Source organism: Bidens hawaiensis, unplaced genomic scaffold (assembly GCF_021521415.1).
Source record: "Bidens hawaiensis isolate Kalapana, Puna unplaced genomic scaffold, B.hawaiensis_p1.1 tig00000416_1, whole genome shotgun sequence".
NCBI classification, from domain to species: domain Eukaryota; kingdom Viridiplantae; phylum Streptophyta; class Magnoliopsida; order Asterales; family Asteraceae; genus Bidens; species Bidens hawaiensis.
This window is the reverse complement of record NW_027491029.1, coordinates 2,373,129-2,517,307: the sequence shown is the minus strand read 5'-3', so window position 1 is coordinate 2,517,307 and position 144,179 is coordinate 2,373,129.

The window sequence follows — 144,179 nt, the reverse complement described above, 5'->3', positions numbered from 1 at the left end:
TATCTTATGTATGTCTTTATGATGAATGTGATAGTTATGTTATATTATGAATGTATGCTTGACAGTACGTGAAAGATCTTCGGATATGGCACGTATTGTTAAGGGAAGTATTGTGTAGTATGTATGGAATGATTATAAAAAGGAAAGTATGTATGAATAATGCATGTATGATATGTATGTATGTATGTATGAATGTTATAAAGATAATGATAAGAAATGTAATTTATGGTTGTATGGTAACGAAAGGGAAGCGAGTCCTAATAATACTCGAGGTAAGAGGGAACCGAACCCTATTAATATTCAAGGCAAGAGGAAACCAAACCCTAATAATATTCGAGGCAAGAGGTAACCGGGCCCTAATAATAATCGAGGCAAGAGGGAACCAGGCCCTAATAATACTCGAGGAAAGTAGGGCGTAATGCTCTTTAAAACATAATGTATGAATATGAGAGAAAGTAGGTATGAAGGTAAGTAAGTGTATTATAAACAAAAGTATGAGAGTATGAAGTATGAACGAAAGTATGTGATTATGAATGTGTTGTAAGTTGTATGATTAACTAGAACTCACTCAGTGTAGCTGACTTTTAGTATGCACGCAGGTGAGTAGAATGAGGCAGTTAGCTTGAGTGGGGGCACATGACAGAAGAATAAGAGACTGACATCTGAAGACTCAAGATGTTTTTATGTTGATTAATGTTTTATATATTGGAAGACAAGGATGTTTGATTAAGGCAAGTTTATGAATCGTTATGAATGTTTAATGAAAGATTTATATTCCGCGTAAAGTTTTAAATAATTCTGATATTTAGAATTGTGTTTATGAATAAATTCAACGTCCAATGTAGGGCACCGATAATGGGGCCTTACAACATCATATTGCCTCTATATGAAACCAAATATATATAAAATTTGATATTTGTTAAAAAAAACTATATGTATCATATTGTCCAATATGATGCAAATCAAGGGCCCATGTAATGTTGATGTGCATCATATTGTCTTCTCATACAACCCCAAAATTCATATAAAGTTGATTTAATATGTCATATTGACCAATATGATGCATATCAGGTATTCATATCATGTGTTCTTATGCATCATTTTTCCAACTCATACAACTCCAAAATTTAAATAAAGTTGATATTTAGAGGGGGGAAAATCTAGATGCATCATATTGAGTAATATATCAGGTTCCATATAAGGATCATATGCATTATATTGCCTCTTCCCTATACACACCCTAAACACACACTCAAAACACTTAGTAGTGAACAGTTGACTGTCCAGAGGAGTTGGACGACCCGTTCAGTTTCGTTTGGTGCGGCATTGGCATGAGATGTCGCTTCCCGCCTTCTGGAGGCATAACGACTTGTAAACTGAGTCGGAGACATTGATATCGCTTTACACGGAAATGGTCAGTATCTGCAATAAGTAGACCCCCGTTAGTTTTTGGATGGTTATTCTCGAGACTCCTGTTGGTAAATTCACTAAGAAGGTCAACGCCATTACAAAACCCCTTTACCGATACTTACACCTTTACCGATACTTACACAGGCACATTACTACATCCATTGCACCACGAGACTTTAGTAGGTAGTTATGCACGACTAGTGATATGTTTTTCTTAACCTGTCTCCTCCATCGGAGGTCGTGCAGCCTCTCGAGGTGTTTGCCATATTACTTCACGAGCACCTTTCATCGGCAGCGACGAGGGCCGTTGCACGACGGAGCGTACGTCACCATTAATGTACATGCATTTTCAGTGGGCCCCTTGTTTTCGCACTAGAGACAACCAGATTTTAGTTCCCGTGCCATTACTGGCGGTGATCTCGGTTTATCATAAAATACTTCTGGGTTCAGGCGGTGCTCATGTTAACTTTTTGATTTATCATAATATACCACTGTCGCCTCACCCACACCCGCATTCGTAGTTGCCTCAGGACCCTTAACACGTTGATGTGTTGCGTGGTGGCATGAAAAGTTGTCGCTCATGTGTTTGTTTCGAAAGAAAAGGAAGAAAACTAAATATCGGTCTTGAAGATGATCAAGTCTATGTTGGAAGAGTTTATGGAGATGTGTGTCATTATAACAAATAGGGACCTAACACTCATGAATGCATATGATAAAGTTATCCCAAATGCATAGAAGTAGCTTTGCAGGTTCCACATTGAACAAAACATTTTAAGGAATAACAAAAAATGCTTTCTTGAAAAGGAGTGGGTAAGTTAATATTTATTAATGGATACATAAAAGGCTGATATGTAGTATCCTCTTCTTTTTATTAAAATTGACATTTAAAAAAACTATATATGGTTCATATTAGCCAATATAATTCATATTAAGTCTCAATATAAGGATCATATGCATCATATTGGCTCTTCCATATCGTTAAAATAAATATATATTCAAAAAGACAATTAAAATAAAACACTGTATGGATCATATTGGGCGACATGAAGCATATCGATTGTCCATATAAGAATCATATGCATCATATTGGCTCTTCCATATCGTTAAAATAAAATAGATATTTGAAAAGACAATTAAAATAAAACAATGTATGGATCATATTGGCCGAAATGATGCATATCGGCGATATGATGCATATTGGTTGTCCATATAAGAATCATATGCATCATATTGTCTCTTCCCTTCAAACAAAATTGATATTTAAAAAATATAAAAACAAAAACTATATAGATCATATGCATATAAGGGTCACCGTCTTCATATTGCACGTTTCCTATCGTTCAAATAAAATTAATATTTAAAAAAAATAATCATAAAACTATATAGGTCATAATGGGCAATATATGGCATATTATTATTACGTGTCCATATAAGAGGTATATGTATTATATTGAATTTTTCCTATAGGACTCAAACACACACCCAATACACACACGAACCCGACCCCGGCTGCCCGATGACAGTATCCAGCGGTCGGTCGGGATCTACATGCCGCTCACTCGCTCGGGATCTGCATGCCGCTCAGAATCCACTCGCCGCTCAGGATCTGCATGTCGCACAGGATTCACCGACCTATCATATCTGTCGGCAACTCAGGATCTACAACCATAGCTTATTTTAATTTCAAATATAAGTTGTAATTTTATTATATATCACTACAAAATAAATGCCATATAGTGACATACAAAAAGCGCCACTACAGACCAAAATGTGCCACTAAAGACCCTAGTAAGAATGTGCAGCACACAAAAAAAGTGACACTAGAAGTGGTGACGCTAAAGCCTTTTAATGGCACTTTTTTTACGTACCACACAAAGTTTTTGAACTCTAGTGACACTTTTTTTTTCCACTGTTTTGAAGAAGGCTTGGCACAAATTTTTGTGTGACAAAAACAATTTTTAGTTAAACATTCATAATACTTTAGTGGCACATAACTTTTACGATAAAAATCACATAAAACTAAATGTCACAGCATAAGTTTATCATATTAAATTTGATTAATTAAAATCATTATTTTTTTACAATATTCTAAATGTAATCAAACAAATGTTCTACAAATGTCAAACTAAGTCTAAACTAGTGGAAACAGTCTAACGGGGTGCGGCACGAGAACACGGTTGCTTTCCTTACTTGCACACGAACATTAACAACCTGCAAGAAAATAACCAATACATTGATCAAGCTAATGAATCAATGCATATCTTACTAAAGGTAAACACATTAGATTTTGGTAAAAAAAATAACATTTTGCCCTGCACATTAATCATTTTTAGCCTTTTACATCACAATCAAATTCATAACATTTATGAACAGCTCTGCATTTCAAAATTTACTTGGAACATCATTTGATCTACAAAAAATGCTAAATATGTGTTGCGCTTTTCACAAACCTAAATGAATTAGGTAACGACATTGTGATTTAATTGAACAACTAAGTTATATAGAACCCTGAACTACTGTTGATCAATGGTAGAAAAGGGTTGAAAACAAAATCTTACCAGACATATTGAAGATTTAAAAGAATCTTGTTGTTCGTGATTGGGTCGTCAAAATCTGAATAAAAAATCAATGAAGTTGACAATTGTAAACTTAAAACAATGAGATATAAAAAAACAGGTTACTTATTAACATAAACAATATATTTAAGCATAAATAAAACAATTGCAATAAATACGTATTTAGCAATATACAAGAGACGAATCAAGGGCATACAAACAATTAAAAACACCCCTAAAGTAATGCTAAGAGCGGCACAGAGAGCCAACTCCTTAGGCTCTAGTCCCCTAAAATATACTTTCAATAACAGTGAAAATCATCAAAAACTTGTTCACTGAAATTTCAAATTAAATTAAAAATTATTATCAAATAATAAACACAACATAATTATAAAGAAAGCCAACTAATATCAATGTTACAGTCTTTTTTTTTCACCTAAATGCTCTTTTGATCATAGAAATAAAACACAAGATATAAGGTTTGTAATGAAAATGGGTAAGATGGCCAGAGTTGGTCCAACATTCACATAATAGTTCTATGAAAAGTCTACAGAAATAAGAAAAAAGGTATAAGCAAACACACACATACAATTTTGTCACTTCTAGAAATTATATGTAAGCAAACACACACATACAACCATGGAAGCTTTCAGCAAACTAGTGTCATGTTTGTAGAACTCCAATCAATGGTTCAACTGTTCAAGTGAGTTGTAACAAAGAATTCAAACAAATAATTATATTTACTTAAAATCAAACAAATAAAGAAACATTATAAGCTCTTAAAAACATACAAGCTCTCAAAAACTAAAGGAAATTCAACCTTCATTACACATCATACAAGCTTTTAAAAACTACCTCTTGTGTCACTAGACCCTGTGAATTAATCATACTGATTTTGTTAGTGACAAAAAAAAAATTCTTTTTTAATAATTAGTATACTTAGTAAATCAATATTGAACCTTTGAAACAGTATTAACTAGAGATGACAAAATAATGATCGGAAACAGGTTAAAATGGTGTAAGATAAATTGTCCAGAATAGACCCATAAGTAAGACAACCAAACTTTATTACCCCTAAAGATAGCTATTTTTTATTAATAGTGAAATGTAAATCAAGAGATGGATTTAGATAGCTATTTTTTTTATTAATAGTGAAATGTAAATCAAGAAATGGATTTAGCAAAATGCTGAGTTGACTCAACATTTTCATAAAATTAAACAAGCTCATGCGTTTACTCAAAAAAACTAAACAAGTAAGTAATAAATAACATTTATATAAAATCGTTTAAATGATAGAAAGTAAATAGAAACTCACCAAAACATACATTCTCCAAACCAAAATATTGTAAACAGTTAACAGCATCCAGTAGATGAGATTTTGAACACCGCTTTTAAGCCATAAAATGTGGTACAAATCATGGAAAATATGTAATTTGATGAGAACCATTAACCGCCTGTCATCTATACAAACAAATCGAATACTTACTCTGTGTTGTAGACATATACCATACACACTGAACAAAGTATGACATGTTCCACCTCTTTCTCTGACAAATATTATGAAGATTTTTGGTGACATATTAACTAATTGCAATCCCAGAATCATTCTAATTAGGACTAGAACACTCTCAATGCATAGAGCAGTTAATTAATTGGTCATGAATGTAGAATACATAATTGTGAATAATAAAACCCTAGTGACTGATTTAACAAAAACCATGCAATGAATTTGAAATTCGAAAACAGAGAGTGAAAAGTTTGAACTTACTTACAGTGAGGTGCTGACTTACTAATCAACGAATACATACCGATGTTGGATATTAAGTCGTTATAAACAGAGATTAGACAAGAAGAGACGCAAACATCAATCGCCAAACTAGGACCTTCGATGGACGTATTAGGGCATCTGATTTTTTTTTGGACGAGAGAATTAGGGGAAAAATTAGATTTTCCGTGGGAAGTTGGTTCTTTACTCGGGTGGTTGAAAATGTGAAATTCAATTAAGGGGGGAAATTGGTTCAATTAGGGAAAGTTAAATTGACGGAGGGAAACATAATTTTTGGTTCTAAACAATTAAAATGGACAAATGAAAAGATAAATAATGAATTGGTATCGTATAAAAGTTTTAAGTGCTACTAAAAATGCATGTAAAGAAACTATAGCATATATAAAGTGCCATTAAAAACTTACATTAGTGGCATAAAAGCTAAATGCTTATTAAAGTACGTGTTAACCAAATATGACATACAAAAGTGCCATTAAAAATCTAAATTAGTGGCACAAAAACTAAGTGATACTAAAACCATGTGCCACTAAATGGCTTTTTTCTTGTACTGTATGTACAAACTGATTACTTCATTCGTCCCATTATAAGTGTCCACGTTTGAAAAACACAAAATTTAATGTGGATTGAGTGATTACTTTTTTTTCTTACCAAATGAAAATAATACCCTTGCAAAGTGGGTCCATCAATATTGTTTATTAATAGTAGTTGTGTGTGTTTATGGGTAAACTTGAAAATTGACTCATAAATTTTGAAAGTGGACACTTGTAATGGGACAAATAAAAAAGGAAATATGGACACTTATAATATGACGGAGGGAGTATACATTTATGCAAATTTCAGTTGTTCATGTCTTTAATGTATGTTAACATGTTAATAGAATATAAATTAAACATAATCACTCAAATAAAAAATGTATTTTTTATAAATAGAATAACTTAAAAAAATAATAGTTTTTAACTATATATGCGTCGAGAACTTAGTTTCGATTACTTTTATTTTTTAGCATTAAAATTAAACATAACCACTCAAATAAAAAATGTATTTTTTATAAATAAAATAACTTAAAAAAATTGATAGTCTTTTTACTATAATATGGCTGATATGGACAACAATATGGCTGATACGGACCAATTAGAAACTCTCACCATATAAGCAACTTTAAAATTGACCAAAAATTATCACACTATGGTTAATATGGTCCATATAGACCAGCATGGTATATATTGGCGAGGCCACAGGACCAAAACTGACAATAGTCAGTTTTGTCTGTTTGGTAGACCAATATGTCTCATATTGATCAATATGCACCATATCAGGTGTCAAAATAGAAAAGTGGGATGTCCAAATAGATGGAACCTAACTAAAAAAAACATTTATGATTTCATGGTGCCAAATGACGCAAAACGCCCACATAGAAACTTCATCCACTACACATGGTCTTAGCATCTTATGGTTGTTGTGAAAATGATGGGCTCTGCATTTAAATATACATCATTTAGTTAGTTAGTTAGTTACACGGTTTATGGAATCATACATAGTAAATTTTTCATCCCCAAAAACCCAAAACTTTATTTTTAGTAGGATCGTGTTTGTTATTCAAAATAGGGCTACGACTTATCTTATTACCCATTTATCTGCCACTCCATTATAATTGCTTTGGATGATAATGTTTAGTGGAGTTAGAATACAAAAGGGAACTAAAATGAGAAGTGTGAGAAAGTTTTATGAATAATTAAAAAATATCATAACATAAAATATAAATTAAAAACGAAAAAAATAAAATACTTTCCCCGTCTTTTCTTTGAAAAAAACTCCACGAAAAAGACAACAATGTCAAGAAAAAAGACACAATGACGAAATTAAACAAAAAACACAATTATTGATAAATACAAAAACACACAATAGATCGCTAAGTATATTTAACACAATGACGAACAAAATATAACACAATATTGAGTAATATAACACAATCACTACGTGAATATCGATCTTTGGCCACACATGTGGTCTGGGCGATTTGCCACACTTCGGCTTAAATGTGTGGCTAAAAGGTCTTTGACCATGTTTGAAAACCTTCCAGAATGTTTTGGCCACACATATTATTCTTCATGTGACCATTCTATACCTACTCAGGTACTTTTCGCCACACTTTGAAAAAAATTGTAACAAAAACTAACCACATTATAAAAACGTGTGGCGAAATGTGACCTACAGTCATAGTTTGTTTGATCTTTGATACATGTGACAAAAACACATGCTGTCACACCCTCAAAATCCACTAACGGAGTTTTACCGTCAGAGGGTGTGAACTGGCAGGATCGGATTCATTAGTTATAACCAAACCAAAGAAAAACGTTTAAATGAAAGTAAATGCGGAAGCGTAAAACCTTAATTCAAAAGTTGCGTCACGCAGGACGACTTAAAACCAAATGTAACTGTTAAAATTAAGTTTGCAGAATAAAAGTGTTTTCATTAATGCATGCTCCTAAACCGCGCGCCCGCCTCGGCTACCTGAGAATAACATACTAAAAGGGGTCAACACGAGGTTGGTGAGTTCACAAGTTATATAAGATAAATCGTTTAGCGTTTGAGTTTAGCGTTTTCGTTAAGTGTTTTGCGTAACCACGTTACGGCGTTTAAAAGTTTTGCGTAACCACGTTACGGCGTTTAAATGTTTTGCGTAACCACGTTACGGCGTTTAAGTGTGTAACCACGTTACAGCGTTTAAGTGTGTAACCACGTTACAGCGTTTAAGTGTGTAACCACGTTACAGCGTTTAAGTGTTACCAGATAATGTTATGTCAAATTATATGTCGATAGGTAGCTAATCTATACAACAAGTATTACTAAGTGGTTCGAGACCGAAGCTGACTGTTTATCAAGTGCCCGTCACCAGGTCAACCCAGACCATGGTAAGTGTTAGCCAAAATTACACCCACTCAACCTCCAGTTGAGCTTAGCGTCGGGTGGGGTTTGTCAAACCCAGTAGTACTACTCAACAGTGACTCGCTATTCCAAATATTAACCGGTTCGATGCGTGGGACTTCAAGGGTTACGTGCCGCTTAGCCTCTACAAGTGATATATATAATTTATAACAAAATCTTAAATATGTGTTTATCTCAAAAATGCGTTTATCGGAGTATGTTATCTCCCCCAAGTGAAAAACGTTTGAAAACAGTTCAAAGAGCGGGGTAAGTGAACTCACTGTTTGCGAAGAATATTCCAAATTAGATCACCGAGTGATGCGCGTCGTAGAAAACTCTCTAGCGTTCTAAAATAACAAAGAGATTTTCTAAGTATCGGAACGTTTAACGAGTCTCTAGACTCGGCACATAATACCTATGCACGTATCATGTTTCGTGTTTCGTTTGTGAACCGTGTGTGATTTAAACAAGTACAATTGTGATACGATACACGAGTGAGCAATTACTTTCGTGTCATGTATTAATAACATACTTACAAGCAATTATTCCCGTAAGGGCATTTTGGTCAACAAACAAAGACTAACTAACTATTATTCCCCATAAGGGCAATTTGGTCAATTCATGGCGATCAACTAGCAATTATTCCCCGCAAGGGTATTTTGGTCAAAATACCACAATTATATAAAAACTATCATATTTCATGCATTCCTATACAACTCAGCAGCTAGTTTCATTGTGACAGAATTTCTACTTGAAAGATTGTACTATTTCACCGATCATATCATCTCAATTAATTCACCAAAAATCACCACTGAAACATACATGTCTTAGGTTTCCAGAACATATTTTATATTATTTTTATTCCATATAGATTTCTCATAATGATCAAAACACTACAGTAAACTCATATCAGTCAGATTCATGCACAACAGAATGTTATTTGCAATTCCCGGTAAACGAAAAATCCAATAAATGCAAGACCACTTGGGTTTGGTTCCTAACTCAGTGAGTCAACTTCCAGAAGTGGAACCAACCCAATTGGCCTCGTAGTTCATGAGATATAGAATTTACAATATAACCTAACAGCAGGTCTAACAGCTCAGCTTTGCATCACGTTTTTGTAAAATCATAAAAGTATACTTCCACTTATCCAAAAATTACGAATTTATACTTTATAGAAACTAGACTCAACCTAGTTTACTGCAGTACCCACAATCTCAATCAATTTTCACGTTTACACTTCGTTACAGTCAGTTAAACATCGTATATATATTCTGTCCAGAATCTGTTCACATCAAAACTTAACATCATAACAATCTATGAACTATCATGCATCCATATAACCCTCTAGACACCATAACTACTATCCATGCATATAAATCACACCATACATACAAGATTAGGGTTTGTGATCTAATCCAAATCAAAGACAACAATGAATCATGCAACAACATCAATCTAGTTATCAATCTATTATGCAACTAACAAGAATCATATTGATCACATACATACATATAATCGGCCTACTTAGGGTTTACATACAACCCATTAAACATCAAAATTACACAACAAGGAGGTAAGGGATGATCAAGTATACCTTCCTAGCACCTAGTTCTTGGATTAATCTCTTGATTGATGTGTGTGTGTGTGATCTTTGTGGACGGCAGCCGTGGATCAAGAGAGGGAGAGAGAGCCGATTTAGGGTTGTAGGTTAATAATAAGTTAGGGTTTGTTTATTAGTGATGTATTTATAATAATACAAGTTACACTCTAGTCCCTCTTCTTTCCAAGGGTTGTTTTTCTAGAACATTCCATCATACTTGCCCAATAAGTTAACATGACCATAGTTTTATCACATAGCACATAATCCTAACACATAATAATCACATAATTATTGTTTTTACGTTTATCGTTTATTTATCAATCGTTTGCGTCAACTCGTTTGCGTTTCGGTGCAAATACCGAAAGACTACACATGTAGTAAATGTTAAGCGTCATTTAAACCCTAGTTTAAATGTAATGAAGTATGCGTTATAGATTCAACGATCTTTAAAGTTTGAATTAACGGAGTTGAGTTAACGGGGTTAACCTGAAATTGACGATTGTCACACATGCATTAGCCACAAACTGTGACATTTAACTAGCCACATGTTTTAATAGTGTGGCCAAATGTGACAAACGGCTACTGTATTGATAAGAGATGTGTCTAAAAGGTAAAAGATATAGCCACTTATATTACGCTGTGTGACCTAATATCACATTTTCTAGCCACATTTTTAATAAAGTGGCGAAATATGTCAAACAACCATTGTATTTATTAGTAATGTGGCTAAAACGCTTAAAATATATGGCCACTTATACGAGGTTGTGTGATCAAAGAGTAGTTTACTTTTATTTTTCCTAAGTTTTTTATTGTCACTGATACACTTATTGTCTGTGGCTATAAGTGATAAATTGTCACACTTAAATATTTTTAAGTGTGTCCAAATGTAATTAATGGCCACTTATACGAGGTTGTGTGACCAAAGAGTATCTTAGTTTTGCTTTTATAATTTTTTTATTGTCTCGGATACACTTATTATGTGTGGCTATAAGTGAGAAATTGTCACACTTAAATATTTTTAAGTGTGTCCAAATGTAATTAATGGCCACTTATACGAGGTTGTGTGACCAAAGAGTATCTTAGTTTTATTTTTTATAAGTTTTTTATTGTCACATATACACTTATTATGTGTGGCTATAAGTGAGAAATGGTCACACTTAAATATTTTTAAGTGTGTCCAAATGTAATTAATGGCACTTATACATGGTTGTGTGACCAAAGAGTATGTTAGTTTTATTTTTTCTAAGTTTTTTATTGTCACAGATACACTAATTATGTGTGGCTATAAGTGATAAATGGTCACACTAAAATATGTTTAAGTGTGTCAAAAACGTAATTAATGGCCACACGTTGATTTGACGAGTGGCGACGTCATCATTGCCTTTACTATTTCTTGTGCCGCCAAATTCAAATTGTCAGGGAGATGTACCGCCAGGTTCCGATGGTGTTTAAATACCAGTCACAATCACAATCACAATCCACAAATCATAATCACAATCCATTATCACAATCCACAATCACAATCACAATCCACCTTTCTTCCGATTATAATTTCCGATAATGGCTTCAACATGGGTCGAATGTGCACCGGGTGCTCATGCCACATCTACTACGACCCCACATTTTTCACCATACGATTCCACTTTTCTTCCGGTGCTGTCCGGAGGAATCAAAGGGTGAGGTATGTGGACTATGTCCACCCTCACACTTTCACGTACCAACAACTACCGAATGGTTAGGTGGCTTGGGTACACGACTGCTGATTATTTCAGCATTGATGTGGTAGTGCCGGGAATCGAGGTGGCGTACATCGAGTTGAACGACTTGGAGTACTTCAAGGCGGTGTCCGTTTATGGGGCATTCTGTAGTTAGGTGAGCCTTCACCTCCAAAGGCTTAGGGACTCCACCTATATCTCGGATGGCATGTACGAGAGGATCATGCGCTCTCATACTCCAGAAGAGAATCCGGATGTAGATTCGGATACGGAATCTACAGGGAGGTCTACGATTGATGTCAATGTAGATTCTGATATAGAGTCGGATGCTAGGAGCTAGTTAGTTTTATGTAATTTGGTTTTCTATATTAATGTAAAATGTTATTATTGTAAATGTTATTATATTTTGGTATTAATATGTTATGTGAATTGATTAATCATATTTAATTTTTTTTAATACATAATCACTCATATTATGTGAATGTTATTATTTTAAATGTTATTATTAACTGTAAAGCGTGGAGCGTTTCCAAAGCGTGATATGTATAACTGGTAGCTGAAATTTAATGACTGCTTTTTTTAATACATAATCACTTATATTATGTGAATGTTATTATTGTAAATGTTATTATTAACTGTAAATCATGGAGCGTTTCCAAAGCGTGATATATATAACTGGTGACTGAAATTTAATGACTGCAATAAACCAACTATAAAACAACAGACTTTAATGCCTGCAATAAAACTGGTGGCTGGAATTTATTAGGCTTAAATATATATATATGTGTGTGTGTGTGTGTGTGTGTGTGTGTGTGTGTGTTAAGTGAATTCCAAACTTGGCCAAGAAGAAAAAATTTAAGGTTTCCACAGATCTTAAACTTCCCAAAGATCTTAAATTTTGATAAAATCCCTTCCAAAACTCAATGCCATCACCAAATCTAAGGTTACTAGTGATGGCATTGAGTTTGGAAGGGGTTTTTCAAAACTGAATTTTGTTTGTTCAAAGGCTTCTTCAAAGTCTAAGACCCACAGATGCTATGGTCAAAGATCTGAGTATGGAGGGTATAATTTTGGTATGCAGGTTAGTGAAAAGAAGGGCATAATTGTCTTTTTTTAATAAAATGAGTTGATAATATTTTGTAGGAAACCAGCTATTAAAAAGTATGTTGAAACATAACCAAATAGAGGTTGTGCAAGAAACAAAACCATCAGACGAGAAATCATGACTGTCACCGATGGCCGTTTTGGGCGGTTTCGCGGTTTCCAACCGAACCATGAACACCCTAGACAACATGATGCATTTTTAGGCTTTCTTTGTATTAATGTAACTTTGATATAGCAGGAGTCAGTTATGAGTGTAATGACTTTATTGATCTTACTATGATACACTACAAGTCAAATGTGACTTTTATCGATGTAACATGATGTATGTTTGAACATGACACCAATTGACCAAAATAGCCAGAAGATGAAATGAATTCAACAAACCGGCCTGCATAAGTAGTAATAGTATTAAAAACAACCAATATTTTATTAATTTTAATTTATAAGTACAAAGTAAAGAATGGTGATATCGTGTATCACAACTAAATTTAAACATTATTTACATCTAACTAGCCGAACGAACACAACTGCTGGGTCGACAACCCCGACATCGGTGTCAATATCCATTACGAATAGTTGTAGGATTTTTCCCGGGCCTCCAGTAATCATCCGGGGACTCATTACGAAGCACTTGATTTGGTTGTACAAGTGGCAATGTATTACCCTCATGAGGGAAAGTTACCGTACTAAATTCCTCATTGACCTCGTCATACGAATGCCTATAATTCTTGGGTGGAGTCATGAGGACAACATGCTTTTTTCTATCTAGCTGATCTTGAACATAAAACACCTGGCGTGATTGCGAGGCCAATATGAACGGATCATCCTTGTGGCCAAATTTATTTAGGTCGACTGACGCGTAACCAAGAATATCATGTTTGACATGTTTACGGTCAACCCATTGGCACATGACGACCGGAATTCTTTTAGTATGATAATCTAGGACTCATATCTCTTGCAAAACCCCAAAATAAAAGTTTTGTCCATAGGTCACCGCGTCTTTTTTGATGTACATGTCATCCGCCTCTACACCAACCCCGCTGTTCTGGTAAACTCTACCATCATGAGTTTTTTTGTACGAAATTCAAAACCGTTGATGTCGTATGAGTCGTATTTGTAAACGTTGCGGTGTGCTCCGTGTGCCATCCACTTTACGGTTTCCGATACAGAACCTGGGGAGCCCGCTAGCTCTCTTTCAACCTGAATTTCATTACAAGGATTAGATTCTTCACCTACATTGCAGAAACTATAAAAGAATTTTAAAATTTATAGAAGACTTAATAAATTGATCTACCTTGTCGCGTAACCAGTCACCAAACTTTAAAGTATGCTCCTTCTCCAGCAATGCTTGTCGTTTACCAGGAATTTGGTTTTTCAAAGAGGTCTTGTGTTGTCTGCAAGTAGGAGTATAATATATTTTGAATTAATATATATATATATATATGGGTGCAGTTACTGTACGCTAATGCCTTAACGTATGGTATATTCTGATTTAATATATGGGTGCGTTTGCTGAGCGTTTAAGTTTGCTATATACAGTAATTGCACCCTATATATATATATAATTTAGAGTACATATGTTAGTATTACTTACTCGATATACAACGCTATTTCAGGCGTATTCTACAACACATAGAAATGTGCTCTCTTGAAGAGATCAGGAGAAACTTCAACTGATTTAGCGCCTGTGACAGGAATTGTCTCCCCATTGTCATCATGCTTATCATGTGGAATACCAACAGTACTCTTGATGTTTTTTTGGTATTCGCTCAGAAACTCGATTGTTTCTTCCGCAATGTTCTCCTCAGCAATGCACCCTTCTGGATAAGTTTTTTTTCGCACATGCCCTTTGATAACCTTCATACACCTTTCAAATGGATACATCCAACGAAAGCATGGTAGCCCACATAATTTTATCTCTCTTATAAGGTGCACGGTTAAGTGAACCATGACATCAAAAAATGATGGCGGAAAGTACTTCTTCAGCAGGCACAGTGTAACTATTTGCTCTTCCTGCATCTTATCAAACTCTTCTATAATGATTTCTTTGCTACAAATTGACTTGAAAAAAAACAAAAAAACAAAGCCTGATTATAGAATTTCTCATTGGTTCTGGCATGATGGACCTTATTGCAAGGGGCAGAAACTGTTGCATAAGCATGTGATAATCATGTGATTTAAGGCCTTGTAGCTTCCTTCCTTTAAGATTCACCAAACTAGAGAAGTTAGAACAATACCCTAGTGGAGCCTTCAGTTTATACAGTGTTTCAAGAAACATGTCTTATTCTTGCGTTGATAATGTGAAGCATGATGCAGGCAGTTCTGTATTGTTGCCTTTTGCTTTCGGTTGCAACTCCTTTTTAATCCCTAAAACTCCAAATCCTTTCTAGCTGCCAATCCTTCTTTTGTCCTACCGAGAATGTTCAGCAACGTCCCGACAATATTTCTTCCACATTCATTTCAACGTGCATCAAATCAATACAATGTTGGACAGGTAAATACTTCCAATAGCTGAGCCGTTGGTACCATATGTTGAACTTCTTCCAATATGGCTGCGGCGTTGTGTTATCCCTTTTCCTCTTACTCCCACTTGGGGATTCAGATCCCTTTCCCCATTCATCGTTAATGTTTTTGACCTCGTCGTATATCTCTTCCCATGTCATAGGCTCTTTAGCGGTTCTCATCTTCTCTTTTCCGTTGAACGTCTTTGTTTGTTTTCTGAAAGGGTGGTCATGTGATAAATACCTTCTGTGGGCAGCATAACTCTGCTTCTTTGTGTGATAAAGTCGAACACACTGAGTGTCGCCCCGATACACCACACAACCTTTGAATCCACTGTAAGGGCAACCATATAGTGTACCAAGAGTAGGGTAATCATTAATCGTCCATAACACAAATGCACGTAGTGTAAACATTTCTTGTTTATATGCATCATATTTTGGCTCCCCGACCTCAAATAAAGATGCTAGATCGTCAATTAAAGGCTGTAAAAACACATCAATATTGTTTCCTGGCACTCCGGATATTAATAAGGAAAGCATGATGAATTTTCTTTTCATACACATCCAAGGTGGAAGGTTGTAAATGACTGCTAAAACAGGCCAGACACTGTGGTTTCTGTTGCCTCTATGTACGTCGACCCCATAAGTGCAAATCCCTAGACGAAGATTTCTTGGATCGCTTCCGATGGTATCGGAGTACCTATCATCTATGGCTTTCCATGCTGGTGAATCTGATGGGTGTCGTAAAACACCGGGTTTATTGGTACTCGTGGCGTTCCATGTTAAATTCACTGTTGTGGTCTTTGATTGAAAGAGGCGCTTGAATCGTGGAATAATGGGAAAGTGCCACAATACCTTAGCGGGCGTAATTATGTAAGTTTTGTTAGTCTTCTCATCCACCTTCCACCTTGACTTGTTACAAACTGGACATGCTTCCAAATCCTTGTAATCCTTATAGTAAATAATGCAGTCATTGATACACACATGTATCTTTTCGTATCCTGAGCCCATTGCCTTCATCATCCTTTTGCCCTCATACATATTATTTACCCTTTCATTATCTGCAGGTAGCATCTTTTTCAACAATTTCATAAGTTCATCAACGAACTTATGAGATACCCCGTGCTTGCTCTTCAAGTTGAGTAGTTGTACTAATGCAGACAACTTGGTGAAGTCAATACATCCTTTATATAGGGACTTCTTAGCGTCAACAAGTAGTTGTAGAAACTGTTGATACTTCTTGTCGCCTTTGAAATTGTCTTTTGTAGCATTTACAATTTCTACAGTTTCACAGGCATCTGTTGGAATGTTGGTGTTAACAAACCCAGTATTATTATCATAATTAGTTGGAATGCAGGTGTAGGCAAACCCAGTATTATTAAGATTAGTTGGAATGTTGGTGTCGGTTTCTCCATGTTTTATCCAAGTAGTATAACTCTTATCAATTCCAAACCTGTACAAGTCATGTTCTACAACGTCTACACTAAGAGATACGTGGTTCACACACCGAACACATGGACATGAAATAGAAATTGGTGGTGATTTCTCCTTGCAATTACGAACTGCAAAATGTAGAAATGCCTTAACACCATCTTTATATGCTTTACTGAACCTGTCGCCTACTGACATCCAAGACTTATCCATCTTCCAAGAATTTTTTTATTAACTGTGTCATCAACGATATATTTATATATATATATACACTAATTAACGCCAATAAATGTAACCGACTAATTAAAAGCAAAAATATTTGGTACTCACCTGAGATTAATGAAGCTGTTTGGTAGGATTGATATTGATGAGAGTTCAATAAATACACTAGCAGATCATTTATTAGGGTTTGGTGAGATTTTATTTGGTTCAATAAATACTAATTGATTTGGGAGTCTTCCAGAAGATAACTCGATTAATTGGCGGGTAAAAATGAAAATTTTAAACTTCTAAATTTCGTTATATAAATAATAGAAGAGGTTCTATTACGTTCTCAGGGTGTAGCTCAAACGGTTGAGGCGCTTGTGATTAAACATAGATTGCAAATACCGCGGGTTCGAAACTCAGGTGGGAACATATTTTTATTAACTTTTTATAATAACCTCTTTTTAATGAAATAAATACACTGTGATTTTGAAAACACTCAAACTAAACTACTCATTAAAAGGCCTTTAAATCCGTTCAAAAGCATTAAAATACATCATAATAGCTGGTCTAAAATCATAACAAAGTTTCTTAGCTTTTAATTACAAAACTAATTAAAAGCCCTAAAAACAACAATAAGCAAATAAAATACAATATCTTCACTTTTTTTTCTGATTCAATCAGTGAAGCTACACTCCTTGCAAGTTGATCCTCTAATGACTTATTTGCCCTTATCAAGATAGGAATTATGTCTGTACATCTTGTGCACACATCAGATCTTGTGGACGAAACACAATCAGACCATGTAAAGAAATCACATTTTTTGCCCTAAGTTAAAAAATATAGAGTTTAGGGTCAACAATTGTAGATGAATTCCAACTTTATTTTCAATTTCACTAACCTGAGATGCACAATTGTAGAACCTCCGACCTGGATTTTTGGTGGTCCTTGATGTTCTTAGAATGGCTTCTTGACCACAAAAACAATAAACCTGAGATCGATTGTTACTGGATGTTGTGGTCCGCGATGAGGTTTCTTCCATGGTGAAAAAGCAGTTTTTATTGAAAACAAAACTAGATATATAAGTATATATATATAGGAGGGTTTAGAAAGGAGTTGTTGTACACATGCGTGTTACTAGAGTTTTATGATATTTATATATGTCTTTGTACAGTAGCGTGTTGCAAGCGTAATAGACTTTTTTGAACAAATATATAACATATTTTAAGCTAATTGATTACACGCATTTTTAACAAAGAAATATGAGAACCATTAATCCATATTTACCATTCATCAAAAGATGCTTCACAAAAAGTACCATTAATTACAATACATAAAACATGTTAAGAAAGAATTTTAAGATAATCCATATTTACCATTCATCAAAAGATGCCATACAAAAAGTACCATTAATTACAATACATCACAAAAAAACCAAGACCAGCAAAGCTAACATCACCATCACTCCGCCTTGTCCACAGTCTCCGCCCCCATCTCCTTAAAACTCATGTTGGTTGACACCGTAGTTATGGTGTCAACCAGGGTCTCACACACTGAGTAGTAGCATTCAGACTGTTGTTTCTGATAATCCGCAACCATTGCTCGAAACTCATTGTCGTCTTCAAACAACATGATTTTACAAGAGTCGAAGGTCTTTGTTTTTTCGAATGCGAGTGTAGCCCTAATCGCTTCGATTGTCTTCAACAAAGTGTCGTCTTTATCTTTCTCAAGATCCATCGTTGTTTTCATCATGTTTTTCACGGTTTTGTCAGAAGAATACATTTTTATTATCTTTCTGAAACTGTTGGTGTGATTGAATAACCAGTAACATAATGTACTTAAGTTTGATTTGTAGTAAGATATAGTAAGATCTAGTATGATATAGCTTAACTTTAATGTAGGCTATCATTACCATAATATTTTTCCCGGAATTTTTGACAGGTGAGTATAATTGTGATCAATTAATTCTGACAGGTGATATAAATACAAGTAATCTCTAGATTAAACAAAAACACATTAGACAAGTTTGTGCATTTCCCAAGCGTGGGACACCCTTTTGTTTTTTATTACAGAGTTACTATTCGTCCTGTTGCGTTTCCCAAGCGTGGGACACCCTTTTGTTTTGTCTGTGAGCCTTTTGGTTATATATACCTACACCAAATTTGTGAAACTCATATACCTACATAATTTTAAATTATTTTTTTAGTTAATAATGGATTGCTCTTCATCATCCAGATCCTACAAGGCTGCCCTCAGAAGGCATATTGAGGCTCAAATCGAGATAGATAAAGCTTGTCGAGAAACTCTTACTGAAGAATTTGTAAAGACTAGCAACAGCTTGGATGCCAGGGATGTCATTGCAAAAGTTCTTACTCGAATGCCCGCTAGTACTATCCGAGATCTTGCTGTTTTGTTTATGGTTGATGTAGGACAGAGAGAGCTTGACCAGTTAAAACTTTTGGGCAAGGCAATTCTTGAACTGAATTGCTTAATGAAATTGAAGTTGAAGTTTCTTATGTCACTCAGAGATTAGTATGTGATGGTGTTTCATGAGTGTTTATGATGTAGTGATGGTGTGTTTTTATATGTGTTTTGGTAATAATAAAATTTTTATGTTTGTGTTAAAACATTGATTCAACATGTAACTATTATCTTAAAGTGGTAATGTACATAGCATAACATAACAAGTATCTTAAAGTACATAGCAGTCAGTTTTGAAATCATTCAAATTTGTTGTTGCCTTTTCTTAAGTTCAGCAATCAACTCTTCTCCGGTTAAACGAGTGTCGTCATTTTCATGGAATAGCAGTGCTTTCTTGATAAGAGTATTTATGTGTTGGTTTATATCCGAGAGGGGGATTTTGCACAAATACTTTAACCTCAACCATTTTAGCTGTCTTTGTTGTTCAGGGCCTTCCTTTCTGAGATTACACCCCCATGGTCTCTTCCCATCATATTTCTCCATGTGTCTCATAGCAAAAATACCACAATATATTCCATTACTGTTTGTTCTCCATGTCATCTTCAATCTATTGATTGTTGCTACTTGGATTTGCTGAGTAATGGGGTGTTTGATTGTTTTAAGATACATGCAAAAGACGTTTCTCTACACAAAATAGAAAGCAATTTAAGTATTTTGACAATTTTTATAACAGGTAAGTATGTTTTTTGGGTTAAAGGTATATATGTTTACCAGTATATCAGAAGTCTTTCCGTATCTTTCTTCAAAATTCTCTCTAATTGCTTTTTATTTGTCTTCTAAGCTTTTAAACTTTGCATCAGCTGGTATTTCTTGATTTGCACTGTTGTCAAGTAATTCTATCACTCCTGTTTGAAGATTGAAGGTAACCACAAAGAAATGATCGTGTTGTAGAATTGGCACGAGTACTATAGCAACCTCCTTGAGTGATAGAATTCCACTCCTTGCCATTTCTTTTTCGATGTTTTCTGAAAACACATCCAGTCTTTCTTTGTCTGTGTAACCCCTTGACTCAGCATAATGGTCACTTGTCTGTATAATAATTAAAATGCAGATGATTAAAGCGTTTATTGTGCGTTTTCTAATAGTACAAACAAAATAGATTAATTTGTACCGGCACAGTGCTTGAAGCAAAGAATCTGAACGGTGATGCTGTCGATTTTTTCTTTTCTTCATAGTTCATTACTTCACTGAATGCATCCATTGCATTGGTGGCTATATAAATGCCAGGACAGAAGCTTTCAAAGACCACCTTGAACGATTCTGTGTGAGTGGACTTGTAGACCTCCTCCCAAATGTCTTCAAGACAAAAAAAATATATACTCTGAAATTATTTGTTCATCTACTGTAACACCAGCGGATACGTCAACCTCTCTTAGAAGATATGTAGAGTTCAGTGTAATGAGGCTATCACTTGTTGACAATCCGGTGTCAACTGTTAAACATAAAACAACTCACATTAAATTTGACTGAAAATAATTGTAACTATAATTAAATACCTTTAACCCTTTTTGGTTTTTATTTATAACTAAATACCTTCTTTTACCCACGCAACCACTGTATTAACAACTTCATCAATATCTGCGCACGAGACATTGTTTTCTTGACCTGCATCACCTGCATCATTTTTTACGACAGCCAAAGATGTAATATGTTCAACTGTGATTATAATTAAGCTGGAATAAATTAAGCTGGTACATATATGATATACCTTTTTGAGCAGCCACTGGACCACCAACACCAACATCTGAATCAACTGCATCACACAGATGTAATAAGTTTAAAATAACAGTATAAGTGTTTTAAGAGCGTTTTAATTATACTAATAATTAATTTAGCCCAAATACCTTTTAGAGCAGCCACTGGACCACCAACACCAACATCTGAATTTTGTGTTTTAGGGACCACATTATTAGTGAATCTGTTTTCCCATTCACAACATCTAGCAAAGATATTCTCATTTGATGGTTGTCTATCCTTTCCTTGACGGACCAACTCGTTGATCTCGGAGCAAGTTTTATCAAATTTCTTCAACTTGTTATCCATTGCCTTACTCCAAGACTGTAAAAAGAAAATATAGTTATTGTTAATTCAAAAACATTTTCAATTTATCCCAGCCGGTTGTAATGGAGTTAAATAATAGTCAACAAGCATGATATGCATTTGCAAACATAAAGGTGAATAATCTCTTACATAATCATCCAATCTTGTTCAGCTGTTTGATCGGCATTATCTGTTTCAGATGCACTTTGACCATCTGTTTTTTAATTACATATAATGTTGCATTACATAAAATGCATGTAGAGATAAGAGATATGAGAGTTTGTTAGAAGAAAATAACAAGTTTAATACCATGTTCTTGTTTCTCCTCAGCTGCAATGTTTTCTTCAACTCCAGGATTACCAGCAGCACTAACCGTCACAGCAGCAGCAGCCACAGCAGCAGTCTCATCAAGTCTCTTCCCGGCAGCACTAACTGTCACAGCAGCAGTATCAGCAACAGCAGCATCATCAGTCTCATCAAGTCCCTTCCCGGCAGCACTAACAGTCACAGCAGCAGGAGCAGCAGCAGCCGCATCAATCCCTTTCCCGTCAACACTAAACGTCACAACAGCAACCTCAGTAGCATCTTCTTCTAAGGGAGGACCATTATTCGCCAAGTATTTTTCCATCTTATTAAGAGTAGTTGTTATTATGTAGTTGACTGCAGGCGTTGTGACGGGAGTCCCAAATGGACCATATTTTTTTTGGTATTCATGCGTGTAAAGCATCACAAGGAAGGTGATCCGACCGTTGTATTGAACGTTGATACCTCTCCATTCTTCCTTTGTCATTTTCAAGTTTTCAATAACATAGCTGCACCAGTCCATATTTGGAATATCCGAGGTTTTATCAATTGTGGAGATGAATCGTTGATTGACTGTTGTTGATTTTTTCACAAATCCTTTACAGGTGTTGAACAACACAAGGAAATTAATCTTAAACAGTTCACCAACTCCTTGATCCGCGGCCAGTTTGTCTTTCACATGCTTTATACTTATTCTTGAATTTGTCGGGAATTGATTTTTGAACAAATCTGTAGTAACATCTTCCCCCAATCTTGGTCTACTCTTGTCTAAAACAGGAATCTTACCCATTGGTATCCCAACACTTCATGTACTTTTTGTGATGTTATCATAACACCGCTCCCAATGTTCAATTCATTTAAACAGTTACTATAGTTCATGAGCAACCAATATCCCAAAGTTGTTGGAGTTTGGGTTACTTGAAGTCTTAACATTGACCCGAAACCCATTTCTTCTACACAAGTTTTTTGGGCAGTGGTCATTGCCTTCACTGCATCAACAATATTACAAGGTGCACACCTATTCTTCAATTTTTTTTCTACAAATTCAACAAAAGGTTTCCCCTCTCGGCTGGCTTCTTTTTCTTTAATGGCTCTCTTTTTCGACCGCTGAAAGTCCGGGCCAGAGGTGCTCTGTTCCATCTGTTTCCGCTTTGACAACAACCTGTCGATTTTTGTGTCAAGGTCTGAATCAGAGTCTGCTTCCACAATATGTTTTGGTTTCCCCACCGGAGCAAAGTTTTTAGTCTTCCTTTTATCAGTCTTGTTTTTTTCGACAACTGAATCACATACATACAATAAAACACGGGGGTAGGGGATAACAACACGAATCACAAGGAAACAGAAAACTCTTATCAAACATCACAACGATAAATTCTCATACCAAAGCCATAACACGCTAATCATACACTTATAACATGTTTTAATATTATACATAGATTTTAAAAAAACAAAGATATGTATTGCAACAACAAAACGCTTATCAAATGCTTTAATACATACGAAGATTCAAACAAATGCTTACATTTTAAGATTAAGTAAACCTAAAACGCTAAAAAAATCATAAATTAACACATGTTCCATCTTTATTCTGAGACCTATCGTGCTTTTGCTTCGTCCTTGGTTCCGTTTCAGAAGTAGATGAGTTAGGGTTCTTCATTTTGGTTCCGTTCCAGAATAATTAAACCACTCGGGCTTGTGCTTGTGCTTCACAGTAGAAACGAATCGTCGACGATTTTTAGGAATATTGACTTACGAGGTTGAATTTTGGGAATAATTATCGCCGTTCCAGAATAGATGAGTTAATCGTACGGTTAGTATTGTATAGTAGAAAAAAGGTGCTTGCTTTTAAATTTTAATCGTACGGTTTGTATTGTATATTAGCAATATATATATATATATATATAATATTAGATGGTGGTGGACGGTGGCGGAGGTGTGGTGGTTCGTGGTGGCCGATGTGTAGTGGTGGGTGGTGGTGGTGGGCAGTGGGTGGTGGTGGTGGGTGGGTGTTGGTGGCGGAGGTCAGTGGTGGTGGTGGTGGGTGGGTGGTGGTGGTGGATGGGTATAAATAAATGTATATATATTTTTATATAATATTAGTGGGTGGTTATGGTGTGGTGGGTGGTGGTGGAGTGTGGTTAGTGGTTGGTGCTGGAGGTCGTTGTGGCGAATGTGGGCGGTGGATGGTGGTAGTAGGTGGTGTGTAGTATGATTGCGGATATGTAATACATGAGACGATGACGGTGCTATCCCGTATGATGACCATGATGATTGGCCCAATTATGACAAGACAATGCTAATATAACAACCTGGGTTGGTGGTGGTTATCATGTTGATGTTGCTAACCTATATGGTACGGTTTGCTTACGCCAACCCAAACGATGGCGACTGTAGCTCGTACGACGAGCATGACGTCTATGATGATGATCACAAATATATATGATGATGACCAATTATCTGTACCTATATGACAATACGCCACACAGGCGCGCGCACACACACACACACACTCATATATATATATATATATATATATATATATATATATATATATATATGTTGATGATGATGGTGACACCGATGTTTAATGACATGTAAATCGTATCATCGACGACGACCATGATAACGTATACGATGGTCATACTGATGGTAGCATATACGACGGATGATGTCGTTTGATGGCGACAACAATTCATAAGATGGTGCCGACAGTGATCGCTAATATTGGGCGTTTTGTTTACGATAACCCATACGATGCTGACTACATCCCGTACATGGCAATCGGATGACGATGATGATGATGATAATGCTGATGATGATGATGTGTGACGATGTTGATGACACTGATAGCGAGATATCTTTTACCAGTATGATCAACGCCGACTACGATAGCCTATACAATGACCACGTTGATTACCCGCACGTCTGATGATGATGCCGTTTCATGGAGACGGTGATCGATGATTATGATGATGATAACCACTATAATACATGATAGCCATGATAACTTTATGATGTTGATCATCATCATAACACATATGGTGATGATGATAACCATATGATAATGATAACACTAGAATGTTATGAGCTTCTCTATTACGAAGTTGTAAATCTTATCTAGAAAATCTTACTAATGGTTAAGATAATACTTCACTAATGGAAAAAAATTTAATTTTATTTAAAAAATACGATTTATTAAATGAACTCAACTTTTAATGAAATTTAATACCGGAATGTTAGTAAAAAAACTAAAAGTAAATGTTTTTATACTATTTTTAAAAATTTATAAAACAAAAACCAAAATATATATATAATTAAATGTGTAGAAATAAATAAAACCAAAATTTAACCCCCTTTTAACTTCAAAACCCTAAATCGACTTCTACTTCGCTTTACTATAATTCGTATTTACTGTAATTCATAGACATCGATCGCTTATCCTGGTAAGAACATAAAAATGCCACGTCTCAATAATGGAGTTAATTTCCTGGTAGATATCGACATCAATTCCATGAGTAGGATGGTATGTTAATGTTATCTGGTTAATTTTTTTTATGAAACATTTTACAGTTTTGCAACATATACATTCTAAAAAAATTTTTTGTGTTACTTATAGCTCATTCCTAAAGCTGTTCAACCAATGTTTGCTGACATGAAATCGAATACCGGCTGTTGTTTGATTTATGATCAAAGTGGTAGAAAGTTTTCTGTTGTTATAATCAAAGTACTTGATGACTTTTATTTTGGAACCAGTTTGACTGAATTAATCAGAGAATGTTGTATAGAAGCTGGAACATATGTTGTTTTTTAGCTTAAATCAAGATCTATGTTGAATATGTTTACTTTCAGAAGAAACGTAAATGATCAATCCGATACTATGATATGTATTCCAGTCAGAAACTGACACGTCCATTAATTACTAAGTTTTAATTTCTGTTTTTAGTGATTGTTTCCAAATTCAAATGTCTTTTAATTAACATGTTTAACAAGATTTCCATGAGTGGTACGTGATTCAAGAATTTGGTAAAAATTGGAGGAATTTGCTTTTCGAGCTTATTGCTCCAGATAGAGTATTGTTTAATGTTTCATGTCATTGGGATGGAATGGGTTATAGGCTAGAAGATGGATGGATTGAGGTTTTTAAACAAACCAACTTGAAAGGTGGTTCGTTTGTTGTGTTTGAAATCATATCAGATAACACATTTCATATTAATGTCTTTCATGAAGATGACATAAAATTTATCCTTCCTGGTCCAAATCAGCTGTTTGTCAACTACCAATTAAGCAATCAAGGTAGTTCCTCCCAAAACCCAATTCATCTTGATGAGCAAAATGATGACTCTAAAATCGTCTTCCACATGAACGTCACCAAGAAATTGGTAAATTGAATTTTTAAATTTCTTTTTTATTTACAAGTATATTTGAAATTTGATTTTCACAGCGTCTTCCAGGTCACATTGCTACCAAGATTGATGCCTATGATGGAATGCTAATCACTTGGTCAATCCTGAAGGTCGTAAAAAATATGAAACTCCATGGTGAAGTGTCGAAGCTGAAATTCAAATATTCTTTACAAAAATGGAAAATTTTCAAGGAGGAAAATGATTTACAGATTGGTGATAAGTGCAGATTTGAATATGACTTCAATGGAGGTAGTTTGTTAGTTTCAAAAGTTGATTAGTGATTTGGTGATGTTTGGAACATTTGGGAAATATTTGGTGATGTGTTTGGTGAATTTTGGAACATCTGTGATTTGGTCACTCTGGGTAATATTTGTATGGTTTTATTGATACACTTTTTAGTTTATTGTGTTGAATGTTGGTTGGTTAGCTTTTAAATGCTTTACTTTTATAGTTTCTTGTATCATCTATTTTGTTCACTCTTATTTTGTTTCATGGAATGTATTGTAATGGTGCCTTTTGTATGAAAACTTTTAATGAATGGTAATTATGGAGTATCTTAAAACAAATCGAAAAAAACTAAAAACACTTTGTTAAATCTAAAAATAAAACAAAAAACACTTTGTTAATAAACACTATTACGCTTGTAACATGCTAATGTACAAAAAATATATATATATCCTAATGCGCAAGTTACACGCTTATCCAACCATCTTCTGTCAAATTGTCTATTTAAAAATATATAAATATCCTAATACACAAGCAACACGCTTATCCAACCATCTTCTGTCAAAGTGTCTATTTTCAGCCACAGGTTCTCTGCCGTAAAAACTATGCCAATAATCTATTGGTTCTTAATTAAAAGGGAGGCAAAACTCAAAAAGCTCCAAAATATTGGCTCCAAATATTCAAAAACTCCAAATTACATTTAACACTCCAAAAATCAAATTACACTCCAAATTATTAAAAATTTTTCACTCCACAAATCAGCATGACGATGAAGCTTATAGATGAAACAATCGAACAAGAACATGTTTTATACTCCGATGAGGAAGCCAACGACGTCGACGAAGCTCAATCAGACGACACTGAAGGCTACTCCAGCGAGGAAGTCAACAACGAAGACGGTGAGACTGGTAGGGACGATGATATAGGGACGATGGCTATCGAACCCATCAACAGTTTTGCTACTACGAAAAAACCTACAAGGGGGTTGACGAGGTTACCTAAGCTACGTACCGAATATGCAAACTCTGGTGGTGTCAGACTGGTAGTGGAGTTTGATAATCTGGGTAGGTTCACTGGCCAAAACAGATCAAAGTTTGCTTGTTTTTTAGGGGATGTTGTAATGGAAATAGTTGGCTTGAGACATTTAAGTTGGAGGGAGGTCACAAAGGAGCTTAGAGATAAACTATGGGAACAAATAACAGTTATTCTTAATTTTTATTTATGCATTTTATATTTTGAGAAGTAATTTACCTTTATTGTATTATATTATGTAGAAATATTTTGAGATTGAGGCGTCTCACAGGCCTTCTGTGATGAATCAGCTCGGACACCTTCTTCGGGATTTCAGAAGAAAAATGTATGCCAAATACATTATGCCGAATATAGGTAAACCTCTGAAGCTGAAGGCGATACCCAAGGAACACAGGAAGATGATCAGACAAGAAGACCGGGATCGCTTCGTTGAGTACACACAATCAGAGCAGTTTCAGGTATAAATCCTCTACTCTGCAAACGTAGATTGATCGACTATATATGGTTTATGTTTTTTGTTTAAATATAATGAAATGATTATAAAGTGTGGTTGAAGAAAAAATTGGCTTCATCAAAGGGAGATCGAGCAAAGAATGTTTTTCATCATCACATGGGACGAGGGGGTTATACCTACCTTCGATAGAAACTGGTAATCACCGTCAACTGCTTTCTCTCTAGTTCAATGATTTGTCTAACGCATGATCGTCAGCTGCTTTCTCTTGAATATTTTACAAGGTCAAAAAGAAGGAAATTGAACCGGATGAGATCCCCGGCCGTGCATTAATGTGGATGAAAGGAAGGGAGGACAAAGATGGTGCATACAAGAATGCTGTTGTTGAAGGCGTGGCAACCAAATTAGTATGTTTTAGTATTAAACTTTTTAAATCATGTTAAAGTTAATTCATTGCCTTATATTGGTGTCAAAAAAAACGTGAGTCTGTATAACTTGTCTCAACACTTGATGTGGATACATAAGCGTGTTACAAGTGTATTAGAATATTTGTCTTCTTGCAGGTTCAGCATGCGGAGCAGATCACCTCCGGAGCCCTGGCACTTGAACCGTGCACAGATGTCGTCACCTTAGTGCTTGGAAAAGAGAAAGGTGGGTTTTTAAAAGGGATTGGGTACGGATTGACAACAGGTAAATATTGGGGTGTGAGTCGGGTAAAAGGCTCGTTTAAGCAACGGATTGCCCAACTTGAGTATGAGGCGGTGCAGAGAGATGTAGTGGTGAATAAGTTGACGTCTCTACTTGAATCCACGAATGCTATGCTAGCAAGCCGTGAGAATGAACGGTTAGCATTTGAGGCCAGGTTCAGACATCTCGAAGGACTGTTGCCGGAAATGTCGGCAAGTCAAGTAAGTGACGTATGCTACATATTAATTAATGCATTCGACATACATAATTGGCACTGTTTTTGTCACAATTCGTAGGTAAATCATGTTCCCAACCAGGTTGGTTCTAACCAAAGTACTAGTGTTGTGGCGCAAAATAAAATGCCAGCACCAGTAAGTATCTGATAGTTTCTTTGTTTATTACAACTTTCCATGTGATTTTTCATTTTCTATAACCTAATAAATTGATTTGTATGCCAGTTCTGTGGGAAACATCTTAACCTCAGGTGAGGCTGTGCAACAAAAATCCGCTTCTCATGTAAACATTTGACAGTTTGATTGATTTGTTTTAATAATTAACTTTCCATGTGAGTGTGTTGATTTTGCATAAGTTAATTGTAGGCCAAGTCTGAGGATAAAATAGTTGTAGAAACAGTACCCACTCCCCATATCGTGACATCAGTAAGTATTTGACAATTTCAATACTTTTTATAAATCGTTTCCAATGTGAGTGTGCTCATTTTCTATTATCAAATTGCAGGCCAAGTCTGTGGAAAAATGTGTTGACCAAACGGTAGTCGATCCCCATAGCGCGACATCAGTAAGTATTTGGCAATTTCAGTTTTAATATTTATAACCTAATAAGTCTAACAATCCAATTTCTTTTATATTACCAATGAAGCCTATAGAGAACAATGTTGACCAAGCATCAACACAACTACACCACACTCCGGATAGTAACGGCTCGCAAAAACCATCAGTAAGTATTTGGCAATTTCAGTTTTTCCTTTAATTGTTGATTGATTCAGTGAATGGTTTTTAGGTAAAACGGAGAAGCCGTAAAAGAAAAGTTGATGTATCTACGGATGAAGCTTCCCCACCTGCTGTCATAAAGGTATGTACTGCGCGAAACATTGTTAATTTCCCACCAACATGGGTATGTACTTATATATTGACTTCAACTAAGCCATCTTAATTTCAAATGTTTGATTATAGGTGTATGAGTGTCGTTTTCGTGTGCATGACAAGCGTAACAAGGTGGCAAATGGTAAAGTTCATTGGTCACCGGTTCCACAACAGTTACATGGAAAAGCAATCCCGGAGGGTTGCTATAAAGTTAGTATTGATGAAGTCATAAAGGAACAAGCAATTATTCCTTGTGAGGCAGGTGAAATTGTGACTGTTGGCAACACACGTGGTACTTTTGTTGCTTGGCCAGAACACCTAATCTTATGTGACCGGGAGGTTTGTTCCCTTTTAACTTAACCGAACAAATATCTATGTTCATTTTCATTTAGTTTAAAAAATGAACACTTGTGTTCATTTATGTTCGTTTGTTTATAATCTAAACTAACGTAATTGAACAAAGATAAACGAACTTCCAGCCGAAAGGTTCACGAACAGTTAAACGAACGTTCGGTTCGTCTGCAGGCCTACTATTTTGTTCTATTCAATTACAAAATACACCAAAAATTATACAAATTTGTTTTTCATATTCTGTTGTTCTAGCTACCACCACTCCCATCCTCAAAAGAACCAGACAGAGCTGGCAAGAAGACAAAGGCAAAGTACAAAACGATAGACCGGGTGACCAAACAGAAGACAAGGAGAAGTGCCAAGAAAACCGACGCCTTAGCTAGTATATAGGTAGTCATTATTTTTGTATTCGGTAAGATATTTTGCATATACATTTGCTTAAGTGAATATTATTGTTATTATAATTTGTTTCTAATTTTGTTTTGTCATGCTTGCTTATAGCTGTTTTATATTACTGCACAAAAATAAAAATAATTATATATTGCCTAATTACACACAATTTGGCCACATAGAACAAATTAAATAGGTGTGGCCAAAAGTAAGACAATAGCCACACCTGAAATTACAAAAATTAGAGTATATAAATGACCATTAGCCACAACATAAACATTTTTGTGTGACGAAAAGTTTGACAATAGCCACACTTTAAATTAGGAAAAGCATTATGTGTGACAAACGGTAAGACAATGGCCACACCACAAACTACAAAAGAGTGTTTGAGTGGCAATTTCACATTTTTAGCCACATTGACAACAACCTACAGTGTTTCTATGATATTATTGGCCACACAGTACCTCACTATTTGTGACGAAAAGTTTGACAATAGGCACACTTTAAATTACGAAAAGCATTATGTGTGACAAACGGTAAGACAATGGCCACACCACAAACTACAAAAGAGTTTTTTACTAGCAAGTTCACATTTTTAGCCACATTCACAATAACCTCCAGTGTCTATAGGATATGATTAGCCACACAATACCTCACTATTGTGACAAAAAGTTTTACAATAGCCACACTTTAAATTACGAAAAGCATTATGTGTGACAAACGATAAGACAATGGCCACACTATAATTTACAAAGGAGTGTTTGAGTAGCAAGTAAACATATTTAGCCACTTTTAATGTAACATCCAGTGTCTATAACATATAATTAGCCACTCTATTATTAAATTTAAGTGGTCATTTTTTTGCTATATCCACACGGTATAGGTCACAATGCAAGCTTAACACAACCCTATTGGCCACAATAATATAAAATTCATGTGGCTGAAACATGAATTCATGTGGCTATATACGTGCAATGGTCACTCATAGTAAATTATCATGTGGCCATTTTCTACAGTTTAGCCACACTTATTGGAGAGGCTTCTTGATGACCAGCAACTAATGCCTGTACCCTTTAGCTACACTTATTACCACATAAGGCCACTAAAAACTGTGTGTGGCCAAATCATACCCACGGTGTCGCAACCTTTGGCCACATATGACCTGAACCAAATGTGTGTGGCTAAAGGCCTACGGCCACACTTTTTTCGTGTGACCGAAGGTCAATTTTCACATAGTGAATATTAATGAACAAAAAAAACACAATATCAAGAAAAAAGAAACAATTAATGATGACGATAAATAAAAACAAACATAATAATAAATAAAAGACAATTATCTTTTTCCTTAAGATTATGTATTTTTTAATAACGAGAAAGATTGGACACATTTTGTTTTTTTTACCTTTTTCATTTTCTAAATGACTTTTTTTTTCCCATAAATTTTTTTATCGTTCTCATTTTTTTCTCATTTGTAAGATAAACTCAAGTTTTATCTCTGATAGGTGTAGTTAGAAAATTTATTTACTAAATAGGTATAGTTTGAAACTTATTTACAAAATTAGGTACTTGTTTATTTCTCTTTCTCCTCTCTCCAATTTAATAGTCGTTACTATCATTAAGTTCTTATTTTATGTAATATCTTTTTTTTCCGAACGGTGACTTTCTTTAAAGGCTAAATGAGCCACAGCTCTCGAGCAAGGGCCCCAACCGCCCCCTCGGGCCAAGACTATGTTGTCTTAATCGGATCCACGCTTGGCATCCGAGTTTGGCTAGGCATTCCATGAGAAAATTCGAGCCCCCTGCCACTTGACAGGAGTTTCCTCACTCTAATAGAAACCCGTGTCACTATCCTGATTCGAACCTGAGCGGCCCAATGACATCAAGTTCTGACCTTCACTTGGCTGGCCATCTGAGCAAGCCCAGATGGTTTATGTAATATCTTTTGACTATTATTTTTGTCACACCCTCAAAATCCACTAACGGAGTTTTACCGTCAGAGGGTGTGAACTGGCAGGATCGGAATCATTAGTTATAACCAAACCAAAGAAAAACGTTTAAATGAAAGTAAGTGCGGAAGCGTAAAACCTTAATTCAAAAGTTGCGTCACGCAGGACGACTTAAAACCAAATGTAAATGTTAAAATTAAGTTTGCAGAGTAAAGATGTTTTCAATTAATGCATGCTCCTAAACCGCGCGCCCGCCTCGGCTACCTGAGAATAACATACTAAAAGTGTCAACACAAGGTTGGTGAGTTCACAAGTAAAATAAGATAAATCGTTTAGCGTTTTGCGTAACCTCGTTACGACGTTTGAGTGTGTAACCACGTTACAGCGTTTAAGTGTTTTGCATTACCCCGTTACGACGTTTGAGTGTGTAACCACGTTACAGCGTTTAAGTGTTGCGTAACCCCGTTACGACGTTTGAGTGTGTAACCACGTTACAGCGTTTAAGTGTTGCGTAACCACGTTACAGCGTTTAAGTGTGTAACCACGTTACAGCGTTTAAGTGTGTAACCACGTTACAGCGTTTAAGTGTGTAACCACGTTACAGCGTTTAAGTGTTACCAGATAATGTTATGTCAAATTATATATCGATAGGTAGCTAATCTATACAACAAGTATTACTAAGTGGTTCGAGACCGAAGCTGACTGTTTATCAAGTGCCCGTCACCAGGTCAACCCAGACCATGGTAAGTGTTAGCCAAAATTACACCCACTCAACCTCCAGTTGAGCTTAGCGTCGGGTGGGGTTTGTCAAACCCAGTAGTACTACTCAACAGTGACTCGCTATTCCAAATATTAACCGGTTCGATGCGTGGGACTTCAAGGGTTACGTGCCGCTTTGCCTCTACAAGTGATATATATAATTTATAACAAAATCTTAAATATGTGTTTATCTCAAAAATGCGTTTATCGGAGTATGTTATCTCCCCCAAGTGAAAAACGTTTGAAAACAGTTCAAAGAGCGGGGTAAGTGAACTCACTGTTTGCGAAGAATATCCGATCTAGATCACCAAGTGATGCGCGTCGTAGAAAACTCTCTAGCGTTCTAAAATAACAAAGAGATTTTCTAAGTATCGGAACGTTTAACGAGTCTCTAGACTCGGCACATAATACCTATGCACGTAACATGTTTCGTGTTTCGTTTGTGAATCGTGTGTGACTTAAACAAGTACAATTGTGATACGATACATGAGTGAGCAATTACTTTCGTGTCATGTATTAATAACATACTTATTAGCAATTATTCCCGTAAGGGCATTTTGGTCAACAAACAAAGACTAACTAACCATTATTCCCCATAAGGGCAATTTGGTCAATTCATGGCAATCAACTAGCAACTATTCCCCGCAAGGGTATTTTGGTCAAAATACAACAATTATATAAAAACTATCATTTTTCATGCATTCCTATACAACTCAGCAGCTAGTTTCGTTATGAGAGAATTTCTACTTGAAAAATTGTGCTATTTCACCGATCATATCATCTCAATTAATTCACCAAAAATTACCACAGAAGCATACATATCTTAGGTTTCCAGAACATCTTTTATCTTATTTTTATTCCATATAGATTTCTCATAATGATCAAAACACTACAGAAAACTCATATCAGTCAGATTCATGCACATCAGAATGTTATTTGCAATTCCCGTTAAAAGAAAAATCCAATAAATGCAAGACCACTTGGGTTTGGTTCCTAACTCAGTGAGTCAACTTCCAGAAGTGGAACCAACCCAATTGGTCTCGTAGTTCATGAGATACAACATTTACAACATAACCTAACAGCAGGTCTAACAGCTCAGCTTTGCATCACGTTTTTGTAAAATCATAAAAGTATACTTCCACTTATCCAAAAATTACGAATTTATACTTCATAGAAACTAGACTCAACCTAGTTTATTGCAGTACCCACAATCTCAATCAATTTTCACGTTTACACTTCGTTACAGTCAGTTAAACATCGTATATACATTCTGTCCAGAATCTGTTCACATCAAAACTCAACAATTTAACAATCTATGAACTATCATGCATTCACATAACACTCTAGACTCCATAAACAATATCCATGCACATAAATTACACCCAATAAAACTAACAATTAAACATAGAGGATGCATAGAATAGTTGTTTATACCTTCCTAGCACCTTAATCTTCAATCAAACTTGAAAGATCTTGAGTGTGTGTGTGTGTATATTGATCTATCACAAGGAGAGGGGAGAGGGGATGGCTGGCCGATTTGGGGTTAGGGAAAAGGGATGGGAGTTAGGGTTTAGGTTTATCATGTATTTATAGACTAATATGTTGCACCTTGGCCCCTCAACTCCTAAGTATTACTTTTTCTAGAACATTCTATCATAACTTGCACCTTAAGTTATCATTAAGTATTTCCTTTTTCTAGAACATTCTATAATAACTTGCACATTAAGTTAACATTAAGTATTTCCTTTTTCTAGAACATTCTATCATAACTTGCACATTAAGTTAACATTAGGTATTTCCTTTTTCTAGAACATTCTATCATAACTTGCACATTAAATTAACATGACAATAATATTATCACATAACACATAATCCTAACACATAATTATCACATCATTAGTGTTTTAGTGTGTTTCATTTATTCATCAATCGTTTGCGTTTCGGTGCAAATCCCGAAAGACTACTACACATGTAGTAAGTGTTAAGCGTCATTTAAACCCTAGTTTAAATGTAATGAAGTTTGCGTTATAGATTCAATAAATCTAAAGTTTGAATTGACGGAGTTGCGTTAACGGAGTTAACCTGAAATTGACGATTGTCACATCATTCCCATGTTAAAGAATTTTCGTCCCGAAAATTTGAGTCAAGTCGTGATGAGTGTCTGAAAAAGTAAGAAAAAATTTCAGTTTGTCATATCATCCCCTAGTTGAAAGAAATTTCGTCCCGAAATTTAATTCATACTTCCGGTGATTTCTGACGGTTTGCCGGGTTTCGCGGTTTTCTGTGTTTGGTCAGCCCTTCAAAAAGGTGAGGATACTTTTTCATCATTTGATTCTCGCGTTCTAATGTGAACTCCGGTCCACGTCTCGAGTTCCAATGAACTTTAACAATTGGAATTTTGCTGTGCTTGAGCGTTTTGGTTTCCCAATCCAAAACCTCAACTGGTTCTTCAATGAAGCGTAACTGTTCATCAACTTGCAGTTCCTTCAAAGGGACTACTTGAGTTTCATCGGATAGGCATTTCTTTAAATTCGATACGTGAAAAACGTTGTGTACACCGCTGAGTTCTGCTGGTAAGTCTAGTCGGTACGCCACTGGACCAATGCGTTCCGTTATCCGATAAGGACCAACATATCGTGGGTTGAGTTGTTTCGCTTTCCAAAGCGAACCACACCCTTCCAAGGTGAGACTTTGAGTAACACTCGATCGTTTACTTGAAATTCGAGAAGTTTTCGGCGCTTGTCAGCGTAACTCTTTTGGCGATCTCGTGCTGCTGCCTTGCGATTTCGGATTTGAACAATCTTTTCCGAAGTTTCGAGTACCAGTTCTGGACCAGTGATTTGGCTGTCACCCACCTCTGCCCAGCAGAGTGGTGATCGACACTTCCGTCCGTACAGTGCTTCAAACGGCGCTGCTTTAATACTTGTGTGGTAGCTGTTATTATACGAAAACTCTACCAAAGGTAAGTGGGGTTCCCAACTTTTTCCGAAATCCAACACGCATGCACGCAACATGTCCTCTAAGGTCTGAATAGTTCGTTCACTTTGCCCATCCGTCTGAGGATGGTAGGCTGTGCTCATAACAAGGCGTGTGCCTAGGGCGCTTTGTAGTGACTTCCAAAAGTGCGAAGTGAAACGAGAATCTCGATCAGAAATGATTGAGACAGGCACTCCGTGTCTAGACACTACTTCTTTCATGTAAACGCGAGTCAGTCTTTCCATTTTGTCCGATTCCTTAATCGCTAGGAAGTGCGCGGACTTAGTCAACCGGTCAACGATCACCCAGATGGTATCGCATCCCGTTGGTGTCTTAGGTAATCCCGTGATAAAAATCCATTGAAATTTGTTCCCATTTCCACATGGGAAGTTCTGGTTGTTGCAGCAAACCAGATGGTTTCTGATATTCTATCTTGACTCGGGCGCAAGTCAAGCATTTGCTCACGTAGGTGGCGATGTCGGCTTTCATGTTCGGCCACCAGTAAAGTGCCTTTATGTCGTGGTACATTTTATCTGAGCCGGGGTGGATAGAATATCGGGACTTGTGTGCTTCGTCCATCACTAGAGTTCTCAACTCTCCGTATCGTGGAACCCAAATCCAGTTCTCAAAATATCGGACCCCGTCCGATTTGGTTTCAAGTTGTTTGTCCATGCCCCGCATGAGTTCTGATGGGAGATTATCATCTTTCAAAGCTTCAAGTTGTGCATCGCGAATATGGTCGAGTAAGCTGGCATGAATTGTGAGTTGCAATGCTCGCACTCGTCTGGGTTTATCGGTTTCCTTTCTACTGAGGGCGTCGGCCACTACATTGGCCTTGCCAGGGTGGTACTTGATGGCACAATCGTAATCCTTAAGCAACTCGACCCAACGACGCTGTCGCATGTTCAGCTCCTTTTGATCGAAGATATGCTGGAGACTCCTGTGGTCGGTGTATATGGTAAACTTGGTACCGTACAAGTAATGCCTCCATATCTTAAGAGCAAACACCACAGCTCCGAGTTCCAAATCGTGGGTCGTGTAGTTCTTCTCGTGAATCCGTAGTTGTCGAGAGGCATAGGCTATAACCTTCTCGAGTTGCATCAGCACACAACCGAGACCTTGTATAGATGCGTCACAGTGTACCTCAAAATTTTCCGTTCCCTCGGGGAGGGCTAGAATGGGGGCGCTACATAGTTTGGTTTGCAACAGTTGAAAACCGGATTCTTGCGCGTCACCCCAATTGTACTTAGTGCCTTTTGTGAGTCAAAGCAGTGAGGGGTTGAGCAATCTTTGAAAATCCCTCGATGAAACGCCGGTAGTAGCCGGCCAGTCCTAGGAATTGCCGCACCTCAGTCGGAGTCTTAGGTGCTTCCCAGTTTTTGATGGCCTCTACCTTACCGGGATCGACATAGGTACCATTCTCGTTGATCACATGTTCTAAAAAGTGAACCTCGCGAAGCCAAAATTCACATTTCGAGAGTTTAGCATACAGTTGTTCCTTCTTTAATAGTTCCAAAATTACCCTTAAGTGATCATCGTGGTCAGTCTCGTTCTTGGAGTAGACGAGAATATCATCGATGAAAACAATCACAAACTTGTCGAGGTACGCCTTGCATACTCGATTCATGAGATCCATAAATACGGCTGGTGCGTTGGTTAGGCCAAAAGGCATAACCGAAAACTCGTAGTGACCATACCGTGTTCTGAAAGCCGTCTTAGAGATATCTTCTTCGTGCACTCTTAGCTGATGGTAACCAGATCGTAGATCGATCTTCGAGTAGTAACTCGATCCTTGAAGCTGGTCAAACAAATCATCGATTCGGGGTAAAGGATAACGGTTCTTGACCGTCACCTTGTTCAACTCCCGGTAGTCGATGCACATTCGGAAAGTCCCGTCTTTCTTTCGGACAAACAAGACAGGGGCTCCCCATGGCGATGAGCTAGGTCGGATAAAACCTTTATCCAACAAATCTTGCAACTGGGTGGACAACTCCTGAAGTTCCGCCGGTGCGAGCCGATACGGGGCTCGTGCTATGGGTGCTGCACCGGGTGTCAACTCGATTTGGAATTCGACTTGTCGAATAGGAGGGAGTCCAGGCAAATCCTCCGGGAAAACTTCCGGGAAGTCTCGCACAACCGGTATGTCTTCAATTCGTTTCTCCTCCGCGGGTTTCTCAACAATCTGCGCCAAAATTGCCGGATGACCCTTTCGTAGATACTTCTGTGCCTTCATAAGGGTAATGACGCTGGTGGTCATGCCGCTTTTCTCGCCTCGGACCGAAATGATCTTGCCGGAAGGGGTGGTAATATGGACTATCTTATCATGGCATATAATCTCCGCTCGGTTCTCGGATAACCAGTCCATGCCGACAACGACATCGAAACTACTAAGCGTAAAAGGAATAAGGTCGATGTCAAAGACATGACCTGACAGTTTCAACTTACATCCCGCAAGTATATGAGTTGTTATTACAGTTTTACCGTTAGCTAATTCAACAGGAAACTTAGCGTCTAACGGGGTTGGAGTAAGGTTTAAAAGTTGGCTAAAGGCTTTCGACACAAAACTCCTATCAGCTCCAGTGTCAAACAAAACAGAAGCAAAATAATCGTTTACAGGGAACTTACCAGACACCACATGCGGATCTCTGCGGGCTTGACCCGATCCAATCACAAACGCTCTTCCTTTGCCATTTCCTCCACCATTACTGCCACTTCCATTACCCCCATTATTGTCATTCTGTTTCAGCTTGGGGCAATCCTTCCGGAAATGACCTTCCTGTCCACATTCAAAACATCCCTTCGTCGTCATCGGTGGCTTAGGAGCACCCTTCGCCGCAAGGTCTCCTCTACATTCCTTCGCCTGGTGACCTATCTTTCCGCATCTTTGACACTTGACACGGTCACACTGACCAACATGATGAAAGTTGCACCTGTTGCACTTTGGATATTTCCCAGCATATCCACTCGAAACCTGCCCGCTACCGTTGTTGTTGTTGTTGTGATTCTGAGTGTTGAAACTCCGAGTAAATTCGGGCTTACGGTAGTGGTGTTGCTGTGGGAGGTTTGAGGATGAAGATCTGGTGTTGTCAAACTTTCTCTTCCCGCTGTTCGGGTTGCTGTTGTTGTTGCTGTTGCTGACGTGGTCATTACTCGGGTTGTCACGGGCTTTAGTGGTCGAACCCCTAGGTGGTAACGCACCTTGGGTCACAGCCTGATCCGTCAGTTTGTGAGCTAAACGGATCGCTTGTTGGATCGTGGCTGGTCTGGAAGACGTCACCATACCCTGAATCTGTGGTGCTAACCCATCAATGTACATCTCTATTCTCTTGCTCGGCGGATCCACCATCCGCGGACACATCACTGCCAACTCGTGCGAACGAGTAGTGTAGGCTTCAATCTCCGAACCCACCATTTTCAACGATCAAAACTCCGACTCTAACTTCGAAATTTCTTCCCTCGGACAGTACTCCTCTCGCATCATGTTTTTGAACTCCTCCCAGTTCATCGCGTTAGCCAGTTCCAATCCAAGGATCTGCACATTCGTACATCGTCTGTGGACACCTCTGAGTGTGCCTCTGGCTCAGCCGGTTCTTCCTCCGGTTCTTCTTCGGGTTCCTCCTCGGGATCTTCCTCGGAATCTTCTTCAGGCTCCTCTGCTTCAAGTTCTGCCTCGGGCTCGGCCTCAGGCTCTGCCTCAGGTTCTGATGCGTTCTGAGCAAGTTGCATTTGTAGGATATCGCAACGTTCTAACGCTATCTCCGTTCGGGTCCTTGCTTCTTGGAGTTGCTCTTGCAAGTCTATCATCTCGGCTTGCATCTTCATCATAACCTTGGTTTGTTGCTCACTAGTCTCTTGCATTTCTTTCATTGCCGCTGCCATGCGGGCAATCTCCTGAGTCTCGGTTCCATCTTTAAACAGTCTGGCAACATTTTCTCTAGTGTAGCGCATGTAACCCACATCACGCTCCAAACAAGAAACGACAGCTGCGAGAACTCGCTCTACAGGTTCGGTTATAGGTGGTAGAGTGTTAGGGTAAGCAGGATGGTTCGGGTGAGGCAACGGGGGAACTTGTTCGCGATAGACCATACGTCTGATCATGTTGGGGTACCACTCCCAGCTAACGTCGTTTTCATACAGGCCTCCGGATAGGCGGTACCTCTTCGGTGCAGGAGCTTCGAGTTCCGGGACTACACGGGGTGGCGAGGCAGTAGGTAACTGCGGTTCCTTCCCGTGGGCATGCGTCATCGAATCGGATGATGATGAGGGTGGCGTCGACATTTCTACAGGTAAGCCGTGTATATGCGCGCGTATGAGTGAAGGAGGTAAAGAAATAAGATTTCAAGACTACACAAACCTATGCAGTGCGTATCATTATAACTAATGGGTCGTCGCGGTTATAGTCTAGTATGCATGCAGCTTCTAGTTCGCTATAACCAATGGCTCTGATACCAATCTGTCACACCCTCAAAATCCACTAACGGAGTTTTACCGTCAGAGGGTGTGAACTGGCAGGATCGGAATCATTAGTTATAACCAAACCAAAGAAAAACGTTTAAATGAAAGTAAGTGCGGAAGCGTAAAACCTTAATTCAAAAGTTGCGTCACGCAGGACGACTTAAAACCAAATGTAAATGTTAAAATTAAGTTTGCAGAGTAAAGATGTTTTCAATTAATGCATGCTCCTAAACCGCGCGCCCGCCTCGGCTACCTGAGAATAACATACTAAAATTGTCAACACAAGGTTGGTGAGTTCACAAGTAAAATAAGATAAATCGTTTAGCGTTTTGCGTAACCTCGTTACGACGTTTGAGTGTGTAACCACGTTACAGCGTTTAAGTGTTTTGCATTACCCCGTTACGACGTTTGAGTGTGTAACCACGTTACAGCGTTTAAGTGTTGCGTAACCCCGTTACGACGTTTGAGTGTGTAACCACGTTACAGCGTTTAAGTGTTGCGTAACCACGTTACAGCGTTTAAGTGTGTAACCACGTTACAGCGTTTAAGTGTGTAACCACGTTACAGCGTTTAAGTGTGTAACCACGTTACAGCGTTTAAGTGTTACCAGATAATGTTATGTCAAATTATATATCGATAGGTAGCTAATCTATACAACAAGTATTACTAAGTGGTTCGAGACCGAAGCTGACTGTTTATCAAGTGCCCGTCACCAGGTCAACCCAGACCATGGTAAGTGTTAGCCAAAATTACACCCACTCAACCTCCAGTTGAGCTTAGCGTCGGGTGGGGTTTGTCAAACCCAGTAGTACTACTCAACAGTGACTCGCTATTCCAAATATTAACCGGTTCGATGCGTGGGACTTCAAGGGTTACGTGCCGCTTAGCCTCTACAAGTGATATATATAATTTATAACAAAATCTTAAATATGTGTTTATCTCAAAAATGCGTTTATCGGAGTATGTTATCTCCCCCAAGTGAAAAACGTTTGAAAACAGTTCAAAGAGCGGGGTAAGTGAACTCACTGTTTGCGAAGAATATCCGATCTAGATCACCAAGTGATGCGCGTCGTAGAAAACTCTCTAGCGTTCTAAAATAACAAAGAGATTTTCTAAGTATCGGAACGTTTAACGAGTCTCTAAACTCGGCACATAATACCTATGCACGTAACATGTTTCGTGTTTCGTTTGTGAATCGTGTGTGACTTAAACAAGTACAATTGTGATACGATACATGAGTGAGCAATTACTTTCGTGTCATGTATTAATAACATACTTATTAGCAATTATTCCCGTAAGGGCATTTTGGTCAACAAACAAAGACTAACTAACCATTATTCCCCATAAGGGCAATTTGGTCAATTCATGGCAATCAACTAGCAACTATTCCCCGCAAGGGTATTTTGGTCAAAATACAACAATTATATAAAAACTATCATTTTTCATGCATTCCTATACAACTCAGCAGCTAGTTTCGTTATGACAGAATTTCTACTTGAAAAATTGTGCTATTTCACAGATCATATCATCTCAATTAATTCACCAAAAATTACCACAGAAGCATACATATCTTAGGTTTCCAGAACATCTTTTATCTTATTTTTATTCCATATAGATTTCTCATAATGATCAAAACACTACAGAAAACTCATATCAGTCAGATTCATGCACATCAGAATGTTATTTGCAATTCCCGTTAAAAGAAAAATCCAATAAATGCAAGACCACTTGGGTTTGGTTCCTAACTCAGTGAGTCAACTTCCAGAAGTGGAACCAACCCAATTGGTCTCGTAGTTCATGAGATACAACATTTACAACATAACCTAACAGCAGGTCTAACAGCTCAGCTTTGCATCACGTTTTTGTAAAATCATAAAAGTATACGTCCACTTATCCAAAAATTACGAATTTATACTTCATAGAAACTAGACTCAACCTAGTTTATTGCAGTACCCACAATCTCAATCAATTTTCACGTTTACACTTCGTTACAGTCAGTTAAACATCGTATATACATTCTGTCCAGAATCTGTTCACATCAAAACTCAACAATTTAACAATCTATGAACTATCATGCATTCACATAACACTCTAGACTCCATAAACAATATCCATGCACATAAATTACACCCAATAAAACTAACAATTAAACATAGAGGATGCATAGAATAGTTGTTTATACCTTCCTAGCACCTTAATCTTCAATCAAACTTGAAAGATCTTGAGTGTGTGTGTGTGTATATTGATCTATCACAAGGAGAGGGGAGAGGGGATGGCTGGCCGATTTGGGGTTAGGGAAAAGGGATGGGAGTTAGGGTTTAGGTTTATCATGTATTTATAGACTAATATGTTGCACCTTGGCCCCTCAACTCCTAAGTATTACTTTTTCTAGAACATTCTATCATAACTTGCACCTTAAGTTATCATTAAGTATTTCCTTTTTCTAGAACATTCTATAATAACTTGCACATTAAGTTAACATTAAGTATTTCCTTTTTCTAGAACATTCTATCATAACTTGCACATTAAGTTAACATTAGGTATTTCCTTTTTCTAGAACATTCTATCATAACTTGCACATTAAATTAACATGACAATAATATTATCACATAACACATAATCCTAACACATAATTATCACATCATTAGTGTTTTAGTGTGTTTCATTTATTCATCAATCGTTTGCGTTTCGGTGCAAATCCCGAAAGACTACTACACATGTAGTAAGTGTTAAGCGTCATTTAAACCCTAGTTTAAATGTAATGAAGTTTGCGTTATAGATTCAATAAATCTAAAGTTTGAATTGACGGAGTTGCGTTAACGGAGTTAACCTGAAATTGACGATTGTCACAATTTTATTAACTTTTGAAATATAAAATATTCTTATGAATGTTCACATGAATAAGGCACGTTAGAAAAGCCAATATCATTTAAAAAAATCAATACGAACTTTCTAACATATGTTGAATGTACACTTACAACAATTACAACAATGATATTATATTTTAGAAACTAAAGGGTAAATTATGTTTTATAGGTCATTATTTTTTCACTGTAATATTAATAAAACATAACTTAGAAATTATATAAAAATATGATGGAAAAATTATTTGATTATCAAATAAATTATCACTCAATTTTTGGTGAGGTGGTAAGATGATTAAGATGTAAAATAAGATATCAAGGGTTCAAATCCCATATAGTGTAAATAGTTTACTCGTTCAAAAAAAAAGAAGAATTTGAGTAGGTCGCTCCAATGGGTTGAACCCGAAGACAAAAAGAAAAAGCAAATAATGTCTAGTATGTTAGCAAGAAACCAAAAAATGTATTCGTAAATTGATACGAATTGTTTCACATAAAAAAACTATATTATATTATTAAATTTAAGATAGAATTGTTTCTATGATATTAATAGAAGTATCTTTAGTGTAAAAAAAACTATATTATATTTATTATTAAATTTAAGATAGAAGAGTTTATTAGAAAACTAATGAGTTGTGAGTAAGGATTAGTATGTATGAGCTTATCTTAATAATTAAAATTGTAATTTAGCTTATAATTTATTAATTCATAACAACTAAGTAAAATGAATATTATCATTTTCTAATAACAAGTAAAAGTGGATTTGATAATCGTTTAGATATTCAAAGTATAATTCTGTATTAAAAAAATTAATATAAAACAATGACTCCGATATATAAGAAACACACTTTAAGCGCTTGTTTGGTTGGCTGGAATCCAAAGGATTTTAATGGAATTGAAATTTACATTCCATCCCTTAACATGTTTGGTTGGTTAATGATAGGAATTGGAATTTCATTTAAGTCACAACAAATCCTATACATAAAGGAATTTAGAATCCTTCAATGAAGGGAAGGAAAGTTTAAGAAGCTATGGAATCCTACCAAAGTTACCAAATCACCCACCCTTGTAAAAAACCTTCTCCATCCAAACCCCATCCTCACCCTCGCCGGAATCTGATCTCAATTGGTCCACCATTAACGCCGCCACTAACGTTTCTCTCCACATCCGCCACCACAACCTCGTACGTCTTGACGCGACCGCTGTTGCAAGATGCTGATCGATTCCGTCAAGTTCTTCGCGTTGTTATAATAACATGCGGTTGTTCCGGCGGTAATGCTAACCGGGTATACATAGTGAAGAGGAAACAGTAATAGAGTTGTGCAGATCCGACGAGGCGGTTCTTCGCGCTGTTATGGTAACTGACGGTTGTTCCGACGGTTTTGTTACCGACGTATACGAGGAACCGGTGACGGAGTTGTGCAGATCCGTCGAAGGCGACTATGGCTTGGTAGAAATCAAGGATTGTGGTGATTAAAATTTTTTTTATTAATATTTAAGTTTGGTATTTTTATTCATATTTTTAGTCCTATTGGATAAATTTGTCATTTTATATAACCTTCAATTCCAATTCCATAAATAATATACCAACCAAACACATTATAGAATTTTAAAGGATTCCTTCCAATTCCAATTCCAATTCCAATTCAATTTCTAATTCCAATTCAATTTCCACGAACCAAACCCTCCCTTAGGGATGCCACAAACATTCTTTTATAAAACTGTTGTTGGATTTAATAAAAAGAGGTACCTTTTGACCGTGTGAGATACTTTATTAGAGCATTCTCAATCCGTTCCCCATCTCTATCCCTATAATTACACTAAAAAACACTACATTTCTCTCTCATGCTTAATTAAATAGTATTTTTTATACATTTATCATTACAGTTTTCTCTCTCCTCTACTCACAACCAATCCAACAAATATTAAAAAATAAATAGGGAAAACAATGTTTCCCCAAATTTACAAAAAATCACTACATTTCTCTCTTCACCCTATAATTTACACTCACAACCACTCATCACCCCACTCTATAATTTACAAACTTACCTCACATATTTATAGAGAATAGGATAAGAATGCTCTTAGTTGAATGATGTTTGTTGTTCAAAAAAAAAGATACTTTATTAGTTGTATAACACACATATGCATGAGTACTACTTTTTATACGTAGGTAATGAAGCGCATTTATGGCGGTCAGACAATACCCACCAGTCACTTTGTGGAAGGCAGTCCCCTCCCTACACACAGGTCCCTTCATGATGTTGATGTCTTGTTTACACCACATATATTCCCTCATAGTTAATGCTCTTCTACCTGTCTAAATTCAAGATTATCTATTTGAATAATTTTTTTTTTATTTTTTTTTTAAATACTACCACTAGACGACGTGAAATGCCATTAGAATTTATTGGCCGGATATAGTTCACATGAAGGACGTTTGTCTTCAAGGAAATCATATAGAAAAAGAATTCGTCTTCAAAGAATCAAAATTTATATTAGATAGTTCAACTATTCTAGCTTGGTCTTCCTTTTGTTATGACTTTCTATACCCTACCATCTTAAATCATGAGCGTTGAGAACCCTTTCTTGGCATGTTAGTCTCTGTAATCGATCTTAAGCATCGAATGTTCATTAAATGATTTTGTTAAGGAATGAAGAATCATATATTAAGCAACCTCATTACGTACGAATTGGAAAGCTAAGTCTACGTGATTGCTCACTTGGATAGTCTCATGGTGTTCTTTTCTTGGATCTCCTACATTTTCTTAAGTCATTCGATCATATCAAAAATAGGTACTGCCGATCTGTTAATGTCTTTTGAAGTTCAGTGACCATGGTAACAAGCATAAGATTATTATACGAGATAGTAAAATCATATACTTATTGGTTTTAGCTTTATAAATCCATATAACTAATTGGCAAGTTGCGCTTAGATACTTTTACTATCTTCGCGTTTAATAATTAATTTTTGTGTTGCGTTCGATTTTAACATCCTATATTGATACGTCAATATAAAGTGTGCTCAAAAAATTAATTTTAGCATCTAATAAAATGTATTGTTTTAACCATTAATTTATGAGTTTGGATAAATTTTAAAACACATAAAATTTTATTATTCCTTTTTATTCTCATTTACAACATGTTTTCTAGTATTATTATTTTAGAGTACAACTTTCCTCTCAAATTCTTTATTTTAAAACATTGTTTTTGTTTTGTGTGGTAAGTTTTAAAATCAGCTTTGCTCTATAGATGTTCAATCTTTGTTAACCAGGAAGCCCTTTGGTCCAAGGTAATAAGGGTAATTGTAGGTCCCTTGACCGGATCTAACAACGCACTAACTATTACTAGTTATCTTGGTTCAACCTCTACACTAGTTGACGGAAACAACTAGTTAGAACCGAGATATCGGATCTTGTTTGGTGGTTAGTTATTGCCGAGAGAGAAAGAGAGAAAGAGATCTTGTAGGTTAAAGATAATATTTATAAAAGGTTGGTATGTGTATGAGATGCACACACATTATATAGTGTGTGTTCTCATGCACATATGATATATTACCAAATAGCCCAATGAGCTTAAGTACATATGGCCTAGGGCCCAAACATACAATAGAAATACTTAACAAAATACATGTTACAAATACCAAAGACTAATACTATAAATGGGCCTTACAATCTCCCTCTAGTCTTTAGTATTTGACTTATAAATGGGCCGTACGAAATTTCGGACTCGTACTCAAACACCTCGTGATCTTCAAATGGTTGTTTTTCAACAAGCAGATCTTTCATAACTTACCATATAATACTCATTTAACAATACACGAGGTTGTAGCATAACTACACTCATAACTAGGGGTGTTCATAACCGGACACCCGAAGTTTCAGATATCCGAACTTTGGATATCCGGACCTTTCGGATAGTGGATTTCACTATCCGAATCCTAAATTTTGGAAATCCGAAGTTCGGATATCAGAAACTCCGGATATCCGAAATCTGTAAATTAAAAAAAAACTTATTTTAAAAATAAACCTTCAATAATTCAAGATCCAATTTTTTCAATCCAACAAACTAAATACAAATTGTTAAAGTTACAAAAAAAAATACAAGCAAATAACACATGGTGAGACGATTGACGAAGTTTGTTGGTGAAGATTGACAAACTGACGAGGCTGTAATGGTGACGATTGACGAATTGGCGATGATGTGGTGACAACGATGGGATGAGGGCCGGAGGTGGTGAGTGGTGACAGAGTGATGGTGAGACGAAGAGAAGGTGGAGCTACTGCATGTTGGAGTGTTGGTAGACTGGTTGAAATGGAAGAACAAAAAGTGAATAGGGTTTGATAATAATTCTTAATATTTAATATATAAAATAATATTATAAAATATTAAATTTAATATATCGGGTAGTTCGGATATCCGAACTATCCGAAATATCTCAGAATTACTATCCGAATCATAATCTGAATATGGATCTTCGGGTATCCGAAATTTCAGATATCCGATTTTTCGGATATTTTGGATTTGGATTTTCGTATATTTCGGGTTTGGATTCGGATATTTTGAACACCCCTACTCATAATATAACGTCATAATAACATCATATATGAGATGCTTTCACTCTTTGAGATATCGTACACATATAAGTAGATGAACACGTACAAGGCTAGCATGATATACCATTTGTTATTTTTCAAACCCGAAAACCCTACCCGTTTTAAATTTTTGATTTTCATGAAAGTCTATTTTTCTATTATGATGTCTATCATTGATTTGTATTTGTTAAGTTACAACCTTAATTTCAAGGCTATATTATTATTATTATTATTATTATTATTATTATTATTATTTTTATTATTGAATTATAAATAATTCATTTCAAGTTATTAACATTATTTTCATATGTGTGAATACTTGAATCTATGCTCATTTCATTGTTTACATGTGTAATCGTTAATTTGACACGTTGAACCGGGTTTGTCTTGATTAATATTTTAACATGTAACATAAATAATTATGGTCATCTTAAATTAATTTTTATACTAAGTATTTTATGTGACATCTTTTATTTAAAAAAACATATTTCTCACATATTCCAAACACAACTTTCTTTTCAAGACTTACCTACTAAACCCCCTTCTAATCACAACTACAAATACACCCTCATTGTCATCATTTTCCTTTGCTTATTCTTCTTATTCTCTCTCTAATAGTAATTCTTTCAGTGGAGTTTTGAATTTATATTTTCTTATGTTTGTTCATCTTAAAATCACAAGGTAGGCATAAAGTTTTGTTCGTATTTTCTTGTCTTTGTTCTTTATTTCTTCTTTTTTTCTTATTGCTATATTGTGTAACATTTGACCCCTCGCACCACCAATATTGTCCGCTCTGCCCACGAAGAGCTCACGGATTTGATTTTGGTTGCCTAGATGGAGACTTCCTAGGAGGTCACCCATCCTAGTACTACTTCCACCTAAGCACGCTTAACCGTAGAGTTTTCATGTGCTCCACAGACAACTAAGCCCAAAACGCGTTGGTGATTGAAGAGGCATGACATTTACTTATGAACCAAGTATCTCTCTCTTATCCACGGCCGATGTGGGATTTGCCTAAGAGTGGGACGATGTTGTGTTTGCCAAGGGTGTTACAAACAACCCCCCTTTGGACTCATCGTCCTCGATGAGGCGTGTCCCATCATCCCGAACGGCACAAGAGTGGCTTTGATACCACCTGTAACACCCGGCCCCTCGCACCACCAATATTGTCCGCTCTGCCCACGAAGAGCTCACGGATTTGTTTTTGGTTTCCCAGATGGAGACTTTTCAGGAGGTCACCCATCCTAGTACTACTTCCACCTAAGTACGCTTTACCGTGGAGTTTTCATGTGCTCCACAACCAACTAAGCCCAAAACGCGTTGGTGATTGAAGAGGCAGGATATTTACTTATGAACCAAGGATCTCTCGCTTGTTCACGGCCGATGTAGATTTGCCTAAGAGTGGGACGCTGTTATGTTTGCCAAGGGTGTTACATAATGTTTGTAAGACTATCACCTAATTATGTTTATGATCTCACCTAGTCTATACACTATGGTGTATAGGGGTGGAGTAGACAAAGAACATAAGGTTGCAACACAATCCTTTATGGTCACACCTTAACAAGTTCTTACATTCTTGTAGTTTTCGTTTGTCTTATTTATTTTGATTCAAGAACCATTAGGATTTTGTTGATACACGACCAAACATTCACTTAGCTCTTATTTGGTGTCGTTGCTCATAGTCCAAGAAGAGTAGTCCTTTCATTGGCTAGGGGGATTACGCTTAATGGGATAGACCGATCATCCTTCCTCTTCTAGTTCTGGAGTCAAGCAAGGAAAGAAGTAGACTCTTTCCTTTTTCACTGGCTAGCATCATAGGGATATTCAACTTTTAATGAGATAGTATAGTTCTAGACTAAAGCTAGCAAAAAACAAGGCTGAGGTCGATAGGGGGCATTGCTAGTAATTGCTAAGGTGCTTTATGAAGTATTAGCCACGCTCATCTCCAGTCGCTTTTGTGATTTCATATACTATTCCAGCATGCCGTATCTCTTATTTAATTTGCTTTATGTCCAATCTCTCCCCCATCGGTAGTTGGAAGCATAATTGAGACTAGCTATGACTAAAGGAAAAAAGGAGCTAGGTGTGATATGAGGGCACGGTTAAACAGTTAAGTGAAGTCTCTCTGTGTGTGTGTGTGTGTGTGTGTGTGTGTGTGGTCTTGTGTGAACTCCTTGCCGCACATTATTGATCTTCACACTAAGGGAGCAAGTCAAAGCAGTTGAGGTGATAACAATAATAAGCACGGAAGCAGAAGCAAAATTCTTCAAAGAACTTTTGTGTGACTCCTACAAGTGGTTCTTAAATTTTTTTATCAAAATTATTTTCAAAACATCAAAAACATTGTTGTTTACAATGTTCCATATTTGACAACAACATTATTGTTTACAATGTTCCAGATTTGACAACAAAATTGTTCGACAAAGGTCGAGGAAATAACTTGGTCATAACAAACTTAAACGATGAAAGGAAAAAATCTATCATTAAATTTATTGAGTTATGATTCTAACTACTATTTATTTGTATTTTTATTCTTTCGTATGACTTCACAATCATTATTTTAATATGAGTGCGCATATTTATACCCTCTGTGAAGATCGGCTATTTAGCCTATCTCGGGTCCGAACCTGGGCAAACTTTCTAAAAAAAGTTGTTCCTTACGCATTAATTTAGTTGACTGGAGATTTTTATAATTTTTGAGAAGATATTTATATTTTTAAACATTTATGAAATCGGTGACAGAAATCTGTCTAAAAACTGATTTCGTTTTTCTTGTTTCCTTTTCAACTTCTAGTTGTGTTATATGTTTTTTGTACATTTATTTATCCAACAAATTTTAAAGAAGCCTTGATTACTTGGATTTAGGGATTACTCATTAGGACTCACCCAATCTTAACCAAAGACCCGATCTTTTCATTCAGTAAGTAATCAAGGTGAGTAATCACACCCCCTTTTTCTATTTTTGTTTTGGAGACTTTATGCGTACACAACTTTATTATTTATTCATTATACAAGTATGTACTCAAACGCAATTCCAATATTTGCATATTGTGATATTGCTTTATTAGTTGCTAAATGTTGTATGACTATGTGTTTACATTATCGCAAGGAATTGTCACTTTTATCATTATATATATATATCTCAAAACTTGTGATTACTTGCCCAACATTATCGTTAACAAAATATATCTATTTTTACGCATATTGCAGGTAGCTACATGGGATGATTGAAGATGCAAGATAGAAGTTATACATTAGGTTTAATAAAAACAAAGAACAATTTGTTAGTTTGCGTTTGATGTAATGTTATGAATTATTTTGCACTAATACAGAAACATATATTAACACTGGTTATAAAAATGTTTTACAACAGTATAAAGGTCAACCATTGATAAGATGAAATCCACCGTTTTAAAAAGAACATTTTTTTAAACTCGTAAATAAGAAGAAACTAGCGTTGTTTATTGAATTTATTGAAAAGTAGCGTTGTATATTGATAACTATCGTTATTTAAAATGTTGAAGTTTCCTTCACAACTGAATACCGTTGTAAATAAGAAGAAAAATAGCGTAGTTTATTGTACTTATTGAAAAGTAGTGTTGTTTATTGTATAAAGTTTCGAGGTTCCTTTCCACCGTTGTAGATAAGAAGAAAACTAACATTTCCATTGAACTTATTGTAAAGTAGCGTAGTTTATTGAAAACTAGCGTTGTTTAAAGTTTTGAGTTTCCCTCCCACCATTGAAAACCGTTATAAATAAGAGAATAATAGTGCCGTTTATTGAACTTATTGTAAGTAACATTCTTTCTTGAAAACTAGAGTTGTTTAGGATTTTGAGGTTCACTCCCACCAATGTATAGTGCTTTCATTTCCCTCATTTGAATTTTTCATAAATTTTATCTTTCATCTTTAACCTCTAAATTTGGCTTTCTTAAATACTCTATCTCTCTCTCATTCCACTCTTCAAATTGCATTTTCATTTATCGAAATTTGTTTAAAATGAGGAATACTTCATTGATTGTGTTTATAATTTCAGTTAGGGTTTATGAAGGTTATGTTAAAGTCGTAGATCTCAGTTTACTTTATGTAATTTCCATAAGGATTTGTTTATTATGTGCCTATGTTTACCGATTAGAATATTGCATATGTCTAGGGTCATCGTTATGGTAAGCTTGTTGATTGTTTGATGTCTCTGGTTTAGTTAAGTAGTTACATATCCATTTAGTGATTTCCTTCATTCGCTAAACATAAATTTGCTTATTAAAGGAAGAAGCTTTTTCCTGCAATAATTCACTTTAGATATGTGTCTCGTTCTTTCGCTTTTTGAGTTTTTTATTTGTTTGGATAATTAATATGTAAAAAAGAGAGTGATATATTATTTTTGGAGTTATTTGATAATGTAAGAATCATAAAATTAAAGGAAAACTTAATGCACACAAAGTTTTTGACAAATAGCTTCAATGAGGATTCTATATTGTTCATGTAAAGGAGATGCTAATTATCAACATTGTATGTTTTGAACAACGTTAAAAATGTTTTTTTCTAATCCAATACAATATAACTTATTGTGTCACACAAAGTAACTTTCATATATTATGTTATTTCATAATGTACCTTAAAACTCATTTAATGTTTGTTTTACATATAACTTATAATGCACACTAATTGTTTGATAGAATGCTTGAACGAAAACTTACTTTAATAAAGTTGTAATCTCATGTAAACAGCTAAGTGATCAATTTTAATATATATTATGGAGTTGATTTCCTTATTTTGATTGATATTCTATTTTTCTTAAGTTTTGTAGAATTGATATGTGTTGTTTTTATCTTTAGCTGGATTGAAAATGGACATAGTGTTATTAGAGGAACGGAAGGAGATATGGCCTCTTGTTCAAACTGTTGAACATTATGCAAATGCGATTTTGAAAATTATAAAGATTTTAAAGATATGTTATCCGTGAAACATTTTGAACAAATGCGGAGCAATAGAAATAACATTGTATATATATTTGTCTAGATTTTATTTATACGTTCGATCAATTTTGTATAAATATAAGATGATTTATGTATATAAATTGGATTTTGGGTTTTTGGTTACTACAATGTATTGGCTATTGAAAACATATTTTAATTTAGAAAAGGGAAAATGTGTAGAATAGTTGTTTTTAATATAATCAAATAAACGTTGTTTTTAATATCATTTATAACGGTTTTTCAATATTTTTTTACTACTAAGAAGCGTTGTTTTTTGGTATTGAAGCGTTGTTTTTGTATATCATTTTACACTTGTTTTTGAGTCGTTGTATTTACATACCATTTAACCCGGTTTCTAAACAGTTTTAAATACATTATGCAATGCGACATTTAAAATGGTTTTGAAACCGCTGTGTAAACCGCATTTAACCATTTTAAATGAACTTTTTATGTACTAGTGTTGTTTTATGAACCTCTCGTGTACGATGATTTGCATGAATAAATTAGAAATTGACACTTATTATTATTTTTTGTGTTTTGAGCTACGATGAAAATAATGTCGTGACCCGACATGTTCCGCCGTAGGTTAAGGTGTGACACATGCCCTCCCAAACTTGTTCTCGGTACATATATGCACAATGAACACATACAATGGTTGCATGTCTTCCCTGTGTTCACCTGTCCAATCCAAATATACCGTAAAGTCATGTTCTAATATCTTCATTTCATTTCATCTAGGTGTCATGAGTAGACCGAAAAGCACAACATCATTCGTTCAAATTTTTAGGAGACTTAGCATTACTCCTTCACGCGGTCGATTTTGAGGTTTTTTATTTTTTACATAAATGATATCAAATCGTATGAGCTTTTGGTTTTGAACTTTTCAAAATTGGTAGATGGTATACAAAAGTTACTTTAGATGTTTCTACAATCAATTTATGTGCAAGTGCTCGACAAGTTTGGTGTATGGCCGATTTGGTGATCTTTTTTAATATATTCACAAGCCAACAGTGTTAGTTAATTATTTACATTTCAAGTTTAAGTGCTTCAAATTCAAAATTCATTTAGTTTGGAATGTTCAATCATGTTTAATCCAATTTGACTCGTAAAAAAAAACTATGTAACATTAAAAAGGAAAATAATATTAGAAATAAGTTGCTTAACAACAAAAAAAAAAAAACCCGCAAATCTTCAAATAATAATATATTATCTTAATTTCTGGAAGCAATTTGCAAAAGTAGTCAGTCATATGGATTAAGAAAATTTTGTCGTGCAAGTTATATGGATTAAATTTAATGTAAACAATTCAAGTACCACCAATAAATAAAAAACCTTCTGAGTGAGTCAGTAGACGGTCAGCTATCGGAAGAGTTGGGGAATACAGAACATTAAATGAAATGAAACCACCATACTATTCTCATATACTTACAATGAGAAGAAAACATACTCATCATAAACCCATCATGGCCTTGTGATTACAGTAAAAAGACAACATCTACCCTAAACCTAATTCTCCCCCTGATTACAGTAAAATGACAACATCTACCCTAAACCTAATTCTCCCCCTCTATGTGGACACTGACTTTTGTCAATGGAGGAAAAGGTAAACTTTATATAAAGCTTTCTTCATACGTACTTCTCCCTCTCTCTCTCTCTCTATATATATAAATATATATATATATCTATAATCTATAATATATATAAACGAAAACATAAAAATCATACGTGTCGCGATGTTGTCGCTCCCCCTTTTTTTGAGTTATCAGATTTGTTTGTTTTCTAAATGTAAGCTTCTCATGTAATTGACCCGAATCACGGGTATGTGTATTACCAAACCCAGATATTCCTTAAACGAGTTATAACATCTCATTAAATGAAAAATTAATTTCATCAAATTATTGATGTTAAAATCCTATAAAATAGGATATACTAAAAATTATTATATAGTTTTTTTTTAAATATTATTTATAATTAAGAAACAATTTTATAGTAAAAAAATAAACAGTCTTAACAAACCCAGATAACTTTTAAACCAGGTTATAACATCTTAATATTTGTGAAACCTTTTTATCATCAAAGTTTAAGTATATTATAAATTTCATTAAAGTAAATAAAATTAAACCCAAAAAAGTATATAAATATTAAAAACAAGTAATGTAAAACAGCCACCGTAATACGGGGATAAAAACTAGTATATATATATATATATATATATATATATATATATATATATATATATATGGGACGGATCTTGCGAGAAGTGATATTAAAGCGAGAAGTGCGAGAAGTGAATGTGTAACTCCATTAATCCCTAATTTTTCACTCCCTTACTTATGATGTTACCTACATGTATGTAGGTTGGTTGTATTTATGTCTTAATACACATTCAAACCTACCTGTACACATACAAATGTGCCGAGCCACATTGAAACCTACGTACCTACACACATACAAACATACATACACATATACAAACATACGTACCTACACACATACATACGTACCTACACAACACACCTACACATAAGAAATGAAAGTAAGGGAGTAAAAAATTAGGGATTAATGGAGTTACACATTCATTTCTCGCAATTCTCGCTTTAATATCACTTCTCGTAAGATCCATCCCCAGTATTGGATATATATATATATATATATATATATAATTTAATTTTTATTTAACAACATATAAGAAGGATAAAAGAAAAAAAATATAAATATTTTTTAATTAATTTATATATATATATATATATATATATATATATAGGTATTGGATCATTTCAGAAATTTTTTTACAACGAGAAGTGCGAGAAGTGAATGTATAACTCCATTAATCCCTAATTTCTGAAATGATCCAATACATATATATATATATATATATATATATCTCCTTTCATCCTTTTTATATGTTGTTATTCTTCAACAGATCGAACCGGAGATCACAAATATCTAAGTATTTCTTCATTGAGTAACCCATATTCCCTTCAAAGAGTTGTTATTGGGTTTGAACTTGGGTCTTCATTGAGAAATCCAAGCTATTTACCACTAAATCACATTGGAAATGACACCTAATGCTCCAATTGCATCTACACCAATTACACAAATTCTCCAACCAAAAAAATACAAAAATGACATTAATTACCAATTACACATATTATACAAGGTATATAAATTACACAATACAAAATACACGTATTATATAAAATATATAAATTACTCACATTACCCGAATTGAACCTCAAATGTAATATCACATCACAATATTTAATGAACCGAATACGAAATAGCCATCTATGAACACCATATAAATTGTGTAATGAAATTTAATTGAGTAATTAAAAATATTCAAAATTTATGGATATATTATTAATTTTCCAGTTTGAATAAAATTTGAATTAAAAAGATCGTAAACACAGAAACATAAAATTAGATATGAATACATAAAAATAGAAGATTTGCTTAAACCCATATATCCATCTCCACACACAAAAACCATTTGAATTACTATTAAATTGTAAAAAATGTATTTATATGTATTTAACTTAATAAATTCTAAAATTTATAGAAAAGATAAAAATCAATCAAAAAGTGGAGTTTACTTAAAAGTTAAAACTAGTGTGCTTTTAGGGATGACAGTGAAAGTTGAACCTGACAGGAAAACCCAAACCCGACATAATTGGGACGGGTAATACCCGACCCATTAGAGTTTGGGATTAGTTTTGTGAAATTTTTCATGGTATTGGGACAGGTTTGGGATTTGTAATATACCCAATTACCCGCTCGATTACCCGATAACATTGACACATGTACCTGATTACATACCCGATATACCCGACATAACTTTATATATATTATAAATCAATTATTTTATAGGGTAAAGTTAAAATACAAAGAGAGACAAAAATAAGAAGTGTGATAAGGATTTGTGGCCACAAAAAAAACCTTTCAACAAAAAAATAATAAAAAATCATAACTCAAAATATAAATAAAAAAAGAAAAAATTTAAAAAACCAAAATGTTTACCCCGTCATTCCCGTTCCAACAAAAAAACACAATGTCGAGAAAAAAGACACAATCCCGAATTTGAACAAACACAATGATAAATAAAAAAAGACAAAATATGTCGAAAAATTTAACACAATGTTGAGTAATAAAACACAATATCAAGAAAAAAAAAATGTAGGTCCATTGGACGGATCTAACAACACTATTACTAGTTATCATGGATTAACCTCTACACTAGCTAGTGGAAATCACTAGTGAGGACCGAGATCTCGGATCTTGTTTGGTGTTTGTTTATTGCCGTGAGAAAGGAGGAGAATAGAGTTTGTGAGTTGTTACGATAAGGTTTCTGCAAAAGGTTAGGTTGTGTATGAGTTACACACTCTAAATATAGTGTGCAGTCACATACACTATTCTTTCATTATTTACGGCCCATTGGGCTCAAATACAAATGGTCTTGGGCCCAAACTTACAAAAGGATAAGTCTAACAAGCTAACATTACATAAACGACATTAAATACAAATACGAAAGACTAATCATAAAATGGACCCAACAATCTCCCTCTAGTCTTTGGTATTTGTCTTGTTAGCTTCCATTTCAGTCGGACTCGGACTCATACTCAATCACCTCGTGTTCATTAAACGGTTGTTTTTCAACAAATAAATGGACAAACTTGTTGAACTTTCCCACGATGTCATCAGTATTGTCCTTGCGCACGTCCTCAACAGTGCACAAAGGAGATCCATGCAGCTTAAGCAGATCTTCCTTTCCAAAGCCCTATAGTTCATGCTCATCAAATAATCTAAGGTGATGCATACTCTTACAATGAATGATCACCTCGCCCTTGTCGTCATCAAACTCCCACGAGATGAAGTTGTAAAGAAGGTTGTCATCAAATGGCATTCCATGCATGATAGGCTCTCCATGGTCTTCAGGCATCTTGTATCTCCATCTTTTAACCAGCTTGTTGGTGACCGGATTGATCTCTTTTGTCTTGAATGCTCTACCCTGATCGAGAGAAAATTTTGGATAACCTTTCCTCCATTCTTGCTTGAGAAAGCTCTTGAACCATCCTTGTAGTGTGTCCTACTCATCTCCTCCACCAACGGTCCTTCTGAAGTAGTTCATATCAAGAACATACAGAGTGTGCATATCTACATATGACAGATATGTGATATCTCCATTGGCACGTCGGACAACCCATCTTCTGCTATCTTGGTGCCATTTTGCGTAGAGGATAGGATCAGCATCGTGGTACGGCTTCGACCTCCATCTCAGGCTCTCCATGCAGCTCACATTTTAGTACTTGATGCACTTGGTTGACTTTCATTGAGCAGGTTGGCGGTAAGAGCCGAAACGGGTTCTTCATTTGCAGATTCTACACTCTCCCTTACCAGAGTATCCGGGTTAAGTGAATAGTTGTCGTCGTCATCATTATCATCATTATTATCTTCCACAGCTTCTTGAGCTGTCGAGCTGGTACCTACAGCAGAACAAACATTAAAAATAGAGATAATTTCAGCCTCAACTGTAGCATTAGTCTCTCGTGTTTTCACATCTTCACTTGGCGGTTCTTCATCTCCCGCCTTATTTCTAGTGGCACCACCATCACCACTATCATCACCATCTCCACCATCACTACCACGTGATTCATCAAAGCTATCGTACTCGTGGTCATCATCTTCATCGTTCTGGTAATCATCATATTCCTTTTTTTCATCATCGTCACCATCATTGTCTTCATCATCAGACTCGTCTTCATCATCACCGTTTCCATTACCTCCACCACCACCTTGAGCTACATGTGGTTGTGGGAAAAACTGAACCAATGCAGTAGTAAAAGCAGCAATGACTTGCTCACCTATAGTAGTTGCAACAAGTGGTGAACTAGTGGAACTGACATGCCCAGTTTTCGTGACAGTAGTAACCACTAGCTCGGTGCTCACAACTGTTCCAACGACAGAAGTAGGCTCATCGACATCTTTCACACCTGAACCATGTTCACCAGCATCCTTTCTGATCTCACCCGTGTATAGGAAACCATGTAGGTTTCCTTGAGCTCTGACCCTTTCGGCATCAGCGACCTGATTAGCAAAGGCTGTTTTTCGTCTATTGCTTTGCTCGGTCCTTGGCTCATTTACACGAAGAAACCCACGAAAGGTCTCCATGAGGTGCGTTCTCAGATCTCCACATCCTCATCTGTTAAACACATCACCTCCATGACTGCAAGGTACCGGTTGACCAAAGACTCGTTCACGCGACCTTAAATCTCGTGGTGTTCCTCCAACTCTCCTTCAAGCTGCTCTACCAAGTTACGCGGCTTCACACTTTCACCCATCACTCTATCACATCCCTTGAGGAACTGGATCCACCCTCTAACATGCTGATTATTGAGCTAAGACGCTCTAAGTTTATCCAAACTCAATCAGGTGTGGAATTCAACCCCTCTAAAGTTGTTAGCAAAGTTTTAGGCAGAGGGAAAACCAGATTCCAATCCAGAGAGACGTGACTGTAGCTGTTCAGTCTCATCGTGAAGTCCAACGGTTCGCAAGAAGTTTTGATTGGTTAACACTTGTTGATTGTCAATTCTTCTTTGCAGATTTTCTATCCATTCATGCTGACTCATGATCAAGGATTGGTCCAAGTCCTCTATTCTTTTAGAGTAGCCACTCGATCAGCCAGAGCGTCGCGTTGCTTTGTTACCTCTTGTTTGATTGCTTGTTGATCTTTGATAAACTTGATCAGCATTAGCTCACGCTTGGCTCAATTTTCGCTTGCTTCTTCCAATGCCTTAATCCTATCGAGGATAGGATCTTGAAACACTATAGACTTCTTAGATTTTATACTAGAAAGAGGAGTGTTAGCTATGATTGGGCTCTTTTGGGTTGAGGGAGGTGTGGTTGATATGGTTGAGTGTGGTGTGGTTGGTATAGGCAAGGTTTGGGATAGGGTTGGGAATGATCTGTTTAAGGCCAAAGGTAGGCTGGTAGGTTTGGTTGTGGTTTCTAAGGTTGATGTGGTGGTTTAGGATTGTATGGAAGATGTGAATGTAGAGGTTCAAACTGATGTTCCTCTAATCGGTGACGTGAACTGGTAAGTTGGTGAGGTAACGGGTGCGGTAGTCCTAGGTGAGGTCAAGGTTTGGGCTTGGGTGGTCGAGGGAATATCTTCAAATATTGATGGTAAGGGTTCGTTTAGTTGGTTTGGTGAGGTTTTTAGAGGTGTAATGTGTTCGTCTCTAAGTGATGGGGGTTTTTGACTTGGGCTTGGGCTTGGGTTTAAGGATAATTCCAGGTTTGGTTTTTTATTGGGATTTGGGTGGAGATTTGAGTTTGGATTTCGATTGGGTTGTTGGTGAGGTTGAGGTTTGGGCCTTGGTGAATTTTATTTGTTTGGCTTGGAGGGATTCCAGGGTTTTGGCTAGGGTGGTGGGTGATCCTATGTGTGGGTCAGGTATGGTGGTGGTTTGTGTGGACAGGGGTGTGGGCGCTAAGGATTCACTAATCATAGCTGTAATAGAAGGAAAACGTACTTTAATAGAAGGTACATTGGAAGACGAAGACTTTTTGGAATCTTTGGCCTTCTTCAAGCGTTTTAACGGACTCTCTGGCTCTTCCTCCTCTTCTTCTTCGGCAGCAGCAGCAGGCTTCTTTGATGAATCTCCAGCTTTTCCCTTTCCTTTGTCGTGCTTCTTCTTGGACCTATGTTCTACCATAACATCTGTTTCCGGCTTATTCTCAGTCTCATTAGCCAGGTCATCAACTGGCTCTTCCTGTTCCTCATCATCATGACCTTCATCACCATCATCATTATTATCACCACTGTCCCCTTCTTCCTCAGCCTCCGTCTCATCGCTGTCAGTTTCCTAGTATTTATACAGACTTCTCCCAGTACCCTATCTTTACCTCGAGCTCAGTACCCTAGTATTTATACAGACTTCTCCCAGTAGGCTCAAGAATAGCCTTCAATTCTGATTACCGAACCCTTTTCATGATAAGGATCAGAAGAATCAATAGTATTCCCTTCATCATCAACTTCGTCCATGTATACAGGCTTTGGGGTGTAAGGAAGTAGATAATCCAAGATCAATTGTACAAGTCTTAGGTACATCATACGTCTATTCTTAGCAAGCATGTTTTGTTGCATGTACTTGACGAACAACTTTGAGTAGTTATACTTCCTATTGTGTGTAAGACACAGCATCACCCCAAGCCAATCAATATTAAGCTTGTCAAAACCACCCTTTGGAATTGACAGGAAGTTGGCAACAATGTGAAACAGAAGCTTCCAATATACGGGATGATGCTTTTTCTCACACGTGCTCCATTTTACATCATATCCAATCTCCTCCAAATACCCAGGTATGTCTTCCTTGGAGAATGCGGTAAATGGATCAGCAACATTATCTTTAATCTGCAAGGCTTTGCGTATTGCTTCCTCTTTCACTACCACATCCAGTCTATCTATCTTAGAGGTGATCTTAGAACCATCCTTCTTAGTCTTTGCCTAGGTCCAATACTGTTCAACCTATGAGCTCTGAACTTCAGGATCAGCAGTGATGGCATAGGATAGTGGACAATCCCTTAAATCCTTGATCATTGATATAAAAACTTTTGTATTTTCTCTTCTTCGTGATTTCCAATGGACAAGAGTAGTTATGACCTTGTGATACACAAAAGGAACATTAGTGTTGATAATTGAGTATAAGGTTACAAACTATATATAAAAGATAAACTAAAAAAATTAAAGCTTTACACAATTTACAAACAAGTTTGAAGTTGAATCATAGAAATTGTCTAAGTGTTGAGTATTCAAATCGAATGGTGTGAGAATTAGCAAAAATGTTTCAAGTATCAAGTGATCGAATCGAATGGATTTAGAAAAAAATTAAGGTATAAGTAATCGAATCTAATCAGGTTGGTAATGAGGAAAATGAACCTTTAAGAAATTTAACAAGTACAAAATGATCGAATGTTGAATCTGATCTAATCTACTTATAAGTAATCTATTCGAATGGGCATTTGATTAAGTTGATTTATAGATTAGATTAGATTGGACTCAATTTAAATGAGTTTATTTTTACAAGTGTAGAATGATCTAATTGAATGTGAATACAAATATAATCGAATGATCTAATCGAATCGAATGGACATTCGATTAGATTTGATATTATATTCGATTCGATCAAATCTCTTATTCGATTAGAGTGTCCTTTTTTATTTATGGATTTTGATTCTTTAATCGAATGGTGATTCAATTTCTAATAACTTAGCATATTTCTGTGTTTTTCAGTTCTAATCGGATGGTCATTCGATAACTTGATACTTGGCAGATTTTGGGAAGAATGATGGTCTAATCAAATAGTCATTCGAATACATAATACTTGGCATTGTGATTATTCTTTTATTCAAATGGTTCATTCTATTCCTTGATCCTTGGATATTTTCCCAACATAACATCTCTAATCGAATGATCATTCTATTACTCAGCCCTTGAAATGTTTTATGAAAAGTTCTTTTCTAATTGAATGGGCATTCGATTACTATTCCCTTGATTCAGATATTCATCCACCCACTTTTCTAATCGAATCCCTTATTCAATTACTAAGTCCTTTGATCAATTTCCACAAGTTATTTCTAATCGAATATTCATTTGATTACATCTCCTTTTCCATTCGAATGCAATATTCAAATACTCAAAATACCCAAATATCAAACTTTTAACACTTTTCTGGGTTCATGCCCACCAAATATGAAGATTTGGGCAATCATAACCCATATACAAACTCCCTATTCTGGGTTTATAAAACCAAGAGCAGTCCGACAAACCTAAAAATATAAAAATATACGAAACATGATAAAAACTCAATTAAATTAACACACACACACTCCTAAAGATATCGATAAGAAGTTTATAGCATCAATTTTAACAAAGAACAACATAAAGTAACCCAATCGGGCATGAACAGTTCCGTCAGGAACCGTTCTTGAGCCCAAAAAAATGAATAAGAATGATATTGTGAAAAATATTAAACCATTGGTGGCGGATTCATTCTTGTTTGAAGATTTTAAGTGTGATGAGGAAAGCAGATTTGAAGCTTGTTTGAAGATTTGGGTTAGATCTTAGAGTGCGGTGGGAGTAGGGTGATTGAGAGAAAAAGTAAGAGAGAGAAAGTGTGGATAAGATTGTATGAATAAGGTGAAAGATATTTTGAATTGACTTATTTAAACGATTTACACTCTCAACCCCCAAACTCTGAAAAAATTTACAAATTTAAACTCGCAAGATGTTCACCCACCGAATCAAAACACTTTAAATATATATAAGATATAATTTTGTCGGGTCAACATTTAACAAACATTGCAAAGAGGACCTTGTAAAACATTAACCCCCTTTTTAAAGACACTTAATATAGAAATTTTAAGAATAAGTAAACAAAAATTAAAATTAATAAAAATAAAAATAAAATTAAAATTAAATTAAAAGTAAAATAAAAATAAATGTTAATACCCGAAAATTCATTTAAGGATATAAACAATACAAAAGTAAAAATAAAACTAAGATTAAAATAAAATGATTTTGAAGTAAAGATGAAATATTGTTATATTCATTACATCAATTTTTTAAACTTAATTAACTTACATTAATTTACATGACATAAGATATGCATGTTTTTGGTGAGAAAGATCTTGACATGGAATCACATTATCAATAATGTCCTAGGTCACATTTCGATTTGGATATATTGTGCCAAGAATCCAAAGTCGATTGTAGATATAATTTGTCCACTTTAAACTTAACAAGTATTTTGATGTCAATTTGATACGTTAAGGTGTTTGTTAGGCACAATACTTGTGTGGTCCCTTTTTAATCCGACATGTTACAAAATCCATCATACCTCAGACATAGTTTGTATTCATCAGTGTCACTCCGAATTGACTTCGACCCCCTAATGATTGATCAAAATATTTTGAGCTTGTTTAACTATTTGCAAATTTTCTTTCAAACATTTCTTAAAGGTTGAACCATGGACTTACTAGCCATACGGATTTACTTACATGCATTCATATAATGTGTTTACTTGTTTGCCCCACGTTATACCCCTTTTTGTTTGACATTGTATCAACAATTTTTGTTGTTGATTTTAAATACTTTTTGAGCATTTTGCAGTTTTTCTTCTTTAATAAATTTTGTTTTTTTAATACTTGAAACTAAAGCAAGAAATGATTTTTATTGTGATCAATCACTAATGGCCTCGTGTATAACTGACTAATAAAATTTTGCCTTCATCGAGATGACTTATATTGGAGTCGGTAACCGCTTCATAATAGTGTACCCACTAGCATAGGCGGTTATTTAAGTTTATATCTCATAACACATACTCATTTTTCAAGTCTGTCTACACATCAAGCAATGATCTTGTTGGCTTTTGATATACTCATTTTATGTACTAGGATCATTAAAGACAATTTCTTATCATTTTCCAAAGGTCGGATCAATTTCTCAAACTATTTATAAAATTTAAAAATATCAGACTCCATCTAAAAGGAGCTCCCACTAGACGCAAGAATATATTTTTGAAACCTTTTCAGATTTTCTTAACGAAATAGCAAAATATTTTTGGTAAGCCAAATGACTTATTTTTGTTTTTCTTAAATAAATTGAAAACAAAATCTTTTTGGTGATTTATATTAACTCAATTTTCTCCCTCTAAAATTGTGACATATTGAAAAATATTTACAATTTTCTATACAAAATGATAAAGGTAAAATAAAAAAATTAAAAATAAAGATAAAGATAAAAAATAAAATAAAATAGAAATAGAAATAAAAATAAAATAGAAAAAAATTAAGTAAAATAAAATAAAATAAAATAAAATAGAATTAAAATAAAATAAAATTTAAATGAAAAACACTTAATTTTGAATATACGAGATCATGCCCAATAACTCAACAAGATACAAAAACCGGGCACGATCAAATGCTTTTGTAAACAGGTCCGCAAAGTTATAATTAGTGTTGACCCGTTCAATAGTGACAAGTTTCTGGTCATAACAATCACGAATGAAATGCATTCGGATGTCATTGTGTTTTGTCTTGAGTGTTGGACCAGGTTTTTAACGATACAAACTGCTGCCTCATTTTCACACTTAATAGGGGTGTTAAAAAAACTGTAATCCAACAGCTGATGTTGGATCCATATCACTTGAGAACAACAAGCTGAGGCGGCAATGTATTCTACTTCTACAGTGGAGGTGGACACAGTTACTTGTTTCTTGCATTACCAAGAGATCAGCCTATCACCCAGGAACTGACATCCACCCGATGTTGACTTTCGATCAAGATTGCATCCCCCATAATCACTGTCGGTGTAAGCATGCAACACCATAGGGGAGTCCTTGGGATACCAAAGACCTAAGAAAGGCTTTCCCTTTAGGTACCAAAAAATACACTTTACAACAATTAGGTGGGATTCTTTTGGATTACATTGATATCTAACACAGACAGACATGGAACAGATGTCCGGCCTGCTGGTTGTGAGATACATCAGGAAGCCGGTCATAGATCTGTAAAGATGTTGATCAATTGGAGTTCCTGATGGATCTGGAGCAAGCACATGTCTGGTAGTAATCGGAGTGAGAAAAGGTGAGGAGTCTTTGAATCCAAATTTCTGGACGATGTCTCGAACATATTTTTCTTGATGAATTAAAATTCCGTCCTCCTTTTGTTCAACTTGAAGACCCAAAAAGAAATTCTTATCTCCTAACGAGCTCATTTCAAACCGGTTTTGCATGACCTTGGCAAACTCTCTACACAGTTTATCAGATGTAGATCCGAAGATAACATCATCAACATACACTTGGACCAAGATTTGATCACCCTTCACCTTCTTGATAAAGAGCGTTTGATCGATAACTCCTCTTTTGTAGCCATTCTTTGACAAATGTTCAGCTAAGGTAGCATTCCAAGAACGAGGTGCTTGTGAAGGCCATAGAGAGCTTTATCAAGACGGTAAACGTAGTTCAGGCAATCGGGATCCTCAAAACCTGGTGGTTGCTTCACATAGATCTCCTCCTTCACCTTTCCATACAAGAATGCATTCTTCACATCCATTTGATACACTTTGAAATTCATGTACGAAGCATAGGCCAAAAAGAGACGGATGGCCTCGAGCCTAGCCACAAGTGCATAAGTTTCATCATAATCAAGACCTTCACGTTGAGAGAAATCTTACACGTCCAATCTTGCTTTGTTTCTTATTATTACCCCTTATCATCTTTCTTGTTTATGAAGACCCATATTGTCCCAGTCGGTCACTTGTTCGTTGGTATCCTGACTAGCCTCCAAATATGAAGCTTCTTGAACTGCAACAGCTCATTTTGCATAGCTTCAACCCATGAGTTTTCCTTTAAGTCTATTTTGTAGTCCTTCGGCTCAACCAGTGAAATAAAAAATGCAAAAAGACATCTGTTAATGGTACCAGATTTACTCCTTGTTTGGATGCCAGCAGATGGAGAACCAATAATGTTGTTAGTCGGTGATTTTGATGGATGGGCAACTGAGGAATGCCATCAACAATGGTGACAGGTTCTGCTTGAAGAAGGACAGTCAGAGTCTCAATGGGATGAAAGATGCGAGGGGCATTTTGAAGAACATTAGTGAATGATTGAATAGAGTCAGGTTGATCAACTCTATTCTCTTGAGCAATTTGTTCTTCCCAGAGATGTTCACCATAACGAACAACAATCGCATTAATGGGAGTTGATGCAGTATTGTCGTATTCACCAGCAACATGTTCCTTGGTGGCAAGAGCAGCTTGAACAGTTCCTTCTTGAGAGGGAGGTGTGGCAACAGATTTTACCACGCTTGGAGCTGCTTGAACGTTTGCCACTGGTTCAGCTTGGTGATGTTCTACATTATCAGCCGACTGAAAAGAGTCATCTGAATCGGTATCAGATACATCTTCAACTTCAACCATCTCAGTTGAATCGGCAGTTTGAGGAGCAGGATTGTCAACAACTTGATTATTTTCTAGTAGGGGATCAACATGTGGTGCAACAGGTGGTACAATTCTGTTGGAGGGTTCAGCAGGTAAAATCACTTCGGACATACTATTGATAAGAGAGTGCATCAATAGAGGCTCTGGTAAAGAAGATGGGACTCGAGTGTTTGCAGGTGATAGAGTGTACATGCCACGAAACTGTTTGAACAGGAAGTTTTAATCAAACAACCAATCTGGTCTCGTGCGTACATCAGTGGTGTTAATCTCTTGCCAGTCAACATTGAATGATTCCCCTATCAGCCTGGTTTTCTTACTATAGACATGATAAACAGTCTTGTTAGCAGCATAACCAACAAAATAACACTCATTTGCCTTTTCAGCAAATTTTGGATCAGGCTGAGCACCAGTATGAAGCAGGGTGCAGAGACATCCAAATGTCTTAAAATAGTTGACTTGTGGCTTTGTCTTGTAGTAGACCTTATACGGAGTTTTCTTCAAGCGCTTGTTGATGATCACACAATTTTGAATGAAACATGCAACGTTGATTGCTTCACCCCTGAAAAACAAAGGAATCTTGAAGTCTGACAGCATTGATCTAGCAGCTTCAATCAAAGTTCAGTTTCGACGTTCAGCTACACCATTTTGTTGTGGAGTGTAAGGTGCACTGCAGTGGTGTTCAATTCCATTTGAGCTGCAAAAATCATTTACAGTTCAATTGCAAAACTCGGTTCCGTTATCGCTCATTATACTTTCACCTTCATGTCCGTCTGCCTCTCCACTAATGTAATGAACTTGATTAGGAATTGAGCAAGTTTCATCCTTGGGTCCTAAAAGGAATGTCCAGCTGAAACGAGAAAAGTCACCGGTAATCACAAGACAACGGGCTTTTTGGCCGATTGCCAATCGATGGATAGGACCAAACAAATCCATATGTAACAATTGAAGAATTGAATCTATGGAGTTAATCATCTTGGGCCTATGAGGGAGATTGTGTTGCTTGCATTTAGAACACGAAATACAATTTTCAATGCAAGAGAATGATTTAACAGGAAATCCCCTCACATGCGAACCTTTGACCAATTTGTTCAAGTTTTTGAAGTTTACGTGGCCAAGACGTTTATGCCATAGAGATGAGTCGTTCTCCGAGGCCTTAGATATTAAACACGAAGCGGTCCTACTTGAATAACAACTATTCATATCCAATGTATAAGCATCATTATTCCTCAGAGTATGCATCAATATCCATTCTTCTGAGACTTTGAAACCTGGTTTGAGAATCAAGCAGTCATTCTCAATGAATAATGTGGAGTACTGTTGATCACAGATTTGTGAGACACTTAGCATATTGTGGTTTAGTTTCTCCACCAAAATGACGTCATCAATCGTCAGGATCCCATTTGACACTCTTCCACGCTTTGTGATATTACCACCCACATCTCCGGCGAAAGAAACGTGTCCACCATTAAACGTTTTAACGTCGAACAGTAAGGACCCGTCTCCCGTCATGTGTCGGGTAAAACCACTATCTAGGTATCAAATACTGTTGACAGACCTTCTTGACTACACATTAGCAAACTAATTAGACATGGGTTCCTGAGACTTAGTTGTCTCGGGAAGGTTTACCACACAGTTATCATATTTTATTGTTGTGTCATCAATTGTGAAGTGTTGGGATGTGTCAGAATCGGAAGAACAGGTTTCGTGGTTTTGGAAGATTTAATTAACTGTCTTCTTTTTGGTTTTAAAACAAAATCCTCAGATTATTTCAATCTTTGGATTCCTTTTCTGATTTCTTTTTGATGAATAGACATTATAGTCTTAGAATTCCTTTTTGCTCTCTCCTTTTTGGTTATCCTGAAAGGAGGTTTACTATTATTTTTATTATTGGATCTCACATCCATTTCACTGGCAGAACTATTAGATCGATCATTTCTTGTTCTTTGGCTTGGAGTAGCTCTGGAATGAAGTCTCATCTGTTCATGTGTCTTAGCCTTCTATTCCAGTTCTTCCAATGTCTTGAGAGGTGAGATGGGTTACCGCACATATAACAAAGTCTCTTTCTGTTATCCCTATAGAACTCATTAGAGCTATGCTTGGAATGGAACAAACAAGCCCCAATCATCAAAAACATTTGAATAGAATGAACTGATATAATCTTGTTGATGACTCCCATAGTAGTTGTTATCAAATTGATTGTATAGTTGAGGATGAAAATCTTGATTAGTTGATTGATAAAAATTGTTTCTATGTTGTGGAACATATTAAAATGAGGTACTTGGTTTTTCATTTTTACAACAATTTTCTTTAATTCTATCTCCCTCTACTTTACAATCACTTGGCGAACAACTAGGTTTGTATGTCTCAACATACACATTTTCTCGCACATTTATATTATGAATAATCTCATCAAAAATAGTTTCACAATCACTATCACAAGTAGAAACATCATTTTCATTCAAATCATTAAAAGAAGTGCCCACATCAACACTTTTACAAGATACATGATTGTCCAAAACATTTTTCAAATTGTTATTATTACAGACCCGGTTATTAATAGATGATTTTAGATTCACACAAGAATCAAAAAGTGAAATTAAAATCCGTTTGTCTCCAAAACCCTTGATTGTTTCCACACAATCACTTTTTTCTACACGACCTGCCGAAGAAGATGAACTACCGTTAGGACTAATTGAAGGAAGAATTGGGTCAACCGTCTTTGAAACAGCAAGAACAAATGTATTTGGTTTTGGCATGTGACTAGTACCATAGAACATTTCATCCTTATGTGGGGTGTTGAAGCTAAAGTGAAGAAGACTGGTATAGTTATCATTAAAAGAAGGTGAAATAGCAGTATGATCATAACCTATTCCTGTTTTTACTTTTACCCCAATATTTGCCCCAATTATTTCATTAAGCTTATCGGAAGCTAACTCAAATTTCTCAACGGTTGTTTTCCTTTGGGCTAAATCTAGCTCTAATTTGCCAATTTTAGCATTTAATTCCACAACACGTTTTTCATGGTGTTCAGCTAGTTTTTTTAGCTTGGAAAAGTTTTTCATTAAGCTTAGCCATATCATTATTATGAGTTTTAATCCTACTGGCATAAATCTTTTCAGCTTTTCTTATATCATCGTTTTGGCATCTAAGGCTAAGATTTTCATCAATAATGGCAGCATTATAAGTTTTATAGTGCATAACTCTATCAATACAAGTTCTAGAGAAAAGTTTGTGTACCTCGGGAATGACAGAGGTAGGTGCAGGTGCTCCAGCAGTAGTGCTTGATGAGGTGCTTGCTTGATCAGTGAAGGCCATTCCAATAAAGGTCAGAGGATTCTTCAACTCTTCAAATTGGTCATCCTCCCAATCTGGTTGAGTTGAGTCAGCAGTTCTTGTAATCGTGGCCTTTGAGCTCAACTCGAAGTCTCCCTTGGTTCCACTTCCTTGACCTATTCTTGGGATTCTTGACTTCGAGGAGTAACTCGGAACGTACCTCTTGTCGTGTCTCTTGGCACCCTCATTGTCATACATCTCGGTGATTTTGATGTCGTTAACAACCATTGGTGGATTGGTGCATTCTCTTGCAAAGTGGCATGTTTCATCGCAGTTGTAGCAACACAGCTTGTCTTTCTCAAACCCAATACCCTTCCCATCAGCATCTTTGAAAATGTTCTTCCCATACTTTTTCATGAAGTTTGAAGCTCGATGAACAGCCATGGCCATCTGGTACTTGATATCCATTTTCTTGATATCCTTCTTGTTTATATAAGGAAGGTCTCCTTGTTCAAAGGAAGGAGGAAGCATCTTTCCTTGTAAAAACTCCTCGTGGCTAGCCTTAAAGGCATGAAGCAATACCGAATTGGAGTTATTGCGTTTGAGTGCTTAAAATGGTTGGAAGGGAATTTTAGGTTTCACACAAGATCGTGTTTTAAATTATAAAGTTGATTTATACTAAAACTAAAAACACACAAAATAGGCAAGTGTACCTATCACATATGTAGAATAGTATTGGTAAGAACCAAGTATCCATCAGTGGACACAAATGTTCTTAATAATGAATCTTCGTTTTAGTTCAATCTGAGAGTTTTAATCATATTGGGGTTGACTTTTAAGATTTTTATAAAACAGAAATACTTATATATATATATATAATATGTAAGTGACAAAAAGAGAAATTCTAAATGAGTAAATCAATTTTATGAAGGTTACCATCTAAATTCAAGAATCCACTCCATTCTACCTTGATGATTGTTAAGTAAACATGTGATAAATTTTCCCTCATTTCTAAGTAAACATATTCTATGACATAAAAGAAAGTAGCATGTTTATTTTCAAGTCCATCCTGACTTAATCTCATACTACCACGAGAATGCCAATTTAAGTAGGCAAGTAGTTTAGTAAAGTAGAAAGATTAGGATTGACTTCTATTTCTTAAATACCAATTCTAACAACTTCGGGTGATTGTAGTTAATGCACACAACCTCCCCTTGGTTGATATAATTAGGTTATAATTACATATTCCATTAACATATGATTTATTTAACATGACATGTTAACCTAAGAAATCATGTTCACAATGTTATTTCAGAATTATCAAAACTAAAGAAATAGATAATAACTTATATCTCATAATTTCTAAGTAAAATATAAGAATCCATGTTTTATCTTGAATAAGTTATCAGGGTATTATTTTTACCATTTCTAGTCTCCAAGAACATGAGTGAATCATGAATGATTATTAGTCATCAACTTTGATGTATTGAGTTAAAGTGATAAAACATTTCTTCATCAAAGGATAATTGCAAAATAACCATGTACTTTACCAAACTAAACCACATGTTCAACATAATCATCAACTAAAACAGAGCTTCTTCATAGAAATTAGGTGGTAAATGGAGTTTAGCTCATAATGAGCATGGTTATGAACATTAAAAGAGATGAAGATAACAAAAACATGATCAAAGTAGAACAATCTAACCAAATGTGTATGATTCTTCCTTTTTCAATGGTGATGGATGATGGTGATGATGAATGATGATGATGATAGCCTCCAAACCTTCAAACTTTCCACAAGACCTTCAATATGAGTGTAAAGTGGGTGTTTTATAAGAGAAACCCGTATAGAAGTTTTCTTCAATCACAACAAATGAGTGCAACATGCTCCTCTATTTATAGGCAGTCTAGAGGACCAGGCACAGCCCCATGTAGGAGGAGGCACGTGCCCGTGTACAGGTGTCCAGTCGTATTTAATGTTCTGTCAGATCGTACATGATGACTCACCACAGGGGGGTGCTTCATGGGGCATGACCTTGTGTTTCTGGTGATCTGTTATATTTCTTTTATACTTTCTAGAAAGGTGACCACGGCCCCGTGTCCATCTGTCCAGTATTTTATCTTTTTCTTGCAAACTTTTGTATTTTCTTGCACAAGAAAGCATGGGGGCGTGTTCAGCGAAGCATAGGGGCGTGTTTTAGTGTTTTCTTGGGTTTTCTTTGATTTTTCTTTGGCTTTTCGTTCATTTCTTCGTTTGAGGCTTAGGTTTACTTGAAAATACATGTTAACATGACAAGTAGATATTTGGGCTATATTATTTTATGGAAGTTGCAATTTTTAGAGATTATTTGATGCTAAAAAGATGTATAATTTTATATACATCAAATATCCCCACACTTGAACCTTTCTTGTCCTCAAGCAAGCTAATTATAAATATTATCTAAAAATAGCAAGTGAAGACCATAACTTAAACATCCCCAATAGAGTTCCAAGAAAATAGGAAAAAATAACCAACCTTAAATCATGAAAATGTATGTAGTGATATATAAAAATGCGATTTGTTTTTATGAGCTTCTGTTTATGCAAAACGTCACGTTCTCACATTGTTCACTCACACTTGGTTTTATATCTGATCATACCTGTTATGTATGTATGTGAACAATCTTAGCCAAAATGTGACCTGTGATAAATATGTTTGTAACAAGTTCAAATCTCCACCTTTGTGAAGGGTTGCATAGATTAGAAGGTAATATTGGTTGGTTTTTTTTTAGTAGGGTTTTTGTATTTTGTGGTGGTTCAAGGGTTTTGGTTAATGAGGATGGTAATACAACTTCTGTTGATTGTCAGGAGCCTTGAGTTGTCTTCAATGGTTAGCTCTCTTCTCCCAATTGATGATTTTTTTCTTTAAACAAACCTAGTGACTCTTTTAAGGTCAGATCATCAAGACCAGTTTTGTCGAGGATGTGGATCAGTTTTTCCTCAATCCTACTCTGAACATAACTCTGAACTCTAATGGATCGTTTGGCTTTGAGCCTAATAGCCGCCACCCTCGTTAGTTCGATATATTCATGTTAAGACTGAGTTTGACTTTTTCTACATCTTCCTTCGTGGGACCAGTTTCCGCATCATATGCATCGTTCGTATCTTTTTGCTCCTCTTTTTATTGCACTTTGGAAACTTTACAAAATGGTGGCCTTTGTTCGTCTTGTGCCACTTTTTCGTCACCTCATTGCTAAAGAGAAATATTCTCTCCCTAAGTTCTGGAGGCAACCTAGGTTTTGCGAAATGTATGCAGCAAAGGAAATTGAAATTGAAAGAATGCATTTCCAATTCTTTAGGGTCTGCAGGTAAAAGACCAGTGTTGTATTTTACCGGTGAGAGGAATAATTAGTAAGGTTTTTGGGGTTTTGTGATTTGGAGAATGGTTTGAGGGAGTGGTGATAATATTACCTTCTTCCTTATTCAACGCTTCGTGCGGTCTTGATATGAACATTTGCGAGAAGTTACAAATCACACAAAACTTCCGAAAAAATATTTATATGACATGAGTTTTGTCTCACAGTAATGGAGGGATTGAGTATAAACGTCATATTTTGCATAAATATATTCTCAATATTTCAAAACTTTTTTTTTACTTTTTCACTTTTTTTGGTTATAGTAGATTTTTAGTTGGTTATTCGCAAAAAAAAATTCTTGGATTTTCTTTTGGTTTTGTTATAAAAATAATCTTTATTTGCTACAAATATTTTGTTATTGGAGTACTTTATAATTAGTTGAGCAAGCAATTGGTCAAGTAATTACCCTCCCCACATTTGATACTCACAATGTCCTCAATGTGAAAAGATTCATAAAAAAATTTATAAAAAACTTCATAATAAAATTAATATGAAGTATGGTGGGTAAAATGGAAAGGAACTTACTTACGGGCTAACAAAATTTCGACAGAGCGTCCCCTGTTGTTCGTCCGTTTTCCTGTAGTGTACCTAAATAATAGAGACTGCACACAACCAACAAACAACCAAAACACAATACTAATGAAAATTGGGTATGAAATCATCCGTACCTTGCCCACACAGGCAAAATACTTCCATAGTCAAATGTCTCGGCATCCCCAACCATAATAAGTAGTAAACAAACAAACAACCAAGTAGAAATTGTCTCAAACAAACATAATAATAATAAAGTCAATAATTACTACCTCCCATGCCCAGCCCATACTAGACCTACCATCGCCGATACTCATTTGTTTTCGGGTGCTCCGGGTCAAAGGATTCCCACTGCCTATCCATGTGCTCACCCAACTGAAGAATCTCCCGCCTCGTCTCTGCGTACTCTGCGGCACACTGTGCGTTAGAAGCATCAATCTCTCCTAATAACATGTCAAAAGATGCGGCGGTGTGAGTATAGAACTGGTCAATGATCCTGTATAGCCCCTAGAAAGAGTACTGGTTATGGTATCACGAGCTGGGGCCAGCTCCTAATAATGATGGGCCGCCTTGCTGAGAGTAAGTGCGGCGGAGGGTCTGTCATAATGGTGATCCCGTCCTCCTCTCAGGTATGTCTTGGATGGTCATTTTTGCGGGATCCTCAGGATCCTAGACTTGGTTGAGGGCATCTTGAAACCTCCACTGTGGTGGGTCTCTTCCAATCTGCAGGACCATCTGCATACTAATACAAAGGTTAAGATCGAGTAGGATCGGGCTTAGGCTGCGTGTTCCTTCCCAGTCCGCACCATAAGCTTTGTAGAGCTTATATATCCATGCACCACCAACGGTCGGGGTATTTAGGCTTTTTGAATTTGCAGTTGTTCTAAACAGTTGACAAAATAGGCATGTTATGTTGCATGGTACCTCGTTCTTGATGCAATAAAGAGCCGATTAATCCCTCAATCCTACGCCCTTTGCTTTGGCCACGCTGAGTGACAGTGTGACTCAACAAGCGGTGGATGTACCACATCAACGGGTCGCGTAAAGCGGTGCTCTTGGTGCTGCTTGGATAGTAACATTCTTTTCCATAACTCAACCGTTCCCATGCTTCTATTTGGGTGTTTCCTGGTTCATTTGATTCATCACCATCCTTATCTGCAAAAGTTGTCATAGCCTCGTACCAAAGGGAGGAATCGGTCTCATCGGACGTATAAATTCCCAAATCAATCCCGAGCTATGTGACCGAAGTGTTGTATCATACCCCTCCGACCCTAAACTCAATAGCTTCTTCATCCCATATATACAAGTCCTTCATTTTTATTGAGAATGATGCCAAAAGTTCTTTAGTCAGTTCAGTTACTTATTTTCCCTTTTGTCTGATAACACGCGCCCATGGCCATTTAATGAGCTTCCTGTTGGTTTACTTGTTCCAACATGTCGGTACATGCATAGACGTTCGGCTCTAGGTAACGGTTGTTCAAGTATCGTAATCTTTGTCTGGCGAGCCTATCTCGTGCCGTGTTCTCGGAGAAAACCAAGAAAGCATGGTCGTCATCCCCATATTCAGCCATCTGCATTATAGAACAAGATTAGGCAAGTAATCACAAATTTTATTTGAACATGTGGAATAGAGGACAAAGCACGACCCCGTGCCCCATGAGGAACGGCCCCATGTTTCTCTGATTTTGACAGTTTTGACCATTGTGACCAATTTTGACTTCTGGTTGATCTGCAGTTGACCACAGGGCGTGTTTTATAGAAACACGGCCCATGTTTATAATCTGGTTTTTAAAAATGTTAAGATTCAAACTTGCAATTCAACCTGGTTCTTAAGAAATATCATCCGAGTTTTGATTTTCATGGTATGGGTCTTTCAAGACCCGAACCCGAATGATTCTCCTCAACAAAGTCTTTCAAACCTAAGTTCTAGTCGGGTCAAACCTATTTAACAATTCAAAACCCTAGATATTATCAATTAATAACCCTACTTTCCGAGTTTTGACCCGACTCAACAATAATTGGTATGAATTTCGGATTTGTAGTCCGAATAAGATCAAGAATGACGAATTAGGACCATAGAATCATTGAATCAACATACCTTTTGCTTGGAATCGAAGGTTTGAAGCAAAGTTTGGAATTATTGGTGTTGGTTCGCAGGTTTTCGGATAGAGGCGGAATAGTTTTTTAGGGTTATGTTATGAGGAAGTTGGTTTTTTAATTAAAAATCCGTAACTTCATTGTACGTTGGGGAATGACCCCATGCTTTGTGAGGCACAGCCTCGTGTTGCATGTAACAGTCTGGTTCTTTTTTGTTTAAATTGTTTAGTTAATGAGTTGGTTTGATTTTAATTGATTTTCTTTGAAGATTAAGGGTAAAAACACAAATTCCTAAGGAATTTCATTAACTACTAAACATTTCAACGAAAATTAAACAACATGAACCAAGAAACATGAAACTAAGTTAAACGAGAACAACTCCTAAGAAAACAAGACAAGGATAACGACCACCATTCCCTAATAGATCTTTAATGTGTGGTGGGGCTCTTTTGGCTTCCAAAAACTCGGAAAAATTTTTGTCGAGCTTTCCGATTTCTCGGTTAAGGAAGTTGAACTTGTAATCCACATCTTTGTTGTGACTTTCAACAATGTGGAAATTCTCGAACCTTAGCAGTTCAACCTTGTTTGTCAACTCGATCAAGCGAGCTGTTGTTTGAATGTTACTCTCTACTTGGTCTCTTACTATACCTTGAATCCTTATGATTACTTCTTCAAGGTGAGAAGAAGATTCACCATTTTTGAACTTCCTCACTGGTTTCCACTCCATTCTTTTGTTGTCTATTTCAGAAATTATTTAAGTTTGATATAAATGGAATATTGAGGATGGCATGTAATATATAGAGACTGGAACGTCGGGCACGGCCCCGTGCTTGGTGAAGCACGGCCCCGTGTTTTTGAGAGAATAAATGTTCTGATTCAGAGAATTGTACGGAGTCAGTGCGTATCATGCTGAAGATTCTAGGGTCACCACGGCCTCGTGTAGGGTGAGGCACGGCCCGTGCTTTTGTCATTAGTATTTTATCTTTGATTTTTCAGCAAAATGCGAGAACATGAATTTTCGGAATGATGTTTAAGATGTTAATTAAGCATTTTTAATGTCCTAAAATTACTTTTCATTAATAAGAAGGTCCTAAACATTGAGTCGGGATAAGCCTAAATATCCTAAAACATGAAATTAAGTCGGGTCAAGCTCGAAAGTTCTAAACTTTGTGCCTATTGCACTTGATTACACAAGAAAAGATAAATAAAAATGTCTCTAAATTCCACTAAATGGATCTCCTCCATTGAACGGCCCGGTGGAGGAAAGTAGGTGAAACGAAGGACTTGAAAATAAAGATGTTCATTGATGTCCCATAGTTTGTTTTCATGTTTTCCACTGACTCTGTGAGTTGAATGAGATGCATGTCTGCAAGGAGATTCATTTCGGTAAGTTCCTTCACGAGTTCTTGAAGTTTAATGAGTAGCCCGGTTTTGGAAATTTGTCGGATTTTGTTTCTCGGTTGGCGAGGAACGGGAATTTCATCGCTCATTTCTGCTGGCATTTTGATTTCTCAGGGATGAGAGTTTATGTTTGGTTTGGTGCAAGAAATGCATTGGCAAGAGGTGCAATTTCTTGCCAAACAGTTACCAGGCACAACCCCATGCTTCTAGGAACACGGCCCCGTGCGTTGGGTCTGACAATTTTATTACAAACCAGACTGACTGAGACTTTTGTAGTGAAGATTCCGGCCCGCACTTTGTGGCACCGGGCTGTGCAAACTGAGGCACTCCTCGGTGTTTTGAGATACTTCTTTTTTTTTTAATTATAAACTAATTTATTTACAATCCCTAGTTTAATCAGGGTCTTGGCCCGACCCGACTTACAATATGTTCTTCTTTTCTGATGGAGGATTAGCACCTCTAATACGGTCTCGAATGGTCCATCGATTTATTTTAATCGATGTCCATTAACTTTGAACTTGTGACGGTCAGAATTTGAGATCTCTACTGTCCCATAGTCAAAAACTGATTCGACTATGTAGGACATGTCCAACGAGATTTTAACTTTCCTCGGAAAAGACGTAAACGTGTGTTGTATAACATTACATGATCGCCAACTTAAATTTTTATGTTTCCTTTTAAATGGGAGTCGTGTAAACATTTAGTCTTTTCTTTGCAAGACCAGAAATTCTCGTATGCCAGTTCTCTTAGTTCTTCGAGCTCGTGAATTTGATCTTCCCGATTTTTACCGGGGGATATTATATCAAAATTTACTGCTCTAAGAGCCCAGTAAGCTTTGTGATTTAGTTCTACGGGCAGATGACATGCTTTCTCATAAACAAGTTTGAAGGGTGTTGTTCCTATGGGGTTTTTTAGGATGTCCTAGCGGCCCATAAAGTGCCATCTAACTTTTCTGTCCAATTTTTGAGATTCATTCCTATAGTTATTTCGAGGATACTTTTTATTCCACGATTCGAGACTTCCACTTGCCCACTGGTCTGAGGGTGATATGGTGTTGCCAAACGGTGGTGAACTCCTTATCGTGCTAAGACTTTGTCCATGCAGAAGTGGGTACCATTGTCCATGATTAAGGCTTTTGAAGTACCGAATCGTGAAAATAATCTTTTTAGAAATCATACTACAACTCGAGCATCGTTAGTGAAAAGATCTTGAGCTTCTACCCATTTAGATATGTAGTTGACTGCTACTAGGATGTATTTATTTCCGAATGAGTTAGGAAATGGTCTCATGGAATCTATTCCGCATACATCAAAGACCTCACAAATTTGAATGTCATTTTGAGCCATCTCATTTTTGGCTGAGATATTTCCGGCTCTTTGACAAGCATTGCGTTCTTGGATCAAAGCATGTGTGTATTTATATATGGTGGGCCAGAAAAATCCTACGTCAAACACTTTTCTGATCATGGTGGTGGAACTGTTGTGTCCACCATGAGGTCCCTCATGGCAGTGTTCGAGAATATCTAAGGCTTCCTTTCCTGCTACACACCTATGGACAACCTGATCGGCTCCTATCCTGAACAAGTACGGATCTTGCCGGAGGTAGAAATTAAGGCCGGAGAAGAATTTCTTCCGTTGTGGATGAGTTGTCCCTTTCCTTGGGTCAATAAAATGAAGTGGAAAATTATCTTTTCTTGTGGATTCATTATGCTTCTGGTAGTCAATGCAAACTCTCCAGCCTGTGATGGTCCTCATTGGTATTAGCCCGTCCTTCTCGTTCATTACTATTGTCATTCCTCCTTTTTGGGTACTACTTGAACTGGACTAACCCAAGGTGAATATGAGACTGGGTACATTCATCCGGCATCAAGGAGTTTGATTACTTTCTTCTTCACCACATCTTACATGCTAGGACTGAGACGTCTTTAATGTTGGACCATGGGTTTGTATTCTTCCTCCATGAGGATTTTATGAGTACAAAAAGAAGGACTGATTCCCTTGATAGCAATGATCTTCCATGTGATGGCTTTCTTATGGTTTTTAAGGACTTTAAGAAGTTCGCCTTTATGTTCTTTAGAAAGGTGAGATGAAATAATTACTGGGAGTTGAGAGTCTTTCTCTAGAAAGGCGTATTCGAGATGGTTCGGGAGTTCTTTTAACTCTAAGGCTGGTGGTTCTTCGATTGATGGTTTTGGTTTTTCATTACATTCGGTGATCTCACATATTACTTCTAATGCTTCTTGATCATCGATATTTTCGTTTTCTAAAATGGGTTTGGTGACAGTTTCGATTAAGAATTGTGTTTCCAATGTGTTATTGATGGAGGATTTCCGCACATAGCAACTCACGATAGAATCGATGATTTCGACACAGTATAATGTGTCATCGTGATGCTGCTTAGATTTTCCTATGTCAAAAGTGATTGCCTCGTCATTAGCCCTAAGAGTGATTTTACCGGTGCAAACATAAATAATAGACTTTTAGTGGCTAAAAAGGGTCTTCCTATAATCAGAGGAACACTTTTGTCTTCCTCCATGTCTATAATTACAAAATCTACTTGGAAAACAAACTTGTCAATTTTGACAAGCATGTTTTCAACAATTCCCCGAGGATATTTAACGGATCGGTCAACTAACTAAATGCTCATGTGGGTGGGCTTTGGTTCTCCTATCCCTAGATTTTCAAAAATCACATAACACATTAAGTTAATACTAGCTCCTAGGTCGGCCAAGGCATTACTATCAGACAAATTTCCTATAAAACAATGGATAGTAAAGCTCCCTGGATCGGTCATTTTTTGCGGCAACTTGTTTTGAAGGACAGCTGAGCATTCTTCACTCAAGGTGATATGCGAGAGCTCCTCCAGCTTCCTTTTGTTGGTCATCACTTCTTTGAGAAACATTGCATAATTCGGCATCTGAGCAATGGCTTCGACGAAAGGGATGTTGATGTGGAGTTGTTTGAAGATTTCTAAAAACTTCCCGTATTGAGATTACAATTTCTCCTGTTTCATCCATCCAGGGTATGCAATAGGTAAATCATACGTTCGGACTGGTTCCTTAGGTTGTACGGTGCCTGTTGGGATCAGTCTCTCTTGTGTCTTATTAGGTACTTCCTTCTTCATAACTGGTTCTGAAGTTGGTGAGGCAACAGTGGTTGTGCCAGTTCTTAATGTAACAGCGTTGGCTGATGCCTTTGGGTTTGTTATTGTGTTGATTGGAAGAGCGCCAGATGGTCTTTCAGACAATTGTCAGGCAATCTGTCCGATTTGAGTTTCTAGATTCTGCAATGATGCTTGTTGGCTTTTTAAGTAAGCTTCATGTTTTAACAGTACTCCGATGATATCAACGGCTCTTAAGTCGGCCTTCTTTTCTGCTTCATTTGTCATAGTTATGATCAGGATCAACATTTCTTCAATTTTGGAGTAGCTTGAATTTTGATGACTACTGAAACTTTGTTCTTGAAATTGAGGTTTAGGTTGGAAAGATTGATTCATCGGTCTCTTTTTGAATCCGGGAAGAGTTTGAGTGTTACCTCTATCCTTCTACCTAAAACTCTAGTGGTTTCTCCATCCTGGATTGTAGTTGTTGCAGAAAGCGTTGTTTTGACGGGCGATGATGTCAAGTTCTTCCATAGCCATAATGGCTTGTTGGAGTCACTTGTCTTATGAGTTCCTCCATAGGTATCACAGGTGATCTTGGTTTTTGATAGTTTGGCTTGAAGTTGTTCGAATTTTTTAGAGAGTGCTTCAAGCAGTGCGGTGACAAGAGTGTTGCAATCTACGTGATGCATTCCTTTATGTGTTGGTTTAGATCTTGGTGGGTTATAAGAGAAACTCTTCTTTGTTGCCTTCTCCATGATTTCAAATGCCTTTAGGTGATTTGGATCCCGGGTCTCCACCGGCGACTTGGTCGACGCCCTGTTTGTTTTGACAGGATTGTGCGTCAAAGAAAGTTTGAACTTGTAACCATACGCTCAGTCCATGTTGTAGGCACCTTCTTAGAAGACTTTTGTATCTCTCCTATGTTGCGTGTAACGACTCATCATCATCGGTCCGAAATCCGGTAATGTTGGCTCGATATTTGGCAATTTTATCAGGCGGAAAGTATTTGAGGAGAAAATGTTCAACCATCTGGTCCCAGTTGGTGATGGAACCAGAAGGAAGAGATTCTATCCATTCTAAGGCATGAACCCTTAGAGAGAAAGGAAATAGTTTGAGTTTGATATGATCTTCTGAGTAGTTTTGGATTTTAAAGGTTCCGCGGATTTGTAAGAATCGAGATATATGAGAAAGAGGGTCTTCGTCGAGGAGACCTTGAAAATGAACAGAATTTTCCACCATATGAATGGTGCTTGATTTGATTTTGAAATGTTCGGTGATATCAGGTGGAGTCACTCCATTGTCATAGCCTTCGAGAGTTGGCTTGGCATATTGGCTCATTTTTTGTTCATTGTTCTGTGCTGCCATCATTTCTTTGATTGTTTCAGCGGTTTCTGTAGTCCGTTTACGTATTCGTCGACGAAAAATTCGTTCCGGTTCAGAAATTGGGGAAACAAGATCATGTCCGATGTAGAGAACATACATGGGATTAAATCAAATTTAAAACTACTAAGACTAAACTAAAAGTTAGTGAAAGTTAAACTAAAGGTTAGGCTAGCCTTAAAAAAATTCTAATATAATAGTTAGTATAAAGAGAATAAAATAGAAGTTAAATTATTTTTTACAATTATAAACAATGATTAAATTAAAACTTGGATCGTTCTTAGAAACATACCGTGTCTCTGGCAACGGCGCCAAAAACTTGATGTGCTGGGTTTGAGTGCCTAAAATGGTTGGAAGGGAATTTTAGCTTTCGCCAAGATCATGATTTAAATTTATAAAGGTGATTTCTGCTAAGAATAAACACACACAAAATAGGCAAGTGTACCTATCACATATGTAGATTAATATTGGTAAGAACCAAGTATCGATCCATGGACATAAATGCATCTAATAATGAATCTTCGTTTTAGTTCAATTGAAGAGTTTTAATCATATTGGGGTTGATTTTTAAAGTTTTTATAAAATAGAAATACTTATGTATATAATATGTAGGTGACAAGAAGAGAATTCTAAATGAGTAAATCAATTATATGAAGGTTACCATCTAAATTCAAGAATCCACTCCATTCTTCCTTGATGATTATTAAGTAAACTTGTGATAAACATGCCCTAATAATATATGATAGAATAGTCCCTCATTTCTAAGTGAACATACTATGACATAAAAGAAAGTAGCATGTGTATTTTCAAGTCCATCCTTACTTAATCTCATACTACCACGAGAATGTCAATTTAAGTAGGTATGTAGTTTAGTATAGTAGAAAGAATAGGATTGACTTCGATTTTTCAAATTCCAACTCTAACAACTTCGGGTGATTGTAGTTAACTCACACAACCTCCCTTTGGTTGATTTAATTAGGTTATAATTACACATTCCATTAACATATGATTTCTTTAACTAGCATGATAACCTAAGCAATCATGTTAACAATGTTATTTCACAATTATCAAAACTAGAGAAATAGATCATAACTTATATCTCATCATTTTTAAGTACAATATAAGGATCCATGTTTTATCTTGAGTAAGTTATCAAGGTATTATTTTTACCATTTTAGTCTCCAAGAACATGAGTGAATCGTGAATGATTATTAGTCATCAACCTTGATGTATTGAGTTAAAGTGATAAAACATTTCTTCATCAAAGGATAACTGCAAAATAACCAGGTACTTTACCAAACTAAATCACATGTTCAACATAATCATCAAGTAAAACAAAGTTTCTTCATAGAAATTAGATGGTAAATGGAGTTTAGCTCATAATTAGCATGGTTATGAACATTAAAAAGAGATGAAGATAGCAAACACATGATCAAAGTAGAACAACCTAACTAAATGTGGATGAATTTTCCTTTTTCAATGGTGATGGATGATGGTGATGATGGATGATGATGATGATAGCCTCCAAACCTTCAAACTCTCCACAAGACCTTCAATATGAGTGTAAAGTGGGTGTTTTTATAAGAGAAACATGTATAGAAGTTTTCTTCAAGCACAACAAATGAGTGCAACATGCTCCTCTATTTATAGGTAGTCTGGAGGACCAGGCACGGCGCTGTGTAGGAGGAGGCACGCCCCCGTGTACAGGTGTCCAGTTCTATTTAATGTTATGTCAGATCGCACATGATGACTCACCACGGGGGCGTGCTTCATGGGGCACAACCCCATGTTTCTGGTGATCTGTTATATTTCATGTCTTTTCTGAAAGGTGAACATGGCCCCATGCTTGCTGGGGCACGGCCTCGTGTCCATCTGTCCAGTATTTTGTCTTTTTCTTGCAGATTTTTGTCCTTTCTTGCACAGGAAAGCATGGGGGCGTGTTCAGTGAAGCATGGGGGCATGTTTCAGTATTTTCTTTGATTTTCATTTGGCTTTTCGTTCGTTTCTTTGTTTGAGGCTTGGGTTTATCTGAAAATATTTTTCAACGTGATAAGTAGCTATTCGAGCTATAGTATTTGATGGAAGTTGTAGTTTTTAGAGATTATTTGATGCTAAAAAGATGTATAATTTTATATACATCAGAGTCATCAAGTGAAATGGTTTGAGGAGCAGAGTGAGCTTGATTGCTTGCAGTTTTCTTGATCCCATGAGCTCTTTGGGCTTGTGCAACGGCCTTATTAACTGCATATTGAAATGAACTTGAACTTGATGGTGCTTGAGGTGTAGCGAATGTCTTGAAGGTAGAGTTAGCAGTTTGAACAGTGGGATGTGCTTGAATTAGAAATGACATGCTTATTCCCGATCCAGTAGATACCCTAACTTGATTAAGAGAACTGATATGATTACCCATCCTTAATTTTTCATCCATTTCAAAGGACTTGATCATGGAAGTTAAATCAGCAAGGGTGGTGATTTGAAGATTAGTGGTTCTCTTGATTGTGATGACACTACTGTTCCAGGCATAAGGAAGGGATTGAGCAGATTGCCATTGATTTCAATCTGATCATATTCAATATCAGCACTTTTGATCTTAGTAATCAATATTTCAATTCTTTGAAAAAGATTAGCAATTGATTCTCCTTTTACATAATTGAACATGTTGAATTCTCCCTTCAACATTCCCTTCCTGTTGTTTCTCATCTCAACGTTTCCTTCAAATTTGTTTATCAAAGCATCCCAAAGACCTTTAGCCGTGGTGTGATCCCTCAAGGTTAGTGCAATTTCACGTGAGAGGCAAACATTATGAACACCAAAGGTCTATTGATCATCAATAAAACACTTCCTATCATTATCATCATAGGCAAAAGCAAGATTAGGAACTTCACGATTAGCAGTAGTAGTTGTGGGATTATATAGACCTTGCTCAAGGGGTCTAAGAAGGTTATAATCAAGAATTCTAATGTAGTTCTTTAATCGCCACTTGAATTTCTCAAAATCATTATCCTAATTCATCAACTTTGGAGGCTTGTTGGTAGTTCTAGCTTCGTTCTTAAAGATCATGTAACCTATTACAACATCATTTTTAACTTCTTCCATTGGATTGGCCATTTCTTAAACAACTTCATGATCAACACAAACACAATCTGATTCAGCTGAAAAACACAAGTACAAAGCATTCAAATGGGGTGTAAGCGAATACAATGTAATCGAATGAAATGTAATCTAATGCAAAGTAATCAAATGGATAAGCAGCTTCTGAGAAAATGTTTAAGTATAAAATAATCGAATGACCAAACAATCTAATCGAATGGATGAGTCTAATCGAATTATATTATATTCTAATCGAATAGTCTAATCTAATCGAACGAGGATTCGATTCGATCTGGTTGTGATTCGATAAGAGTGTAATCTGAATTCGATTCGATTACAAATGAGATTCTATTAAAACACCTTTGGGATTCGATTCGATTAGGTTGTTTGATTCAATTCGATTACTCTTGAATTCGATTAGATTGCAATTTAGAATCGATTCGAAAACTCGTCTATTCGATTCGATTAGGAACTGTACTTGTGGAAAGTACAAAAGGTACTTTCTGTCACCTTTTTCCAAGATTGCCTTTTGAGGATGTCACCTCAATCACCTTGAAACTTTATGGATCTTCACAACACCCATATTTAAACACTCTTCAACACCAATTTTTGAATCTTTAAAGCACATTAACACTTAAATCTTGCACTTTTAACACATAAACTTGAACCCAAAGCTTGAACACTTGAAGATTATAAACTTGTGAAGACTTTTTCTTCACTTTTGTGAACCCGTTACCCACAAAAACATTTGAAAATCCGTCTTTAACACAAATAAGACCAAAATCCAAGGTTGTGACCCAAGATCTACAACTAGTAGAGCCCGAAAGCTTTGATACCAATTTTAGGACCCTTGGATGGATCTAACAACACTTTTACTAGTTATCTTGGTTCAACCTCTACACTAGCTAGCGGAAATAACTAGTGAGGACCGAGATCTCGGATCTTATTTGGTGTTTGTTTATTGTAGTGAGAAAGAAGGAGAAGAGAGAGTTTGAGAGTTGTTAAGATAAGGTTTTTCAAAAGGTTAGGTTGTGTATGAGTTACACACTCTATAATACACTATTATTTCATTATTTACGGCCCATTGGGCTCAAATACAAATGGCCTTGGGCCAAACATACAAAAGGATAAGTCCAACAAGCTAACATTACATAAACGACGTTATATACAAATACGAAAGACTAATCATAAAATGGACCCAACAAAAAAGACACAATGTCCAAAAAAAAAGACACAATGAATTATGAGGATAAAGTTAAAATACAAAGAGAGACAAAAATGAGAAGTGTGAGAAGGATTTGTGGCCAAACAAAAAACCCATCAACAAAAAATAATAAACAAATCATAACTCAAAATATAAATAAAAAACGAAAAAAATTAAAAATAAAACCAAAATGTTTCCTCCGTCATTCTCGTTCAACAAAAAAAACCGACGAAAAGACACAATGCCGAAAATGAACAAACAACACAATGATAAATAAAAAAAGACCCAATAGGTCGTAAAATTTAACACAATGCCGAACAAAACATAACACAATGTTGATGAATATAACACAATATCAAGATAAAAAAGACACAATCAATGACAAAAATAAATACGAAACACAATGATAAATAAAAATGCACAATGATGTTTTTTCCTCAACATTATGTAGTTTTTTTAGAAATAGTAAGATAGGGGAACATTTTTTGCGTTTTTATATTTTTGATTTTTTTATTAAATTTTAAGTTATGATTTTTTTATTATTTTTTCATTATTTTTTAGGGGTTCTTTGTGCGGGTAGAAATTCTTCTTATCCTTCTTATTGTTGCTCCTCTTTCCTCTTTGTAGAATAGCTTAGACACTTATTTTATAAACTATATGAATTTTAAATAATTCAAATTGGATATAGTTAGAGACAGTAAAACTATTATTATACAACTTGTAATCAGTTATTATATAGTCACCTTTTCGTTTCCACAGATTTAAATTCTACTCTAAATAATTAATATTGACAAAAATAAAAATCCCGCATAGTTGTGTATGTTTCCATGGCCTTTTGAATGGTGTTTAAAGATTTTTGGTTTTGTCAAAACCGATAAGAAACTCGAAATCTGAAGGGAAAACCTGAAAGCCGAGGGGTAATTATCCGATTAATACCCGACGGGTTTGGATGATCCGAGACGAACTTTAATAACATTGATGGGTTTGGAAATACTTAAACCCGACCTATTGTCATCCCTATATGCTTTACAATCAAAGACACAAAATTTTGAAACAAAATTCAAAATGTAAAATAACAAGAATCAAGTCGATATCTTAAAAATCAACGATTTGATCTTGTTTTAACCAATTTAAAACCCACATCATTTATAAAAAATTCTGACATTAATGTACCACAAATGATCCATTTCTCACAAATGATCCATTTCTTTAAATTTATTGACTCTTTTATAACTCAAAGTTACCAATCTAATAAAATTAAATTAATAACTTTGAGAAAATAGTTTTTTACCGAAAAGAAATAGCCTTAAAATATTTAAAATAAATGAGAAAGAGAATTATAATGATTTTATAATTATTGAAGAAAAATTAATTAAATTAAAGACCAAAATACCTTATAATATTTTAAATAAATGATGATGTGTTTTAATTTATTTAATACATTAAGTTTTCAAGTTCTTGCAATTCCAGATGTTTCTTAAACACTACGTGAATATCGCCTTTTAGCCACACATGTGGTTTGGGAGATTTGCCACACTTTGGCTTAAATGTGTGGCTAAAAGGTCTTTGACCATGTTTGAAAACCTTCCAAAATGTTTTGGCCACACATGTTATTCTTCATGCGACCATTCTAAACCTACTCAGAAACTTTTCGCCACACTTTGAAAAAACTGTCACAAAAGTTTGCCACACTTCAAATTAAATGTGTGGCTAAAGGTCACCAATCATAGTTTTAGCTACACAACTTTTATTTGTGTGACAAAAAACACACTTGCTGGAACCTTTAGCCACACATGTTTGGTTCATGTGATAAAAATACACCGGTTCTGAACCTTAGTCACACATGTTCGGAGCTTTAGCCACACATGTTTGGTCGTGTGACTGAAAACCATACCTGTACACAGCTGATCAAAACCTTTAGCCACACTTTCAAAAAAAATGTGACATTTACTAGCCACACTTAGAAAAAGTGAGGTCAAATGTCATCTACGGACACAATAGTTCTTTAATAATGTGGCTGAAAGCTAATACATATGGCCACACTTACGGGTTTATGTGACCATATAACATTGTTTATTAGCCACTTATAATATTTGATGTGTGGCTAAAAGCTAATAGTGACAGCAAAACAACAATTGTGACTATTATTAGTTAATGGCCACACTTTATGCTTCATGTGACCATCATCTTCACCTCTTCCCAATTACAAACCTAATTCATAAACATCAACTGAAGCTCAATACTCTTCTTCATCACTTTGCTTCTTTCTCCAAACTTCATCAACTATCATGCGATCAAATCTAACGGGGGTTTTAAACATGATTAATTAGAACCCCATAGATGTCATAAACATGTTAGGGTTTGAGTTTTGTTGAGAACAGTTGGCTGACAGATTCGTTCTCATTTATTGATTGGTCTGTAACTTGATTATAAACAATTATTATTGATCGATTCTTGATTTTCGGATATAGTATTCTGAGTCTAGTTTCCAGAAAGGTAAATTTTGTAATTTTTGGATGAGTTTTGAATACCTTTTATGATTTTACAAAAACATATGTAAAAGCTGATACGGGGAGTTATATTCTGGTCCATTTTTCGGACACCATAACTCCCTAATGACAAACCCAAACAGGTTGGTTCCACTTCTGGAACTTAGTATTATGAGTTTAAAAGATAACCCAATTGGTCTTACACAAATTGGTTTAATGAGTTGATAGAACCATTAAATTATTTTTTGTTGCGCAATCAGCTAAACTATTAGTACCTATCTTTAATGGTTGAATTATTGTGAGTTTTCTATGCTTGAGAAAAATATAATAAAAACTGTTTGAGAAACCTGATTCATAAGTCATACTGTGGTAAATTTTGTAGAATTTATCCTTAAATTTTTCTTTGTGAATAAAATCAGTTTGTACATGTCAGAATCTGTCTCATGAACTAAATGATTATAAGTTAAGTTGTATGATGAATATTTGGTTGCTTTGCCATGATATGATGTGTGGATACATGTTAGGGATTTCGGTACTATTAACATTACTTATTATCACCAACGATTCGTCGGGTCAAGTTTGTGTTTGTGTGTGAGTTCATACGTGGGTCTTAGAGTCATGTATTGTTGAACATACTCTCCTAACTTAAAACACTTGTACTAGATAACAGTTAGCGAGTCAAATGCATTCATTTGGTTTTGAGAAAACTATGTTACACGCGACACAAGGTTTTGGATTGAAAACACGGACATACTTGCATACTGGTTTTGAAAACACTAAACGTTTTCCTATACTTGTTTTCTGGGTTGAAAACACAGAACGTTTTGAAGTATTGGTTATGTAATCTGCTGAAACGGGCAAAAACGAGCTGAACTGCTGATTTTTTATTGCTGAATTGCTGCAAAACTGGTCAAAATGCGTTGGAACGATCTGTTAAGTGCTGAAACGAGCTGTTAAGTGTTGAAACGGACTGAAAAATCGCTGAAACGAGCTGTTTAACATGATGTTTGCTGTAACAACGAGCTGTTACGTGCTGAAACGAACTGAAAACTTGCTGAAATGAGCTGTTTAACATAATGTTTGCTGTTAAAACGAGTTGTTACGTGCTGAAACGGACTGAAAAATCGCTTAAACGAGCTGTTTAGCATGTTGTTTGCTGTAAATACGAGCTGTTAAGTGCTGAAACGGACTGAAAAATCGCTGAAACGAGCTGTTTAACATGATGTTTGCTGTAAAAAAAAGCTGTTACATGCTAAAACGAACTGAAAACTTGCTGAAACGAGCTGTTTAACATGTTGTTTGCTGTTAAAACGAGCTGTTAAGTGCTGAAACAGACTGAAATATCGCTAAAACGAGCTGTTTAGCATGTTGTTTGCTGTAAAAATGAGTTGTTAAGTGCTGAAATGAACTGGACTAGAACATGAACTTTAATGATAAAACTAAAACATTTCCTCCGTTGTCCTTGTTCAAAAAAAGACCAAAAACCCATTTTGACACGTTCCGACCTTGACCCATTTTGACCCGGACCCGTTATGACCCGAACCTTTTGACCCTGACCCTTTCCGAACAGAACCATAACAACCTTTTTTTTAGTTGACCTGTTCCAACCCTGACACGTTTCAATCCTAACCCGTTCCGACCCATAACCCGTTTCAACCCAACCCAACCCATTTGTCACCCCTATGTTTAATGTATATCGACGGGTTAGGCGAGTTGTACCTCTTAAGACACAATTTAAAATTATATGCATAATGGACCATTAGATATTTCAAGGCCCAATATGGCCTATTAGAACATGTATGACTTGTTTTTGTCTATTATGGTCTAATATGACTCCCTATAACATGATATAACCCTTAAATATCTAATGTTACATATCACATGCAATAATTGGCCACTAAGAGATTTTAAAGCCCTAATATGGCCCATTAGAGCGACTATGACATGAAAAAGGCTATAATGGGCCACTAACACCAACAAGGCCCACTAAGACCTATTGATGAAAGTATCACATGTTATCGGCCACTAACATCTAATTATGACTAATGACATTCCTATACAATCTTCTTAGAGCAACTATGATGTGATCAAGGCATAATGGGCCACAAACACCAGTTAAGGTCCAATAAGGCCCATTGATGAAAGTATGACATATTATTGGGCGTTAACCAAACTATGACTCACTAAACTCATATTCAACCCTTTTAGAGAAACTATGATATGATAGAGACTACAATGGGTCACTAACAACAATCAAGGCCCAAGACGGGCCATTAATGCAAAGTATGACATGCTACTGGGCGTTAACACCAACTATGAGTCACTACACTCCTATACAACCTGTTAATTAACTATGACATGATATAGATATATTGGACCATTAACAACAATCAAGGCCCAATATGTTCCATTAACAAAAGTATAACATGTTATTGGGCGTTGACACATGATTATGGCTCACTACACTCATATACAACCTCCTTGTAGCGACTATGACATGATAGGTGATATAATGGGCCACTAATACCAATAAACGCCATTTGATGAGACCACTATGAATCACTACACTCTTATACAACCTGTTAATGTAACTATGACATCATATACAACCTCCATACAACCTGTTAGTGTTTGAGTGGCAAGTTCACATTTTTAGCCACATTGAAAATAACCTCCAGTGTCTATATAATATGATTGGCCACACAATACATCAATATGTGTGACGAAAATTTTGACAATAGCCACACATTAAATTAGGAAAAGCATTATGTGTGACAAACGGTAAGACAATGGCCACACCATAAACTACAAAAGAGTGTTTAACTGGCAAGTTCACATTTTTAGCCACATTGACAATAACCTCCAGTGTCTATATGATATGATTAGTCACACAGTACCTCACTATGTGTGACCAAAAGTTTATAACAAAAATATACAACCTACAAAAACAATATATAAGATACACTTGTGTTTTTCACAAGGTTGTAAAAGTCGCTAGGCGAACCTTATGCTTTCGACTGGTGAGTTGGGTGTACTTGTAGAGTACTTGGACCTGGTAAATATAAAGAAAAATAAATTTTGAATATTATATATATGTCAAATATAATAAGTTTTCTAATATATATTAATAACAAAATAAGTGAATATCAATACAAATAAGAGAAATACATTTTTTTTAACTAATAAATTATTTGAAAGTTTTCTATCAATTAAAAATGATATTTGTTCTTTAATATTATAGAAATATGAATTATGTTTTATTTTTTAAAGTCAAAGGCGGCCCAAGTTCACCGATTAGATACGATTCCGGCTAAGGTTGATCACCTTTGATTGATTCTCAGTAAATAGATGGAGTTAAAGAAACTCTTCTCAGAGACATACCTTGTAGTGAGTACTCTGAGATTATTTGACATTATAAACCTACTTTAACGTACACAAAAATATCTAACAAACATATGTATATTGGCATTAACTAGTAAATATAATTTTCACAAAAATGAATATAATTTTGTAGATATGTATTTTAAAATAGGACATTTAAGTGCTTTTGTTAATATCAAGTACGCATATGTAGGTTTCGTGCGCTTTCATGTATGTTATATATAGTTGTTGATGGTATAATTTAAGTATAGTTTTATGTTTTTCAGTAAGGTGTGTATTTTTTGTGATATTTAATGTACACATTTGCATGATATATGTATACTCCGTGCAACTATATATTTACTTGGTGATGCTAAATTACATGTGTAGGTTAGGATATATGTATTGTGTAGGACTGTAGTTTGTACATTTTTTTGTTAAAATATAACACAAGCAAGTGTATGATATTTTATTTTGTATTATCCATCACATTATAAGTATGTGTTAAGTTATGTAGATATATTAATTGTGAAAAAAATATGTATTGATGGCTATGAATAGAATTACTGGTTGATGAATATTGATGTATTAAGTTAAAAGAAATTCTAGTGTATGAATAAATTGTATTTATATATGAGGAAATGTTAAAATGCAAAGGGAGACAAAAATGCAAAGTGTGAAAAAGATTTGTGCCAACACAAAAAACCTTTTAAAAAATTCAAAAACAATAATAATAAAATCATAAGTCAAAATATAAATAAAATGAAAAAATTTAAAAAATCAAAATGTTTCGCCCGTCATTCTCGTTCCAAAAAAAACATAACGAAAAGACACAATGCCGAGATTAATGACAAAATGACGAAAATGAACAAAATACACAATTATAACTAAAAAAGACACAATTGTTCATAAAATATAACACAATGCCGAAGTAAAATATAACACAATTTTGAATAATATAACACAATATCAAGAATAAAAAGATAAAATCAATGACGAAAATAAACACAAAACACAATGATAAACAAAAGACAAAATTATGTTTTTCACTCAACAATGTTTTTTTTACGAGGAAGACGGTGAAAACATTTTGTGTTTTTACTTTTTATGTTTTTTATTAAATTTTGAGTTATGATTTTATTATTATTATTTTGAAGTTTTTTTTGTATGGTTATAAATCTTTCTCATTTTTCTATCTCTTTGTAGAATAACTTAACCCTTTGTATATCATAAAAAATCAAGAGAATAGAAATTTTCTAACAAAAATAGATGAATTTTTTATATCTAAGTTATTTTAGTTTTTAGTTATTTTAAAAATAGAAATTAATGTTTTTATTAGTTGTATTAATTAAAAGAGGCCTTCAATGTGGCAATTAAAACCTTTTCATTTATTTTCTATAATTTAAAACTTATAATTAAATTAGTGGTCAATATAGATTTCTCGCAATTTTCGTTCTAAAATGACTTCTTGTCTGAACCGTCCCTATATACATAATCTTAAAAGGTACAATCATGTAACTTAAAAATTACGACTTAAAAGTCGTGAAAACAACATATTGCAGAAATGCATGCTGAAAAACGACGTTGGCTTGCCAGTTGCCACCACTGGGATCTAACTTCGGGAAGGCTCATACAACAGGCTTGCCTTACGTTATATGAGCGTGGGCGGACCCACGTAAACGAGATTGGTGTCTCGTGACCCCAATGCTTTTTTAAAAATTACCTAGGGATGACATATTAAATTTTTGAAAGACACCATATAAATTAGTAGTTGGAACCCATAGTACAAATGCGTATAGTGGTAACATTCCGGTCTTCCAACTGAAGCGTCGCATGTTCGAGTCTCAAATACCATAATGTTTTCTGCTTTCATGTTTTTTTGTTTATTTCTTAGTAAATTCCTACCCAATATTATTAGTTTATTGGGGTTTTAAAGTTGCAGCAACAACCAAACATAGCGCAGCAGAGGCAGAAGCTAAACATATGAATACGATTGAAACCACCTAACAAGTCACAACAACTTCGCCAGCTCGCCTACCTTCTCTATCGGCGCTGGACTGCTCCATCTACGACCTCCGCCCCTCTTTTTATTATGATATTGTTTTTTATTATATTCATTATCTCGACCTGATACGAAAAGTTTAAACACCGAAAAATTGGGACCTCGTTAAATAAAAATTATGGATCCGCCATTTTATATGAGTATATTTACATGTGAATAACATGACGTCTGCATGCATCATACATCATATAAAACATGATTAGGTAAGTATTAATTACCATGTGATTGTTTCTAGTTGTGTAAAGACGTGTAGTTAAAATGTTTTTGTTTATAGATGGAAATTCTAGTTCCCATAAAAATTTCAACGATATAGGTTTGAGTCCTTTAATTAGTAATTAATGAAAAAAGAAAGTAAGACTTAGTTTTATTGTTAACTTTTTTGAAAAGAAAATCTATTTATAAATAATTATTTATGTAGCTTTGTATACAAGTGTTTCGCTTTCACTATCTGCAGCTCTATCTCTTTTCTTTTCAGTCTTTCTCTTTCCCTCTCTCTAAAGCATTCAATCATAAAGCAATCGATTACAAAATTATTTTAGGGGGGGTGGGGGGTGGTAGTTGGGTTGGGCCTGTCCTGTCAGAAGTGGTCCTGCATTCTTCTGCCCACACATTTAATACTGAGTTATCGATGGATGGGCCATGTGAGACCTTCTCTCTCTTCTCTCTCACTTGTCAACTTCATAATTTCATGCATATTCCATCCACTGTGTCACAAGCTTTCGTCCTTATGTTTTGTCAATCATTCTCATTTTTAAGCCATATAATATATATAGGATTATGAGTAAATTTTTTTAAAATAGAAAACTATAAGAACTATTTTGAAGCATAAAAAAATTAAAACTAAAAAAAAATTATAAAATAAAAAAATACAAAAATAAAAAAGTAAAAAAACCAAAATTCTTATTTTATCTTCCCAGTTTTATAAAAAAAACTCGGTTTAGCTAAATTATATACACATATGTATAATATATACATATATGTACATTTACATGTTTTTTTGTACACATGTATATAATTTAAAATAAATAATACTGTACATATGTGTATATTACGTAACTAAAGATATATATAATTATACATATGTGTATAATACGACGTTATTTTTATTTATTTTTATGTTTTTAATGAAACCGGAATGAAATATAAGAATTTTGGTTTTTTACTTTTTAAAAATTTTTATTATTTTTTGTTTTATGATTTTTTTAAATATATTTTAAAGGTGTTTTTAATGGTCCAAAATGGTTCTCAAATTTCTCAATTTGCAAAGGGTTCTCTTAGGTCATATGTAGTGGGCAACAAAAATGGGCGAAAAGGGGCGATATGGGGCGACAACACCGCCCCCTGGGCGAGAAGAGGGGCGAAAAGGGGTGGGCCGACAACAGCTTATCGCCTGTTCTTCCTTTCTTTTTTATTATTATTATATTCTAATGTGTTATATATATATATATTATATATATATATAACTATTATAGCCCCTACACCATTACACCCCAAAAACAAATTCGACTAGGCGCCACACGGCGCAAAACACCCCAATTTGTAACCCCTCTACTACGCATAGCCTTAGGATCATTACCATATATATATATATATATATATATATATATATATATATATATATATATATATATATATAAGGTTGATATCATTTAAGAACTCTAAAAAAGTTAAGAACTCTTAGGAACCTTAACAGCCAAACAATTTTTTAATTTTTTTATATATTAACATTATTTAAGAGTAGTTTTATCATATTTTATATAGAAGTTTTTGATTACATATATTAATCACAAGTTTACGTATATGTAAAATTTATGTACTAACAAATTTACATATGTGTTAAACAAAGCATAGATATGTATAAACACTAATTTTCAAAATTGTAATTGTTAATATAGATATAAAAATTGATAAAACAAATCTCAAGAACATTAACATACAAAATTTTTTATAAAAAACGTTAATTTTCAAGGGTTCCTTTAAGTTCTTAAATAATTTTACAGTTCTGTAATGATACTCATCATATATATATATGTATATATATATATATATATAGGTAGGGTTAACGTAAAAAACAATAGTTTTGTGAGAAACATAAGAATAGATGTAGACCCTTGGATCTAGGATCTAGTAGTTGAGATTGATAGTTTCTAAAAGTTGTATAGTTTCATCTTTACATGTTATAGTGTCATATTTATATGGTATACTTTATTTTAAAGCCCACAAAACAATTGTTTTTTATTTGAATTTCTTATATATATATATATATATATATATATATATTATAGAGTACGTATTTGCATTGAACGCGAAGTAAAGATTTGAAATGGAGGCTAAAAGGTCTCAAGTTCGAATCCGATTCTAACTGGGTTTTATTAGAGTAGGGTTTTAGGCGACAGGCTTTCCCTAGGCATGAGATAGTGGGCTTGGACTACCTGGTACATTGTCTGTGATCGCAGACATATGGATCACCTTTTATGCTCTATTCCTGAGTTAATTTAAGCGTGAAAAAGAAATGAAATGGAAGAAAGAAAGAAAAATATTATTGTTTTCCAAATGTTTTTACAATGAAAGGAAAAGAAAGGAATTTAGAGTAAATTATGTTTCTGAGTTCATTAAACAGAGGAAAAGAAAACAAACGGAAGAAAAACATTGAGAAATAAATAAAAATTGGATGAATATGTTTTCTTTTCAATTTGGAAAAATAAAATATAAAGAAAAGAAACGAAAAATAAAATAAGAAAGGGAAACAAAAATTTTCTTTTTCTTTTTCTTTTTTGCTCATTAAAGCGTTAATTTTGTTTCTTTACTATACGAATTTATTTATATGTTTTAGTTGTTTATCACAAATTTATTTCTTAGATATATGTAAACCTTAAAATCCCATTAATTCATGTCAAATGATTATATTATAATTTGTTTAAAAAATATAACAGCTAAAAGCCTAAACCCTTCCTCCCACGTCCCTATTTGGTTTTCTTCACTTGATTGCCCTCGGCAATTACAATAAACTCTCACGAGTCAAAGCCATTAGTGAGATTCTGAATACCTCTAACCACTTGTAAAATGGGCCCTTTAAATATAAACACAAACATAAAAAAATTGTCAATATCACGATATTGTTATAACAACAAAGAAAACCAAACTACTTAAATAATTTATTTTACATAGCTAAGAGAACTGCCACACTCTTCTATCATTAAGTAAAAATGGGTCCCTTCCCCCGAAGTTATTATATTTTTGAAAAGAGTTTAGCAGGCCGTGCACAGTAACTTATTGACGCCAATAAACTATACTTTGTTTTTAGTAGAATCGGTTTTGCTATTCAAAAGTGATGACAGCGCAATTTGTTGCCCGATTAACCACCTCTCTATTGTAATTAGATTCTTTTGTTCCATATAAAAAATAGTGACTAAAAACATGGTACAGGTTCTGAATTGCTTATTTTATCGTGATTCGTGGTTTGCTTTGTTGCCGATCCGTTATCAATGAACTTTGGTGAAGTGATGAACTTCAGCAAATTTATACTATATTTTATATGATATAGCTTATTCATGTAGTATTACTTTATATCTGAAAATTTACTTTATCAAATTACGTAAAGTGGAGAATATGACGACGTAAAATTATTTTATTAGTTTATTCAGTTATGAAAAAATGGAATAATACTAAAATAGTAAAACTTATGTGATTCTTATGGACAGAAAGAAATACAGGTGACAGTTTAGTGCAAAACTTTAAATAATTGTCAAGTAGAATTAAATGCATATGAGACCAGGTTTTACAGACCGCTAACGGGAGCCGTGAACAAGTGGTGCGAGCCACGTAGATGGCGCACACCAATTGTGCATGCGCGATCGGATGTCGCGAATGCGCGGCACAAGCAGGTTCACATGAGCAATAGATCTGTTGGATGCGAGAATTTCTCGTGGAATATGCCTATGACCGTTGAAGACTAAAAAGAAAATAATAATTTAACTTTCTATATAAATCCATATTCACACATCATCACATACCTCATAATATATAAAAAAAAAACTCTCCCTTTCAACTCATTTTTCTCCAATACACCCAATAATCAACCAAAAATACAATTGAATTCGTTTTCATCCGATTTTTCTGAGGAAGACGAGTTTATTTTTGAAGCGGAGAGGATAACAGTTAACACGTTGGTTGAACGGTTTCAAATGCGACAAAAGCTAGAAGACAATCACCTCTTCTTCTTGATCGAGTGGGCGCTAATGAAACTTTGGTACGTCACTATTTTAACCCTGATCCTCTTTATGATGAACATCATTTTAGGTGACGGTTTCGTATGAGTAGACAACCATTTATGCGTTTAGCAGATGATTTGTCGGATCTGTAGGTCCTATGGACGGATCAAACAACACAACTAGTCTACTTGGATCAATCTCAACAACGGTTAGCGGAAATCACTAGTGAGAAACCGATATCTCGGATCTTGTTTGGTGTTTTATTTATCCGAAATGGTAAGGAAAGAAGTAGGAGAGGGAGAGAGTTGGTGACTTAGGATAAGATAATCTGCATAAGGTTATTTGTGCATGAGAAGCTTGCACTTGCATGAGAAGCTTGCCTATTTATAGCGCAAGTCTCATGCATCTATCTTTATTACCAAAGGCCCAATGGGCTAGATTACATGGACTTGGGTTCAAACATACAGAGGAAACAACCGACTAGCTAACTAAAATAAACATTACAACATGAGTAAATACAAAAGTCTAATAATAAAACGGGGCCTTACAATCTCCCTATAGTCTTTAGTATTTAATCCGTTAGGCCTTGTCTTCAGTCAGTCTCGTACTCGAATCCGTTCTCACAATTATATAGTTGATTATCAACAAGGTAGCGTACAAAATTGTGAGTCATGCATCACCACAATCGTTTCTTCTTTCCTGTGACGCGATCAATCATTGTGGGATGTCGAAAGGCCTTACCCTTGTTGAGTTTGAAGTTGGGGTAATCGTTTTTCTACTCTTTGCTCAAAAACCTGTTGAACCATCCCTTCATCTCCTTCTCAGTTACATAATGGCCCACAATTTTTCTGAAGAAATTCATGTCGAGCTAGGATAGAGTACGCATGTCAGTGACATGCATGTAGGTAATATCTCCATTAACTCGGCGTCAGCCCATGTCTGGCTGCTTGTGTGCCAATTGCGATAAAATATCAAAGAGTCATCCAGGTAGGGATAAGGTCGGTTTCTCACGCTTGCTCGGTTGGTGATGAAGTAATACTTCTTTCATTTATTCTTTTGAGATTGTGAGGTTTCAGCAGTGCCTACAACAACAATAGTTGCTTGAGATTCAGCAGGTGGTGTCACCACAGACTCATCACGAATCAGAGTGTCTGGATTCGCATAGTAATTGATTCCATCATCATTATCTTCTTTATTTTCTTCCACAACTTCTTGAACTAGGGAGTTGGTATCTGCAAAGGAATAAACATTAAAAACCAAGGCTATTTCAGCCTCAATTGCAACGTTAGCATCACGGATTCGTTGAGCTTTGTTTGGCGATTCTTGTTGACTCGTCTTATTTCCACCAGTGGCATTATTACCACCACTATCATCATCATCATCATTTCCAGTACGTTGTTCATCAAAGCCATCGAACGTAACATCATCCTCATTATAATCGTCCTCTTTTTCCATATCATCGTCATTCTCATTGCCATATGAGTCATCATCACCGAACTCGTCATCATCTTCACCATCACCATCGCACCATTATCTCTTTGAGCCATAGGCTGTTGCACAGCAGGAGCAACTAAAGTAGCAGCAGGAGCACTTACTTGTGCAACCGATGTGGTTGCAACAAGTGCAGAAGTCATTGCACTGACCTGCCCACTTGAAATGGCAGTAGTAGCAACGATTTCAGTACTCACGATGGTTCAAACAATCATCACAGGCTCTTCAACACTGGTACTCACACCGACACCACTTCCACCAGCTTCTTTTGTTAGAAATATAGGAATGATTTCATGAATTATGGCTTGAGTCTTGATTTTCTCGCATCAGCAAAGAGTCTAGCAAGATCAGATCTTCTTCAGTTGTTGGGCTCGGTTATTTTCTCATTTCTTTGCAGGAAACCCGTACAGTTGTTCATCAAATGTGTCCTCACATTCTCCAAGTCTTGATCAATCATCCGTATTACCTCCAAAATAGCAAGGTAATGGTTGACGAGGGACTCATTTACCATGTTTTGACCATCATTGAAGCCTTGTTTCTATTCAATTTCTTCTTCAAACAACTCAATTCTCGTTCTCAATCTAACACTCTCATTCATCAACCTGTCCATGTCCCTAGAAGAACTGGACCCACTTTCCAACAAACCGACTCTTGAACCTAGGTGTTCAAATTCCATTCTTGCTTGATCAAGAGTAGAGTCTAACTCCCTCCTCAGATTGTTTGCAAAGTTGGAGGAGGAGGGAATATTGGTTTCTAGATGAAAAACCCTTGACTGGAGTCGTTTGATCTCATCCTGTTGTCCTGCATTCCTCAGTGAGTTTTGATTGACTAATTCTTGCTTATTGTTGATTCTTTTCTGCAAGGTATCAATCCACGCTGTTTGACTCTCCATTCGATCTCTGTCAAGCTGTTGGTTTTCTTCTAATTCAGCTACTCTATTAGCAAGGGCATCCCTCTGTCTCCTCACCTGCTCGTTGATAGCTTGTTGTTCTTTGAAAAACTTGGAAGAGGTATGGTTAAAGTTTGGGTCGGGAAGGATGTTGTGATGGTTAGAGATAAGCTTATAGGTTCGGTGGTGGTGGCTAAGGTTTGTGAGGTGGTTTGTGTGTGAATGGATGATGTAAAGGTAGAAGTCTAAAATGATGATCCCCTAATTGGTGAAGTAAATTGATATGTAGGTGAGGTAACAGGTGAGGTAATCCTAGGTGGTGATAGGGTTTGGGTTATTGGTTTGGTCTCGGCTTGGGTGGTTATGGGTAGGTTTTCTAGGATTGAGGGTAAAGGTTCATCAAGTCTGGAAAGTGAGGTTCCGGGAGGTGTAATTGGTTCATCTCTAAGGGTAAGGGATTTGATTTGGATTTGGGCTTTGATTTTAGTTGGGTTGAGATTTTGATGGGGTTTTGGATTGGGCTTTGGTTATCTTAACTTGTTTGGCCTTCAGCTTCTCTATGGTTTTGGCTAGGGTGGTGGGTGATGCTACGTGAGGGTCAGCTACAGTGGTGGTTAGTGATGTTGTGTGTAGTGTGGTTGGTGGTAATTGTGTGGTTTTTATGGATTCAGATAACATAGCGGAAACCGAAGGAAAGATTACCTTGAGTGTAGGCACCTTTGCAGAAGTAGACTTCTTGGAGTCCTTCATCCGCTTCAAATGTTTGAATGGGCACTTGAGCTCCTCCTCTTCAGCAGAAGGCTCCTCAGTGGGTGCCTTTGATGATTCACCGGTCTTCCTTTTACCTTTATCGTGATTTTTCTTCAACCGGTGCTCACCTTCCACATCAGTTTCTTGTTCAGTCTCAGTTGTCTCAGGCTCAACTTCAGGCTCGTCCTATTCTTCTTATTCTTCAACACCTTCACCATCATGACCATCATCGTCATCATCATCTCCACTATCCCCTTCTTCCTCAATGCCCGTCTCATCACTGTCAGGTTCAGTCTCAGCAAATTGACCAAACTTGACCCCCAGGCTCCTCACCTTTATACTTATACACACTCCTTCCAGTCGGCTCAACTATAGCCTTGAATATTATTTGTCGAACCATCCTCACATGATGAGGCTTAGATGGCTCAACCACATTTCCATCTTCGTCAACGTTTTTCGGATACTCGGATCTTGGAATATTTGGTAGTAAATCATCCCGAATCAGTTACACGAACCTGAGATACATCATTCTTCGTTTCTTGGCATGCACATTAAGTTTCATCTTCTTGAAGAACAACTTGGAGTAGTTGTACTTCCTTTTTTGAGTCAAGCAATAACACCAACCCAGTCAGCACTGAGCTTGTCAAACCCTCCCTTTTGTGACAACAAACAGTTGACAACAATGTGAAACATAAGCTTCCAATATGAAGGCAGATGCCTTTTCTCACATGTGCTCCATTCAATATCATACCCGATCTCTCGAAGATACCCGACAATATCTGTCTTTGAAAATGTAGTGAACGGATCACCAACATCGTCCTTGATATTTAAGGCTCTTCTAATAACCTCCTAAGTTATTGCTACACATTGGTCTACCACAGTTGATGTAATAACAGTCCCTTTCTTATTCGTCTTTGCATGTTTCAAAAATTGTTTTACCCACGGATCATGAATCTCGGGATCGAAAGATATTACAAACATAAGACATGTTTGCAGACCCTTGATAATAGAGGTAAACACCTTTAATTTCCTCTTTCTTGGAAGCTCTAAGGGACAAGAATTGTTATAATGCTACAACCACAAACAAAAAAAACATAAACATTGATAATTGAGTTTTAAGGTATAAGAATATATATAATATACAAACTATTAATCATAAAACACACAAGAAATAAAGGTGAAACAAATAAAATAAAATAAAAACAAATAAAATTAAAAAAAAATTAAAAACTTTACATTAAAAAAAATTATGCAAACATGTTTTTGAAGATGGTTTATAAAAACTGTCAAGTCCAACGTAATATAATTGAATTCCCTTAATCTCCATCTTAGTTAATATAACAAGTTAGAAAAAGTTTCCAGTCCCAACTAATCGAGTCAAATGTTGAATTAGATTAGACTAGTTATTACAAATTTATCAAGTTTCATCTAATCTAATCGAATGTAGGATTCTAATCTATTCGAATCAGAACCTAGTCTAATCGAATGGTGTTTCGATTAGATTGGATTCTGAATTCGATTCGATTCGAGCTTTTAATTCGATTTGAATTCTTCTTTGAGTCATAATTCGATTACATTTTCCTTGAAGATGTTCTCAGATCCAAGTTCATTATAATCGGACGACTATTTGATTACACAACCCTTAAGAAAATTTTCTAACAAAGTCCTTTTCTTGTCGAATCCACATTCGATTACATTGTGTCCTTTGGTAAATTTTCAACATAAGTCATTCTAATTGAATGGAATTCAATTACATTGTACTTAAGAGTTTTGAACACTGAGTTGATTCCTATCGAATCTCCATTCGATTAGAAATGTTTACCCATTCGATTAGAATGGTTTAAACTTTTCTATTCGAATAGACTCTAGATTTGATTAGAACCCAGAACTTGTCCAATATATATTTTTCATTCTTTTCCTTCTTTCTGGGTTTACACTCCCTATTCATGAGTTTCTGGGTATCAATACCACCATCAATGGCCTCTCAAAAATCTTCTGCTTCATCAACCGTACCTTCATCAGTATCTCACCCATCAAGAAATTTACCACCGATGCCTCCTCCATTACTTTCGCCCCACTGGCGAACATTTCGCCATTCCACCAAGTTCGGGCGGTTCCCTCGAACTTGCTTGAGACGTACATGGGTTTCTTGGGTTTGGGGCATTCACAAAGATGCTTTCCATATTTTCGAACCATTGCAACAAGGTAGTGGCACAGTTCTTGCCATGAAATTGAGATGGGTTGGCACCGGTGAAATTTTTCAATGCGAAAGGTGCGGAGTTTAGTGTGGTTTAATACAAACCCATCTTCAAACACCTTTTCTGGGTTGATTATAACCCAAACAGTCCGATAAACTCTAAAAATCTAAAATCTGTACAAATTTCAACGAAAACTTAATTAAATCAATACAAACAGTTCTAATGATATCGCTATCAAGGTTACATCATAATTTTATAACACAATAACATACAAAGAACAGTTCCTTTAGGAACTGTAACGGAACTGTTCAAGCAACGAGAACAGGAGGAACAAAATAAAGATAAAAGAATATGTTATACCATGGGAGGAGGATTAATCGTTGATAATGTTCAAGTATGAATATGGAACCAGATTTGAAGTTTGTATGTTTGATTTAGGGTTTGTTAAAGAGGCGGTGGAATGGTAGGTGGAAAGGTAGAGAAAGAAATTCCTGAGAGTGTTTGGATAAATTTGAAAGTGAATAAGTGAATGATATTTTGGTTGACCCTATTTATAAGGTCAGCCTATCCCGCGATAGGGTTAAAACATCTTGAGTTTTAAATGATTTTACACTCTCGACCCTTGAACTTTGAAAATATTAACAAAGCTAAACCCATAATATATTTACCCACCGAATTCGAACACTTTAAATATATAGAAGATATATTTTTGTTGGTCCGACACTTAACAAACTTTGCATGAAGAACCTGATTTAAAACCATAATCCTTTTTTATAAAACAAAGGTAAAAAATAATTTAGAAATTTAATACTAAAACAATGTAAAGTTTAAAGAAATTGAAGTAAAAATTAAAAGTAAAAATAAAAATAAAAATAAAATAAAAGTTAAACCATACTTAATCACATTAAGTTGTAAACAAAACAAAATAAAAGAAAAATAAAAATAAATTTAAAGTAGAGATGAAATTAATATTATATTAATCATATTAATTTAAAGTTTAAGTAATTTACATATTTTGGCGAGAAAGATCACAACATGGAATCACATTATCTGTTAACGTCCTAGATCGAACTTCTATTTGGATATTATTATGCCAAGAACCCAAAGTCGACTGTAGATATAATTTGTCCACTTTAAACCTTAACAAGTATTTTGATGTCAACGTGATACGTTAAGTTATGTATTAAGCACGACACTTATGTGGTCCCCATTTAATTCGACAAATTGCAAAATCCATCATACCTTGGGCTTAGTTTGCTTTCACATGTCACCTCAACTTTACTTAAACCTTTCTTATTTGATCACAGTACGCTTGTTGACAAATTGACACTTTCTGGACACATGAATCTATCTAGAAATATTAAAATAAAGCAGAAGTTCATGGCCTTAACAATCAGGTCTTGTATGACTACAAACAGAGAAAGTCTAAGGCTTGAACAAAAAGAAAGAAAATTAAACAACGCAGAAGATTCAGGGTCTTAACAATCAGATCTTATATGATTACAAACATAGAAGGTCCAAGACTTGAATCAAAATAAAGAAAAAAAATAAATTTGAAGACAAAAATCGTAAGACATACTTCTTATGAATTTTCTTGTACTTTTCTTTTCTTTTTCTGACTCTTTTGTTGACTCAATTTAAAATAAAACTGACACATATTACATAAGACAACTGTGATCAGGTAAAGAGAGGCTTGAGTATAACATGTTATTTACGTTTCTGCCTTCATTGATATGACTTGTATTTGAGTCGGTAACCGCTTCATAATAGTGTAAACACTAGCAAAGGCTGGAATTTAAGTTTATTTCACTTTGACACTGACTCATTTGTCAAGTATATCTACACATCAAACAATAATCTTGTTGGCTTTTGATCTACTCTTTTCATGTACTAGGATCATTAGAGATAATTTCTTATCATTTTCCAACGGTCGGATCAATTTCTCAAAATTTTATGATTTTTGTAATATCCGACTCCCTCTTAGAAGGAGCTCCCTCTAAATGAGAGAATATCTTTTAGAAACTTATTTATTTTCTTTATAAAATATAAGGTAAAATAAAACTAAAATATTTTTAACGAGTCAAATGACTCATTTTTTTTTCGTAAATAAATTGAAAATCTTTTTGTTGAGTTGAACTTAACTCATTTTCTCCCTCTAATATTGTGATATATTAAAAAATTTAGAACTTTATATATAAAAAGATAAAATCAATTTTGAACAAAGGAGATCATGCCCAAAGACTCAACAATATATAAAAATCGGGCATGATCAAAGGCTTTTGTAACAAGGTCGGCAAAGTTGTAGTCAGTGTGGACTCTTTTAGTGGTAGCTAGTTTCCAGTCATAACAATCACGAATGAAATGAATTTTTTCTTTGAGTGTTGGACCAGGTTTTTAACAATACAAACTGCTACGTCATTATCTTGATAGGGGTGTTAAAGAAATTCAAACCGTAATCCAACAACTAATGCTGGATCCAAATCACTTGTCAGCAGCAAATGAAGGCGACAATGTATTCTGCTTTAGCGATGTAGGTGGATACGGGCGCTTGCCTTTTGAATTTGAAAGGTATCAACCTATCTCCCAGGAACTGACATCCACCCAATGTTGACTTACGATCAAGATTGCATCCCCCCATAATCGCTATCGGTGTAAGCATGCAGTACTAGAGGGGAGTCATTGGGATACCAAAGACCTAAGCAAGGCTTTCCCTTTAGATACCGAAAGATAACTTTACAATGATTAAGTGGGATTCTTTTGGATCACACTGATATCTGGCACACTGACAGACAGGGAACATGATGTCTGGTCTGTTGGCAGTAAGATACATCAGGGAGCCAATCATTGATCTATAAAGATGTTAATCAACTGGTGTTCCTGATGGATCTGGAGCTAGCACAGGTTTGGTTGCAATCGGAGTTAGGAAGGGAGTGGAGTCCTTAAACCCAAATTTCTGAACGATGTCACGAACGTATTTTTCTTGACGTATTAAAATCCCATCTGATTTCTGTTCAACATGAAGTCCCAAAAAGAAATTTATCCCCCCAATGAGCTCATTTGAAACCGGCTTTGCATGACCTCAACAAACTCTCTACACAGTTTATCAGATGTAGATCCAAAGATAATGTCGTCAACATAAACTTGGACTAAAATCCGATCATCCTTCACTTTCTTGATAAAGAGTGTTCGATCGATAACACCTCTTATATAGCCATTCTTCAACATATGTTTTGCTAATGTAGCATGCGAATCTCGATGTGCTTGGTGAAGGCCATAAAGAGCATTATTAAGATGAAACATGATTAGGACGATCAGGATCTTCAAAACCTGGTGGTTTGTTGACATATATTTCTTCCTTTAATTTCCCGTACAAGAAGGCAGTCTTCATATTCATTTGATACACGTTGAAGTTCATGTAAGAGGCGTAGGCCAGAAACAGATGAATTGACTCTAGCCTAGCAACTAGAGCATATACTTCATCCTAATCAAGAACTTAACGTTGACAGAAACCTTTAACAATCAATCTTGCTTTGTTTATTATAATAACCCACTTATCATCTTTCTTGTTCTTGAATACCTATTTCGTCCCAATAGCTTTCTTGTTCACCGGTTTCTTGACTTGCCTTCACACATGGAGCTTCTTGAGTTGTAATAGCTCATAATGCATAGCTTCAACCCATGAGATTTCCTTCAAAGCTACCTTCTAGTCCTTCGGTTCCACTTGTGTAATAAAACAAGCAAAATACATCTGCTAATGGTGCCAGACATGCTCCTTGTTTGGATGCCAACAGATGGAGAACCAATGATGTATTCTGTGGGATGACTTCGATGGATGGGGAGTTGAGGTATATCATAAATAAGGGTGACAGGCTCTACTTGAAGATTAACCGTCAGATTCTCAACATGATGAAATACATGAGGAGCATTGATTAGAACATCATTTGCTGATTAAATCGAGTCAGGTTGATCAACCAGATTTCTTGTGGAATTCGTTCATCCCAAAGATGTTCACCGTAAGGAACAACAAATGTATTAACCATAGTTGAAGTAATGTTGTTAGATTCACCAGTAACAGGTTCGTTAGCGGCAACAATGACGTGAACAACTTCATCTGAAGAGGGAGGTGTGGCAACAGATTCCACCACACTCGGTGCTGCTTGAGTATCTGCTGCAGGTTCTGTCTGAGGTTGTTCCACATTGTCGGCGGACATGTATGAGTCATCTGAATCGGAATCAGATACCACTTTGACAACAACCAAATTAGTTGAATCAGCAGATTGAGGGGCATGGTTATTGACAACCTGATTATTATTTTCGGGTAGGGGTACTGCAGGTGGTGCAACTTTGTTGGAAGGCCCAACAGAAAGAGTCACGTCAGTCAAACTGTTGATTATGGATTGCATGAACAAAGGTTCAGGTAGAGAAGATGAAATTTGAGTGTTTGTAGGTGGTGGAGTAGACATTCCACGGAACTGGTTGAACATGTAGTCATAATCAAACAACCAGTCGGGTCCCGTGCGAGAATCCGTGGCGTTAAGCTCTTGCCAGTCAACGTAGAAGGATTCTAGTATCAGCCTGGTCTTCTTATCATAGAAACGATAAATGGTTTTGTTGGCAGCGCACCCAACAAAATAACACTCATCGCCCTTTTCACCAAACTTGGGATCGGGCTAAGCATTTGTATGGAGTAAGGTGCATGAACATCCAAATGTCTTGAAGTGGTTGACTCGCTAATTTGTCTTGTAGTAGACTTCAAATGGAGCCTTCTTCAAGCGCTTGTTAATGATCACACGGTTTTGAATGATGCAAGAAGCATTGATTGCTTCACCCCAAAAGAACAATGGAAGTTTGGAGTCCGAAAACATTGTTCTAGCAGCTTCAACAAGTCTTTGGTTACGACGTTCAGCAAGTCCGTTTTGTTAAGGAGTATAAGGTGCACTGAAATGGAAGTCTATTCATTTTGAACTGGAGAAATCATCCACCGTTTTGTTCCAAAACTCAATCCCGTTGTCTCTTCTGATACACTTCACCTTCTTATCCATATGCCTCTCCACAAGTGTAATGAACTTGATAAAAAACTGAGAAGTTTCATCCTTGTGCCCTAAAAGGAAGGTCCAACAGAAACGAGAATAATCATCAGTAATCACAAGGCAATGGGATTTTCGACCGATTGCCAAAGCATGGATAGGACCAAATAAATGTTGGGTTTTAACAAGATTATCAAAGTCATATAGCCACATTTATATGAAAAACGCAGCGGATAAAACAATTTTGAAATCTTGTTATTTAGATTGAATATAAAACTGATTTTACATGCAAAACCCAAAACCCAGATCCATATACGAAACTACATGCTATCAAAACAGCCATAGGGTGTTTTAGCATAGTACCTTTAAGATGCTAAGAAAGATGAAGAGGATGAAGATTTATATAGCTAGTCTTCTAAAGGGAGAAAGCCTCAAGCTTGTATACCCACAAGCCACCAACAAACACCCTTTCTTGCTAGGATTTGATTACAAAAAATTATTCTTTATTTTTCTTCCTCCTTGGCCAAATTTTAGAGAGAGAGAGAGAGAGAGAGAGAGAGAGAGAGAGAGAGATTTTTATGTTCTTGCATGCACTTAAATGAGAGAGAAGATGAGTTTTACAAGTTCTTTAAATAAAGATGCATGCATTTGAAAGTTAGGACCTTCACAAGATCAAAGGAGGCCGCCCCATTTGTTATATTAGTACTATTATTTCTTTCAAATATTGCATGTTACATCTTGATTTATTTTGTAACATGTAACAAATAATGTGTCACATGTTATAACTCATTTGTCTTTTATATTATTTAACCCAATTAAATAATATTATTAGATAACATTTCCAATTAAATTACCTATATAATTTATTATGTTTTTCAAGTGCAAATATTTAGAAACCCATTTCCAAAATATATTAAGTGTTTGTCTAGCTTGTTATTGGGTATGACCCGACTTGGATCATAATGCACTAGGCACATCGTTTTAATATGTGTCTTGGGCAGACGGAGTCCAACAATCTCCCACCTGCACAAGATACATAGAAGATTGATGCAAATAGCAAATAAGGCCTAACAATGGTTTACCACCCCTAATATGTATGAGGAAGTTTCATTAAATAACATCATCCCCTTCAAGTCCCTCACTTGAAATGAGTTAGGTGAATCAATCATTTATTCTTTTGTCACAGATGTGATGTCAAATTCAGATACACAGAGTGATCATTCTCTGTTGATTTAACTTAGCAGGCCTTAGATATCTTACTCTCAACGAATAAGAGGGACAAATCCCCTTTAGACTACATACGTCTCTCACAATCAACTTGTATTACTCCTGAACTTAGCCTTATGTACTGTCATGTTTCAGAGAAGCGAAGAACTAAGTCAAAACATAATATTTGGTGAATATGAAGACACAATATGTATCTCAGGTCGGAGGATACTACGATATTCGCCTTTACTCAAATTTACTTATTATTAATCACAAAGATTCCATGTAGTAACATTTGAGAGCGAGTCAATCCAATGCTTATATCCCATAAATATCTATGAACCTTGGTAGCAGTTCCTTGCTCTATATTCGTACTTCATGAATATCCACCATTCCAAGTTCATAATGGTTCTACCTTCATATTTTTTCCCACAAATATGATCGACCACTGACAGTTAGAATAATTAACTTATTCATGGATTTAAACATGAACATAACTCAATATGTAATAATCATAAACCATAATTATATGAGTGAGTCAAAATAACAATTGTTCCGATATCCAAATACAAAATAGATAAAATCCAATCACTAGAATATCGAAGTCCTAAGGCGCAAGTATGAGTTTCATGTTTCGGCCTTTCAAGGAGCTTCGTGAGTGGATCCGCAATGTTTTGATCGGTGTGAACTTTGCGAATACATATCTTTCCCTTTTCAACTTCATCCCTTATGTAGTTGAATCTCCGCTCAATGTGCCTTGCCTTTTGATGTTTGATTTGAACAATCTCACCTTCGTTATCACAAAAGATTTCTAGAGGGTCCTAAGTGGTACGGACCACCCCTGGATCGGTAATGAACTTCTTTATCCACACTGCTTCTTGTACCGCCAATGAGGTGGCGATGTATTCTGATTCTGTGGTGGACAATGCTACCACATCTTGTTTTGAGCTCTTCAAAGAGATTGCCCCACCGTTCTTAACGAAAACATATACCGATTTTGATCGAGAATCATCTCGATCGTTTTGGAAACTCACATCTGTGTAACCTTTTACAACGATTTCCTCCTCACTAGAACCATATATTAGAAACATATCCTTAGTCCTTCTAAGGTATTTCAGTATACTCTTAACTGCGATACAATGGCTACTTCCCGGATTTTGTTGGTATCTACTTGTCATGCTCAAAGCGCATGACACGTCCGGTCTAGTGCATATCATTGCATGCATGATGGATCCTATAGCTGACGCGTATGGGATTTCTTTCATTTTCTCTTGCTCATCCTTTAAGCTTGGACATTGAGAAGCTTTCAATATCGTTCCTCTTTTAATAGGTACCAAACCTTTCATAGAGTTCTCCATCTTGAACCTTTTCAAGATTTTATCAATGTATGCACTTTCGTTTAAACCTATCAACCGCCTTGATCTATCCCTATAGATATTTATTCCCAAAATATAGGTGTCTTCACCAAGATCTTTGAAGGAAAAACAACTCCCAAGCCAGGCCTTTACACCTTCCATGGTTGGAATGTCATTTCCAAATAGTAGTATGTCATCAACATACAATATTAAGAAAGTAATGATGCTAACACTAGCTTTCTCATACACACAAGCCTCATCAACATTCTTAATGAATCCAAATTTCTTAAGCTCTTCATCAAAACAATGATTCCAACTTCTAGATGCATGTTTCAATCTATAGATTAATTTCTTTAACTTGCATACTTTATTAGGATCTTGTGGAACATCAAAACCTTCAAGCTGAACCATATAGACATCTTTTTCAAGATGTCCATTTAGGAAAGCGGTTTTGACATCCATTTGCCAAATCTCATAGTCATAATACGAGCCTATGGCAAATAATATCCTAATTGACTTTAGCATTGCCACGGGCGTGAAGTTCTCATCATAATCAACCCCTTGAGTTTGAGTGAAACCTTTTGCTACAAGTCTTGCTTTATAAGTATCCAAGTTTCCATGCATATGGGTTTTCTTCTTGAAAACCTAATTACTCCCAACCAGTTTGGAGCTAAGAGGTGGTACAACCAAATCCCATACTTGGTTGTCATGCATGTATTGTATCTCAACGTTCATGGATTCAAGCCATTTGTCACAACCGGATTGTGATATTGCATCATGGTATGTGGTGGGTTCATACGAATCTACCACATAGCATCCATCCATGAAAAATCCATTTCTTTTAGGTGAATGACTAGTTCTACCAGATCTACGAACGTTTTATGTGTCTTGATCAACCATTTGATCATTCTCAACAACCTCTTGTTGATTGCTAGCATCAACCACACATGTATCGGCTTGTGGTTCTCGATCCTCCTCGAGTTTCACTGTTCTACTACTTCCTTCCACAAGGAACTTAGTTTCCAAGATTATGGCCTTTCAAGCAATAAACACCTTTTTCTCGGTTGGGTTGTAGAAATAATATCCCATAGAGTCTTTGGGATATCCTATAAAGACACACTTAGTGGATTGACTTTCTAATTTGTTTTGGGAGTTGTTCTTAACATAAGCTCACAAACCCATACCTTTAAATATGATAATGATGGAGCCCTTCCATACCATATATCAAAAGGTATCTTGTCCACTTTCTTGGTTGGGCCATATTTAGAATACGGGCCACAGAGAGCAATGTGAAACCCCAAAATGATAGAGGCAATATGCTTCTAGCCATCATAGATTGAATCATTTCCAATAGAGTTTGATTCCTCCTTTCGGGACACACCATTATGTTGTGTTGTTCCGGGTAGAATGAGTTGTGAGATGAACCCACAACTCCTAAGATGATCTTGAAAAGCATCACTAAGGTATTTACCTCCTCTATTAGAATGAAGTACTTTGATGATTTTATTGAGTTGATTTTCTGCTTCATTTTGGAAGACTTTGAACATTTCAAAAGCTTCATCTTTGTGTCTTAACAAGTACATGTACCCATAGCGACTATAATCGTTGATAAAGTTAATAAAGTATCTTTCACCATTCCTTGCCATTGCATTAAAAGGACCAAATACATCTGAATGTATGATACCTAATAAGTATTTTGCCCTTTCGATAGTTCCACTAAAGGGTTCCTTGGTCATCTTTCCTTGTAAACAAGATTCACACTTATCAAATGAATCATCTTCATTTTTTTTTTCCAAAACACCATTCTTTTGAGGTGTTTGTATGCGATCTTTGTTTATGTGACCAAGGCGACAATGCCAAAGATAGGTCTTACTCAAATCCATTTTGAGTTTCTTGCTGCTTGATTGGTACAACGTGTTATCAAAGGATGTGTTATCATAAACTAATTCATAAATACCATTAGACGACACTGCTTTAAAATAAAAGACATCATTCATGAAAACACAAATATCGTTGTCTACAAATTTCAAATCATAACCACATTTGCTTATAAGAGAAACAAAGATAATATTCCTAGTTAAACTAGGAGCAAACAAAATGTTTTTCAAAACAACTTCGAAACCACTTGGAAGCTTCAAAATGTACTCTCCTTGGGCTTCTACATCAACTTTTGCTCTGTTGCATATGAAGAGACTTGTATCTCCTTTCTTATAATGTTTACTTCTTTTGAACCCCTGCAACAAATTGCATATATTAGTTCCACATCCGGTATCCAATACCCATGTGTTAGAAGAAATAATATTAAGATTAATATGGATCATGAAAGTTGTACCCGAGATTTCCCCACATCCCTCTTATCTTTCAACTCATTGATATAGGTTGGACAATTCCTCTTCCAATGTCCTATCTCACAACAACCAAAGCACGGATCTTCCAAGCTAACCTTAGCTTCTTCTTCTTTGGTTTGGGTGGTCCCTCTTTAGCTTTCCCTTTGAACTTACGATTAACGTGTCCCTTACCTTTGGCAATTTTTTTTAGGTTCCGGGTGATGCCTCTTCTTATTGTCACCTTCATTTATTGTGAGAACCGATAAAACCTTTTTACCCATTCTCGCTTAGGCCATTTTGAGCGTTGTGTGAAGCTCACCAATTCTCTTCTTCCATCCATTCCTGTTGTAGTACATGAAAAAAGTCTCAAATTTCTTGGTTAAGCCATTGAGTATCAAATCCATGGCTAACTCTTTTGAGATGGGACAATTTAGCTGTTCAAGTCGATTAATGTGGCTTTTCATCTTAAGCACATAAGATGAAACCGATTGGGTTTCTTCCATATGACATGCATGAAGCGCTCGAACCATTTCGAAGCGTTCCACCCTAGCTTGTGTAAAGAACATTTCCTTTAGTTTGGTGATCATGTATGCCCCATGGTTTTCAAAGTCCTTTTGAATCTCGGGAATCATAGTTCCCAACATGAGGCAAGAAACTTTCATCGAATCCTCGGTGTATTTTAACCAATCGTTATAGGCATCGATATCTTCAATGTTAGATTCGTCTGAAATAGTATGTAGGATTTCTTTTCTTGCTTGAGAACAATTCTCAAGATTCGATACCAATCCATGAAATTTTTGTAGTTGAGACGATCCTTATTGAGTATGGCTCTTAGTGATAGGTTATGTACGGGTGGGATAATTTCATTAGGTGGATTGTTGATTGCGAACATCTACACAATATAAAAAAGCTCAAGTTTAGTATTTTTGATATCATTAATCAATTTTAATCTTAATACCCTTTTATGTCTCTAAGACATTTAATGATTAAAATATAGAACCCAATGTTACATTCAAATAGTAGTTAGGTGACCTTTATTCTACTATTTAAATTAACAAGGTAGTCAACATTTGACAATTACAACCCTTTGCAACTTCTAGTTCTATGGGATCAGTTAAACATCTATATGTTTAGTTGTCATGTTTAATCCCATCAACACCATAGTATTCCATGCTTCGGTGACCCTATTCACATGGTTTCCAAATCAATTTGTCCTACTTTCAAACACGTGTGAGTTTACACATACAAGTGGTTAGGTGACCTTTATCCCACAAATATGGCAAACCTACCTCAAACACACAAGTTCTCTCCATTGTGGTTAGGTTACCTTTATCCCACATCGAGTTACCAAGTGATTCGAGTGTTGTATAAAAGGATGGTGTTAGACTTGTTTTCAAAAGGGAATTTATTTTTCAAAATTGTAGATTGGGAAACATTTATGTACCTTGCATTTGCATGCATTCAAATGTATGGTACTTTGTTGAAAACTATTTTTAAAAGTTCCTTTTAATAAACCCATTTTATTGTGAAATCATTAACCTTTAATAAACCCAATTTTATTACCTAATGATTTCTAAGGAACCAATTTTATGAAAGTTGTTGATTTTAAGTTGTTAACTATCCATATGCATAATAAGATAAAACACAAGATAAATCATCAATACAAGCATAAACAAAACAACCCAAGTTCATAACCATAGCCATCTAAACATGACTACACTTGTTGTCTGAAACAAGTGTGCCAAGAGGTCTCTCCTAAGGGACAAAACTGTCACAAGGCTTGTGTCAGCGAACTCCCACTTGATCCCGCATCCAAATGCCTCAAGTGTCCACTTTGTGGTGCGACTCCTCCAATTTATTTGGGCTTCCTTTTGGGTTCCAACTTCAGCTCCTAGCTCTCTTGGGCCTCCATATTTGGGTTTTGGTTATTGGGCTAAAATCCCACCTTGGACTATGAGGTCCATTAAGGCCCAGAATTGCCCAAAACGGCCCATAACCAAAACCCTAATTTCTTGTGCATCTTCTTTTACAAAAAAAAAAAATAATCAAAAAATCCCAATAGATTTTTCTGTAGTAAGAGAAATACAACTAATCTAAATATTATTACATACCAATATGAAATAAATAGATTACAAACCCAAATAAATAAATATTACAACCATATCGAATAACCGAATAAATCACAACACAAACATTCATCCAAACACATGGTCATGGCTAGGTTATTAACATCCAAATACACATCCAAATATTCAAGTAATACAAATTCATAGTGGTTCCCATTTTAACCTCAAAATTTTCGGCCAAGGTTAAGAAAACCGAAATTTTGTCCAAACAAAATAACCAATCATCCAAATGACTTAATTTTTCAAGATTACCATATGCATGTAAAGTATAATCTTGAAAAACCAAGGGTAACCAAAACCCCTAAAACTTTCGGCCATATGGTGACCCACACCATAAAACCAGAAAATATTTGATCTATTGAAGCATGTATTCGTAAAAGCGGCTCTTGATGCCATTGTTGGGTTTTAACAAGATTTTCAAAGTCATATAACAACATTTTTATGAAAAACGCATCGGATAAAATAGTTTTTTAATCTTGTTATTTAGATTAAATATAAAACCTATTTTACATAAAAAACCCAAAACCCGGATCCTTATACGAAACTACATGATATCAAAACAGCCATTGGGTGTTTTAGCATACAACCTTTAAGATGCTAAGAAAGATGAAGATGATGAAGAGTTTAATAGCTAGTCTTCTAAAGGGAGAAGAGCCTCAAGCTTGTATACCCACAAGCCACCGAAAAACACCCTTTCTTTCTAGGATTTGATTGCAAAAACTTCTTTCGTGTTCTTCCTCCTTGGCCGAATTTTAGAGAGAAAGAGAGAGAGATTTTTGTGTTCTTGCATGCACTTGAATGAATGAGAAAGAAAATGAGTTTTCCAAGTTCTTTAAATAAAGATGCATGCATTTGAAAGTTGGGACCTTCCAAGACCAAAGGGGGCCGCCCCCTTTGTTGTATTTGTATTATTATTTCTTTCAAATATTACATGTTACATCTTGATTTATTTTGTAACATGTATCAAATAATATGTCACATGTTATAACTCATTTGTCTCATATATTATTTAGCACAATTAAATAATATTATAAGATAACATTTCCAAATAAATTATTGTTGGTGCATAAATGTCAGTAGTTCATATGTCTAATGTCTGTAATCGAGTCTGTAATATTGTTTATGTATTTGTTTGTTTAAAGCGAAGTTGTTGACAAGTTCGCTTAGGCGAACTTGTGAACCAAGCGAAGTTGTTGACAAGTTCGCCTAGGCGAACTTGTTGAACAAGCGAAGTTATGGACAACTTCGCCTGAGGCGAAGTTGTCGTGTATTTATATAGGTTACGGTTGTTCGTTTTAAATAGTTCCAGTTACGTGTAATTCAGTGAGTCAAGTGACGTGAGGTCGAGAGTCTGTAAGTATCACGTGTTGAGTTGTTAATATAACGTGAGTTTGTTCGTATCGTATTCGTGTGTTTGTGTGTTTGTGTTCTACGTCCGTATCGATCTAAACAGGGATTCCGCATCTGTGTATATCGGGATATCTCGTGTGATCCGTCCAGGGAACCTACATTTGGTATCAGAGCTTTTGCTCGATTGTGTGGTTCGGGATATTCACGCGGGTGTAGAATTTGTCCCGTTTCGACTATTCACGGGACGAGTTTTTGGTGTTTTTGCTCATTCTAGCCTCCTACCAGTGTGTTCAAGCCCTTAAACCGTCAAAAACGTCGTTAAAATCCGATTTTCAGATCTGCAGAAAGTTTGAGTTTGTCAGGCGAAGTTGCTGTTCATCAGGCGAAGTTGCCGTCAGGATACGTAGGGTTTCGGCGAAGATATAAGGAGAAGCGAAGTTATTTACAACTTCGCCTACCTCCTCAACTTCGCCTAACTCAGCGAAGTTCTCTTCAAGTTCGCTTACTTTCTAAGTTCGCTTACCCTAAGCGAAGTTATTCTCAACTTCGCCCAGTCACGCGAATTTAAGAAAGATCCAGCGAAGTTATTACTTAAGCGAAGTTATCCTTAACTTCGCCTACAGTACTGTTCAGAGAAAATTTTTAACTTCGCCTACTCAGAATTTTTTGGGTTTCTTAGTCTTCAAGAATGATGTCGTCGATAAACATTTCGGAGCTTGTAAAGATGGAAGTTGAAGCGGGGTCAGCTACAAAGGCCCCAAGGTTGCTGAAGGGAACCGATTTTGTCGCGTGGAAGGATCGGTTCATACAATACGTTAAGTACCAGGATGCGAAAATGTGGGTATGCATCCAAGATGGATATATTCCACCAGTCATGGAGTATGAGGGTCGAGACCAAATCAAGAAATACAGTAAAATGGAAGAGGAGGAGAAAAAGATGTATGAAGCCGAAAGCAAGGCTCATGCTGCAATCACAATGGCTCTTCCACAGGAGATCCTCCATACGTTCAGAAAGTATACATCAGCTAGAGAGCTTTGGGAAGCTCTTGAGAACAGATTTGAAGGGAATATAGGTATTCGGGCTTCAAAGATAAAGTTGCTCAAAACTCAATTTTCAGTCTTTAAGTACTTGAAGAACGAATCTCTTGATGATATTATCACTCGATATTATCATCTAATGACTGAATTGAGTAACTACTCCATTTCCTACCGAGAAGAAGAGATTGTGGAAAAGCTTCTCGATGCCCTCCCACCAAAATGGGAGATGTATACTGTACTGATGAGGGAAGACAAGGACTTCCCTACTTATGATCTTGAAACCACTGTCAACAAGCTCAGAACTTTTGAGCTTAATATGGTAAGAAAAGAAACATCTATGGATCAGGTTCAAGATCCAGGCATGTACGGTGCTAAAGTAAACTCCAATTCAAGTTCAAAGACTGATTCTGCCGCCTACTACTCGAAGAGCGAGTCGGGTGCCAAGTCTTCACAGGAGGGGCATGTGTCAGTAAACTCAAATGGGGATGTTTGCTTTGTTGCGGGTGGATCAAGTGGTACTCAACAGACAGCAAGCAAGAGTAGTGGATCTTCAAGTTCCTCAAGCAATAATTATTCTAAGATGCCAATGAGCGTCAAATCTGCTGAAGAGCAGTTTGGCCTCTATGCTTCGTTTATTGCTTCATATGAAAACTATATTCAAGGAAAGGTTGTTGATCCAGCGATGCTGGATGAACACTATAACCAGATCGATGCTGATGATCTGGAGGAAATGGATTTACAATGGCAGATGGCCATGATAGTGAGGAGAGTGAAGAAGTTTATGAGAAAGACGGGGAGAAAGTTTGTTGGTGGCAGGCCAGGGTTCGACAAGTCTAAGGTGATGTGCTATAACTGTCAACAAAACGGGCACTTTGCCAAAGAGTGCAGAAACGAGCGAGTTGAACGTGGTCATGGCCGGGCTGCACAGCACACTGGGAATAGTAAAGAAGTCAATGCCATGATGTCCAGAGAAGCAGGTGAATATAACTGGAACCTGCATTCGAATGAAACTAGTGAGCAGGCAAATATGGCTAAGGTTGAAAATGAAGAATGTGAGAAGATTACCGGAGAAGAGAAAGCTACTGGTAAGGAAAAAGCTTTCATGACAGATAACAAGGATCAACTCTCCGAGGTAAGGTCTAAACCTATTTGTACTAAATGTGAGAATTTGTCTGAGCAACTTGCTACCATAACTGATCAGTATGTTCGTTTAGATGCTGAATTTAAAACTGTTAAAGAAGATCATCACTTTATGAAAGCAAGAGAAAACAGTTACAAAGTTAAAATAAAAGCGTGTGAAAAAGATGTTAAAAGCTTAAAAACAAAACTTGCTGAAAAAATTGAAGTAATTGATCTAAGTTATGAGGTTTTAGAAGAAAAGACTAAACTGATTGCTGAACGAGAAAAGCAGATTGCTGACCACCAGGTGAAAGTGGTGGAACTGAACCGAAAACTTGAGCAGTTCAGAAATTCCTCAGCTATTCTTGATCACCTTGTTAGTGATCAAGGTACCTCTACAAAGAAGGGAGGAATTGGTTATCACGAGGTTCCACCACCTTATAACCACAATTACACTTTTAACCCTAGTGTTCAGAAATCTGTTGAATTTGAAGTTCCTCAGACAGTTCCAATCAAGGTTACGAGTAAAGAACCAAGTGTTAGTAATGGCGAAACGAGTTCGCCTGTTTCAAGTGTGAAAATTTCTGTTATGAGTCCAATCTCATCAGATTCGGATAAGCTGTCCGAATCGGGTAAGACAAAAGAGAAGGTGTTGGTTCAGCCCGGGACCGAGACGATCCGAGCGCGTTCGAGACGGAAGGTTTGATAACCAAAGACGGATAAAAACAAACACGAAACAAACGATTTCATTGATAAAAACGAAAGATTACATGCTTGTTTAAACACTGAAATCACGATCTATGGCAGGGGGAGGTCGAGCATGGCCTCCCCCCTCATCCGGACAGCACCTGGGCCCCGGGCACGCAAAACCTCTACTGTTCACGCCTGAAAGCTGGTATTTATACCCGCTGCCATTCGGTCAGGACTCATTCGATCGAATGAGTCCTATTCGATCGAATGGCAGACTCATTCGATCGAATCAGAAACTCATTCGATCGAATGAGTATCCATTTGAAAATGCTCTTTCAAATGGATCACTTTCAGCGTGAACCACTACCTAGGTGTACAGCATACAACATAAACATTCTAAACTATTCGCCAAGCGACGGCCACACAATGTGCACCAACAAATTCCCCCTTGGACGTTGCTTGCGAATTGCTGTAGACACCTCTTGCAATCTTCAGTCAAATCTTCTGCTATATCTTGATAATCACGTTGAAGAATACCATCATTGCAGCAAGATTCCCCCTTAGACTGAACTCTCGGTTAATGATGCAAAGTGTTCTCCATTGCTGACATCTTCAGACAAAACAATCTGTTTAAAAACAAACCAACTATAGAAATTCCCCCTCAGACGTTTGCGTGTATCCCAATATATAGACGTGTAAGTTCATATCGTCTTCCGCTGACTTAATAATGTATTGGGCAATCTTTGATGAGGCTTCCGATCCACAGCTACTCCCCCTAAACAGATTAGTTTGTATGCAGATTCATCATCGGAGACAAAGACACATCATTAACTTCGTGATTGCGAATCACTATTCTTCAACAGCATTCCCTCCAGAAAGCGGAATTCTCACATGCGGAAAATAAATATTTGACGCTGATTGGCCCATAAATAGTCAGATGCTCCTGACTACCCCACAATAACTCAAACTCAGATTCTCTCCACAAAGCAGAATCTTCAGAATGCGGAAAATAAATTATTTGACGCTGATTGGCCCATAAATAGTCAGATGCTCCTGACTACCCCACAATAACTCATCAGTAAACACTTTTCTCTGTTCTTCTGTGTTCTTATAACAATCACCACTGTAGAAGCTCAATGAACAAGGGGTTATCCATTTAACTTGTAAACGATAATTCCTTCAGGTGATTGTGCTTTGTTCATTGCCCCAATTTGCCGCTTTAACCATTAAACATTTAAACGCTCTGACTTTGCCGGCAAATATCAGTGAAAATTTCACTGTCACCAAACTTTTTCTGGATTGTAATCAACTTGTATAGGATGTCCAGAAAAATCTTCATCACTGACCTGAAAATTAACCGAAAATTTCCCGGAAATTTTGTCGAAAAAAATTTTATTTTTGCCAAACTTTTTCAGAAGGCTTCCTGACTGATAAAAATGGCTTGGGCAAATTTTCGTGTAAGCGGGCGTTCCAGACTTTTTTTTTTTTTTTTTTTTTTTTTTTTTTTTTTTTTTTTTTTTTTTGGTCTGGAACACGTTCGATCGAATGAGAACTGGTTCGGTCGAATGAAGCACAGATTCGATCGGATGAAGAACTGGTTCGATCAGCTATTTGAATTTGACACTTTGAGCGGGAAAACCAGTTCGATCGAATACAATCTGATTCGATCGAATGAAGAACTGGTTCGATCAGCTATTTGAATTTGACACTTTGAGCGGGAAAACCAGTTCGATCGAATACAATCTGATTCGATCGAATGAAGTCAATCGAATGGGCGGGAAAACTGGCGTTTGAATTTGACACTGTTGAGCGGGAAGACTGATTCGATCGAATCAGTCAATCGAATAGGCCTATTCGATCGAATGGGGAACTCGTTCGATCGAATGGCAGATTCGACTCCTTCATCGCCAGCCCAGAAAACGCGAAGAACACGAAGAACACACCAACATTTTAACGTCCAGAACGCATAAAATCAAGAGCTCGGTTTGCTAGAACGGTTGTTAGACCCTTCTAGCGGTAACCGTGGCTCTGATACCAATTGTAGGTTCAGCCCGGGACCGAGACGATCCGAGCGCGTTCGAGACGGAAGGTTTGATAACCAAAGACGGATAAAAACAAACACGAAACAAACGATTTCATTGATAAAAACGAAAGATTACATGCTTGTTTAAACACTGAAATCACGATCTATGGCAGGGGGAGGTCGAGCATGGCCTCCCCCCTCATCCGGACAGCACCTGGGCCCCGGGCACGCAAAACCTCTACTGTTCACGCCTGAAAGCTGGTATTTATACCCGCTGCCATTCGGTCAGGACTCATTCGATCGAATGAGTCCTATTCGATCGAATGGCAGACTCATTCGATCGAATCAGAAACTCATTCGATCGAATGAGTATCCATTTGAAAATGCTCTTTCAAATGGATCACTTTCAGCGTGAACCACTACCTAGGTGTACAGCATACAACATAAACATTCTAAACTATTCGCCAAGCGACGGCCACACAATGTGCACCAACAGAAGGTAGTGTTACCCACTGGTGGAGAAAAAGATAAAACTTATAAAAAGAGTACTCCACTCAACCCGTACGTCCCACCTTATGTGAGACGAACGGCCGGTAACACAGCCTCGACATCCAAAACAACCTTTGAAAAGAAAATGGAACATATGTGTTGTTTTAGATGTAATAAGTTAGGACATCTTGTTGCAGATTGTCCTCTGACGCCGAAATTCAGAGGTGTGAGGCCTATTAAAACTGAGCATAAGCCTAATGGTAATTTTAATACTGCTAAAAATGAAAACCCTTCAAAGTTCCGAAATGTAACTAATTCAGGTTTTCACAGAAACAAACCTCAGTTTAATAACCAAACCACAAGATATAATACTTTCAATACACATAGATTTGGAAGGCCTCACACTCAATTTCCAAGGAGATTTCTTAATAGGACTGACATGAATTATCCAGATGCTAACTTTGGAAAGCAGAAGTACGGGATGTATAGATCCAAGACCAATTGGTCTTGGGTCCCTAGATTCTAATCCTTTGCTTTATTGTGCAGGAACAGTTGAACAGGGCTGCCCACAGTCTTTGGATTGTAGATAGCGGCTGTTCCCGGCACATGACGGGTAACAAATACTTGTTGCACGACTTAAAACCTGTTCAAGGAGCGAGAGTTAGCTTTGCCGGTGAAAGTGGAGGCAGAATTACTGGAAGAGGAACGGTGTCCAATGGAAAAATGACTCTTGAGAATGTGAACTTTGTAGAAGAGTTGAAGCACAATCTGCTGAGTGTGTCGCAGATTTGTGATAAGGAGTACACTGTTCATTTCACGAAGAATGAGGCGATCGTGTTGAAGCCTGGTTTTCAGATACCAGACGAGTGGATAGTGATGAAAGCTCCACGTGATACAAATACTTATGTGATGGATATGAGGTCTACTGAAATGGCCACGGAAGAATCATGTTTAATGACGAAAGCAAGAGAATCGGAATCCGAATTGTGGCACAGGAGGATGGGGCACATTCATCTTCGGAAGATGAACCACATTGTCAGGAATGGACTTGTGATGGGAGTTCCCTTGAAAAGTTTTAACTTTGAAGACAAATGTATAGCATGCAAGAAGGGAAAGCAACACAAGAAATCCTATCTCACCAAGAAGGTCAACTCTATTGCCAGTACTCTAGAACTGCTTCACATGGATCTCTTTGGTCCCGTGAATACAAAAAGTCTAGGAGGTACTTCTTACTGCTTGGTGATCACTGATGACTACTCGCGATATTCGTGGGTAATTTTCTGAAATCGAAAGATGAGACGGCTCAAATGGTGAAGAACTTGATTACCAAAGTTGAGAACGTCATGGGTAAAACAGTTAAGTTCATCAGGAGTGACAATGGAACAGAGTTCAAGAATTTTGAGATGGAGATCTTTTGTCTTCAGAAAGGAATTGAACACCAATACAGCGCTCCGTATACTCCGCAACAAAATGGAGTGGCTGAAAGGAAGAACCGAACTTTAATTGAAGGAGCCAGAACTATGCTGGCAGATTCGAAGCTTCCTGTGATGTTCTGGGCTGTAGCAGTTGCTACAGCCTGCTATGTTCTGAATAGAGTGTTAACTGTTAAGAGACTTGGTAAAACGTGTTACGAGCTTATGCATGGAAGGAAGCCCAACTTGAGTGGTCTTGAACCATTCGGGTCCCCTTGTTCAATCTTGAAGACAAATTCTAAATTTGGCGAAGTAGCCGATGAAGGAATCTTAGTCGGTTATGTTGTTGGTACTCCCAACAGACGTGTCTTCAATACTTCGACCTGCAAGGTGGAGGTGGTGTGTAACACCGACATCACAAGTTACCAACCGCCAAAACCAAGCAATGGACCTGCTGAGCTTTTCGACTATGTTAAGCTCTTTAAGTCTTTTAACATACCGGATTTGGAAATTTCTGAAGAAGAAGAAAGAGTTGCGACGAAGATGATACTTGATGAGGAAGAAAATCTATTGCAAAGACAGCTGATTGATAAATGTCAACCTTTCTCATCAAACACTATCGGTACCCCTGCTGCCTCAGCTGAAGAAGAATTTATCAATCCTTTTCACTCTCAGCATGAAACAACCATTGATGAGATCTCTTCTAATTTGGAAGATAATTTGCATGTTGGTTCTGTTCCGACCATGAGAATTCATAAAGATCACCCTTTGGATAATGTGATTGGTGATGTGTCCTCATGTGTGCAAACGAGAAGTAGCTTGAATGAACACACCTGTGTTTATACAAGAATTAAGGAGACATGAATAATCAATGAATGCCTGTATACCTGCTTTATAAGCCAGATTGAACCGAAGAATTATCAAATGGCTTTAAAGGACAGCTCGTGGGTCGAAGCCATGCAAGAAGAGTTGGCTCAATTCGAGAAGATGGAAGTTTGGACTTTGGTTGAAAAACCAAAGAATGTGCATGCGATAGGCACAAAATGGGTGTTTAAGTGCAAGAGAGATGATAAGGGGATTATTATAAGAAACAAGGCGAGGCTAGTCGTTAAAGGTTTTAATCAACAAGAGGGGATTGATTATAACGAAGTGTTCGCTCCTGTCGCCAGGTTGGAAGCCATAAGATTGTTTTTAGCGTTTGCTGCTTATGAAAAGATGAAGGTGTTTCAGCTAGATGTGAAGAGTGCGTTTTTGAATGGGAAAGTTGATGAGGTTGTGTATGTTGAGCAACCTCCGGGTTTTCCTGACCCAGACTTTCCAGATCACGTGTACAGGTTGAGCAAGGCGTTGTATGGATTACATCAGGCACCTCGTGCCTGGTATTCAACTTTATCGGATTACTTGCTCGAGAATGGTTTTGAAAGAGGGAAAATTGATAGCACGTTGTTCTTCAAAAGAGATGGAAGCGACTTCCTGCTGGTACAAGTCTACGTGGATGACATTATATTTGCTGCATCAAAAGTCTCCATGTGTCAGGAGTTTGAAGCCGTCATGAAGAAAAGGTTTGAAATGAGTGCTATGGGTGAACTAACTTTCTTTCTAGGATTGCAGGTTGATCAGAAGAAGAACGGGATGTTCATTCATCAGACGAAGTATGTTCATGATGTGCTCAAGCGCTTCAAGATGGAGGACAGTTCTCCATATGATACTCCAATCTGCGTCAATCACAAATTGGGTGCTGAAGTAGACGGTGATGCAGATGTGGACCCAACTCAATATCGGGCAATAATAGGTTCTTTAATGTACTTAACTGCATCTAGGCCTGATATAATGTTTGCTGTTTGTCTTTGTGCACGTTTTCAGGCAAATCCAAAAGAATCTCATTTGAAAGGTGCAAAGAGGATACTGCGGTATCTCAAGGGCAAGCCGAAGCTGGGGTTGTGGTACCCGAGAGGAGGAGACTTGGAGCTGGTCGCTTACACAGATTCTGATTATGGAGGGTGCAATCAGAGTCAGAAGTCAACAACTGGAGGATGTCAGTTTCTTGGTGGCAGATTGGTGTCGTGGCAATGCAAGAAGCAGACTTCAGTCGCAATTTCAACCTGTGAGGCAGAATACATGGCAGCATCCAACTGCTGCTCTCAGGTTCTTTGGATTCAACAACAGTTGCGCGATTATGGTCTGAATTTCTTACTTACTCCTAGTTGCATTGATAACACAGCTGCTATCTCAGTAACTAACAATCCCGTGAAACATAGTAAAACTAAACACATTGACATACGTCATCATTTCATATGGGATTGTGCTGAGAAGAAACTGATAATACTTGAAAAGGTGGATACGCTTGATAATTTCGCTGATTTATATACTAAAGTGTTTGACAAATCCAGATTTCAAAACCTTATTGAACTGAATGGGATGATCAATCCCGAGTAACCATGCTTTTCTTGTGATATTTAAAAAAAAAAAAAAAAAAAAAACGTCACTAATCGCTTAAAAATATGTCGGTTACATCAGTTTGAAGGACTTGTCTTCGGATATGTGTTGGTCCTCATTTTCTACTTGTAGATTTTGAGGATAGCCATTAACCAGATTACTGATAGTGACCGGGGCGGTTTATGATGAGTTTTTCATTCTTTCGCTTAAAATTAGTCGATCATACTTAGTTAGAAGGACACATACTAGTATGTGGTCGGTCCAGCTGATCCATTGGATCTTCGGGATAGCCGTTTACCTGAAGACTTTGTTTTGGTCGGGGCGATTAATGTTAAAATTTTGAAAGAAAGAGGGAAATGAAATTATTTTTCAAGTCTGTTACTTCGTAAGAAGTTCGTTAGTTATGTTAAACGGAAAATTGATCCAACCTTGGAAAATGATAGAAATACTAATTCTGTGTGCTTAACTAGTGAAGTTATTAGGCTTAAAAGGCTTTAGGACAGTCATTGTATGTTATGGTAACCTTTTATGGTGCGTAAAAGTAGACGTAATACAAACTAAATCTACTTGATTTTACGTGGAAACTCCTTAAGAGTTTTGCATGTCTTCATATATATCTTTCCGTATGATAGGCAGAAAAGCGATTACCCAGTCATACACGAGCCCATGTGTGTTCTGATTCCCGTGAAGATAGCGTTTCAAGAAACTGTAGTGATCCAGATTCGGGACTTACAGTTAGTTTACTACTCTGAAGTCTATGTAAATTTGTGAATTATTATTAAAAAAAAAAAAAAAAAATTTGAGTTATTGAAATATTCTATAGCTGAAGGTGTCAAGACTTCTCAATCTTAGAGTAAGAAGTAGAACGGGAAACAGATGAAGAGTACTTACAACTTAATCAGACACTATGTGTCGAGGTCAATTCGGGGTGACTTGGGGAAAGCCAAATACGCTTTGAGGAGAGATAGGAGGCATCAATATTTCTGAGTTGTTGCCCACTTAAATTTTGAAGCATAATTGAACCTAACTCGTATCACAGAAACGATGAAAACCACTTTAAGTTATACCTGCTTACAACCTGTCTCTATATGTCATAATACAGCTAAACACGGATCTATGTGACAGTCACGAAATTAGTATGATTCCTGTTCGGATCTTTTCTAAAACGTAGCAGTCCCTATCGAGACTGAAATTTGATCCCTTATACGTTAAATTTTTTAAGTTTTTGTACTTAGATAGTTTTATGATTTTTTAACTGGTTACTTAGAATTGATCATGTCATTTATTTCTTAAAGGGAAGTTTTATAACTTAATTGGAAAAATGTTAAACTTATAAGGTTAAATTTTGTAAATATATAGGCGATGTTGTTGAACAGGCGAAGTTGTGGATAACTTCGCCTAGGCGAAGTAATCCGTAACTTCGCCTGTATAACTTCGCCCATATATAAGGAATTCTTAGGGTCAAACAGTTCATTATTCAGCGAACTTATATCCACAGCGAACTTACTGATTTCCGGCGAACTTGTTATCTATTCCGATTACGTGTTATTTATTCCCAATTTTCACACCGATTCAAGGTTCGAAATGCCATTATATCACATAATCAATGTTCATTCAAGCTTCTAAATGTTTGTTTCGACTGGTTTCGAACCCTCGGACCATCGGATTTTGAAACCGAGTTTCATAACTTGTGTTTTTACGTGTTAAGAACTATTCTAATCGTCTAGATAACCTTAAAACCATGTTATTCGGAGTCCTTAATCTTCAAAATTATCATAAAATCTCCGATTTTGAATTTTGAATTATCCTTCTGTCGCCGTTTCAGATTCAGGCGAAGTTAGGGTTTAGGCGAAGTTATCCGTAACTTCTCCTGAAGCTTAAGTTCGCCTGAGGCGAAGTTATCCGTAACTTCGCCTGAAGCTTAAGTTCGCCTGAGGCGAAGTTATCCGTAACTTCGCCTGAAACTTAAATTCGCTTGAGGCGATGTTGTGATGAGGCGAAGTTAACTTTAACTTCGCCTAGATCATTTTTACTTAATGTTAATTCGACGAACTTAAATCTGAAGCGAAGTTGTTCCCAACTTCGCCTCATCTTTAACTTTGCCTATACAGAGTTTATCACAACTTCGCTCATGGTAACCAGCGAACTTGTGTTATTCATTAACGTTTATCTAACTTGGTTAGTTTGTTGCAGATATGGCTGCGGTAGCTGGTGCTGGAGGTGCAGGAGGAGACGATGGTGATAACCAACGTCAATTTTTCCCGGGTCACAATATGTACATCACTTTAGACCCGGAGGCGAGCGGTGTGGACGATTACCGCGAGATCATAACTTTCCTCCTACGCTCGAGGATTTTTCATGCTATCACGAACACTCTGCCGATATCCTTACCAAATATCGAAGACTTTTGGCAGACGGTAGAATACGACTGTCGTGTTGAGCCCCCGGTCATGCGAGCGACGGTGAACAAGCAACAGGTTCAGTTCAATTCTGAACAGATTCGGGTGGCGTTACGGTTTGGAGAAGAGACGAGGGACGACCCAACTGAGTTTGTGGCTCCGTTTCGTGATGGGGCATTTCTCCGAATGGGCTATTCTGGTCCATTAGGCGATACACAGAGACGGAAGGGTTTTCTGCTTGATCAGTGGCGCTTCCTTATGCACGTCATGATAGTTTGCATGTCAGGAAGGAAGACGGGCACTGACGGTATGGGTGCGACCATGCTGTCCGCAATGACTGCACTGACTTACAATAAACGCTACAGTTTTAGTCAGATGGTCTTTTACGAGATTGACAGACAGAGAAGGGCGATGTCTCGGGAGCGGTTCATTATGTACCCACGTTTCATCCAGATGATATTGAACCATGTGGCTCCGAATCTACCTCAGAGACGACCGATCAGATACGTGGAATCTGTGAGCAAATGTATCTTTGCTCAATGCCGCACTTCGAGTGCGAGGAGCAACCCTGAACGTCGTCCAAGGCATACTCCACTGTTTGGGTTTTTAATCAACCCAGAGTATGTTCCTGCTGGTGGGGACGAGTTCAGAGATCCTCAACTGCGACAGGCAAGAGCAACTCAAGCTGCACCTGCTGTGCCTGTTGTGTCGGCTGCAGAGGATATAGATCTTGATGCTGTCTTTGGAGGTCAAGGTTATTTCGATATGGATCATGTTGAAGAGGTGCAGGTCTCGGCTGCACAAGGTTCGGTTGTGAGTGTTACTAGAGCAGCAACGTCGATGGCTGACTCAGATTTGGATGAGATCATGGATGAGGGGAGACGGTTGATGGTGTCTCGAGAGAGAACTTTTGGGAAGAGAAAGAGAACGGAGGATGATGATGAGTCAGAAGAGGAAGAAGACATACATAAGCTGATAAGACGATCAAGAAGGGAAAGGACAGGTGTTGGTATGGGAGCTGGAGAGACTTCAAGGATGGTACGTTTTGCTCCGGCCGCACTGTCTGGTATGTCTATCGTTCCTACTTCTGTACAGGTTACAGGTATAAGCGCTGCGGATGTTCCCGTGGTGGCTACATCATCTGCTAGCATTCCATCTACCACTACCATCCAGACGTCGACTCCGGAGATCGTGTCTCTACCACCTCCAACGCTTACTCAGTCGGTGGTAGCTGCACGATTTGTAGAGTCAACGGTCGTTACTACTGCAGGGTTATCAGGTATGATACCACCTGCGGTTACGCCTGCTTCTGATGTCTCGCCTACGCCTATGTCAGACTCAGAGAGAATAGCTTCACTAGAGCGGATCGTGGCAGAGCAATCAAAGACTATTCAACGCCTAGTGGAAGCAAATCAACTACAGTCATCCCTCCTGGTTGAGCATGGGAAGATTATAGATGCCTTGAAGGAGTTCTTGGCATCTCAGGGGGAGATGTGCTGTAAGGGCGACGAGCTCAGGACGAAAAGAAGAAATGACCGAGACGATGATCCCAATGCATCGAAAGATGCAGGTGGTGAGCTGCCAAGAACTTCTCAAGCTCTTGGTACTTCCACAGCTGAGGGGGAGTCTGCCGACGCAGCTGGTGGTGATGATGTAGTGTTGGTTGATGATTACGTGATTGATGCGTTGAGGGAACTTGACGATGATATGTTCAGCGATGATGTGTTATTTGATGAAGATGTGCTGCCGAGTGATGTGATTGAGAAGATCGGTGAGCAGATTGAGATTGAGAGTGAGATTGAGGAAGGAGAGATAGTAGTAGAAGACGTTTAACACGAGATCCCTGATGTTGAGAAAGCCGACATGGGTACTGAGATGGATGAGACTGAGTGGGAGGAGCAGCCTAGGTGGAAGGAAGGCTGTGCTCATTGGTTTATTAAGACCAAGAAGCCTGCTGTTCCAGCCATGTTCAAGAAGAGTTATAACATCAAAGGCTATGCTGAGTCGAAGAAGGGAATTATCTGTTGGATATATGATGAACAGATAAAGTTGTTTGTGGTGAAGCGTTATGATGGTATTCAATACTTCAAAAGAACCCTGAGATCTCTCAATACGTTGCCGGAATGTGAGGTGAAGGATTTGGCCAGGTTGGGACTGATAAATAGAAGTGACGACAACATGGCAAGAGTGATTGGGAAGATCGTGTGGAAAGAAAGCGTAAAAGAGAAGAAGTTTGAATTATTAAAGCCACAGAAGGGAAAGCTCGTGGAGGATACAGAAAGGGGAATGAGAGCAGATGGCAAGCCATGGATGGTGATGAAGTACAAACCGATCCGATGCATCAAGGAGGTTCCTATGAAGACTATGCCTCAAGATGTGTTGAAGAATCTTAAATGGTGGTATGTTGATTGCCAGACTGCTGAAGCAGTGATGGAAGATGAGGATGAACAAGAGATCCTTAGAGTTTACGATCCGATGCATCTTGTGAACTTATCGCAAGCTGATCTGAAGATGCTTAACGAGAAAAAGATCTTTTATATTCCAGCTTGGAAGGATGAAGCAAGAAAGTATCAACGAGTTGTGTCCGTGTGTGTTAGAGAAGGAGTGCACGTGTGAAGATACAGGATTACGAGACAAGAGCTGAAAGATCAAGATATGAAGCTACTGCCAAGGGGGAGTCTGTTGGTGCATAAATGTCGGTAGTTCATATGTCTAATGTCTGTAATCGAGTCTGTAATATTGTTTATGTATTTGTTTGTTTAAAGCGAAGTTGTTGACAAGTTCGCTTAGGCGAACTTGTTAACCAAGCGAAGTTGTTGACAAGTTCGCCTAGGCGAACTTGTTGAACAAGCGAAGTTATGGACAACTTCGCCTGAGGCGAAGTTGTCGTGTATTTATATAGGTTACGGTTGTTCGTTTTAAATAGTTCCAGTTACGTGTAATTTAGTGAGTCAAGTGACGTGAGGTCGAGAGTCTGTAAGTATCACGTGTTGAGTTGTTAATATAACGTGAGTTTGTTCGTATCGTATTCGTGTGTTTGTGTGTTTCTGTTCTACGTCCGTATCGATCTACACATGGATTCCGCACCTGTGTATATCGGGATATCTCGTGTGATCCGTCCAGAGAACCTACAATTATCCATATAATTTATAATGTTTCTCAAGTGCAAATATTTAGAAACTCATTTCCTAAATATCTTAAGTGTTTGTCTAGCTTGTTAATGTGGGCCCAAGTATTGAAGACCGGGCTATTATGTTTCTGGAGGCCCAAGATCGCGCAACAAAGGGTGGCCCACGAAAACGGACATAACTTGGCCCACGTAGCTCTGTTTCAGGCCCATTACCAGTCAAATCGAAGCTTGAGACGAGGAGCACATTGTGGCAAACGGCGCACAGTAGTTTAGCCCCTGTCTAAAGCCCAAAAACGACTCCTAAATAAAGTTATGGGCCATTTATTTTTTTTTCAGCACTTTTTACGTTTTTATTTTTGGTTTGTCTTTGGCCCATGGCCCGTTTTAGACCCATTTCGTATTAGAACTCTTATTTATAGTTTGGTTATGTAATTCAGAAAGGCAGAATTGATTTTGATAATAATTGTCTTTTCCTCTTCATTTTCCCTTAGACCTTTGGGTGGGATTTTGGGAGTTTTGTGAAGTTCTTCACGGGTATTCATATAATCAACGTGAATCGATCTTCTGTTTGTTTTTACCGCTGCATCACTTGTTATTGGGTATGACCCGACCTGGATCATAACACACTAGCCACATATATTTAATGTGTCTTGGGCAGACCAAGTCCAATAATAAATCCATATGTAATAGTTGAAGAATGAAATCTATGGAGTTGATCGTCTTGGGCTTGTGAGGGAGCTTGTGTTGCGTGCATTTAAGGCACAAAATACATTTTTCAATGCAAGAGAAAGTTTTAACAGACAATCCCCCCACATGTTCACCTTTGACCAACTTGTTTAAGTTTTTAAAATTTACATGGCCAAGACGTCTATGCCATAGAGATGAGTCGTTCTTCGAGGAAAACTTTAAAAGAGACACCAAGTTCCGAGCTTGATGATAATAAGGAGAACTTCCATTCTTGTAAGGGATTGGTTGAGAAAAAACCTACATTCAAATATGACATGAACCAAATGAAGTATTAGTAGTAATTTATCATCTTAAAATAGGAATGTTGACAATGCTGTGAAAACGGAATGTAGATGTTAATCCACTAAAATCAGTTAATTACTTGTTAAGTGAGTGTGCAACATAATCTATTTTAAACAACTCTTGGATGGTTATTACATGAGTTCTATAATTTTCTAAGTGTTATGTGGGTCAATACTTGGTAATTCAAGGTTGATTTTTTACAACTTGACTAATCTTGTAGATCCGGCTGGGAATCTACTATTGGACTTGTAAGTCCCCCGGGCCGATGGTGATCGATACAAGATCCACACGAGGTCTAGGACCGCGGAATCCTCCTAGACTCGTTTATGGTGTTAGAGACGAAGAACACGAATAAACACAAATATACACACGAATGGGTCACACAGATTTGCAGATCTCTTTATATATTAATCAAACACGTTACATAACGAAAGACAAAACATGTTACGGCCGACCGAGGTTAGCTCTACCTCGGGTCTGCCCACGTGACTCTCTCTATCTCTTTCTCTCTATGCAACTAAACAATTGAATAACTGAACTGCTTACAGGAAACCCTAAACATAACACACACACACACACACACACACAGATATATATAGATAAACAAACTCGCGTTCTTGGGCTTGGGCCTATGGTGAAGTTGTCCTAACTTCACCTATTGTAGGTTCCCAGCCGGATCTACATAGGAGTATCTCGTAACACAAGGGTGCGGAATCCCCTACGTATACTATACGAGTGTTTAGACGAGAGATACGTATAGAACACGTAACACGTAAAGACAAAGAATTACTTGTTATACGATGTAAATAGCAAAAAACCAAACAAGTCTCTCAACGTCTTACAAAACGAATCTGCCAAAAAACCTTATAAGAAAATAACGTAAGTTAGGTTTATATAACCCACGACAACTTTGCCTAACACCCTAGGCGAAGTTGTCCCTAACTTTGCCAAACCACAAGTTTGCTAAAACCATATAACCAAACTAACAAGTTCATCAAGACATAATAAAGAATGTAACGATTAAAGACACGATAGACTCGAGACCAATGAACTACTGACATACTACACCAACAGACTCCCCTTTGGCAATAGATTCATTTCTCTAATAGCTTCGTCTCGTCATGTAATCCAAAAAGCCGTACCTTCCATCTTCAAGCATGTACACCTTGTCTCACAAAAACTGAGACCACCCTTTGGTATTTGTTCGCTTCATCTTTCGAAGCAGGAATATAAAACATCTTCTTTTCATTGAGTACCTTCAAATCAGCTTAAGACAAGTTAACCAGGTGCATAGGATCATACACCCTCAAGATCTCCTGTTCATCATGATCTTCCATCACAGCCTCAGCGGTCTCACAATCAGCGTACCACCATTTAAGATATTTCATCACGTCTTGAGGCATGATCTTCATTGGAACCTCTTTCATACACCGAATAGGTTTGTATTTCATCACCATCCACGGCTTGCCATCAGCCCGCATTCCCTGTTCGGTATCTTCAATCAACTTCCCCTTTTGAGGCTTCAACAACTCAAACTTTTTCTCTTTAACAACTTCACTCCATACCATATTGCCAACCCAGCTTGCAAACCTGTCCCCACTCTGATTAATCAACTTACACGAGCCAAATCCTTCACTTCACATTCAGGAAGTGTGTTGAACGATCTCAGTCTCTTTGCAAAGTACTGAATCCCATCATACCTCTTGATCACAAACAACTTGAGTTGATCATCATAAATCCAACAAATAATTCCCTTCTTCGATTCAGCATAACCTTTGATATTATAACTCTTCTTGAACATCGTAGCTACCACTGGCTTCTTTGTCTTGATAAACCACTGAGGATATTCTTCTTTCCACCTTGGCTGTTCCTCCCATTCGGAATCACCCGACACATTATCATCTTGACCCAGCTGATCCTGACTAGCACTAGGAATATCATGTTCAATACTATCATCAGGTATCTCACCTTCCTCTAAACCACTGTCAAATTCAATATGCTCACCAATCTTTTCCATCTCACTCAAAGATAACACATCTTCACCCATATCATCCTCATCGTCTACCACAACAGTCTCACCACTTGCACTGCCAGATGGAGCAGTAGACTCCCCCTGAGATGTGGAAGCCCCAAGAGTTTGTTCAGTTCTTGGCAGCTCACCACCTACATCTTTCAATGCATTGGGATCATCATCTCTGTCATGTCTCCTCTTTGTTCTCAACTCATCACCTTTGCAGCTAGTCTCCCCCTGAGATGCTAAGAACTCTTTCAAGGCATCAAAAAGCTTACCATGTTCACCTAGAAGTGCGGTCTGAAGTTGATTCTCAGCCACCAGATGTTTGATTGCCTGAGTTTGAATAACATTCACCCTTTACTGCTCAGCAACAACCCTTTCCCGAGCTGCAATCCGCTCAAAATCTGACAAAGTAGTGTCAAAATCAAATGACATGTGAGAAGTATCCTGAGCTATGGCAGTGGAATGCCCAAGCTTACTGGAATATCAGATGTAGGCAGTATAGTAACTGGAGGTGGAATTGAGACAGTGAACCCAGCAGTAGCCACCACTATGGATTCAACAAATATAGCAACCACCTCCGATGGAGTAACAGAAGGAGATGGTAAAGAAACGATCTCTGGTGTAGACACATGTACCGTTGAGGGTGCAATATATGGTTCTGACAAAGGAACCGACAATGCACTATAAGTCACTACCAAGGGTGCCAGTGAAGATGAAATAAGTGTAGATAAACTCGATAATCGCGGAGAAGCAAAGTGAACCACGCACGAGCTTTCACCACTCTTGGCCTTCTTTGATCTCCGAACTAGAGCATACAATTACTGCTCATAATCATACTCACTGTCATCATTAGAATCTTTCTTTTGTTTCCCATGTACCTTCTCCTGAGTAGCTAGAACCCGTTGCGCCTCAAAAACATCATCTGTAGAGAAATCAGACAAAGTTTCCTCAGAATCCACAACCGAGGTAATAGATAGACCCACAGAAGTATCAACCAACGAAACCTGCACACCAGTAACATCAATTAACGAGGCTTGAACTTCAGAAGGATCAACCGTATCCATATCAAAGAAGCCTTGACCTCCAAAAGCAATATCAAGATCAACCTGTTCGGCGGGAGCCGCGACAGGGTCAACAACATGAATTTCTTTTACTACATGTGGTGGTTGAACCACATGAGGTGGTTAAGGAATATCGACTTGTGGCGGAGCGGGATCATTAAAACCATCATCTGGTGGTGCAACATAAGCAAGATTCACGAGATATCCAAACAAAGCAGTGTGCATCAGACGACATTCAGCCTTGCTCAATGCACTTGATGTTCGATACCGTGCAAAAATCCTCTTAGTCATACTTTCCACAAAAGAAATAGGACGCCGCTATGGAAGATTCAGAGCTATGTAATTAAGAATCATCTGTAAAAATCTGGGATACATTAAGAGCCGTTCCCGAGCCACGGCTCACCTTTGACGATCAATCTCATAGAACACCATTTGACTGAAGCTATACGGTTTATTATATGTCAACTCGGTCATAGCAGACTGCATTGTCGCACCCATACCATCGGATCCAGCCTTACGACCAGACATGCACACAACCAACACGTGCATTAAGAAGCGCCACTGGTCTAATAGAAATCCCTTTCTGTGTTATGAGTCTTCCAACGGACCCGAGTACCCCATACGAAGAAAAGCCCCGTTTATGAAAGTAGCTGAAAACTCAGTAGGATCCTGAGTGGTTTCAACTCCTAACTGTAGATCCTTCCGAATCTGATTAGCTGAGAACTGTACCACTTGTTGATTGACTGTAGCACGCATAACTGGATGTTCAACACGACAATCATATTCAACTGTTCTCTAAAAGTCTTCAATATTTGGTAAAGATATAGGAAGAGTTGTGGTGATAGCGTAAAAAATTCTTGAGCGAATGAGGAACGCGATAATCTCTGAGTAATCGTCAGCTCCACGAGCATCTGGATCTAACGTCACATACATGTTATGTCCCAGGAAAAATTGTCTCTTGTCCCCGTCTCCTACATCACCACCTGTACGACCCGCACCTGCTACAACTGCCATATCTGCAAAGTAAATGAGCTAAGTTAGATATAATACACATACACTTGTATCTTCGCTTAGAAAGGTATCCACGAAGTTAGTAAGACAGCGAAGTTAAGAATAACATCGCCCAACATGGTAGCAGCGAAGTTTGTTGTGAAGCGAAGTTAGGATAACTTCGCCTGGATGATAACTTTGCTGCCACAACAGTGCAGAAATCAAAAGCCCTTTCCATTGCAGACAACAACAATCAGAAGATCAAACTCGTTACAAAACTGTCCGATTAGCCCCATGTAACCCTTAATGTTACCAATCTCGTAACACAGAACGAGGATTGAATATATTTTTAAAATAAGGACTAAAAACATCATAATCGGACAAAGTTATGGTTAATGACGAGCAAAGGTATTAAATTATGAAACATAATGAGTTTATAGACCTTTTTCACGCAATAAAAAGACAAAAACGATGATAGTGCAAGGTTGATTTCTCTGATAAGTTCGCCGAGGTTTTGTGAGGGTTTATTTGACCATATTTGACCTATGAGTTCCTTTTATACTTTCAGAAAACCTCATAGGCGAAGTTAAGATAACTTGGCCATTTTTAACAACTTCGCCATAGCGAAGTTATTTGAAACTTTATGTCAAGCACGAGTAACCCAAAATTTAGATGCAAAACAGATTTTCAACAATAGTATAAAGATTAGATGCAAAACAGATTTTCAACAATAGTATAAAGATTAAATAATACGGGAATAAATAGACGGGATCAAATTTCAGTCTTTTAGAGAACCCCGCATGTTTAAGAAAAGATCCGAACATGGAATCATACTGATTAAGAGGCTGTCACAAGGATTCATGTTCAGCATTATTATGACATAGAGAAACAAGTTGAAGGCAGGTATGAAAGTTAGCATGATTTTCATTTCTTCTGTGATACGGATTAGGTTTAATTCGACTCAAAATTTAGATGGACATCACTTATGGAACTGTGATGCCTCCTATATATTCTCAAGGAGTATTTGGCTTTCCCCAGATCACCCCGATTTGATATCGACCCGTAGTGTCTGATTAAACAATGTTCATGTGTGTCGTCATTTTAATCTTTTTAATAAGCATGTCCAAAACTCAATTGGTGTCTCATCCATCCTTTTGAATTTCAAGGGCAACATAGCACAATCAGTTCAAAGAACTTTTTATTTTTTTTTTATTTTTTTTGAATATAAGAACCACAACAAACATCTGCAAGTCCCGAATCTGGATCACTATAGAAAGATGACACAAAATACGCGGGGATCAAGACACTGACGGGCTCGTGTATGACTGGGTAATCACTTTTTTGCCTATCATTCAGAGAGATATATGTGGAGACATGCACATTTCCAAAATGACTCTCCACAGTAAATCGAGTAGATTTAATTTGTATCACTTCTACTTTTACGCACCATGGAAAACTACCGTACCAAACAATGTCTGTTCTAAAGTCTTTTAAGCTTAATAACTTCACCTTTTAGGCGCACAAAACCAATTTATCTATCATTTTCCAAAGGTTGGATCAATTTTCGATTTAGCACCAAATATGAAGCTTCTTGAGAAGCTATAGACTGAAAAAGTATATCATTCCCCCAAAAAGAGTTTACATTCAGATGCCCCGGTCACTTCAAAGCCTTTGGGTAAATGGCTATCCCAAAAATCCAGTGGATTAGCAGAACCAAACACATACGAATATGTGTCCCTCCAGCTGAGTGTAACCGACATAATTTTCAGCGAAGGAATATAAACTCATCACAACCGCCCCAGATGCTTTCTGTTATTAGGTAAATGGCTATCCTATGAATCTACAAGTACATACAAGGACCAAACATATTCAAGAACATGTCCTTCAAACCTAAGCAACACCGATAATTCTCAGCGATAGTGAAGCTTTTTTTTTTTTAAGATGAACAAAACAGTAAAAACAAGGTTACTCGGGATTGATCATCCCATTAAGCTCAATCAGGTTTTGAAAACGAGACCGGTCAAAAGCTTTTGTAAAAAAATCGGCAAAGTTATCCAGAGAATCAACCTTTTCAAGCAAGATTAATTTCTTCTCAGCACAATCCCGTATAAAATGATGACGAATGTCAATACATTTTGTTTTACTATGTTTGACGAGATTGTTAGTTACTGAGATTGTAGCAGTGTTATCAATGCAAATAGGAGTTTGAGTGAAATTCAGACCATAATCTCACATTAGTTGTTGTATCCACAAAACCTTGGAGCAGCAATTTGATGCTGCCATGTACTCAGCCTCACAGGTGGATATGGCCACAGAGGTCTGCTTCTCGCACTGCCAAGACACCAGTCTTCCTCCGAGAAACTGACAGCCACCAGTTGCCGATTTCCTATTCTGATTGCGTCCTCTATAGTCAGAGTCCGTGTATGCTACCAGATCCAGTTCTCCTCCTTTTGGATACCAAAGCCCCAACTTAGGCTTTCCCTTAAGATATCACAAGATCTTCTTCACGCCTTTCATGTGTGACTCCTTTGGATTAGCCTGAAAACGAGCACAAAGACAAAATACTAACATAATTTCAGGTATGGAAGCAGTTAAATAAATCAAAGAACCTATAATAGCCTGATACTGAGTGGGGTCCACATCTTCATCACTGTCAGAGTCACCACCTAGTTTGTGGTTGACACATATTGGAGTGTCGAACGGTGTGCTTTCTTCCATCTTAAAACGTTTGAGCACATCGTGAACATATTTAGTTTGATGAATGAACATTCCATCCTTCTTCTGATCAACCTGTAGACCCAAAAGAAAGTTAATTCACCCATGGCGCTCATCTCAAACCTTTTCTTCATGTCCGCTTCAAATTCCTGACACATAGAAATCTTTGAGGCTCTCTCAAAAATTCATTCTCCATCAGGTAATCAGATAAAGTTGCCTACCAAGCTCGTGGAGCCTGATGTAGACCATATAATGCTTTACTGAGCTTGTACACATGGTCTGGAAAGTTTGGATCAGGAAAACCTGGAGGTTGCTTGACATATACCACTTCATCGACCTTGCCATTTAGAAAAGAACTCATGACATCTAGCTGCAACATTTCATTTCTTTATGTGTAGCAAACGCCAAGAAAAGTCGAATTGCCTCCAATCTTGCCACAGGAGCAAAAACGTCATTGTAGTCAATCCCCTCTTGTGGATTAAAACCCTTGACTACCAATCTTGCTTTGTTCCGGATGATTACCCCTTTCTCATCTCTTTTGCATTTGAAAACCCATTAGTACCGATTACATGCACATCTTTTGGCCTCTCAACCAACTACCATACCTCCATTTTGTTAAACTGAGCTAATTCTTCTTGCATGGCTTCGACCCACGAGCTATCTTTCAACGCCATCTGATAGTTCTTTGGTTCAATTTGACTGATGAAGCAGGCATACAAGCATTCATTCATAATACCAGTGTCCTTAATGCTCGCATATACACAAGTGTTTTCTTCCAAGCTCCTTCAGGTTCGTACTCCATCAGAAGGATTCCCAATCACATTTTCCAAGGATGATTCTTGTGGATTCTGGAGGTTTGGACAGGAGCAACCTCCAAGTCTTCACCTAGATAGGGAGTGAGATCATCTGAATCGTGTTAAGTGTGAAACGGATTTATAAATTCATCAACACTTGAGACAAAAGGAGTTTCATTTGCACTAGAAACAATAGGTTCTTTATCATTAAACTTTGGATGAAGCGTGATGGCCTCTTCTTCATCAAGTAGCATCTGTGTGGCCATCCTTTCATCTATAACTGCAGATTCAATAGATGGTAGGTTAAAAGACTTAAACAATTTGTCATAATCAAAAGCCTCATCTGGTCCCATGCTAGGCTTTGGTGGTTTGTAACTCGTAATTTATGTGTTACAGACCACCTCAACCTTATTGTTCGATAGATTAAAGACTCTTCTTTTGGGTGACCCAACAACATAGCCAACAAGAATACCTTCGTCCTCTTTCTCACCAAATTTTGAATTAGCCTTTAAGATCAAACATGGGGACCCAAAAGGTTTAAGACCTTTCAAATTTGGCTTTCGACTATGCATTGATTCATAACTGGTTTTATTTAATCTTTTAACAGTCAAAACACGATTAAGGATTTAGCAGGCCGTGGCAACAGCCTCAGCCCAGAACACCACGGGAAGTTTAGCATCTGCCTGCATAGTCCTGGCGCCCTCTATTAGAGTTCTATTCTTCCTTTCAGCTACTCCATTCTATTGTGGAGTATATGGCGCGCTAAACTGATGCTCAATCCCTTTCTGATGTAGGACGTTCCACCCAGGCTTTTAACATTTATGGGTCCAAACAGATCCATGTGAAACAAATCCAAAGGTATGACGACTGAGTTAATCAGTTTGGAGTGATGTGGTTTCTTGTGCTGCTTTCCTTTCTTGCATGACAGAAATTGATCTTCAAAATAGAAATTCTTTAATGGAACCCCAAGTACCAACCCATTCTTGACTATGTAGTTCATCTTACGTAGATGTATATGACCCATCCTTCTGTGCCACAATTCCGACTCAGACTCTGTTGCTTTTGACAAGAGGAATGATTCTTCCGTCGCCATTTTGGTGGACCTCATGTCCATCACATATGTATTCTTTTCTCTAGGAGCTTTCATCACAACCCAGGTTTCAGGAATCTTGAAACCAGGATAAAGCACGAGTGCCTCATCCTTTTCAAGGTGGATAGTGTATTCTTTGTCACATATCTGAGAGACACTCAGAAGATTGTGCTTTAAATCTTCCATGAAATTAACCTTCTCCAACTTAATCCTCCCATTAATAATAATACCGATTCCAGAAATTTTTCCTCCACTTTCTCTTGAAAAACTAACTCTTCCTCCCTGTACAGCTTTCCAATCACATAACAATTTCTTGTTACCCGTCATGTGCCTGGAACATCCACTGTCGACAACCCACATGTTGTTCACAGTCATGTTCGACTGTTCCTGCACAGTCAAAGAGATGAATTAAAAGCGGGGGACCCAAGACCTGTTGGTCTTGGGTTGGTCAAACCTGTTAAACGACATCCAACTCCTTGGTTGCCTAAAGTTCCTTTGAGGGAAGTTTCCATTTGATTTGAATGGAAGATTTCTAGAAAACTGATTATGAGTCCATCCAAACATTCTTGAGTTTCTAGCATTAATGGATTCGAATTTACCCGTTATATGATTAACAGGGAAAAAACGACGTTGGTTTCTTTGAAATCTTGAATTTGGCCAACGATTAAAGTTGGATGTGTTAGAATTCTTACCAGCAACAGTTTTAAATTTCGTTTTATTCTTAGTTTTGGTTGGCCTAAGATTTTTAGATTTCTTCCTTTTCAGCGGAAAATTATTGACAAAGTGTCCTATCTTGTTATATCTAAAACAACTCTTGTTCGGACTATTAATTTTGTTCGGACAATTTGTGTCTATCCGAACATTCTTTTCAGGAGTTGCAGCAGAAGATGAAGTTGCTTCACTAACAGTTTGTTCACATAGGGGGGAACAAATGGGTTTAAGGAAGATTTCTTTTTACCAAAAGTATCACTCTCCCCCGTTTGACTAACACAACTTCATCATCCACCTTAATAGAGTCGACGGACTTTTAGAATTTGAAACTTGACTTGTGACAGGAGAATTTGTCTGAACCGATTCGTTTATATTAATGTCAGTATTGCTTTCCTGGACTTTAACGGGTACCGTGTTGACTTTCATGTTATCCGTTACAGTCTGATCAGTTTTAGCACACTCAGATGGCTGATTATAGGGATTATAAGTGTAATTATTATTGAAAGGTGGTGGAACTTCATTGTATCCAATTCCCCCTTTGTTGATAGGGGAACATTGAACACTTAGGGCATGATCAAGCATCATGGAAGAATTCCTAAATTGTTGAAGTTTCCTATTTAATTCCACCACTTTTATTTGGTAATCAGCTATCTGTTTCTCCTTTTCAGCTATAAGTTTGGTCTTTTCTTCCACAACTTCATAGCTTAGATCAATTACTTGTAATTTTTTAGCTAGAGTGGCCTTAAGGCATCTTATGTCTTTTTCACTAGCTTTTATTTTTACCGAATAACTATTTCCTTATGTTTAGAATAGTGATGTTCCTCTTTTAATGTTTTTAATTCCTTTTCCAAACTAACATACTGATCAGTTAAAACATTCAACTGTTCAGACAATTTCTCACATTGCTCACACTGAGATTCGGAACATACCTCTGAGAGTGGATCATTCACTTCTACCATGTATGCTTGATCCTTCATTGGTTCCTTCTCACATCTTCCGGTTACAATATTCACCAGATTCTGTTGAGACACCATGGCCTTTGCTTCAGTACCATTCCCATTTCCGTTCTGTTGAGTGGTCCTGTTCTGACTCCGTTCAACTTGTTCATTTGTACACTCTCTTACAAAGTGTCCATTTTGTTGACAGTTGTAGCAACGAACCTTTGACTTGTCGAATCCCGGTCTCTCTCCCATGAACTTCCTTCCAGTCTTCTTCATAAACCGTTTTACCCTTATTACTATCATCGCCATTTGGCACTGCAGATCCATTTCTTCCATGTCATCAGCATCTATCTGATAATAATCCTCATCCAAGGTTGCAGGGTCAACTATCTTTCCTTTGATGTAATTCTCATAAGACGAAATGAAAGAGGCATAAAGAGCAAATTGTTGTTCAGCAGATTTTACAGTCATAGGCATCTTTGAATAATTTACACTTGAAGAACTAGTGGAAGAG